Genomic DNA, 144,179 nt, shown 5'->3' on the forward strand with positions numbered 1-144,179 from the left:
TGCAAAGGGCACTTTTCTTGCTAAAAGCAGTTTTTCCTAACAAATGCAAGATATAACATGGGCTATCTCCGCAAGGAGACATCAGATCTGCATAACTCATGGTTTTTTGGTCTTCGGTGAGCCGGGGGAACATGAATATGTGTTTGTTTTTCGAATTTGAGCTCTATCTGCAAAGGGCACTTTTCTTGCAATAAGCAGTTTTTCCTAACAAATGCAAGATATAACATGGGCTATCTCCGCAAGGAGACATCAGATCTGCATAACTCATGGTTTTTTGGTCTTCGGTGAGCCGGGGGAACATGAATATGTGTTTGTTTTTCGAATTTGATCTCTATCTGCAATGGGCACTTTTCATGCTAAAAACATTTTTTCCTAACAAATGCAAGATATAACATGGGCTATCTCCGCAAGGAGACATCAGATCTGTAAAACTCATGGTTTTTTGGTATTTGGTGAGCCGGGGGAACATGTATATGTGTTTGTTTTTCGAATTTGAGCTCTATCTGCAAAGGGCACTTTTCTTGCTAAAAGCAGTTTTTCCTAACAAATGCAAGATATAACATGGGCTATCTCCGCAAGGAGACATCAGATCTGCATACCTCATGGTTTTTTGGTCTTCGGTGAGCCAGCGGAACATGAATATGTGTTTGTTTTTCGAATTTGAGCTCTATCTGCAAAGGGCACTTTTCTTGCTAAAAGCAGTTTTTCCTAACAAATGCAAGATATAACATGGGCTATCTCCGCAAGGAGACATCAGATCTGCATAACTGATGGTTTTTTGGTCTTCGGTGAGCCGGGGGAACATGAATATGTGTTTGTTTTTCGAATTTGAGCTCTATCTGCAATGGGCACTTTTCATGCTATAAACAGTTTTTCCTAACAAATGCAAGATATAACATGGGCTATCTCCGCAAGGAGACATCAGATCTGCATAACTCATGGTTTTTTGGTCTTCGGTGAGCCGGGGGAACATGAATATGTGTTTGTTTTTCGAATTTGAGCTCTATCTGCAAAGGGCACTTTTCTTGCTAAAAGCAGTTTTTCCGAACAAATGCAAGATATAACATGGTCTATCTCCGCAAGGAGACATCAGATCTGCATAACTCATGGTTTTTTGGTCTTCGGTGAGCCGGGGGAACATGAATATGTGTTTGTTTTTCGAATTTGAGCTCTATCTGCAAAGGGCACTTTTCATGCTAATAGCAGTTTTTCCTAACAAATGCAAGATATAACATGGGCTATCTCCGCAATGAGACATCAGATCTGCATAACTCATGGTTTTTTGGTCTTCGGTGAGCCGGGGGAACATGAATATGTGTTTGTTTTTCGAATTTGAGCTCTATCTGCAAAGGGCACTTTTCTTGCAATAAGCAGTTTTTCCTAACAAATGCAAGATATAACATGGGCTATCTCCGCAAGGAGACATCAGATCTGCATAACTCATGGTTTTTTGGTCTTCGGTGAGCCGGGGGAACATGAATATGTGTTTGTTTTTCGAATTTGATCTCTATCTGCAATGGGCACTTTTCATGCTAAAAACATTTTTTCCTAACAAATGCAAGATATAACATGGGCTATCTCCGCAAGGAGACATCAGATCTGTAAAACTCATGGTTTTTTGGTATTTGGTGAGCCGGGGGAACATGTATATGTGTTTGTTTTTCGAATTTGAGCTCTATCTGCAAAGGGCACTTTTCTTGCTAAATGCAGTTTTTCCTAACAAATGCAAGATATAACATGGGCTATCTCCGCAAGGAGACATCAGATCTGCATAACTCATGGTTTTTTGGTCTTCAGTGAGCCGGGGGAACATGAATATGTGTTTGTTTTTTGAATTTGAGCTCTATCTGCAAAGGCCACTTTTCTTGCTAAAAGCAGTTTTTCCTAACAAATGCAAGATATAACATGGGCTATCTCCGCAAGGAGACATCAGATCTGCATAACTGATGGTTTTTTGGTCTTCAGTGAGCCGGGGGGACATGAATATGTGTTTGTTTTTCGAATTTGAGCTCTATCTGCAAAGGGCACTTTTCATGCTATAAGCAGTTTTTCCTAACAAATGCAAGATATAACATGGGCTATCTCCGCAAGGAGACATCAGATCTGCATAACTCATGGTTTTTTGGTCTTCGGTGAGCCGGGGGAACATGAATATGTGTTTGTTTTTCGAATTTGAGCTCTATCTGCAAAGGGCACTTTTCTTGCTAAAAGCAGTTTTTCCTAACAACTGCAAGATATAACATGGGCTATCTCCGCAAGGAGACATCAGATCTGCATAACTCATGGTTTTTTGGTCTTCGGTGAGCCGGGGGAACATGAATATGTGTTTGTTTTTCGAATTTGAGCTCTATCTGCAAAGGGCACTTTTCTTGCTAAAAGCAGTTTTTCCGAACAAATGCAAGATATAACATGGGCTATCTCCGCAAGGAGACATCAGATCTGCAAAACTCATGGTTTTTTGGTCTTCGGTGAGCCGGGGGAACATGAATATGTGTTTGTTTTTCGAATTTGAGCTCTATCTGCAAAGGGCACTTTTCATGCTATAAGCAGTTTTTCCTAACAAATGTAAGATATAACATGGGCTATCTCCGCAAGGAGACATCAGATCTGCATAACTCATGGTTTTTTGGTCTTCGGTGAGCCGGGGGAACATGAATATGTGTTTGTTTTTCGAATTTGAGCTCTATCTGCAAAGGGCACTTTTCTTGCTAAAAGCAGTTTTTCCTAACAAATGCAAGATATAACATGGGCTATCTCCGCAAGGAGACATCAGATCTGCATAACTCATGGTTTTTTGGTCTTCGGTGAGTCGGGGGAACATGAATATGTGTTTGTTTTTCGAATTTGAGCTCTATCTGCAAAGGGCACTTTTCTTGCTAAAAGCAGTTTTTCCTAACAAATGCAAGATATAACATGGGCTATCTCCGCAAGCAGACATCAGATCTGCATAACTCATGGTTTTTTGGTCTTCGGTGACCCGGGGGAACATGAATATGTGTTTGTTTTTCGAATTTGAGCTCTATCTGCAAAGGGCACTTTTCATGCTAAAAGCAGTTTTTCCTAACAAATGCAAGATATAACATGGGCTATCTCCGCAAGGAGACATCAGATCTGCATAACTCATGGTTTTTTGGTCTTCGGTGAGCCGGGAGAACATGAATATGTGTTTGTTTTTCGAATTTGAGCTCTATCTGCAAAGGGCACTTTTCTTGCTAAAAGCAGTTTTTCCGAACAAATGCAAGATATAACATGGGCTATCTCCGCAAGGAGACATCAGATCTGCAAAACTCATGGTTTTTTGGTCTTCGGTGAGCCGGGGGAACATGAATATGTGTTTGTTTTTCGAATTTCAGCTCTATCTGCAAAGGGCACTTTTCATGCTAAAAGCAGTTTTTCCTAACAAATGCAAGATATAACATGGGCTATCTCCGCAAGGAGACATCAGATCTGCATAACTCATGGTTTTTTGGTCTTCGGTGAGTCGGGGGAACATGAATATGTGTTTGTTTTTCGAATTTGAGCTCTATCTGCAAAGGGCACTTTTCTTGCTAAAAGCAGTTTTTCCTAACAAATGCAAGATATAACATGGGCTATCTCCGCAAGGAGACATCAGATCTGCATAACTCATGGTTTTTTGGTCTTCGGTGAGCCGGGGGAACATGAATATGTGTTTGTTTTTCGAATTTGAGCTCTATCTGCAAAGGGCACTTTTCTTGCTAAAAGCAATTTTTCCTAACAAATGCAAGATATAACATGGGCTATCTCCGCAAGGAGACATCAGATCTGCATAACTCATTTTTTTTTGGTCTTCAGTGAGCCGGGGGAACATGAATATGTGTTTGTTTTTTGAATTTGAGCTCTATCTGCAAAGGCCACTTTTCTTGCTAAAAGCAGTTTTTCCTAACAAATGCAAGATATAACATGGGCTATCTCCGCAAGGAGACATCAGATCTGCATAACTGATGGTTTTTTGGTCTTCAGTGAGCCGGGGGGACATGAATATGTGTTTGTTTTTCGAATTTGAGCTCTATCTGCAAAGGGCACTTTTCATGCTATAAGCAGTTTTTCCTAACAAATGCAAGATATAACATGGGCTATCTCCGCAAGGAGACATCAGATCTGCATAACTCATGGTTTTTTGGTCTTCGGTGAGCCGGGGGAACATGAATATGTGTTTGTTTTTCGAATTTGAGCTCTATCTGCAAAGGGCACTTTTCTTGCTAAAAGCAGTTTTTCCTAACAACTGCAAGATATAACATGGGCTATCTCCGCAAGGAGACATCAGATCTGCATAACTCATGGTTTTTTGGTCTTCGGTGAGCCGGGGGAACATGAATATGTGTTTGTTTTTCGAATTTGAGCTCTATCTGCAAAGGGCACTTTTCTTGCTAAAAGCAGTTTTTCCGAACAAATGCAAGATATAACATGGGCTATCTCCGCAAGGAGACATCAGATCTGCAAAACTCATGGTTTTTTGGTCTTCGGTGAGCCGGGGGAACATGAATATGTGTTTGTTTTTCGAATTTGAGCTCTATCTGCAAAGGGCACTTTTCATGCTATAAGCAGTTTTTCCTAACAAATGTAAGATATAACATGGGCTATCTCCGCAAGGAGACATCAGATCTGCATAACTCATGGTTTTTTGGTCTTCGGTGAGCCGGGGGAACATGAATATGTGTTTGTTTTTCGAATTTGAGCTCTATCTGCAAAGGGCACTTTTCTTGCTAAAAGCAGTTTTTCCTAACAAATGCAAGATATAACATGGGCTATCTCCGCAAGGAGACATCAGATCTGCATAACTCATGGTTTTTTGGTCTTCGGTGAGTCGGGGGAACATGAATATGTGTTTGTTTTTCGAATTTGAGCTCTATCTGCAAAGGGCACTTTTCTTGCTAAAAGCAGTTTTTCCTAACAAATGCAAGATATAACATGGGCTATCTCCGCAAGGAGACATCAGATCTGCATAACTCATGGTTTTTTGGTCTTCGGTGACCCGGGGGAACATGAATATGTGTTTGTTTTTCGAATTTGAGCTCTATCTGCAAAGGGCACTTTTCATGCTAAAAGCAGTTTTTCCTAACAAATGCAAGATATAACATGGGCTATCTCCGCAAGGAGACATCAGATCTGCATAACTCATGGTTTTTTGGTCTTCGGTGAGCCGGGAGAACATGAATATGTGTTTGTTTTTCGAATTTGAGCTCTATCTGCAAAGGGCACTTTTCTTGCTAAAAGCAGTTTTTCCGAACAAATGCAAGATATAACATGGGCTATCTCCGCAAGGAGACATCAGATCTGCAAAACTCATGGTTTTTTGGTCTTCGGTGAGCCGGGGGAACATGAATATGTGTTTGTTTTTCGAATTTGAGCTCTATCTGCAAAGGGCACTTTTCATGCTAAAAGCAGTTTTTCCTAACAAATGCAAGATATAACATGGGCTATCTCCGCAAGGAGACATCAGATCTGCATAACTCATGGTTTTTTGGTCTTCGGTGAGTCGGGGGAACATGAATATGTGTTTGTTTTTCGAATTTGAGCTCTATCTGCAAAGGGCACTTTTCTTGCTAAAAGCAGTTTTTCCTAACAAATGCAAGATATAACATGGGCTATCTCCGCAAGGAGACATCAGATCTGCATAACTCATGGTTTTTTGGTCTTCGGTGAGCCAGGGGAACATGAATATGTGTTTGTTTTTCGAATTTGAGCTCTATCTGCAAAGGGCACTTTTCTTGCTAAAAGCAGTTTTTCCTAACAAATGCAAGATATAACATGGGCTATCTCCGCAAGGAGACATCAGATCTGCATAACTCATGGTTTTTTGGTCTTCGGTGAGCCGGGGGAACATGAATATGTGTTTGTTTTTCGAATTTGAGCTCTATCTGCAAAGGGCACTTTTCTTGCTAAAAGCAATTTTTCCTAACAAATGCAAGATATAACATGGGCTATCTCCGCAAGGAGACATCAGATCTGCATAACTCATTTTTTTTTGGTCTTCAGTGAGCCGGGGGAACATGAATATGTGTTTGTTTTTTGAATTTGAGCTCTATCTGCAAAGGCCACTTTTCTTGCTAAAAGCAGTTTTTCCTAACAAATGCAAGATATAACATGGGCTATCTCCGCAAGGAGACATCAGATCTGCATAACTGATGGTTTTTTGGTCTTCAGTGAGCCGGGGGGACATGAATATGTGTTTGTTTTTCGAATTTGAGCTCTATCTGCAAAGGGCACTTTTCATGCTATAAGCAGTTTTTCCTAACAAATGCAAGATATAACATGGGCTATCTCCGCAAGGAGACATCAGATCTGCATAACTCATGGTTTTTTGGTCTTCGGTGAGCCGGGGGAACATGAATATGTGTTTGTTTTTCGAATTTGAGCTCTATCTGCAAAGGGCACTTTTCTTGCTAAAAGCAGTTTTTCCTAACAACTGCAAGATATAACATGGGCTATCTCCGCAAGGAGACATCAGATCTGCATAACTCATGGTTTTTTGGTCTTCGGTGAGCCGGGGGAACATGAATATGTGTTTGTTTTTCGAATTTGAGCTCTATCTGCAAAGGGCACTTTTCTTGCTAAAAGCAGTTTTTCCGAACAAATGCAAGATATAACATGGGCTATCTCCGCAAGGAGACATCAGATCTGCAAAACTCATGGTTTTTTGGTCTTCGGTGAGCCGGGGGAACATGAATATGTGTTTGTTTTTCGAATTTGAGCTCTATCTGCAAAGGGCACTTTTCATGCTATAAGCAGTTTTTCCTAACAAATGTAAGATATAACATGGGCTATCTCCGCAAGGAGACATCAGATCTGCATAACTCATGGTTTTTTGGTCTTCGGTGAGCCGGGGGAACATGAATATGTGTTTGTTTTTCGAATTTGAGCTCTATCTGCAAAGGGCACTTTTCTTGCTAAAAGCAGTTTTTCCTAACAAATGCAAGATATAACATGGGCTATCTCCGCAAGGAGACATCAGATCTGCATAACTCATGGTTTTTTGGTCTTCGGTGAGTCGGGGGAACATGAATATGTGTTTGTTTTTCGAATTTGAGCTCTATCTGCAAAGGGCACTTTTCTTGCTAAAAGCAGTTTTTCCTAACAAATGCAAGATATAACATGGGCTATCTCCGCAAGGAGACATCAGATCTGCATAACTCATGGTTTTTTGGTCTTCGGTGACCCGGGGGAACATGAATATGTGTTTGTTTTTCGAATTTGAGCTCTATCTGCAAAGGGCACTTTTCATGCTAAAAGCAGTTTTTCCTAACAAATGCAAGATATAACATGGGCTATCTCCGCAAGGAGACATCAGATCTGCATAACTCATGGTTTTTTGGTCTTCGGTGACCCGGGGGAACATGAATATGTGTTTGTTTTTCGAATTTGAGCTCTATCTGCAAAGGGCACTTTTCATGCTAAAAGCAGTTTTTCCTAACAAATGCAAGATATAACATGGGCTATCTCCGCAAGGAGACATCAGATCTGCATAACTCATGGTTTTTTGGTCTTCGGTGAGCCGGGAGAACATGAATATGTGTTTGTTTTTCGAATTTGAGCTCTATCTGCAAAGGGCACTTTTCTTGCTAAAAGCAGTTTTTCCGAACAAATGCAAGATATAACATGGGCTATCTCCGCAAGGAGACATCAGATCTGCAAAACTCATGGTTTTTTGGTCTTCGGTGAGCCGGGGGAACATGAATATGTGTTTGTTTTTCGAATTTGAGCTCTATCTGCAAAGGGCACTTTTCATGCTAAAAGCAGTTTTTCCTAACAAATGCAAGATATAACATGGGCTATCTCCGCAAGGAGACATCAGATCTGCATAACTCATGGTTTTTTGGTCTTCGGTGAGTCGGGGGAACATGAATATGTGTTTGTTTTTCGAATTTGAGCTCTATCTGCAAAGGGCACTTTTCTTGCTAAAAGCAGTTTTTCCTAACAAATGCAAGATATAACATGGGCTATCTCCGCAAGGAGACATCAGATCTGCATAACTCATGGTTTTTTGGTCTTCGGTGAGCCAGGGGAACATGAATATGTGTTTGTTTTTCGAATTTGAGCTCTATCTGCAAAGGGCACTTTTCTTGCTAAAAGCAGTTTTTCCTAACAAATGCAAGATATAACATGGGCTATCTCCGCAAGGAGACATCAGATCTGCATAACTCATGGTTTTTTGGTCTTCGGTGAGCCGGGGGAACATGAATATGTGTTTGTTTTTCGAATTTGAGCTCTATCTGCAAAGGGCACTTTTCTTGCTAAAAGCAATTTTTCCTAACAAATGCAAGATATAACATGGGCTATCTCCGCAAGGAGACATCAGATCTGCATAACTCATTTTTTTTTGGTCTTCAGTGAGCCGGGGGAACATGAATATGTGTTTGTTTTTTGAATTTGAGCTCTATCTGCAAAGGCCACTTTTCTTGCTAAAAGCAGTTTTTCCTAACAAATGCAAGATATAACATGGGCTATCTCCGCAAGGAGACATCAGATCTGCATAACTGATGGTTTTTTGGTCTTCAGTGAGCCGGGGGGACATGAATATGTGTTTGTTTTTCGAATTTGAGCTCTATCTGCAAAGGGCACTTTTCATGCTATAAGCAGTTTTTCCTAACAAATGCAAGATATAACATGGGCTATCTCCGCAAGGAGACATCAGATCTGCATAACTCATGGTTTTTTGGTCTTCGGTGAGCCGGGGGAACATGAATATGTGTTTGTTTTTCGAATTTGAGCTCTATCTGCAAAGGGCACTTTTCTTGCTAAAAGCAGTTTTTCCTAACAACTGCAAGATATAACATGGGCTATCTCCGCAAGGAGACATCAGATCTGCATAACTCATGGTTTTTTGGTCTTCGGTGAGCCGGGGGAACATGAATATGTGTTTGTTTTTCGAATTTGAGCTCTATCTGCAAAGGGCACTTTTCTTGCTAAAAGCAGTTTTTCCGAACAAATGCAAGATATAACATGGGCTATCTCCGCAAGGAGACATCAGATCTGCAAAACTCATGGTTTTTTGGTCTTCGGTGAGCCGGGGGAACATGAATATGTGTTTGTTTTTCGAATTTGAGCTCTATCTGCAAAGGGCACTTTTCATGCTATAAGCAGTTTTTCCTAACAAATGTAAGATATAACATGGGCTATCTCCGCAAGGAGACATCAGATCTGCATAACTCATGGTTTTTTGGTCTTCGGTGAGCCGGGGGAACATGAATATGTGTTTGTTTTTCGAATTTGAGCTCTATCTGCAAAGGGCACTTTTCTTGCTAAAAGCAGTTTTTCCTAACAAATGCAAGATATAACATGGGCTATCTCCGCAAGGAGACATCAGATCTGCATAACTCATGGTTTTTTGGTCTTCGGTGAGTCGGGGGAACATGAATATGTGTTTGTTTTTCGAATTTGAGCTCTATCTGCAAAGGGCACTTTTCTTGCTAAAAGCAGTTTTTCCTAACAAATGCAAGATATAACATGGGCTATCTCCGCAAGGAGACATCAGATCTGCATAACTCATGGTTTTTTGGTCTTCGGTGACCCGGGGGAACATGAATATGTGTTTGTTTTTCGAATTTGAGCTCTATCTGCAAAGGGCACTTTTCATGCTAAAAGCAGTTTTTCCTAACAAATGCAAGATATAACATGGGCTATCTCCGCAAGGAGACATCAGATCTGCATAACTCATGGTTTTTTGGTCTTCGGTGAGCCGGGAGAACATGAATATGTGTTTGTTTTTCGAATTTGAGCTCTATCTGCAAAGGGCACTTTTCTTGCTAAAAGCAGTTTTTCCGAACAAATGCAAGATATAACATGGGCTATCTCCGCAAGGAGACATCAGATCTGCAAAACTCATGGTTTTTTGGTCTTCGGTGAGCCGGGGGAACATGAATATGTGTTTGTTTTTCGAATTTGAGCTCTATCTGCAAAGGGCACTTTTCATGCTAAAAGCAGTTTTTCCTAACAAATGCAAGATATAACATGGGCTATCTCCGCAAGGAGACATCAGATCTGCATAACTCATGGTTTTTTGGTCTTCGGTGAGTCGGGGGAACATGAATATGTGTTTGTTTTTCGAATTTGAGCTCTATCTGCAAAGGGCACTTTTCTTGCTAAAAGCAGTTTTTCCTAACAAATGCAAGATATAACATGGGCTATCTCCGCAAGGAGACATCAGATCTGCATAACTCATGGTTTTTTGGTCTTCGGTGAGCCGGGGGAACATGAATATGTGTTTGTTTTTCGAATTTGAGCTCTATCTGCAAAGGGCACTTTTCATGCTAAAAGCAGTTTTTCCTAACAAATGCAAGATATAACATGGGCTATCTCCGCAAGGAGACATCAGATCTGCATAACTCATGGTTTTTTGGTCTTCGGTGAGTCGGGGGAACATGAATATGTGTTTGTTTTTCGAATTTGAGCTCTATCTGCAAAGGGCACTTTTCTTGCTAAAATCAGCTTTTCCTAACAAATGCAAGATATAACATGGGCTATCTCCGCAAGGAGACATCAGATCTGCATAACTCATGGTTTTTTGGTCTTCGGTGAGCGCGGGGAACATGAATATGTGTTTGTTTTTCGAATTTGAGCTCTATCTGCAAAGGGCACTTTTCTTGCTAAAATCAGTTTTTCCTAACAAATGCAAGATATAACATGGGCTATCTCCGCAAGGAGACATCAGATCTGCATAACTCATGGTTTTTTGGTCTTCGGTGAGCCGGGGGAACATGAATATGTGTTTGTTTTTCGAATTTGAGCTCTATCTGCAAAGGGCACTTTTCTTGCTAAAAGCAGTTTTTCGTAACAAATGCAAGATATAACATGGGCTATCTCCGCAAGGAGACATCAGATCTGCATAACTCATGGTTTTTTGGTCTTCGGTGAGCCCGGAGAACGTGAATATGTGATTGTTTTTCGAATTTGAGCTCTATCTGCAAAGGGCACTTTTCTTGCTAAAAGCAGTTTTTCCTAACAAATGCAAGATATAACATGGGCTATCTCCGCAAGGAGACATCAGATCTGCATAACTCATGGTTTTTTGGTCTTCGGTGAGCCGGGGGAACATGAATATGTGTTTGTTTTTCGAATTTGAGCTCTATCTGCAAAGGGCACTTTTCTTGCAATAAGCAGTTTTTCCTAACAAATGCATGATATAACATGGGCTATCTCCGCAAGGAGACATCAGATCTGCATAACTCATGGTTTTTTGGTCTTCGGTGAGCCGGGGGAACATGAATATGTGTTTGTTTTTCGAATTTGATCTCTATCTGCAATGGGCACTTTTCATGCTAAAAACATTTTTTCCTAACAAATGCAAGATATAACATGGGCTATCTCCGCAAGGAGACATCAGATCTGTAAAACTCATGGTTTTTTGCTATTTGGTGAGCCGGGGGAACATGTATATGTGTTTGTTTTTCGAATTTGAGCTCTATCTGCAAAGGGCACTTTTCTTGCTAAAAGCAGTTTTTACTAACAAATGCAAGATATAACATGGGCTATCTCCGCAAGGAGACATCAGATCTGCATACCTCATGGTTTTTTGGTCTTCGGTGAGCCAGCGGAACATGAATATGTGTTTGTTTTTCGAATTTGAGCTCTATCTGCAAAGGGCACTTTTCTTGCTAAAAGCAGTTTTTCCTAACAAATGCAAGATATAACATGGGCTATCTCCGCAAGGAGACATCAGATCTGCATAACTCATGGTTTTTTGGTCTTCGGTGACCCGGGGGAACATGAATATGTGTTTGTTTTTCGAATTTGAGCTCTATCTGCAAAGGGCACTTTTCATGCTAAAAGCAGTTTTTCCTAACAAATGCAAGATATAACATGGGCTATCTCCGCAAGGAGACATCAGATCTGCATAACTCATGGTTTTTTGGTCTTCGGTGAGCGAGGGGAACATGAATATGTGTTTGTTTTTCGAATTTGAGCTCTATCTGCAAAGGGCACTTTTCTTGCTAAAATCAGTTTTTCCTAACAAATGCAAGATATAACATGGGCTATCTCCGCAAGGAGACATCAGATCTGCATAACTCATGGTTTTTTGGTCTTCGGTGAGCGAGGGGAACATGAATATGTGTTTGTTTTTCGAATTTGAGCTCTATCTGCAAAGGGCACTTTTCTTGCTAAAATCAGTTTTTCCTAACAAATGCAAGATATAACATGGGCTATCTCCGCAAGGAGACATCAGATCTGCATAACTCATGGTTTTTTGGTCTTCGGTGAGCCGGGGGAACATGAATATGTGTTTGTTTTTCGAATTTGAGCTCTATCTGCAAAGGGCACTTTTCTTGCTAAAAGCAGTTTTTCGTAACAAATGCAAGATATAACATGGGCTATCTCCGCAAGGAGACATCAGATCTGCATAACTCATGGTTTTTTGGTCTTCGGTGAGCCCGGAGAACGTGAATATGTGATTGTTTTTCGAATTTGAGCTCTATCTGCAAAGGGCACTTTTCTTGCTAAAAGCAGTTTTTCCTAACAAATGCAAGATATAACATGGGCTATCTCCGCAAGGAGACATCAGATCTGCATAACTCATGGTTTTTTGGTCTTCGGTGAGCCGGGGGAACATGAATATGTGTTTGTTTTTCGAATTTGAGCTCTATCTGCAAAGGGCACTTTTCTTGCAATAAGCAGTTTTTCCTAACAAATGCATGATATAACATGGGCTATCTCCGCAAGGAGACATCAGATCTGCATAACTCATGGTTTTTTGGTCTTCGGTGAGCCGGGGGAACATGAATATGTGTTTGTTTTTCGAATTTGATCTCTATCTGCAATGGGCACTTTTCATGCTAAAAACATTTTTTCCTAACAAATGCAAGATATAACATGGGCTATCTCCGCAAGGAGACATCAGATCTGTAAAACTCATGGTTTTTTGGTATTTGGTGAGCCGGGGGAACATGTATATGTGTTTGTTTTTCGAATTTGAGCTCTATCTGCAAAGGGCACTTTTCTTGCTAAAAGCAGTTTTTACTAACAAATGCAAGATATAACATGGGCTATCTCCGCAAGGAGACATCAGATCTGCATACCTCATGGTTTTTTGGTCTTCGGTGAGCCAGCGGAACATGAATATGTGTTTGTTTTTCGAATTTGAGCTCTATCTGCAAAGGGCACTTTTCTTGCTAAAAGCAGTTTTTCCTAACAAATGCAAGATATAACATGGGCTATCTCCGCAAGGAGACATCAGATCTGCATAACTCATGGTTTTTTGGTCTTCGGTGACCCGGGGGAACATGAATATGTGTTTGTTTTTCGAATTTGAGCTCTATCTGCAAAGGGCACTTTTCATGCTAAAAGCAGTTTTTCCTAACAAATGCAAGATATAACATGGGCTATCTCCGCAAGGAGACATCAGATCTGCATAACTCATGGTTTTTTGGTCTTCGGTGAGCGAGGGGAACATGAATATGTGTTTGTTTTTCGAATTTGAGCTCTATCTGCAAAGGGCACTTTTCTTGCTAAAATCAGTTTTTCCTAACAAATGCAAGATATAACATGGGCTATCTCCGCAAGGAGACATCAGATCTGCATAACTCATGGTTTTTTGGTCTTCGGTGAGCGAGGGGAACATGAATATGTGTTTGTTTTTCGAATTTGAGCTCTATCTGCAAAGGGCACTTTTCTTGCTAAAATCAGTTTTTCCTAACAAATGCAAGATATAACATGGGCTATCTCCGCAAGGAGACATCAGATCTGCATAACTCATGGTTTTTTGGTCTTCGGTGAGCCGGGGGAACATGAATATGTGTTTGTTTTTCGAATTTGAGCTCTATCTGCAAAGGGCACTTTTCTTGCTAAAAGCAGTTTTTCGTAACAAATGCAAGATATAACATGGGCTATCTCCGCAAGGAGACATCAGATCTGCATAACTCATGGTTTTTTGGTCTTCGGTGAGCCCGGAGAACGTGAATATGTGATTGTTTTTCGAATTTGAGCTCTATCTGCAAAGGGCACTTTTCTTGCTAAAAGCAGTTTTTCCTAACAAATGCAAGATATAACATGGGCTATCTCCGCAAGGAGACATCAGATCTGCATAACTCATGGTTTTTTGGTCTTCGGTGAGCCGGGGGAACATGAATATGTGTTTGTTTTTCGAATTTGAGCTCTATCTGCAAAGGGCACTTTTCTTGCAATAAGCAGTTTTTCCTAACAAATGCAAGATATAACATGGGCTATCTCCGCAAGGAGACATCAGATCTGCATAACTCATGGTTTTTTGGTCTTCGGTGAGCCGGGGGAACATGAATATGTGTTTGTTTTTCGAATTTGATCTCTATCTGCAATGGGCACTTTTCATGCTAAAAACATTTTTTCCTAACAAATGCAAGATATAACATGGGCTATCTCCGCAAGGAGACATCAGATCTGTAAAACTCATGGTTTTTTGGTATTTGGTGAGCCGGGGGAACATGTATATGTGTTTGTTTTTCGAATTTGAGCTCTATCTGCAAAGGGCACTTTTCTTGCTAAAAGCAGTTTTTCCTAACAAATGCAAGATATAACATGGGCTATCTCCGCAAGGAGACATCAGATCTGCATACCTCATGGTTTTTTGGTCTTCGGTGAGCCAGCGGAACATGAATATGTGTTTGTTTTTCGAATTTGAGCTCTATCTGCAAAGGGCACTTTTCTTGCTAAAAGCAGTTTTTCCTAACAAATGCAAGATATAACATGGGCTATCTCCGCAAGGAGACATCAGATCTGCATAACTGATGGTTTTTTGGTCTTCGGTGAGCCGGGGGAACATGAATATGTGTTTGTTTTTCGAATTTGAGCTCTATCTGCAATGGGCACTTTTCATGCTATAAACAGTTTTTCCTAACAAATGCAAGATATAACATGGGCTATCTCCGCAAGGAGACATCAGATCTGCATAACTCATGGTTTTTTGGTCTTCGGTGAGCCGGGGGAACATGAATATGTGTTTGTTTTTCGAATTTGAGCTCTATCTGCAAAGGGCACTTTTCTTGCTAAAAGCAGTTTTTCCGAACAAATGCAAGATATAACATGGTCTATCTCCGCAAGGAGACATCAGATCTGCATAACTCATGGTTTTTTGGTCTTCGGTGAGCCGGGGGAACATGAATATGTGTTTGTTTTTCGAATTTGAGCTCTATCTGCAAAGGGCACTTTTCATGCTAATAGCAGTTTTTCCTAACAAATGCAAGATATAACATGGGCTATCTCCGCAATGAGACATCAGATCTGCATAACTCATGGTTTTTTGGTCTTCGGTGAGCCGGGGGAACATGAATATGTGTTTGTTTTTCGAATTTGAGCTCTATCTGCAAAGGGCACTTTTCATGCTAAAAGCAGTTTTTCCTAACAAATGCAAGATATAACATGGGCTATCTCCGCAAGGAGACATCAGATCTGCATAACTCATGGTTTTTTGGTCTTCGGTGAGCGAGGGGAACATGAATATGTGTTTGTTTTTCGAATTTGAGCTCTATCTGCAAAGGGCACTTTTCTTGCTAAAATCAGTTTTTCCTAACAAATGCAAGATATAACATGGGCTATCTCCGCAAGGAGACATCAGATCTGCATAACTCATGGTTTTTTGGTCTTCGGTGAGCGAGGGGAACATGAATATGTGTTTGTTTTTCGAATTTGAGCTCTATCTGCAAAGGGCACTTTTCTTGCTAAAATCAGTTTTTCCTAACAAATGCAAGATATAACATGGGCTATCTCCGCAAGGAGACATCAGATCTGCATAACTCATGGTTTTTTGGTCTTCGGTGAGCCGGGGGAACATGAATATGTGTTTGTTTTTCGAATTTGAGCTCTATCTGCAAAGGGCACTTTTCTTGCTAAAAGCAGTTTTTCGTAACAAATGCAAGATATAACATGGGCTATCTCCGCAAGGAGACATCAGATCTGCATAACTCATGGTTTTTTGGTCTTCGGTGAGCCCGGAGAACGTGAATATGTGATTGTTTTTCGAATTTGAGCTCTATCTGCAAAGGGCACTTTTCTTGCTAAAAGCAGTTTTTCCTAACAAATGCAAGATATAACATGGGCTATCTCCGCAAGGAGACATCAGATCTGCATAACTCATGGTTTTTTGGTCTTCGGTGAGCCGGGGGAACATGAATATGTGTTTGTTTTTCGAATTTGAGCTCTATCTGCAAAGGGCACTTTTCTTGCAATAAGCAGTTTTTCCTAACAAATGCAAGATATAACATGGGCTATCTCCGCAAGGAGACATCAGATCTGCATAACTCATGGTTTTTTGGTCTTCGGTGAGCCGGGGGAACATGAATATGTGTTTGTTTTTCGAATTTGATCTCTATCTGCAATGGGCACTTTTCATGCTAAAAACATTTTTTCCTAACAAATGCAAGATATAACATGGGCTATCTCCGCAAGGAGACATCAGATCTGTAAAACTCATGGTTTTTTGGTATTTGGTGAGCCGGGGGAACATGTATATGTGTTTGTTTTTCGAATTTGAGCTCTATCTGCAAAGGGCACTTTTCTTGCTAAAAGCAGTTTTTCCTAACAAATGCAAGATATAACATGGGCTATCTCCGCAAGGAGACATCAGATCTGCATACCTCATGGTTTTTTGGTCTTCGGTGAGCCAGCGGAACATGAATATGTGTTTGTTTTTCGAATTTGAGCTCTATCTGCAAAGGGCACTTTTCTTGCTAAAAGCAGTTTTTCCTAACAAATGCAAGATATAACATGGGCTATCTCCGCAAGGAGACATCAGATCTGCATAACTGATGGTTTTTTGGTCTTCGGTGAGCCGGGGGAACATGAATATGTGTTTGTTTTTCGAATTTGAGCTCTATCTGCAATGGGCACTTTTCATGCTATAAACAGTTTTTCCTAACAAATGCAAGATATAACATGGGCTATCTCCGCAAGGAGACATCAGATCTGCATAACTCATGGTTTTTTGGTCTTCGGTGAGCCGGGGGAACATGAATATGTGTTTGTTTTTCGAATTTGAGCTCTATCTGCAAAGGGCACTTTTCTTGCTAAAAGCAGTTTTTCCGAACAAATGCAAGATATAACATGGTCTATCTCCGCAAGGAGACATCAGATCTGCATAACTCATGGTTTTTTGGTCTTCGGTGAGCCGGGGGAACATGAATATGTGTTTGTTTTTCGAATTTGAGCTCTATCTGCAAAGGGCACTTTTCATGCTAATAGCAGTTTTTCCTAACAAATGCAAGATATAACATGGGCTATCTCCGCAATGAGACATCAGATCTGCATAACTCATGGTTTTTTGGTCTTCGGTGAGCCGGGGGAACATGAATATGTGTTTGTTTTTCGAATTTGAGCTCTATCTGCAAAGGGCACTTTTCTTGCAATAAGCAGTTTTTCCTAACAAATGCAAGATATAACATGGGCTATCTCCGCAAGGAGACATCAGATCTGCATAACTCATGGTTTTTTGGTCTTCGGTGAGCCGGGGGAACATGAATATGTGTTTGTTTTTCGAATTTGATCTCTATCTGCAATGGGCACTTTTCATGCTAAAAACATTTTTTCCTAACAAATGCAAGATATAACATGGGCTATCTCCGCAAGGAGACATCAGATCTGTAAAACTCATGGTTTTTTGGTATTTGGTGAGCCGGGGGAACATGTATATGTGTTTGTTTTTCGAATTTGAGCTCTATCTGCAAAGGGCACTTTTCTTGCTAAAAGCAGTTTTTCCTAACAAATGCAAGATATAACATGGGCTATCTCCGCAAGGAGACATCAGATCTGCATACCTCATGGTTTTTTGGTCTTCGGTGAGCCAGCGGAACATGAATATGTGTTTGTTTTTCGAATTTGAGCTCTATCTGCAAAGGGCACTTTTCTTGCTAAAAGCAGTTTTTCCTAACAAATGCAAGATATAACATGGGCTATCTCCGCAAGGAGACATCAGATCTGCATAACTGATGGTTTTTTGGTCTTCGGTGAGCCGGGGGAACATGAATATGTGTTTGTTTTTCGAATTTGAGCTCTATCTGCAATGGGCACTTTTCATGCTATAAACAGTTTTTCCTAACAAATGCAAGATATAACATGGGCTATCTCCGCAAGGAGACATCAGATCTGCATAACTCATGGTTTTTTGGTCTTCGGTGAGCCGGGGGAACATGAATATGTGTTTGTTTTTCGAATTTGAGCTCTATCTGCAAAGGCCACTTTTCTTGCTAAAAGCAGTTTTTCCTAACAAATGCAAGATATAACATGGGCTATCTCCGCAAGGAGACATCAGATCTGCATAACTCATGGTTTTTTGGTCTTCGGTGAGCCGGGGGAACATGAATATGTGTTTGTTTTTCGAATTTGAGCTCTATCTGCAAAGGGCACTTTTCATGCTAATAGCAGTTTTTCCTAACAAATGCAAGATATAACATGGGCTATCTCCGCAATGAGACATCAGATCTGCATAACTCATGGTTTTTTGGTCTTCGGTGAGCCGGGGGAACATGAATATGTGTTTGTTTTTCGAATTTGAGCTCTATCTGCAAAGGGCACTTTTCTTGCAATAAGCAGTTTTTCCTAACAAATGCAAGATATAACATGGGCTATCTCCGTAAGGAGACATCAGATCTGCATAACTCATGGTTTTTTGGTCTTCGGTGACCCGGGGGAACATGAATATGTGTTTGTTTTTCGAATTTGATCTCTATCTGCAATGGGCACTTTTCATGCTAAAAACATTTTTTCCTAACAAATGCAAGATATAACATGGGCTATCTCCGCAAGGAGACATCAGATCTGTAAAACTCATGGTTTTTTGGTATTTGGTGAGCCGGGGGAACATGTATATGTGTTTGTTTTTCGAATTTGAGCTCTATCTGCAAAGGGCACTTTTCTTGCTAAAAGCAATTTTTCCTAACAAATGCAAGATATAACATGGGCTATCTCCGCAAGGAGACATCAGATCTGCATAACTCATGGTTTTTTGGTCTTCGGTGAGCCGGGGGAACATGAATATGTGTTTGTTTTTCAAATTTGAGCTCTATGTGCAAAGGGCACTTTTCTTGCTAAAAGCAGTTTTTCCTAACAAATGCAAGATATAACATGGGCTATCTCCGCAAGGAGACATCAGATCTGCATAACTCATGGTTTTTTGGTCTTCAGTGAGCCGGGGGAACATGAATATGTGTTTGTTTTTTGAATTTGAGCTCTATCTGCAAAGGCCACTTTTCTTGCTAAAAGCAGTTTTTCCTAACAAATGCAAGATATAACATGGGCTATCTCCGCAAGGAGACATCAGATCTGCATAACTGATGGTTTTTTGGTCTTCAGTGAGCCGGGGGGACATGAATATGTGTTTGTTTTTCGAATTTGAGCTCTATCTGCAAAGGGCACTTTTCATGCTATAAGCAGTTTTTCCTAACAAATGCAAGATATAACATGGGCTATCTCCGCAAGGAGACATCAGATCTGCATAACTCATGGTTTTTTGGTCTTCGGTGAGCCGGGGGAACATGAATATGTGTTTGTTTTTCGAATTTGAGCTCTATCTGCAAAGGGCACTTTTCATGCTATAAGCAGTTTTTCCTAACAAATGTAAGATATAACATGGGCTATCTCCGCAAGGAGACATCAGATCTGCATAACTCATGGTTTTTTGGTCTTCGGTGAGCCGGGGGAACATGAATATGTGTTTGTTTTTCGAATTTGAGCTCTATCTGCAAAGGGCACTTTTCTTGCTAAAAGCAGTTTTTCCTAACAAATGCAAGATATAACATGGGCTATCTCCGCAAGGAGACATCAGATCTGCATAACTCATGGTTTTTTGGTCTTCGGTGAGTCGGGGGAACATGAATATGTGTTTGTTTTTCGAATTTGAGCTCTATCTGCAAAGGGCACTTTTCTTGCTAAAAGCAGTTTTTCCTAACAAATGCAAGATATAACATGGGCTATCTCCGCAAGGAGACATCAGATCTGCATAACTCATGGTTTTTTGGTCTTCGGTGAGCCGGGTGAACATGAATATGTGTTTGTTTTTCGAATTTGAGCTCTATCTGCAAAGGGCACTTTTCTTGCTAAAAGCAGTTTTTCCTAACAAATGCAAGATATAACATGGGCTATCTCCGCAAGGAGACATCAGATCTGCATAACTCATGGTTTTTTGGTCTTCGGTGACCCGGGGGAACATGAATATGTGTTTGTTTTTCGAATTTGAGCTCTATCTGCAAAGGGCACTTTTCTTGCTAAAAGCAGTTTTTCCTAACAAATGCAAGATATAACATGGGCTATCTCCGCAAAGAGACATCAGATCTGCATAACTGATGGTTTTTTGGTCTTCGGTGAGCCGGGGGAACATGAATATGTGTTTGTTTTTCGAATTTGAGCTCTATCTGCAAAGGGCACTTTTCATGCTAATAGCAGTTTTTCCTAACAAATGCAAGATATAACATGGGCTATCTCCGCAATGAGACATCAGATCTGCATAACTCATGGTTTTTTGGTCTTCGGTGAGCCGGGGGAACATGAATATGTGTTTGTTTTTCGAATTTGAGCTCTATCTGCAAAGGGCACTTTTCTTGCAATAAGCAGTTTTTCCTAACAAATGCAAGATATAACATGGGCTATCTCCGCAAGGAGACATCAGATCTGCATAACTCATGGTTTTTTGGTCTTCGGTGAGCCGGGGGAACATGAATATGTGTTTGTTTTTCGAATTTGATCTCTATCTGCAATGGGCACTTTTCATGCTAAAAACATTTTTTCCTAACAAATGCAAGATATAACATGGGCTATCTCCGCAAGGAGACATCAGATCTGTAAAACTCATGGTTTTTTGGTATTTGGTGAGCCGGGGGAACATGTATATGTGTTTGTTTTTCGAATTTGAGCTCTATCTGCAAAGGGCACTTTTCTTGCTAAAAGCAGTTTTTCCTAACAAATGCAAGATATAACATGGGCTATCTCCGCAAGGAGACATCAGATCTGCATACCTCATGGTTTTTTGGTCTTCGGTGAGCCAGCGGAACATGAATATGTGTTTGTTTTTCGAATTTGAGCTCTATCTGCAAAGGGTACTTTTCTTGCTAAAAGCAGTTTTTCCTAACAAATGCAAGATATAACATGGGCTATCTCCGCAAGGAGACATCAGATCTGCATAACTGATGGTTTTTTGGTCTTCGGTGAGCCGGGGGAACATGAATATGTGTTTGTTTTTCGAATTTGAGCTCTATCTGCAATGGGCACTTTTCATGCTATAAACAGTTTTTCCTAACAAATGCAAGATATAACATGGGCTATCTCCGCAAGGAGACATCAGATCTGCATAACTCATGGTTTTTTGGTCTTCGGTGAGCCGGGGGAACATGAATATGTGTTTGTTTTTCGAATTTGAGCTCTATCTGCAAAGGGCACTTTTCTTGCTAAAAGCAGTTTTTCCGAACAAATGCAAGATATAACATGGGCTATCTCCGCAAGGAGACATCAGATCTGCATAACTCATGGTTTTTTGGTCTTCGGTGAGCCGGGGGAACATGAATATGTGTTTGTTTTTCGAATTTGAGCTCTATCTGCAAAGGGCACTTTTCATGCTAATAGCAGTTTTTCCTAACAAATGCAAGATATAACATGGGCTATCTCCGCAATGAGACATCAGATCTGCATAACTCATGGTTTTTTGGTCTTCGGTGAGCCGGGGGAACATGAATATGTGTTTGTTTTTCGAATTTGAGCTCTATCTGCAAAGGGCACTTTTCTTGCAATAAGCAGTTTTTCCTAACAAATGCAAGATATAACATGGGCTATCTCCGCAAGGAGACATCAGATCTGCATAACTCATGGTTTTTTGGTCTTCGGTGACCCGGGGGAACATGAATATGTGTTTGTTTTTCGAATTTGATCTCTATCTGCAATGGGCACGTTTCATGCTAAAAACATTTTTTCCTAACAAATGCAAGATATAACATGGGCTATCTCCGCAAGGAGACATCAGATCTGTAAAACTCATGGTTTTTTGGTATTTGGTGAGCCGGGGGAACATGTATATGTGTTTGTTTTTCGAATTTGAGCTCTATCTGCAAAGGGCACTTTTCTTGCTAAAAGCAATTTTTCCTAACAAATGCAAGATATAACATGGGCTATCTCCGCAAGGAGACATCAGATCTGCATAACTCATGGTTTTTTGGTCTTCGGTGAGCCGGGGGAACATGAATATGTGTTTGTTTTTCAAATTTGAGCTCTATCTGCAAAGGGCACTTTTCTTGCTAAAAGCAGTTTTTCCTAACAAATGCAAGATATAACATGGGCTATCTCCGCAAGGAGACATCAGATCTGCATAACTCATGGTTTTTTGGTCTTCAGTGAGCCGGGGGAACATGAATATGTGTTTGTTTTTTGAATTTGAGCTCTATCTGCAAAGGCCACTTTTCTTGCTAAAAGCAGTTTTTCCTAACAAATGCAAGATATAACATGGGCTATCTCCGCAAGGAGACATCAGATCTGCATAACTGATGGTTTTTTGGTCTTCAGTGAGCCGGGGGGACATGAATATGTGTTTGTTTTTCGAATTTGAGCTCTATCTGCAAAGGGCACTTTTCATGCTATAAGCAGTTTTTCCTAACAAATGCAAGATATAACATGGGCTATCTCTGCAAGGAGACATCAGATCTGCATAACTCATGGTTTTTTGGTCTTCGGTGAGCCGGGGGAACATGAATATGTGTTTGTTTTTCGAATTTGAGCTCTATCTGCAAAGGGCACTTTTCTTGCTAAAAGCAGTTTTTCCTAACAACTGCAAGATATAACATGGGCTATCTCCGCAAGGAGACATCAGATCTGCATAACTCATGGTTTTTTGGTCTTCGGTGAGCCGGGGGAACATGAATATGTGTTTGTTTTTCGAATTTGAGCTCTATCTGCAAAGGCCACTTTTCTTGCTAAAAGCAGTTTTTCCGAACAAATGCAAGATATAACATGGGCTATCTCCGCAAGGAGACATCAGATCTGCAAAACTCATGGTTTTTTGGTCTTCGGTTTGCCGGGGGAACATGAATATGTGTTTGTTTTTCGAATTTGAGCTCTATCTGCAAAGGGCACTTTTCATGCTATAAGCAGTTTTTCCTAACAAATGTAAGATATAACATGGGCTATCTCCGCAAGGAGACATCAGATCTGCATAACTCATGGTTTTTTGGTCTTCGGTGAGCCGGGGGAACATGAATATGTGTTTGTTTTTCGAATTTGAGCTCTATCTGCAAAGGGCACTTTTCTTGCTAAAAGCAGTTTTTCCTAACAAATGCAAGATATAACATGGGCTATCTCCGCAAGGAGACATCAGATCTGCATAACTCATGGTTTTTTGGTCTTCGGTGAGTCGGGGGAACATGAATATGTGTTTGTTTTTCGAATTTGAGCTCTATCTGCAAAGGGCACTTTTCTTGCTAAAAGCAGTTTTTCCTAACAAATGCAAGATATAACATGGGCTATCTCCGCAAGGAGACATCAGATCTGCATAACTCATGGTTTTTTGGTCTTCGGTGAGCCGGGTGAACATGAATATGTGTTTGTTTTTCGAATTTGAGCTCTATCTGCAAAGGGCACTTTTCTTGCTAAAAGCAGTTTTTCCTAACAAATGCAAGATATAACATGGGCTATCTCCGCAAGGAGACATCAGATCTGCATAACTCATGGTTTTTTGGTCTTCGGTGACCCGGGGGAACATGAATATGTGTTTGTTTTTCGAATTTGAGCTCTATCTGCAAAGGGCACTTTTCTTGCTAAAAGCAGTTTTTCCTAACAAATGCAAGATATAACATGGGCTATCTCCGCAAGGAGACATCAGATCTGCATAACTGATGGTTTTTTGGTCTTCGGTGAGCCGGGGGAACATGAATATGTGTTTGTTTTTCGAATTTGAGCTCTATCTGCAATGGGCACTTTTCATGCTATAAACAGTTTTTCCTAACAAATGCAAGATATAACATGGGCTATCTCCGCAAGGAGACATCAGATCTGCATAACTCATGGTTTTTTGGTCTTCGGTGAGCCGGGGGAACATGAATATGTGTTTGTTTTTCGAATTTGAGCTCTATCTGCAAAGGGCACTTTTCTTGCTAAAAGCAGTTTTTCCTAACAAATGCAAGATATAACATGGGCTATCTCCGCAAGGAGACATCAGATCTGCATAACTCATGGTTTTTTGGTCTTCGGTGAGCCAGGGGAACATGAATATGTGTTTGTTTTTCGAATTTGAGCTCTATCTGCAAAGGGCACTTTTCATGCTAAAAGCAGTTTTTCCTAACAAATGCAAGATATAACATGGGCTATCTCCGCAAGGAGACATCAGATCTGCATAACTCATGGTTTTTTGGTCTTCGGTGAGCCGGGAGAACATGAATATGTGTTTGTTTTTCGAATTTGAGCTCTATCTGCAAAGGGCACTTTTCTTGCTAAAAGCAGTTTTTCCGAACAAATGCAAGATATAACATGGGCTATCTCCGCAAGGAGACATCAGATCTGCAAAACTCATGGTTTTTTGGTCTTCGGTGAGCCGGGGGAACATGAATATGTGTTTGTTTTTCGAATTTGAGCTCTATCTGCAAAGGGCACTTTTCATGCTAATAGCAGTTTTTCCTAACAAATGCAAGATATAACATGGGCTATCTCCGCAATGAGACATCAGATCTGCATAACTCATGGTTTTTTGGTCTTCGGTGAGCCGGGGGAACATGAATATGTGTTTGTTTTTCGAATTTGAGCTCTATCTGCAAAGGGCACTTTTCTTGCAATAAGCAGTTTTTCCTAACAAATGCAAGATATAACATGGGCTATCTCCGCAAGGAGACATCAGATCTGCATAACTCATGGTTTTTTGGTCTTCGGTGACCCGGGGGAACATGAATATGTGTTTGTTTTTCGAATTTGATCTCTATCTGCAATGGGCACTTTTCATGCTAAAAACATTTTTTCCTAACAAATGCAAGATATAACATGGGCTATCTCCGCAAGGAGACATCAGATCTGTAAAACTCATGGTTTTTTGGTATTTGGTGAGCCGGGGGAACATGTATATGTGTTTGTTTTTCGAATTTGAGCTCTATCTGCAAAGGGCACTTTTCTTGCTAAAAGCAATTTTTCCTAACAAATGCAAGATATAACATGGGCTATCTCCGCAAGGAGACATCAGATCTGCATAACTCATGGTTTTTTGGTCTTCGGTGAGCCGGGGGAACATGAATATGTGTTTGTTTTTTGAATTTGAGCTCTATCTGCAAAGGCCACTTTTCTTGCTAAAAGCAGTTTTTCCTAACAAATGCAAGATATAACATGGGCTATCTCCGCAAGGAGACATCAGATCTGCATAACTGATGGTTTTTTGGTCTTCAGTGAGCCGGGGGGACATGAATATGTGTTTGTTTTTCGAATTTGAGCTCTATCTGCAAAGGGCACTTTTCATGCTATAAGCAGTTTTTCCTAACAAATGCAAGATATAACATGGGCTATCTCCGCAAGGAGACATCAGATCTGCATAACTCATGGTTTTTTGGTCTTCGGTGAGCCGGGGGAACATGAATATGTGTTTGTTTTTCGAATTTGAGCTCTATCTGCAAAGGGCACTTTTCTTGCTAAAAGCAGTTTTTCCTAACAACTGCAAGATATAACATCGGCTATCTCCGCAAGGAGACATCAGATCTGCATAACTCATGGTTTTTTGGTCTTCGGTGAGCCGGGGGAACATGAATATGTGTTTGTTTTTCGAATTTGAGCTCTATCTGCAAAGGCCACTTTTCTTGCTAAAAGCAGTTTTTCCGAACAAATGCAAGATGTAACATGGGCTATCTCCGCAAGGAGACATCAGATCTGCAAAACTCATGGTTTTTTGGTCTTCGGTGAGCCGGGAGAACATGAATATGTGTTTGTTTTTCGAATTTGAGCTCTATCTGCAAAGGGCACTTTTCTTGCTAAAATCAGTTTTTCCTAACAAATGCAAGATATAACATGGGCTATCTCCGCAAGGAGACATCAGATCTGCATAACTCATGGTTTTTTGGTCTTCGGTGAGCCAGGGGAACATGAATATGTGTTTGTTTTTTGAATTTGAGCTCTATCTGCAAAGGCCACTTTTCTTGCTAAAAGCAGTTTTTCCTAACAAATGCAAGATATAACATGGGCTATCTCCGCAAGGAGACATCAGATCTGCATAACTCATGGTTTTTTGGTCTTCGGTGAGCCGGGGGAACATGAATATGTGTTTGTTTTTCGAATTTGAGCTCTATCTGCAAAGGGCACTTTTCATGCTATAAGCAGTTTTTCCTAACAAATGCAAGATATAACATGGGCTATCTCCGCAAGGAGACATCAGATCTGCATAACTCATGGTTTTTTGGTCTTCGGTGAGCCGGGGGAACATGAATATGTGTTTGTTTTTCGAATTTGAGCTCTATCTGCAAAGGGCACTTTTCTTGCTAAAAGCAGTTTTTCCTAACAACTGCAAGATATAACATCGGCTATCTCCGCAAGGAGACATCAGATCTGCATAACTCATGGTTTTTTGGTCTTCGGTGAGCCGGGGGAACATGAATATGTGTTTGTTTTTCGAATTTGAGCTCTATCTGCAAAGGCCACTTTTCTTGCTAAAAGCAGTTTTTCCGAACAAATGCAAGATGTAACATGGGCTATCTCCGCAAGGAGACATCAGATCTGCAAAACTCATGGTTTTTTGGTCTTCGGTGAGCCGGGAGAACATGAATATGTGTTTGTTTTTCGAATTTGAGCTCTATCTGCAAAGGGCACTTTTCTTGCTAAAATCAGTTTTTCCTAACAAATGCAAGATATAACATGGGCTATCTCCGCAAGGAGACATCAGATCTGCATAACTCATGGTTTTTTGGTCTTCGGTGAGCCAGGGGAACATGAATATGTGTTTGTTTTTTGAATTTGAGCTCTATCTGCAAAGGGCACTTTTCTTGCTAAAAGCAGTTTTTCCTAACAAATGCAAGATATAACATGGGCTATCTCCGCAAGGAGACATCAGATCTGCATAACTCATGGTTTTTTGGTCTTCGGTGAGCCGGGGGAACATGAATATGTGTTTGTTTTTCGAATTTGAGCTCTAACTGCAAAGGGCACTTTTCTTGCTAAAAGCAGTTTTTCCTAACAAATGCAAGATATAACATGGGCTATCTCCGCAAGGAGACATCAGATCTGCATAACTCATGGTTTTTTGGTCTTCGGTGAGCCGGGGGAACATGAATATGTGTTTGTTTTTTGAATTTGAGCTCTATCTGCAAAGGCCACTTTTCTTGCAATAAGCAGTTTTTCCTAACAAATGCAAGATATAACATGGGCTATCTCCGCAAGGAGACATCAGATCTGCATAACTCATGGTTTTTTGGTCTTCGGTGAGCCGGGAGAACATGAATATGTGTTTGTTTTTCGAATTTGAGCTCTATCTGCAAAGGGCACTTTTCTTGCTAAAAGCAGTTTTTCCTAACAAATGCATGATATAACATGGGCTATCTCTGCAAGGAGACATCAGATCTGCATAACTCATGGTTTTTTGGTCTTCGGTGAGCCGGGGGAACATGAATATGTGTTTGTTTTTCGAATTTGAGCTCTATCTGCAAAGGGCACTTTTCTTGCTAAAAGCAGTTTTTCCTAACAAATGCAAGATATAACATGGGCTATCTCCGCAAGGAGACATCAGATCTGCATAACTCATGGTTTTTTGGTCTTCGGTGAGCGAGGGGAACATGAATATGTGTTTGTTTTTCGAATTTGAGCTCTATCTGCAAAGGGCACTTTTCTTGCTAAAATCAGTTTTTCCTAACAAATGCAAGATATAACATGGGCTATCTCCGCAAGGAGACATCAGATCTGCATAACTCATGGTTTTTTGGTCTTCGGTGAGCCGGGGGAACATGAATATGTGTTTGTTTTTTGAATTTGAGCTCTATCTGCAAAGGGCACTTTTCTTGCTAAAAGCAGTTTTTCTTAACAAATGCAAGATATAACATGGGCTATCTCCGCAAGGAGACATCAGATCTGCATAACTCATGGTTTTTTGGTCTTCGGTGAGCCCGGAGAACGTGAATATGTGATTGTTTTTCGAATTTGAGCTCTATCTGCAAAGGGCACTTTTCTTGCTAAAAGCAGTTTTTCCTAACAAATGCAAGATATAACATGGGCTATCTCCGCAAGGAGACATCAGATCTGCATAACTCATGGTTTTTTGGTCTTCGGTGAGCCGGGGGAACATGAATATGTGTTTGTTTTTCGAATTTGAGCTCTATCTGCAAAGGGCACTTTTCTTGCAATAAGCAGTTTTTCCTAACAAATGCAAGATATAACATGGGCTATCTCCGCAAGGAGACATCAGATCTGCATAACTCATGGTTTTTTGGTCTTCGGTGAGCCGGGGGAACATGAATATGTGTTTGTTTTTCGAATTTGATCTCTATCTGCAATGGGCACTTTTCATGCTAAAAACATTTTTTCCTAACAAATGCAAGATATAACATGGGCTATCTCCGCAAGGAGACATCAGATCTGTAAAACTCATGGTTTTTTGGTATTTGGTGAGCCGGGGGAACATGTATATGTGTTTGTTTTTCGAATTTGAGCTCTATCTGCAAAGGGCACTTTTCTTGCTAAAAGCAGTTTTTCCTAACAAATGCAAGATATAACATGGGCTATCTCCGCAAGGAGACATCAGATCTGCATACCTCATGGTTTTTTGGTCTTCGGTGAGCCAGCGGAACATGAATATGTGTTTGTTTTTCGAATTTGAGCTCTATCTGCAAAGGGCACTTTTCTTGCTAAAAGCAGTTTTTCCTAACAAATGCAAGATATAACATGGGCTATCTCCGCAAGGAGACATCAGATCTGCATAACTCATGGTTTTTTGGTCTTCGGTGACCCGGGGGAACATGAATATGTGTTTGTTTTTCGAATTTGAGCTCTATCTGCAAAGGGCACTTTTCATGCTAAAAGCAGTTTTTCCTAACAAATGCAAGATATAACATGGGCTATCTCCGCAAGGAGACATCAGATCTGCATAACTCATGGTTTTTTGGTCTTCGGTGAGCGAGGGGAACATGAATATGTGTTTGTTTTTCGAATTTGAGCTCTATCTGCAAAGGGCACTTTTCTTGCTAAAATCAGTTTTTCCTAACAAATGCAAGATATAACATGGGCTATCTCCGCAAGGAGACATCAGATCTGCATAACTCATGGTTTTTTGGTCTTCGGTGAGCGAGGGGAACATGAATATGTGTTTGTTTTTCGAATTTGAGCTCTATCTGCAAAGGGCACTTTTCTTGCTAAAATCAGTTTTTCCTAACAAATGCAAGATATAACATGGGCTATCTCCGCAAGGAGACATCAGATCTGCATAACTCATGGTTTTTTGGTCTTCGGTGAGCCGGGGGAACATGAATATGTGTTTGTTTTTCGAATTTGAGCTCTATCTGCCAAGGGCACTTTTCATGCTAAAAGCAGTTTTTCGTAACAAATGCAAGATATAACATGGGCTATCTCCGCAAGGAGACATCAGATCTGCATAACTCATGGTTTTTTGGTCTTCGGTGAGCCCGGAGAACGTGAATATGTGATTGTTTTTCGAATTTGAGCTCTATCTGCAAAGGGCACTTTTCTTGCTAAAAGCAGTTTTTCCTAACAAATGCAAGATATAACATGGGCTATCTCCGCAAGGAGACATCAGATCTGCATAACTCATGGTTTTTTGGTCTTCGGTGAGCCGGGGGAACATGAATATGTGTTTGTTTTTCGAATTTGAGCTCTATCTGCAAAGGGCACTTTTCTTGCAATAAGCAGTTTTTCCTAACAAATGCAAGATATAACATGGGCTATCTCCGCAAGGAGACATCAGATCTGCATAACTTATGGTTTTTTGGTCTTCGGTGAGCCGGGGGAACATGAATATGTGTTTGTTTTTCGAATTTGATCTCTATCTGCAATGGGCACTTTTCATGCTAAAAACATTTTTTCCTAACAAATGCAAGATATAACATGGGCTATCTCCGCAAGGAGACATCAGATCTGTAAAACTCATGGTTTTTTGGTATTTGGTGAGCCGGGGGAACATGTATATGTGTTTGTTTTTCGAATTTGAGCTCTATCTGCAAAGGGCACTTTTCTTGCTAAAAGCAGTTTTTCCTAACAAATGCAAGATATAACATGGGCTATCTCCGCAAGGAGACATCAGATCTGCATACCTCATGGTTTTTTGGTCTTCGGTGAGCCAGCGGAACATGAATATGTGTTTGTTTTTCGAATTTGAGCTCTATCTGCAAAGGGCACTTTTCTTGCTAAAAGCAGTTTTTCCTAACAAATGCAAGATATAACATGGGCTATCTCCGCAAGGAGACATCAGATCTGCATAACTCATGGTTTTTTGGTCTTCGGTGAGCCGGGGGAACATGAATATGTGTTTGTTTTTCGAATTTGAGCTCTATCTGCAATGGGCACTTTTCATGCTATAAACAGTTTTTCCTAACAAATGCAAGATATAACATGGGCTATCTCCGCAAGGAGACATCAGATCTGCATAACTCATGGTTTTTATGGTCTTCGGTGAGCCGGGGGAACATGAATATGTGTTTGTTTTTCGAATTTGAGCTCTATCTGCAAAGGGCACTTTTCTTGCTAAAAGCAGTTTTTCCGAACAAATGCAAGATATAACATGGGCTATCTCCGCAAGGAGACATCAGATCTGCATAACTCATGGTTTTTTGGTCTTCGGTGAGCCGGGGGAACATGAATATGTGTTTGTTTTTCGAATTTGATCTCTATCTGCAATGGGCACTTTTCATGCTAAAAACATTTTTTCCTAACAAATGCAAGATATAACATGGGCTATCTCCGCAAGGAGACATCAGATCTGTAAAACTCATGGTTTTTTGGTATTTGGTGAGCCGGGGGAACATGTATATGTGTTTGTTTTTCGAATTTGAGCTCTATCTGCAAAGGGCACTTTTCTTGCTAAAAGCAATTTTTCCTAACAAATGCAAGATATAACATGGGCTATCTCCGCAAGGAGACATCAGATCTGCATAACTCATGGTTTTTTGGTCTTCGGTGAGCCGGGGGAACATGAATATGTGTTTGTTTTTCAAATTTGAGCTCTATCTGCAAAGGGCACTTTTCTTGCTAAAAGCAGTTTTTCCTAACAAATGCAAGATATAACATGGGCTATCTCCGCAAGGAGACATCAGATCTGCATAACTCATGGTTTTTTGGTCTTCAGTGAGCCGGGGGAACATGAATATGTGTTTGTTTTTTGAATTTGAGCTCTATCTGCAAAGGCCACTTTTCTTGCTAAAAGCAGTTTTTCCTAACAAATGCAAGATATAACATGGGCTATCTCCGCAAGGAGACATCAGATCTGCATAACTGATGGTTTTTTGGTCTTCAGTGAGCCGGGGGGACATGAATATGTGTTTGTTTTTCGAATTTGAGCTCTATCTGCAAAGGGCACTTTTCATGCTATAAGCAGTTTTTCCTAACAAATGCAAGATATAACATGGGCTATCTCCGCAAGGAGACATCAGATCTGCATAACTCATGGTTTTTTGGTCTTCGGTGAGCCGGGGGAACATGAATATGTGTTTGTTTTTCGAATTTGAGCTCTATCTGCAAAGGGCACTTTTCTTGCTAAAAGCAGTTTTTCCTAACAACTGCAAGATATAACATGGGCTATCTCCGCAAGGAGACATCAGATCTGCATAACTCATGGTTTTTTGGTCTTCGGTGAGCCGGGGGAACATGAATATGTGTTTGTTTTTCGAATTTGAGCTCTATCTGCAAAGGCCACTTTTCTTGCTAAAAGCAGTTTTTCCGAACAAATGCAAGATATAACATGGGCTATCTCCGCAAGGAGACATCAGATCTGCAAAACTCATGGTTTTTTGGTCTTCGGTGAGCCGGGGGAACATGAATATGTGTTTGTTTTTCGAATTTGAGCTCTATCTGCAAAGGGCACTTTTCATGCTATAAGCAGTTTTTCCTAACAAATGTAAGATATAACATGGGCTATCTCCGCAAGGAGACATCAGATCTGCATAACTCATGGTTTTTTGGTCTTCGGTGAGCCGGGGGAACATGAATATGTGTTTGTTTTTCGAATTTGAGCTCTATCTGCAAAGGGCACTTTTCTTGCTAAAAGCAGTTTTTCCTAACAAATGCAAGATATAACATGGGCTATCTCCGCAAGGAGACATCAGATCTGCATAACTCATGGTTTTTTGGTCTTCGGTGAGTCGGGGGAACATGAATATGTGTTTGTTTTTCGAATTTGAGCTCTATCTGCAAAGGGCACTTTTCTTGCTAAAAGCAGTTTTTCCTAACAAATGCAAGATATAACATGGGCTATCTCCGCAAGGAGACATCAGATCTGCATAACTCATGGTTTTTTGGTCTTCGGTGAGCCGGGGGAACATGAATATGTGTTTGTTTTTCGAATTTGAGCTCTATCTGCAAAGGGCACTTTTCATGCTAATAGCAGTTTTTCCTAACAAATGCAAGATATAACATGGGCTATCTCCGCAATGAGACATCAGATCTGCATAACTCATGGTTTTTTGGTCTTCGGTGAGCCGGGGGAACATGAATATGTGTTTGTTTTTCGAATTTGAGCTCTATCTGCAAAGGGCACTTTTCTTGCAATAAGCAGTTTTTCCTAACAAATGCAAGATATAACATGGGCTATCTCCGCAAGGAGACATCAGATCTGCATAACTCATGGTTTTTTGGTCTTCGGTGACCCGGGGGAACATGAATATGTGTTTGTTTTTCGAATTTGATCTCTATCTGCAATGGGCACTTTTCATGCTAAAAACATTTTTTCCTAACAAATGCAAGATATAACATGGGCTATCTCCGCAAGGAGACATCAGATCTGTAAAACTCATGGTTTTTTGGTATTTGGTGAGCCGGGGGAACATGTATATGTGTTTGTTTTTCGAATTTGAGCTCTATCTGCAAAGGGCACTTTTCTTGCTAAAAGCAATTTTTCCTAACAAATGCAAGATATAACATGGGCTATCTCCGCAAGGAGACATCAGATCTGCATAACTCATGGTTTTTTGGTCTTCGGTGAGCCGGGGGAACATGAATATGTGTTTGTTTTTCAAATTTGAGCTCTATCTGCAAAGGGCACTTTTCTTGCTAAAAGCAGTTTTTCCTAACAAATGCAAGATATAACATGGGCTATCTCCGCAAGGAGACATCAGATCTGCATAACTCATGGTTTTTTGGTCTTCAGTGAGCCGGGGGAACATGAATATGTGTTTGTTTTTTGAATTTGAGCTCTATCTGCAAAGGCCACTTTTCTTGCTAAAAGCAGTTTTTCCTAACAAATGCAAGATATAACATGGGCTATCTCCGCAAGGAGACATCAGATCTGCATAACTGATGGTTTTTTGGTCTTCAGTGAGCCGGGGGGACATGAATATGTGTTTGTTTTTCGAATTTGAGCTCTATCTGCAAAGGGCACTTTTCATGCTATAAGCAGTTTTTCCTAACAAATGCAAGATATAACATGGGCTATCTCCGCAAGGAGACATCAGATCTGCATAACTCATGGTTTTTTGGTCTTCGGTGAGCCGGGGGAACATGAATATGTGTTTGTTTTTCGAATTTGAGCTCTATCTGCAAAGGGCACTTTTCTTGCTAAAAGCAGTTTTTCCTAACAACTGCAAGATATAACATGGGCTATCTCCGCAAGGAGACATCAGATCTGCATAACTCATGGTTTTTTGGTCTTCGGTGAGCCGGGGGAACATGAATATGTGTTTGTTTTTCGAATTTGAGCTCTATCTGCAAAGGCCACTTTTCTTGCTAAAAGCAGTTTTTCCGAACAAATGCAAGATATAACATGGGCTATCTCCGCAAGGAGACATCAGATCTGCAAAACTCATGGTTTTTTGGTCTTCGGTGAGCCGGGGGAACATGAATATGTGTTTGTTTTTCGAATTTGAGCTCTATCTGCAAAGGGCACTTTTCATGCTATAAGCAGTTTTTCCTAACAAATGTAAGATATAACATGGGCTATCTCCGCAAGGAGACATCAGATCTGCATAACTCATGGTTTTTTGGTCTTCGGTGAGCCGGGGGAACATGAATATGTGTTTGTTTTTCGAATTTGAGCTCTATCTGCAAAGGGCACTTTTCTTGCTAAAAGCAGTTTTTCCTAACAAATGGAAGATATAACATGGGCTATCTCCGCAAGGAGACATCAGATCTGCATAACTCATGGTTTTTTGGTCTTCGGTGAGTCGGGGGAACATGAATATGTGTTTGTTTTTCGAATTTGAGCTCTATCTGCAAAGGGCACTTTTCTTGCTAAAAGCAGTTTTTCCTAACAAATGCAAGATATAACATGGGCTATCTCCGCAAGGAGACATCAGATCTGCATAACTCATGGTTTTTTGGTCTTCGGTGAGCCGGGTGAACATGAATATGTGTTTGTTTTTCGAATTTGAGCTCTATCTGCAAAGGGCACTTTTCTTGCTAAAAGCAGTTTTTCCTAACAAATGCAAGATATAACATGGGCTATCTCCGCAAGGAGACATCAGATCTGCATACCTCATGGTTTTTTGGTCTTCGGTGAGCCAGCGGAACATGAATATGTGTTTGTTTTTCGAATTTGAGCTCTATCTGCAAAGGGCACTTTTCTTGCTAAAAGCAGTTTTTCCTAACAAATGCAAGATATAACATGGGCTATCTCCGCAAGGAGACATCAGATCTGCATAACTGATGGTTTTTTGGTCTTCGGTGAGCCGGGGGAACATGAATATGTGTTTGTTTTTCGAATTTGAGCTCTATCTGCAATGGGCACTTTTCATGCTATAAACAGTTTTTCCTAACAAATGCAAGATATAACATGGGCTATCTCCGCAAGGAGACATCAGATCTGCATAACTCATGGTTTTTTGGTCTTCGGTGAGCCGGGGGAACATGAATATGTGTTTGTTTTTCGAATTTGAGCTCTATCTGCAAAGGGCACTTTTCTTGCTAAAAGCAGTTTTTCCTAACAAATGCAAGATATAACATGGGCTATCTCCGCAAGGAGACATCAGATCTGCATAACTCATGGTTTTTTGGTCTTCGGTGAGCCAGGGGAACATGAATATGTGTTTGTTTTTCGAATTTGAGCTCTATCTGCAAAGGGCACTTTTCATGCTAAAAGCAGTTTTTCCTAACAAATGCAAGATATAACATGGGCTATCTCCGCAAGGAGACATCAGATCTGCATAACTCATGGTTTTTTGGTCTTCGGTGAGCCGGGAGAACATGAATATGTGTTTGTTTTTCGAATTTGAGCTCTATCTGCAAAGGGCACTTTTCTTGCTAAAAGCAGTTTTTCCGAACAAATGCAAGATATAACATGGGCTATCTCCGCAAGGAGACATCAGATCTGCAAAACTCATGGTTTTTTGGTCTTCGGTGAGCCGGGGGAACATGAATATGTGTTTGTTTTTCGAATTTGAGCTCTATCTGCAAAGGGCACTTTTCATGCTAATAGCAGTTTTTCCTAACAAATGCAAGATATAACATGGGCTATCTCCGCAATGAGACATCAGATCTGCATAACTCATGGTTTTTTGGTCTTCGGTGAGCCGGGGGAACATGAATATGTGTTTGTTTTTCGAATTTGAGCTCTATCTGCAAAGGGCACTTTTCTTGCAATAAGCAGTTTTTCCTAACAAATGCAAGATATAACATGGGCTATCTCCGCAAGGAGACATCAGATCTGCATAACTCATGGTTTTTTGGTCTTCGGTGACCCGGGGGAACATGAATATGTGTTTGTTTTTCGAATTTGATCTCTATCTGCAATGGGCACTTTTCATGCTAAAAACATTTTTTCCTAACAAATGCAAGATATAACATGGGCTATCTCCGCAAGGAGACATCAGATCTGTAAAACTCATGGTTTTTTGGTATTTGGTGAGCCGGGGGAACATGTATATGTGTTTGTTTTTCGAATTTGAGCTCTATCTGCAAAGGGCACTTTTCTTGCTAAAAGCAATTTTTCCTAACAAATGCAAGATATAACATGGGCTATCTCCGCAAGGAGACATCAGATCTGCATAACTCATGGTTTTTTGGTCTTCGGTGAGCCGGGGGAACATGAATATGTGTTTGTTTTTCGAATTTGAGCTCTATCTGCAAAGGGCACTTTTCTTGCTAAAAGCAGTTTTTCCTAACAAATGCAAGATATAACATGGGCTATCTCCGCAAGGAGACATCAGATCTGCATAACTCATGGTTTTTTGGTCTTCAGTGAGCCGGGGGAACATGAATATGTGTTTGTTTTTTGAATTTGAGCTCTATCTGCAAAGGCCACTTTTCTTGCTAAAAGCAGTTTTTCCTAACAAATGCAAGATATAACATGGGCTATCTCCGCAAGGAGACATCAGATCTGCATAACTGATGGTTTTTTGGTCTTCAGTGAGCCGGGGGGACATGAATATGTGTTTGTTTTTCGAATTTGAGCTCTATCTGAAAAGGGCACTTTTCATGCTATAAGCAGTTTTTCCTAACAAATGCAAGATATAACATGGGCTATCTCCGCAAGGAGACATCAGATCTGCATAACTCATGGTTTTTTGGTCTTCGGTGAGCCGGGGGAACATGAATATGTGTTTGTTTTTCGAATTTGAGCTCTATCTGCAAAGGGCACTTTTCTTGCTAAAAGCAGTTTTTCCTAACAACTGCAAGATATAACATGGGCTATCTCCGCAAGGAGACATCAGATCTGCATAACTCATGGTTTTTTGGTCTTCGGTGAGCCGGGGGAACATGAATATGTGTTTGTTTTTCGAATTTGAGCTCTATCTGCAAAGGCCACTTTTCTTGCTAAAAGCAGTTTTTCCGAACAAATGCAAGATGTAACATGGGCTATCTCCGCAAGGAGACATCAGATCTGCAAAACTCATGGTTTTTTGGTCTTCGGTGAGCCGGGGGAACATGAATATGTGTTTGTTTTTCGAATTTGAGCTCTATCTGCAAAGGGCACTTTTCATGCTATAAGCAGTTTTTCCTAACAAATGTAAGATATAACATGGGCTATCTCCGCAAGGAGACATCAGATCTGCATAACTCATGGTTTTTTGGTCTTCGGTGAGCCGGGGGAACATGAATATGTGTTTGTTTTTCGAATTTGAGCTCTATCTGCAAAGGGCACTTTTCTTGCTAAAAGCAGTTTTTCCTAACAAATGCAAGATATAACATGGGCTATCTCCGCAAGGAGACATCAGATCTGCATAACTCATGGTTTTTTGGTCTTCGGTGAGTCGGGGGAACATGAATATGTGTTTGTTTTTCGAATTTGAGCTCTATCTGCAAAGGGCACTTTTCTTGCTAAAAGCAGTTTTTCCTAACAAATGCAAGATATAACATGGGCTATCTCCGCAAGGAGACATCAGATCTGCATAACTCATGGTTTTTTGGTCTTCGGTGACCCGGGGGAACATGAATATGTGTTTGTTTTTCGAATTTGAGCTCTATCTGCAAAGGGCACTTTTCATGCTAAAAGCAGTTTTTCCTAACAAATGCAAGATATAACATGGGCTATCTCCGCAAGGAGACATCAGATCTGCATAACTCATGGTTTTTTGGTCTTCGGTGAGCCGGGAGAACATGAATATGTGTTTGTTTTTCGAATTTGAGCTCTATCTGCAAAGGGCACTTTTCTTGCTAAAAGCAGTTTTTCCGAACAAATGCAAGATATAACATGGGCTATCTCCGCAAGGAGACATCAGATCTGCAAAACTCATGGTTTTTTGGTCTTCGGTGAGCCGGGGGAACATGAATATGTGTTTGTTTTTCGAATTTGAGCTCTATCTGCAAAGGGCACTTTTCATGCTAAAAGCAGTTTTTCCTAACAAATGCAAGATATAACATGGGCTATCTCCGCAAGGAGACATCAGATCTGCATAACTCATGGTTTTTTGGTCTTCGGTGAGTCGGGGGAACATGAATATGTGTTTGTTTTTCGAATTTGAGCTCTATCTGCAAAGGGCACTTTTCTTGCTAAAAGCAGTTTTTCCTAACAAATGCAAGATATAACATGGGCTATCTCCGCAAGGAGACATCAGATCTGCATAACTCATGGTTTTTTGGTCTTCGGTGAGCCGGGGGAACATGAATATGTGTTTGTTTTTCGAATTTGAGCTCTATCTGCAAAGGGCACTTTTCTTGCTAAAAGCAGTTTTTCCTAACAAATGCAAGATATAACATGGGCTATCTCCGCAAGGAGACATCAGATCTGCATAACTCATGGTTTTTTGGTCTTCGGTGACCCGGGGGAACATGAATATGTGTTTGTTTTTCGAATTTGAGCTCTATCTGCAAAGGGCACTTTTCATGCTAAAAGCAGTTTTTCCTAACAAATGCAAGATATAACATGGGCTATCTCCGCAAGGAGACATCAGATCTGCATAACTCATGGTTTTTTGGTCTTCGGTGACCCGGGAGAACATGAATATGTGTTTGTTTTTCGAATTTGAGCTCTATCTGCAAAGGGCACTTTTCTTGCTAAAATCAGTTTTTCCTAACAAATGCAAGATATAACATGGGCTATCTCCGCAAGGAGACATCAGATCTGCATAACTCATGGTTTTTTGGTCTTCGGTGAGCCGGGGGAACATGAATACGTGTTTGTTTTTCGAATTTGAGCTCTATCTGCAAAGGGCACTTTTCTTGCTAAAAGCAGTTTTTCCTAACAAATGCAAGATATAACATGGGCTATCTCCGCAAGGAGACATCAGATCTGCATAACTCATGGTTTTTTGGTCTTCGGTGAGCCGGGGGAACATGAATATGTGTTTGTTTTTCGAATTTGAGCTCTATCTGCAAAGGGCACTTTTCTTGCTAAAAGCAGTTTTTCCTAACAAATGCAAGATATAACATGGGCTATCTCTGCAAGGAGACATCAGATCTGCATAACTCATGGTTTTTTGGTCTTCGGTGAGCCGGGGGAACATGAATATGTGTTTGTTTTTCGAATTTGAGCTCTATCTACAAAGGGCACTTTTCTTGCAATAAGCAGTTTTTCCTAACAAATGCAAGATATAACATGCGCTATCTCCGCAAGGAGACATCAGATCTGTAAAACTCATGGTTTTTTGGTATTCGGTGAGCGGGGGAACATGAATATGTGTTTGTTTTTCAAATTTGAGCTCTATCTGCAAAGGGCACTTTTCTTGCTATAAGCAGTTTTTCCTAACAAATGCAAGATATAACATCGGCTATCTCCGCAAGGAGACATCAGATCTGCATAACCCATGGTTTTTTGGTCTTCGGTGAGCCGGGGGAACATGAATATGTGTTTGTTTTTTGAATTTGAGCTCTATCTGCAAAGGCCACTTTTCTTGCAATAAGCAGTTTTTCCTAACAAATGCAAGATATAACATGGGCTATCTCCGCAAGGAGACATCAGATCTGCATAACTCATGGTTTTTTGGTCTTCGGTGAGCCGGGAGAACATGAATATGTGTTTGTTTTTCGAATTTGAGCTCTATCTGCAAAGGGCACTTTTCTTGCTAAAATCAGTTTTTCCTAACAAATGCAAGATATAACATGGGCTATCTCCGCAAGGAGACATCAGATCTGCATAACTCATGGTTTTTTGGTCTTCGGTGAGCCAGGGGAACATGAATATGTGTTTGTTTTTTGAATATGAGCTCTATCTGCAAAGGGCACTTTTCTTGCTAAAAGCAGTTTTTCCTAACAAATGCAAGATATAACATGGGCTATCTCCGCAAGGAGACATCAGATCTGCATAACTCATGGTTTTTTGGTCTTCGGTGAGCCGGGGGAACATGAATATGTGTTTGTTTTTCGAATTTGAGCTCTAACTGCAAAGGGCACTTTTCTTGCTAAAAGCAGTTTTTCCTAACAAATGCAAGATATAACATGGGCTATCTCCGCAAGGAGACATCAGATCTGCATAACTCATGGTTTTTTGGTCTTCGGTGAGCCGGGGGAACATGAATATGTGTTTGTTTTTTGAATTTGAGCTCTATCTGCAAAGGCCACTTTTCTTGCAATAAGCAGTTTTTCCTAACAAATGCAAGATATAACATGGGCTATCTCCGCAAGGAGACATCAGATCTGCATAACTCATGGTTTTTTGGTCTTCGGTGAGCCGGGAGAACATGAATATGTGTTTGTTTTTCGAATTTGAGCTCTATCTGCAAAGGGCACTTTTCTTGCTAAAAGCAGTTTTTCCTAACAAATGCATGATATAACATGGGCTATCTCTGCAAGGAGACATCAGATCTGCATAACTCATGGTTTTTTGGTCTTCGGTGAGCCGGGGGAACATGAATATGTGTTTGTTTTTCGAATTTGAGCTCTATCTGCAAAGGGCACTTTTCTTGCTAAAAGCAGTTTTTCCTAACAAATGCAAGATATAACATGGGCTATCTCTGCAAGGAGACATCAGATCTGCATAACTCATGGTTTTTTGGACTTCGGTGAGCCGGGGGAACATGAATATGTGTTTGTTTTTCGAATTTGAGCTCTATCTGCAAAGGGCACTTTTCTTGCAATAAGCAGTTTTTCCTAACAAATGCAAGATATAACATGGGCTATCTCCGCAAGGAGACATCAGATCTGTAAAACTCATGGTTTTTTGGTATTCGGTGAGCGGGGGAACATGAATATGTGTTTGTTTTTCAAATTTGAGCTCTATCTGCAAAGGGCACTTTTGTTGCTGTAAGCAGTTTTTCCTAACAAATGCAAGATATAACATGGGCTATCTCCGCAAGGAGACATCAGATCTGCATAACTCATGGTTTTTTGGTCTTCGGTGAGCCGGGGGAACATGAATATGTGTTTGTTTTTTGAATTTGAGCTCTATCTGCAAAGGCCACTTTTCTTGCAATAAGCAGTTTTTCCTAACAAATGCAAGATATAACATGGGCTATCTCCGCAAGGAGACATCAGATCTGCATAACTCATGGTTTTTTGGTCTTCGGTGAGCCGGGAGAACATGAATATGTGTTTGTTTTTCGAATTTGAGCTCTATCTGCAAAGGGCACTTTTCTTGCTAAAATCAGTTTTTCCTAACAAATGCAAGATATAACATGGGCTATCTCCGCAAGGAGACATCAGATCTGCATAACTCATGGTTTTTTGGTCTTCGGTGAGCCAGGGGAACATGAATATGTGTTTGTTTTTCGAATTTGAGCTCTATCTGCAAAGGGCACTTTTCTTGCTAAAAGCAGTTTTTCCTAACAAATGCAAGATATAACATGGGCTATCTCCGCAAGGAGACATCAGATCTGCATAACTCATGGTTTTTTGGTCTTCGGTGAGCCGGGGGAACATGAATATGTGTTTGTTTTTTGAATTTGAGCTCTATCTGCAAAGGCCACTTTTCTTGCAATAAGCAGTTTTTCCTAACAAATGCAAGATATAACATGGGCTATCTCTGCAAGGAGACATCAGATCTGCATAACTCATGGTTTTTTGGACTTCGGTGAGCCGGGGGAACATGAATATGTGTTTGTTTTTCGAATTTGAGCTCTATCTGCAAAGGGCACTTTTCTTGCAATAAGCAGTTTTTCCTAACAAATGCAAGATATAACATGGGCTATCTCCGCAAGGAGACATCAGATCTGTAAAACTCATGGTTTTTTGGTATTCGGTGAGCGGGGGAACATGAATATGTGTTTGTTTTTCAAATTTGAGCTCTATCTGCAAAGGGCACTTTTCTTGCAATAAGCAGTTTTTCCTAACAAATGCAAGATATAACATGGGCTATCTCCGCAAGGAGACATCAGATCTGCATAACTGATGGTTTTTTGGTCTTCAGTGAGCCGGGGGGACATGAATATGTGTTTGTTTTTCGAATTTGAGCTCTATCTGAAAAGGGCACTTTTCATGCTATAAGCAGTTTTTCCTAACAAATGCAAGATATAACATGGGCTATCTCCGCAAGGAGACATCAGATCTGCATAACTCATGGTTTTTTGGTCTTCGGTGAGCCGGGGGAACATGAATATGTGTTTGTTTTTCGAATTTGAGCTCTATCTGCAAAGGGCACTTTTCTTGCTAAAAGCAGTTTTTCCTAACAACTGCAAGATATAACATGGGCTATCTCCGCAAGGAGACATCAGATCTGCATAACTCATGGTTTTTTGGTCTTCGGTGAGCCGGGGGAACATGAATATGTGTTTGTTTTTCGAATTTGAGCTCTATCTGCAAAGGCCACTTTTCTTGCTAAAAGCAGTTTTTCCGAACAAATGCAAGATGTAACATGGGCTATCTCCGCAAGGAGACATCAGATCTGCAAAACTCATGGTTTTTTGGTCTTCGGTGAGCCGGGGGAACATGAATATGTGTTTGTTTTTCGAATTTGAGCTCTATCTGCAAAGGGCACTTTTCATGCTATAAGCAGTTTTTCCTAACAAATGTAAGATATAACATGGGCTATCTCCGCAAGGAGACATCAGATCTGCATAACTCATGGTTTTTTGGTCTTCGGTGAGCCGGGGGAACATGAATATGTGTTTGTTTTTCGAATTTGAGCTCTATCTGCAAAGGGCACTTTTCTTGCTAAAAGCAGTTTTTCCTAACAAATGCAAGATATAACATGGGCTATCTCCGCAAGGAGACATCAGATCTGCATAACTCATGGTTTTTTGGTCTTCGGTGAGTCGGGGGAACATGAATATGTGTTTGTTTTTCGAATTTGAGCTCTATCTGCAAAGGGCACTTTTCTTGCTAAAAGCAGTTTTTCCTAACAAATGCAAGATATAACATGGGCTATCTCCGCAAGGAGACATCAGATCTGCATAACTCATGGTTTTTTGGTCTTCGGTGACCCGGGGGAACATGAATATGTGTTTGTTTTTCGAATTTGAGCTCTATCTGCAAAGGGCACTTTTCATGCTAAAAGCAGTTTTTCCTAACAAATGCAAGATATAACATGGGCTATCTCCGCAAGGAGACATCAGATCTGCATAACTCATGGTTTTTTGGTCTTCGGTGAGCCGGGAGAACATGAATATGTGTTTGTTTTTCGAATTTGAGCTCTATCTGCAAAGGGCACTTTTCTTGCTAAAAGCAGTTTTTCCGAACAAATGCAAGATATAACATGGGCTATCTCCGCAAGGAGACATCAGATCTGCAAAACTCATGGTTTTTTGGTCTTCGGTGAGCCGGGGGAACATGAATATGTGTTTGTTTTTCGAATTTGAGCTCTATCTGCAAAGGGCACTTTTCATGCTAAAAGCAGTTTTTCCTAACAAATGCAAGATATAACATGGGCTATCTCCGCAAGGAGACATCAGATCTGCATAACTCATGGTTTTTTGGTCTTCGGTGAGTCGGGGGAACATGAATATGTGTTTGTTTTTCGAATTTGAGCTCTATCTGCAAAGGGCACTTTTCTTGCTAAAAGCAGTTTTTCCTAACAAATGCAAGATATAACATGGGCTATCTCCGCAAGGAGACATCAGATCTGCATAACTCATGGTTTTTTGGTCTTCGGTGAGCCGGGGGAACATGAATATGTGTTTGTTTTTCGAATTTGAGCTCTATCTGCAAAGGGCACTTTTCTTGCTAAAAGCAGTTTTTCCTAACAAATGCAAGATATAACATGGGCTATCTCCGCAAGGAGACATCAGATCTGCATAACTCATGGTTTTTTGGTCTTCGGTGACCCGGGGGAACATGAATATGTGTTTGTTTTTCGAATTTGAGCTCTATCTGCAAAGGGCACTTTTCATGCTAAAAGCAGTTTTTCCTAACAAATGCAAGATATAACATGGGCTATCTCCGCAAGGAGACATCAGATCTGCATAACTCATGGTTTTTTGGTCTTCGGTGACCCGGGAGAACATGAATATGTGTTTGTTTTTCGAATTTGAGCTCTATCTGCAAAGGGCACTTTTCTTGCTAAAATCAGTTTTTCCTAACAAATGCAAGATATAACATGGGCTATCTCCGCAAGGAGACATCAGATCTGCATAACTCATGGTTTTTTGGTCTTCGGTGAGCCGGGGGAACATGAATACGTGTTTGTTTTTCGAATTTGAGCTCTATCTGCAAAGGGCACTTTTCTTGCTAAAAGCAGTTTTTCCTAACAAATGCAAGATATAACATGGGCTATCTCCGCAAGGAGACATCAGATCTGCATAACTCATGGTTTTTTGGTCTTCGGTGAGCCGGGGGAACATGAATATGTGTTTGTTTTTCGAATTTGAGCTCTATCTGCAAAGGGCACTTTTCTTGCTAAAAGCAGTTTTTCCTAACAAATGCAAGATATAACATGGGCTATCTCTGCAAGGAGACATCAGATCTGCATAACTCATGGTTTTTTGGTCTTCGGTGAGCCGGGGGAACATGAATATGTGTTTGTTTTTCGAATTTGAGCTCTATCTACAAAGGGCACTTTTCTTGCAATAAGCAGTTTTTCCTAACAAATGCAAGATATAACATGCGCTATCTCCGCAAGGAGACATCAGATCTGTAAAACTCATGGTTTTTTGGTATTCGGTGAGCGGGGGAACATGAATATGTGTTTGTTTTTCAAATTTGAGCTCTATCTGCAAAGGGCACTTTTCTTGCTATAAGCAGTTTTTCCTAACAAATGCAAGATATAACATCGGCTATCTCCGCAAGGAGACATCAGATCTGCATAACCCATGGTTTTTTGGTCTTCGGTGAGCCGGGGGAACATGAATATGTGTTTGTTTTTTGAATTTGAGCTCTATCTGCAAAGGCCACTTTTCTTGCAATAAGCAGTTTTTCCTAACAAATGCAAGATATAACATGGGCTATCTCCGCAAGGAGACATCAGATCTGCATAACTCATGGTTTTTTGGTCTTCGGTGAGCCGGGAGAACATGAATATGTGTTTGTTTTTCGAATTTGAGCTCTATCTGCAAAGGGCACTTTTCTTGCTAAAATCAGTTTTTCCTAACAAATGCAAGATATAACATGGGCTATCTCCGCAAGGAGACATCAGATCTGCATAACTCATGGTTTTTTGGTCTTCGGTGAGCCAGGGGAACATGAATATGTGTTTGTTTTTTGAATATGAGCTCTATCTGCAAAGGGCACTTTTCTTGCTAAAAGCAGTTTTTCCTAACAAATGCAAGATATAACATGGGCTATCTCCGCAAGGAGACATCAGATCTGCATAACTCATGGTTTTTTGGTCTTCGGTGAGCCGGGGGAACATGAATATGTGTTTGTTTTTCGAATTTGAGCTCTAACTGCAAAGGGCACTTTTCTTGCTAAAAGCAGTTTTTCCTAACAAATGCAAGATATAACATGGGCTATCTCCGCAAGGAGACATCAGATCTGCATAACTCATGGTTTTTTGGTCTTCGGTGAGCCGGGGGAACATGAATATGTGTTTGTTTTTTGAATTTGAGCTCTATCTGCAAAGGCCACTTTTCTTGCAATAAGCAGTTTTTCCTAACAAATGCAAGATATAACATGGGCTATCTCTGCAAGGAGACATCAGATCTGCATAACTCATGGTTTTTTGGTCTTCGGTGAGCCGGGAGAACATGAATATGTGTTTGTTTTTCGAATTTGAGCTCTATCTGCAAAGGGCACTTTTCTTGCTAAAAGCAGTTTTTCCTAACAAATGCATGATATAACATGGGCTATCTCTGCAAGGAGACATCAGATCTGCATAACTCATGGTTTTTTGGTCTTCGGTGAGCCGGGGGAACATGAATATGTGTTTGTTTTTCGAATTTGAGCTCTATCTGCAAAGGGCACTTTTCTTGCTAAAAGCAGTTTTTCCTAACAAATGCAAGATATAACATGGGCTATCTCTGCAAGGAGACATCAGATCTGCATAACTCATGGTTTTTTGGACTTCGGTGAGCCGGGGGAACATGAATATGTGTTTGTTTTTCGAATTTGAGCTCTATCTGCAAAGGGCACTTTTCTTGCAATAAGCAGTTTTTCCTAACAAATGCAAGATATAACATGGGCTATCTCCGCAAGGAGACATCAGATCTGTAAAACTCATGGTTTTTTGGTATTCGGTGAGCGGGGGAACATGAATATGTGTTTGTTTTTCAAATTTGAGCTCTATCTGCAAAGGGCACTTTTGTTGCTGTAAGCAGTTTTTCCTAACAAATGCAAGATATAACATGGGCTATCTCCGCAAGGAGACATCAGATCTGCATAACTCATGGTTTTTTGGTCTTCGGTGAGCCGGGGGAACATGAATATGTGTTTGTTTTTTGAATTTGAGCTCTATCTGCAAAGGCCACTTTTCTTGCAATAAGCAGTTTTTCCTAACAAATGCAAGATATAACATGGGCTATCTCCGCAAGGAGACATCAGATCTGCATAACTCATGGTTTTTTGGTCTTCGGTGAGCCGGGAGAACATGAATATGTGTTTGTTTTTCGAATTTGAGCTCTATCTGCAAAGGGCACTTTTCTTGCTAAAATCAGTTTTTCCTAACAAATGCAAGATATAACATGGGCTATCTCCGCAAGGAGACATCAGATCTGCATAACTCATGGTTTTTTGGTCTTCGGTGAGCCAGGGGAACATGAATATGTGTTTGTTTTTCGAATTTGAGCTCTATCTGCAAAGGGCACTTTTCTTGCTAAAAGCAGTTTTTCCTAACAAATGCAAGATATAACATGGGCTATCTCCGCAAGGAGACATCAGATCTGCATAACTCATGGTTTTTTGGTCTTCGGTGAGCCGGGGGAACATGAATATGTGTTTGTTTTTTGAATTTGAGCTCTATCTGCAAAGGCCACTTTTCTTGCAATAAGCAGTTTTTCCTAACAAATGCAAGATATAACATGGGCTATCTCTGCAAGGAGACATCAGATCTGCATAACTCATGGTTTTTTGGACTTCGGTGAGCCGGGGGAACATGAATATGTGTTTGTTTTTCGAATTTGAGCTCTATCTGCAAAGGGCACTTTTCTTGCAATAAGCAGTTTTTCCTAACAAATGCAAGATATAACATGGGCTATCTCCGCAAGGAGACATCAGATCTGTAAAACTCATGGTTTTTTGGTATTCGGTGAGCGGGGGAACATGAATATGTGTTTGTTTTTCAAATTTGAGCTCTATCTGCAAAGGGCACTTTTCTTGCAATAAGCAGTTTTTCCTAACAAATGCAAGATATAACATGGGCTATCTCCGCAAGGAGACATCAGATCTGCATAACTCATGGTTTTTTGGTCTTCGGTGAGCCGGGAGAACATGAATATGTGTTTGTTTTTCGAATTTGAGCTCTATCTGCAAAGGGCACTTTTCTTGCTAAAATCAGTTTTTCCTAACAAATGCAAGATATAACATGGGCTATCTCCGCAAGGAGACATCAGATCTGCATAACTCATGGTTTTTTGGTCTTCGGTGAGCCAGGGGAACATGAATATGTGTTTGTTTTTTGAATTTGAGCTCTATCTGCAAAGGCCACTTTTCTTGCAATAAGCAGTTTTTCCTAACAAATGCAAGATATAACATGGGCTATCTCCGCAAGGAGACATCAGATCTGCATAACTCATGGTTTTTTGGTCTTCGGTGAGCCGGGGGAACATGAATATGTGTTTGTTTTTTGAATTTGAGCTCTATCTGCAAAGGCCACTTTTCTTGCAATAAGCAGTTTTTCCTAACAAATGCAAGATATAACATGGGCTATCTCCGCAAGGAGACATCAGATCTGCATAACTCATGGTTTTTTGGTCTTCGGTGAGCCGGGAGAACATGAATATGTGTTTGTTTTTCGAATTTGAGCTCTATCTGCAAAGGGCACTTTTCTTGCTAAAAGCAGTTTTTCCTAACAAATGCAAGATATAACATGGGCTATCTCTGCAAGGAGACATCAGAACTGCAAAACGCCTGGTTCTTTGGTCTTCGGGGAGGTTGGGGAACATGAATACGTGTTTGTTTTTCGAATTTGATCTCTATCTGCAAAGGGCACTTTTTATTATGCTATAAGCAGTTTTTCCTAACAAATGCAAGATATAACATGGGCTATCTCCGCAAGGATTCATCAGATCTGTAAAACTCATGGTTTTTTGGTCTTCGGTGAGCCGGGGGAACATGAATATGTGTTTGTTTTTCGAATTTGAGCTCTATCTGCAATGGGCACTTTTCATGCTATAAACAGTTATTCCTAACAAATGCAAGACATAACATGGGCTATCTCCGCAAGGAGACATCAGATCTGCATAACTCATGGTTTTTTGGTCTTCGGTGAGCCGGGGGAACATGAATATGTGTTTGTTTTTCGAATTTGAGCTCTATCTGCAAAGGGCACTTTTCTTGCTAAAAGCAGTTTTTCCTAACAAATGCAAGATATAACATGGGCTATCTCCGCAAGGAGACATCAGATCTGCATAACTCATGGTTTTTTGGTCTTCGGTGAGCCAGGGGAACATGAATATGTGTTTGTTTTTCGAATTTGAGCTCTATCTGCAAAGGGCACTTTTCTTGCTAAAAGCAGTTTTTCCTAACAAATGCAAGATATAACATGGGCTATCTCCGCAAGGAGACATCAGATCTGCATAACTCATGGTTTTTTGGTCTTCGGTGAGCCGTGAGAACATGAATATGTGTTTGTTTTTCGAATTTGAGCTCTATCTGCCAAGGGCACTTTTCTTGCTAAAAGCAGTTTTTCCTAACAAATGCAAGATATAACATGGGCTATCTCCGCAAGGAGACATGTGATCTGCATAACTCATGGTTTTTTGGTCTTCGGTGAGCCGGGGGAACATGAATATGTGTTTGTTTTTCAAATTTGAGCTCTATCTGCAAAGGGCACTTTTCTTGCTAAAAGCAGTTTTTCCTAACAAATGCAAGATATAACATGGGCTATCTCCGCAAGGAGACATCAGATCTGCATAACTCATGGTTTTTTGGTCTTCGGTGAGCCGGGGGAACATGAATATGTGTTTGTTTTTTGAATTTGAGCTCTATCTGCAAAGGCCACTTTTCTTGCAATAAGCAGTTTTTCCTAACAAATGCAAGATATAACATGGGCTATCTCTGCAAGGAGACATCAGATCTGCATAACTCATGGTTTTTTGGACTTCGGTGAGCCGGGGGAACATGAATATGTGTTTGTTTTTCGAATTTGAGCTCTATCTGCAAAGGGCACTTTTCTTGCAATAAGCAGTTTTTCCTAACAAATGCAAGATATAACATGGGCTATCTCCGCAAGGAGACATCAGATCTGTAAAACTCATGGTTTTTTGGTATTCGGTGAGCGGGGGAACATGAATATGTGTTTGTTTTTCAAATTTGAGCTCTATCTGCAAAGGGCACTTTTCTTGCTGTAAGCAGTTTTTCCTAACAAATGCAAGATATAACATGGGCTATCTCCGCAAGGAGACATCAGATCTGCATAACTCATGGTTTTTTGGTCTTCGGTGAGCCGGGGGAACATGAATATGTGTTTGTTTTTTGAATTTGAGCTCTATCTGCAAAGGCCACTTTTCTTGCAATAAGCAGTTTTTCCTAACAAATGCAAGATATAACATGGGCTATCTCCGCAAGGAGACATCAGATCTGCATAACTCATGGTTTTTTGGTCTTCGGTGAGCCGGGAGAACATGAATATGTGTTTGTTTTTCGAATTTGAGCTCTATCTGCAAAGGGCACTTTTCTTGCTAAAATCAGTTTTTCCTAACAAATGCAAGATATAACATGGGCTATCTCCGCAAGGAGACATCAGATCTGCATAACTCATGGTTTTTTGGTCTTCGGTGAGCCAGGGGAACATGAATATGTGTTTGTTTTTTGAATTTGAGCTCTATCTGCAAAGGCCACTTTTCTTGCTAAAAGCAGTTTTTCCTAACAAATGCAAGATATAACATGGGCTATCTCCGCAAGGAGACATCAGATCTGCATAACTCATGGTTTTTTGGTCTTCGGTGAGCCGGGGGAACATGAATATGTGTTTGTTTTTTGAATTTGAGCTCTATCTGCAAAGGCCACTTTTCTTGCAATAAGCAGTTTTTCCTAACAAATGCAAGATATAACATGGGCTATCTCCGCAAGGAGACATCAGATCTGCATAACTCATGGTTTTTTGGTCTTCGGTGAGCCGGGAGAACATGAATATGTGTTTGTTTTTCGAATTTGAGCTCTATCTGCAAAGGGCACTTTTCTTGCTAAAAGCAGTTTTTCCTAACAAATGCAAGATATAACATGGGCTATCTCTGCAAGGAGACATCAGAACTGCAAAACGCCTGGTTCTTTGGTCTTCGGGGAGGTTGGGGAACATGAATACGTGTTTGTTTTTCGAATTTGATCTCTATCTGCAAAGGGCACTTTTTATTATGCTATAAGCAGTTTTTCCTAACAAATGCAAGATATAACATGGGCTATCTCCGCAAGGATTCATCAGATCTGTAAAACTCATGGTTTTTTGGTCTTCGGTGAGCCGGGGGAACATGAATATGTGTTTGTTTTTCGAATTTGAGCTCTATCTGCAATGGGCACTTTTCATGCTATAAACAGTTATTCCTAACAAATGCAAGACATAACATGGGCTATCTCCGCAAGGAGACATCAGATCTGCATAACTCATGGTTTTTTGGTCTTCGGTGAGCCGGGGGAACATGAATATGTGTTTGTTTTTCGAATTTGAGCTCTATCTGCAAAGGGCACTTTTCTTGCTAAAAGCAGTTTTTCCTAACAAATGCAAGATATAACATGGGCTATCTCCGCAAGGAGACATCAGATCTGCATAACTCATGGTTTTTTGGTCTTCGGTGAGCCAGGGGAACATGAATATGTGTTTGTTTTTCGAATTTGAGCTCTATCTGCAAAGGGCACTTTTCTTGCTAAAAGCAGTTTTTCCTAACAAATGCAAGATATAACATGGGCTATCTCCGCAAGGAGACATCAGATCTGCATAACTCATGGTTTTTTGGTCTTCGGTGAGCCGTGAGAACATGAATATGTGTTTGTTTTTCGAATTTGAGCTCTATCTGCCAAGGGCACTTTTCTTGCTAAAAGCAGTTTTTCCTAACAAATGCAAGATATAACATGGGCTATCTCCGCAAGGAGACATGTGATCTGCATAACTCATGGTTTTTTGGTCTTCGGTGAGCCGGGGGAACATGAATATGTGTTTGTTTTTCAAATTTGAGCTCTATCTGCAAAGGGCACTTTTCTTGCTAAAAGCAGTTTTTCCTAACAAATGCAAGATATAACATGGGCTATCTCCGCAAGGAGACATCAGATCTGCATAACTCATGGTTTTTTGGTCTTCGGTGAGCCGGGGGAACATGAATATGTGTTTGTTTTTTGAATTTGAGCTCTATCTGCAAAGGCCACTTTTCTTGCAATAAGCAGTTTTTCCTAACAAATGCAAGATATAACATGGGCTATCTCTGCAAGGAGACATCAGATCTGCATAACTCATGGTTTTTTGGACTTCGGTGAGCCGGGGGAACATGAATATGTGTTTGTTTTTCGAATTTGAGCTCTATCTGCAAAGGGCACTTTTCTTGCAATAAGCAGTTTTTCCTAACAAATGCAAGATATAACATGGGCTATCTCCGCAAGGAGACATCAGATCTGTAAAACTCATGGTTTTTTGGTATTCGGTGAGCGGGGGAACATGAATATGTGTTTGTTTTTCAAATTTGAGCTCTATCTGCAAAGGGCATTTTTCTTGCTGTAAGCAGTTTTTCCTAACAAATGCAAGATATAACATGGGCTATCTCCGCAAGGAGACATCAGATCTGCATAACTCATGGTTTTTTGGTCTTCGGTGAGCCGGGGGAACATGAATATGTGTTTGTTTTTTGAATTTGAGCTCTATCTGCAAAGGCCACTTTTCTTGCAATAAGCAGTTTTTCCTAACAAATGCAAGATATAACATGGGCTATCTCCGCAAGGAGACATCAGATCTGCATAACTCATGGTTTTTTGGTCTTCGGTGAGCCGGGAGAACATGAATATGTGTTTGTTTTTCGAATTTGAGCTCTATCTGCAAAGGGCACTTTTCTTGCTAAAATCAGTTTTTCCTAACAAATGCAAGATATAACATGGGCTATCTCCGCAAGGAGACATCAGATCTGCATAACTCATGGTTTTTTGGTCTTCGGTGAGCCAGGGGAACATGAATATGTGTTTGTTTTTTGAATTTGAGCTCTATCTGCAAAGGCCACTTTTCTTGCAATAAGCAGTTTTTCCTAACAAATGCAAGATATAACATGGGCTATCTCCGCAAGGAGACATCAGATCTGCATAACTCATGGTTTTTTGGTCTTCGGTGAGCCGGGGGAACATGAATATGTGTTTGTTTTTTGAATTTGAGCTCTATCTGCAAAGGCCACTTTTCTTGCAATAAGCAGTTTTTCCTAACAAATGCAAGATATAACATGGGCTATCTCCGCAAGGAGACATCAGATCTGCATAACTCATGGTTTTTTGGTCTTCGGTGAGCCGGGAGAACATGAATATGTGTTTGTTTTTCGAATTTGAGCTCTATCTGCAAAGGGCACTTTTCTTGCTAAAAGCAGTTTTTCCTAACAAATGCAAGATATAACATGGGCTATCTCTGCAAGGAGACATCAGAACTGCAAAACGCCTGGTTCTTTGGTCTTCGGGGAGGTTGGGGAACATGAATACGTGTTTGTTTTTCGAATTTGATCTCTATCTGCAAAGGGCACTTTTTATTATGCTATAAGCAGTTTTTCCTAACAAATGCAAGATATAACATGGGCTATCTCCGCAAGGATTCATCAGATCTGTAAAACTCATGGTTTTTTGGTCTTCGGTGAGCCGGGGGAACATGAATATGTGTTTGTTTTTCGAATTTGAGCTCTATCTGCAATGGGCACTTTTCATGCTATAAACAGTTATTCCTAACAAATGCAAGACATAACATGGGCTATCTCCGCAAGGAGACATCAGATCTGCATAACTCATGGTTTTTTGGTCTTCGGTGAGCCGGGGGAACATGAATATGTGTTTGTTTTTCGAATTTGAGCTCTATCTGCAAAGGGCACTTTTCTTGCTAAAAGCAGTTTTTCCTAACAAATGCAAGATATAACATGGGCTATCTCCGCAAGGAGACATCAGATCTGCATAACTCATGGTTTTTTGGTCTTCGGTGAGCCAGGGGAACATGAATATGTGTTTGTTTTTCGAATTTGAGCTCTATCTGCAAAGGGCACTTTTCTTGCTAAAAGCAGTTTTTCCTAACAAATGCAAGATATAACATGGGCTATCTCCGCAAGGAGACATCAGATCTGCATAACTCATGGTTTTTTGGTCTTCGGTGAGCCGTGAGAACATGAATATGTGTTTGTTTTTCGAATTTGAGCTCTATCTGCCAAGGGCACTTTTCTTGCTAAAAGCAGTTTTTCCTAACAAATGCAAGATATAACATGGGCTATCTCCGCAAGGAGACATGTGATCTGCATAACTCATGGTTTTTTGGTCTTCGGTGAGCCGGGGGAACATGAATATGTGTTTGTTTTTCAAATTTGAGCTCTATCTGCAAAGGGCACTTTTCTTGCTAAAAGCAGTTTTTCCTAACAAATGCAAGATATAACATGGGCTATCTCCGCAAGGAGACATCAGATCTGCATAACTCATGGTTTTTTGGTCTTCGGTGAGCCGGGGGAACATGAATATGTGTTTGTTTTTTGAATTTGAGCTCTATCTGCAAAGGCCACTTTTCTTGCAATAAGCAGTTTTTCCTAACAAATGCAAGATATAACATGGGCTATCTCTGCAAGGAGACATCAGATCTGCATAACTCATGGTTTTTTGGACTTCGGTGAGCCGGGGGAACATGAATATGTGTTTGTTTTTCGAATTTGAGCTCTATCTGCAAAGGGCACTTTTCTTGCAATAAGCAGTTTTTCCTAACAAATGCAAGATATAACATGGGCTATCTCCGCAAGGAGACATCAGATCTGTAAAACTCATGGTTTTTTGGTATTCGGTGAGCGGGGGAACATGAATATGTGTTTGTTTTTCAAATTTGAGCTCTATCTGCAAAGGGCATTTTTCTTGCTGTAAGCAGTTTTTCCTAACAAATGCAAGATATAACATGGGCTATCTCCGCAAGGAGACATCAGATCTGCATAACTCATGGTTTTTTGGTCTTCGGTGAGCCGGGAGAACATGAATATGTGTTTGTTTTTCGAATTTGAGCTCTATCTGCAAAGGGCACTTTTCTTGCTAAAATCAGTTTTTCCTAACAAATGCAAGATATAACATGGGCTATCTCCGCAAGGAGACATCAGATCTGCATAACTCATGGTTTTTTGGTCTTCGGTGAGCCAGGGGAACATGAATATGTGTTTGTTTTTTGAATTTGAGCTCTATCTGCAAAGGCCACTTTTCTTGCAATAAGCAGTTTTTCCTAACAAATGCAAGATATAACATGGGCTATCTCCGCAAGGAGACATCAGATCTGCATAACTCATGGTTTTTTGGTCTTCGGTGAGCCGGGAGAACATGAATATGTGTTTGTTTTTCGAATTTGAGCTCTATCTGCAAAGGGCACTTTTCTTGCTAAAAGCAGTTTTTCCTAACAAATGCAAGATATAACATGGGCTATCTCTGCAAGGAGACATCAGAACTGCAAAACGCCTGGTTCTTTGGTCTTCGGGGAGGTTGGGGAACATGAATACGTGTTTGTTTTTCGAATTTGATCTCTATCTGCAAAGGGCACTTTTTATTATGCTATAAGCAGTTTTTCCTAACAAATGCAAGATATAACATGGGCTATCTCCGCAAGGATTCATCAGATCTGTAAAACTCATGGTTTTTTGGTGTTCGGTGAGCCGGGGGAACATGAATATGTGTTTGTTTTTCGAATTTGAGCTCTATCTGCAATGGGCACTTTTCATGCTATAAACAGTTTTTCCTAACAAATGCAAGATATAACATGGGCTATCTCCGCAAGGAGACATCAGATCTGTAAAACTCATGGTTTTTTGGTATTTGGTGAGCCGGGGGAACATGAATATGTGTTTGTTTTTCGAATTTGAGCTCTATCTGCAAAGGCCACTTTTCTTGCAATAAGCAGTTTTTCCTAACAAATGCAAGATATAACATGGGCTATCTCCGCAAGGAGACATCAGATCTGTAAAACTCATGGTTTTTTGGTCTTCGGTGAGCGGGGGAACATGAAAATGTGTTTGTTTTTCGAATTTGAGCTCTATCTGCAAAGGGCACTTTTCTTGCTAAAAGCAGTTTTTCCTAACAAATGCAAGATATAACATGGGCTATCTCCGCAAGGAGACATCAGATCTGCATAACTCATGGTTTTTTGGTCTTCGGTGAGCGAGGGGAACATGAATATGTGTTTGTTTTTCGAATTTGAGCTCTATCTACAAAGGGCACTTTTCTTGCTAAAAGCAGTTTTTCCTAACAAATGCAAGATATAACATGGGCTATCTCCGCAAGGAGACATCAGATCTGCATAACTCATGGTTTTTTGGTCTTCGGTGAGCCGGGGGAACATGAATATGTGTTTGTTTTTCGAATTTGAGCTCTATCTGCAAAGGGCACTTTTCTTGCTAAAAGCAGTTTTTCCTAACAAATGCAAGATATAACATGGGCTATCTCCGCAAGGAGACATCAGATCTGCATAACTCATGGTTTTTTGGTCTTCGGTGAGCCGGGGGAACATGAATATGTGTTTGTTTTTCGAATTTGAGCTCTATCTGCAAAGGGCACTTTTCTTGCTAAAAGCAGTTTTTCCTAACAAATGCAAGATATAACATGGGCTATCTCCGCAAGGAGACATCAGATCTGCATAACTCATGGTTTTTTGGTCTTCGGTGAGCCAGGGGAACATGAATATGTGTTTGTTTTTCGAATTTGAGCTCTATCTGCAAAGGGCACTTTTTTTGCTAAAAGCAGTTTTTCCTAACAAATGCAAGATATAACATGGGCTATCTCCGCAAGGAGACATCAGATCTGCATAACTCATGGTTTTTTGGTCTTCGGTGAGCCGGGGGAACATGAATACGTGTTTGTTTTTTGAATTTGAGCTCTATCTGCAAAGGGCACTTTTCTTGCTAAAAGCAGTTTTTCCTAACAAATGCAAGATATAACATGGGCTATCTCTGCAAGGAGACATCAGATCTGCATAACTCATGGTTTTTTGGTCTTCGGTGAGCCGGGGGAACATGAATATGTGTTTGTTTTTCGAATTTGAGCTCTATCTGCAAAGGGCACTTTTCTTGCTAAAAGCAGTTTTTCCTAACAAATGCAAGATATAACATGGGCTATCTCCGCAAGGAGACATCAGATCTGCATAACTCATGGTTTTTTGGTCTTCGGTGAGCGAGGGGAACATGAAAATGTGTTTGTTTTTCGAATTTGAGCTCTATCTGCAAAGGGCACTTTTCTTGCTAAAAGCAGTTTTTCCTAACAAATGCAAGATATAACATGGGCTATCTCCGCAAGGAGACATCAGATCTGCATAACTCATGGTTTTTTTGGTCTTCGGTGAGCCGGGGGAACATGAATATGTGTTTGTTTTTCGAATTTGAGCTCTATCTGCAAAGGGCACTTTTCTTGCTAAAAGCAGTTTTTCCTAACAAATGCAAGATATAACATGGGCTATCTCCGCAAGGAGACATCAGATCTGCATAACTCATGGTTTTTTGGTCTTCGGTGAGCCGGGGGAACATGAATATGTGTTTGTTTTTCGAATTTGAGCTCTATTTGCAAAGGGCACTTTTCATGCTAAAAGCAGTTTTTCCTAACAAATGCAAGATATAACATGGGCTATCTCCGCAAGGAGACATCAGATCTGCATAACTCATGGTTTTTTGGTCTTCGGTGAGCCGGGGGAACATGAATATGTGTTTGTTTTTAGAATTTGAGCTCTATCTGCAAAGGGCACTTTTCTTGCTAAAATCAGTTTTTCCTAACAAATGCAAGATATAACATGGGCTATCTCCGCAAGGAGACATCAGATCTACATAACTCATGGTTTTTTGGTCTTCGGTGAGCGAGGGGAACATGAATATGTGTTTGTTTTTCGAATTTGAGCTCTATCTGCAAAGGGCACTTTTCTTGCTAAAAGCAGTTTTTCCTAACAAATGCAAGATATAACATGGGCTATCTCCGCAAGGAGACATCAGATCTGCATAACTCATGGTTTTTTGGTCTTCGGTGAGCGAGGGGAACATGAATATGTGTTTGTTTTTCGAATTTGAGCTCTATCTGCAAAGGGCACTTTTCTTGCTAAAAGCAGTTTTTCCGAACAAATGCAAGATATAACATGGGCTATCTCCGCAAGGAGACATCAGATCTGCATAACTCATGGTTTTTTGGTCTTCGGTGAGCCGGGGGAACATGAATATGTGTTTGTTTTTCGAATTTGAGCTCTATCTGCAAAGGGCACTTTTCTTGCTAAAAGCAGTTTTTCCTAACAAATGCAAGATATAACATGGGCTATCTCCGCAAGGAGACATCAGATCTGCATAACTCATGGTTTTTTGGTCTTCGGTGAGCCGGGGGAACATGAATATGTGTTTGTTTTTCGAATTTGAGCTCTATCTGCAAAGGGCACTTTTCTTGCTAAAAGCAGTTTTTCCTAACAAATGCAAGATATAACATGGGCTATCTCCGCAAGGAGACATCAGATCTGCATAACTCATGGTTTTTTGGTCTTCGGTGAGCGAGGGGAACATGAATATGTGTTTGTTTTTCGAATTTGAGCTCTATTTGCAAAGGGCACTTTTCATGCTAAAAGCAGTTTTTCCTAACAAATGCAAGATATAACATGGGCTATCTCCGCAAGGAGACATCAGATCTGCATAACTCATGGTTTTTTGGTCTTCGGTGAGCCGGGGGAACATGAATATGTGTTTGTTTTTAGAATTTGAGCTCTATCTGCAAAGGGCACTTTTCTTGCTAAAAGCAGTTTTTCCTAACAAATGCAAGATATAACATGGGCTATCTCCGCAAGGAGACATCAGATCTACATAACTCATGGTTTTTTGGTCTTCGGTGAGCGAGGGGAACATGAATATGTGTTTGTTTTTCGAATTTGAGCTCTATCTGCAAAGGGCACTTTTCTTGCTAAAAGCAGTTTTTCCTAACAAATGCAAGATATAACATGGGCTATCTCCGCAAGGAGACATCAGATCTGCATAACTCATGGTTTTTTGGTCTTCGGTGAGCGAGGGGAACATGAATATGTGTTTGTTTTTCGAATTTGAGCTCTATCTGCAAAGGGCACTTTTCTTGCTAAAAGCAGTTTTTCCGAACAAATGCAAGATATAACATGGGCTATCTCCGCAAGGAGACATCAGATCTGCATAACTCATGGTTTTTTGGTCTTCGGTGAGCCGGGGGAACATGAATATGTGTTTGTTTTTCGAATTTGAGCTCTATCTGCAAAGGGCACTTTTCTTGCTAAAAGCAGTTTTTCCTAACAAATGCAAGATATAACATGGGCTATCTCCGCAAGGAGACATCAGATCTGCATAACTCATGGTTTTTTGGTCTTCGGTGAGCCGGGGGAACATGAATATGTGTTTGTTTTTCGAATTTGAGCTCTATCTGCAAAGGGCACTTTTCTTGCTAAAAGCAGTTTTTCCTAACAAATGCAAGATATAACATGGGCTATCTCCGCAAGGAGACATCAGATCTGCATAACTCATGGTTTTTTGGTCTTCGGTGAGCGAGGGGAACATGAAAATGTGTTTGTTTTTCGAATTTGAGCTCTCTGCAAAGGGCACTTTTCTTGCTAAAAGCAGTTTTTCCTAACAAATGCAAGATATAACATGGGCTATCTCCGCAAGGAGACATCAGATCTGCATAACTCATGGTTTTTTGGTCTTCGGTGAGCCGGGGGAACATGAATATGTGTTTGTTTTTAGAATTTGAGCTCTATCTGCAAAGGGCACTTTTCTTGCTAAAAGCAGTTTTTCCTAACAAATGCAAGATATAACATGGGCTATCTCCGCAAGGAGACATCAGATCTGCATAACTCATGGTTTTTTGGTCTTCGGTGAGCCGCGGGAACATGAATATGTGTTTGTTTTTCGAATTTGAGCTCTATCTGCAAAGGGCACTTTTCTTGCTAAAAGCAGTTTTTCCTAACAAATGCAAGATATAACATGGGCTATCTCCGCAAGGAGACATCAGATCTGCATAACTCATGGTTTTTTGGTCTTCGGTGAGCGAGGGGAACATGAATATGTGTTTGTTTTTCGAATTTGAGCTCTATTTGCAAAGGGCACTTTTCATGCTAAAAGCAGTTTTTCCTAACAAATGCAAGATATAACATGGGCTATCTCCGCAAGGAGACATCAGATCTGCATAACTCATGGTTTTTTGGTCTTCGGTGAGCCGGGGGAACATGAATATGTGTTTGTTTTTAGAATTTGAGCTCTATCTGCAAAGGGCACTTTTCTTGCTAAAAGCAGTTTTTCCTAACAAATGCAAGATATAACATGGGCTATCTCCGCAAGGAGACATCAGATCTACATAACTCATGGTTTTTTGGTCTTCGGTGAGCGAGGGGAACATGAATATGTGTTTGTTTTTCGAATTTGAGCTCTATCTGCAAAGGGCACTTTTCTTGCTAAAAGCAGTTTTTCCTAACAAATGCAAGATATAACATGGGCTATCTCCGCAAGGAGACATCAGATCTGCATAACTCATGGTTTTTTGGTCTTCGGTGAGCGAGGGGAACATGAATATGTGTTTGTTTTTCGAATTTGAGCTCTATCTGCAAAGGGCACTTTTCTTGCTAAAAGCAGTTTTTCCGAACAAATGCAAGATATAACATGGGCTATCTCCGCAAGGAGACATCAGATCTGCATAACTCATGGTTTTTTGGTCTTCGGTGAGCCGGGGGAACATGAATATGTGTTTGTTTTTCGAATTTGAGCTCTATCTGCAAAGGGCACTTTTCTTGCTAAAAGCAGTTTTTCCTAACAAATGCAAGATATAACATGGGCTATCTCCGCAAGGAGACATCAGATCTGCATAACTCATGGTTTTTTGGTCTTCGGTGAGCCGGGGGAACATGAATATGTGTTTGTTTTTCGAATTTGAGCTCTATCTGCAAAGGGCACTTTTCTTGCTAAAAGCAGTTTTTCCTAACAAATGCAAGATATAACATGGGCTATCTCCGCAAGGAGACATCAGATCTGCATAACTCATGGTTTTTTGGTCTTCGGTGAGCGAGGGGAACATGAAAATGTGTTTGTTTTTCGAATTTGAGCTCTCTGCAAAGGGCACTTTTCTTGCTAAAAGCAGTTTTTCCTAACAAATGCAAGATATAACATGGGCTATCTCCGCAAGGAGACATCAGATCTGCATAACTCATGGTTTTTTGGTCTTCGGTGAGCCGGGGGAACATGAATATGTGTTTGTTTTTAGAATTTGAGCTCTATCTGCAAAGGGCACTTTTCTTGCTAAAAGCAGTTTTTCCTAACAAATGCAAGATATAACATGGGCTATCTCCGCAAGGAGACATCAGATCTACATAACTCATGGCTTTTTGGTCTTCGGTGAGCGAGGGGAACATGAATATGTGTTTGTTTTTCGAATTTGAGCTCTATCTGCAAAGGGCACTTTTCTTGCTAAAAGCAGTTTTTCCTAACAAATGCAAGATATAACATGGGCTATCTCCGCAAGGAGACATCAGATCTGCATAACTCATGGTTTTTTGGTCTTCGGTGAGCGAGGGGAACATGAATATGTGTTTGTTTTTCGAATTTGAGCTCTATCTGCAAAGGGCACTTTTCTTGCTAAAAGCAGTTTTTCCGAACAAATGCAAGATATAACATGGGCTATCTCCGCAAGGAGACATCAGATCTGCATAACTCATGGTTTTTTGGTCTTCGGTGAGCCGGGGGAACATGAATATGTGTTTGTTTTTCGAATTTGAGCTCTATCTGCAAAGGGCACTTTTCTTGCTAAAAGCAGTTTTTCCTAACAAATGCAAGATATAACATGGGCTATCTCCGCAAGGAGACATCAGATCTGCATAACTCATGGTTTTTTGGTCTTCGGTGAGCCGGGGGAACATGAATATGTGTTTGTTTTTCGAATTTGAGCTCTATCTGCAAAGGGCACTTTTCTTGCTAAAAGCAGTTTTTCCTAACAAATGCAAGATATAACATGGGCTATCTCCGCAAGGAGACATCAGATCTGCATAACTCATGGTTTTTTGGTCTTCGGTGAGCGAGGGGAACATGAAAATGTGTTTGTTTTTCGAATTTGAGCTCTCTGCAAAGGGCACTTTTCTTGCTAAAAGCAGTTTTTCCTAACAAATGCAAGATATAACATGGGCTATCTCCGCAAGGAGACATCAGATCTGCATAACTCATGGTTTTTTGGTCTTCGGTGAGCCGGGGGAACATGAATATGTGTTTGTTTTTAGAATTTGAGCTCTATCTGCAAAGGGCACTTTTCTTGCTAAAAGCAGTTTTTCCTAACAAATGCAAGATATAACATGGGCTATCTCCGCAAGGAGACATCAGATCTACATAACTCATGGTTTTTTGGTCTTCGGTGAGCGAGGGGAACATGAATATGTGTTTGTTTTTCGAATTTGAGCTCTATCTGCAAAGGGCACTTTTCTTGCTAAAAGCAGTTTTTCCTAACAAATGCAAGATATAACATGGGCTATCTCCGCAAGGAGACATCAGATCTGCATAACTCATGGTATTTTGGTCTTCGGTGAGCGAGGGGAACATGAATATGTGTTTGTTTTTCGAATTTGAGCTCTATCTGCAAAGGGCACTTTTCTTGCTAAAAGCAGTTTTTCCTAACAAATGCAAGATATAACATGGGCTATCTCCGCAAGGAGACATCAGATCTGCATAACTCATGGTTTTTTGGTCTTCGGTGAGCGAGGGGAACATGAAAATGTGTTTGTTTTTCGAATTTGACCTCTATCTGCAAAGGGCACTTTTCTTGCCTAAAGCAGTTTTTCCTAACAAATGCAAGATATAACATGGGCTATCTCCGCAAGGAGACATCAGATCTGCATAACTCATGGTTTTTTTGGTCTTCGGTGAGCCGGGGGAACATGAATATGTGTGTTTTTCGAATTTGAGCTCTATCTGCAAAGGGCACTTTTCTTGCTAAAAGCAGTTTTTCCTAACAAATGCAAGATATAACATGGGCTATCTCCGCAAGGAGACATCAGATCTGCATAACTCATGGTTTTTTGGTCTTCGGTGAGCCGGGGGAACATGAATATGTGTTTGTTTTTCGAATTTGAGCTCTATTTGCAAAGGGCACTTTTCATGCTAAAAGCAGTTTTTCCTAACAAATGCAAGATATAACATGGGCTATCTCCGCAAGGAGACATCAGATCTGCATAACTCATGGTTTTTTGGTCTTCGGTGAGCCGGGGGAACATGAATATGTGTTTGTTTTTCGAATTTGAGCTCTATCTGCAAAGGGCACTTTTCTTGCTAAAATCAGTTTTTCCTAACAAATGCAAGATATAACATGGGCTATCTCCGCAAGGAGACATCAGATCTACATAACTCATGGTTTTTTGGTCTTCGGTGAGCGAGGGGAACATGAATATGTGTTTGTTTTTCGAATTTGAGCTCTATCTGCAAAGGGCACTTTTCTTGCTAAAAGCAGTTTTTCCTAACAAATGCAAGATATAACATGGGCTATCTCCGCAAGGAGACATCAGATCTGCATAACTCATGGTTTTTTGGTCTTCGGTGAGCGAGGGGAACATGAATATGTGTTTGTTTTTCGAATTTGAGCTCTATCTGCAAAGGGCACTTTTCTTGCTAAAAGCAGTTTTTCCGAACAAATGCAAGATATAACATGGGCTATCTCCGCAAGGAGACATCAGATCTGCATAACTCATGGTTTTTTGGTCTTCGGTGAGCCGGGGGAACATGAATATGTGTTTGTTTTTCGAATTTGAGCTCTATCTGCAAAGGGCACTTTTCTTGCTAAAAGCAGTTTTTCCTAACAAATGCAAGATATAACATGGGCTATCTCCGCAAGGAGACATCAGATCTGCATAACTCATGGTTTTTTGGTCTTCGGTGAGCCGGGGGAACATGAATATGTGTTTGTTTTTCGAATTTGAGCTCTATCTGCAAAGGGCACTTTTCTTGCTAAAAGCAGTTTTTCCTAACAAATGCAAGATATAACATGGGCTATCTCCGCAAGGAGACATCAGATCTGCATAACTCATGGTTTTTTGGTCTTCGGTGAGCGAGGGGAACATGAAAATGTGTTTGTTTTTCGAATTTGAGCTCTATCTGCAAAGGGCACTTTTCTTGCTAAAAGCAGTTTTTCCTAACAAATGCAAGATATAACATGGGCTATCTCCGCAAGGAGACATCAGATCTGCATAACTCATGGTTTTTTGGTCTTCGGTGAGCCGGGGGAACATGAATATGTGTTTGTTTTTCAAATTTGAGCTCTATTTGCAAAGGGCACTTTTCATGCTAAAAGCAGTTTTTCCTAACAAATGCAAGATATAACATGGGCTATCTCCGCAAGGAGACATCAGATCTGCATAACTCATGGTTTTTTGGTCTTCGGTGAGCCGGGGGAACATGAATATGTGTTTGTTTTTAGAATTTGAGCTCTATCTGCAAAGGGCACTTTTCTTGCTAAAATCAGTTTTTCCTAACAAATGCAAGATATAACATGGGCTATCTCCGCAAGGAGACATCAGATCTACATAACTCATGGTTTTTTGGTCTTCGGTGAGCGAGGGGAACATAAATATGTGTTTGTTTTTCGAATTTGAGCTCTATCTGCAAAGGGCACTTTTCTTGCTAAAAGCAGTTTTTCCTAACAAATGCAAGATATAACATGGGCTATCTCCGCAAGGAGACATCAGATCTGCATAACTCATGGTTTTTTGGTCTTCGGTGAGCGAGGGGAACATGAATATGTGTTTGTTTTTCGAATTTGAGCTCTATCTGCAAAGGGCACTTTTCTTGCTAAAAGCAGTTTTTCCGAACAAATGCAAGATATAACATGGGCTATCTCCGCAAGGAGACATCAGATCTGCATAACTCATGGTTTTTTGGTCTTCGGTGAGCCGGGGGAACATGAATATGTGTTTGTTTTTCGAATTTGAGCTCTATCTGCAAAGGGCACTTTTCTTGCTAAAAGCAGTTTTTCCTAACAAATGCAAGATATAACATGGGCTATCTCCGCAAGGAGACATCAGATCTGCATAACTCATGGTTTTTTGGTCTTCGGTGAGCGAGGGGAACATGAATATGTGTTTGTTTTTCGAATTTGAGCTCTATCTGCAAAGGGCACTTTTCTTGCTAAAAGCAGTTTTTCCTAACAAATGCAAGATATAACATGGGCTATCTCGGCAAGGAGACATCAGATCTGCATAACTCATGGTTTTTTGGTCTTCGGTGAGCCGGGGGAACATGAATATGTGTTTGTTTTTCGAATTTGAGCTCTATCTGCAAAGGGCACTTTTCTTGCTAAAAGCAGTTTTTCCTAACAAATGCAAGATATAACATGGGCTATCTCCGCAAGGAGACATCAGATCTGCATAACTCATGGTTTTTTGGTCTTCGGTGAGCCGGGGGAACATGAATATGTGTTTGTTTTTCGAATTTGAGCTCTATCTGCAAAGGGCACTTTTCTTGCTAAAAGCAGTTTTTCCTAACAAATGCAAGATATAACATGGGCTATCTCCGCAAGGAGACATCAGATCTGCATAACTCATGGTTTTTTGGTCTTCGGTGAGCGAGGGGAACATGAAAATGTGTTTGTTTTTCGAATTTGAGCTCTCTGCAAAGGGCACTTTTCTTGCTAAAAGCAGTTTTTCCTAACAAATGCAAGATATAACATGGGCTATCTCCGCAAGGAGACATCAGATCTGCATAACTCATGGTTTTTTGGTCTTCGGTGAGCCGGGGGAACATGAATATGTGTTTGTTTTTAGAATTTGAGCTCTATCTGCAAAGGGCACGTTTCTTGCTAAAAGCAGTTTTTCCTAACAAATGCAAGATATAACATGGGCTATCTCCGCAAGGAGACATCAGATCTACATAACTCATGGTTTTTTGGTCTTCGGTGAGCGAGGGGAACATGAATATGTGTTTGTTTTTCGAATTTGAGCTCTATCTGCAAAGGGCACTTTTCTTGCTAAAAGCAGTTTTTCCTAACAAATGCAAGATATAACATGGGCTATCTCCGCAAGGAGACATCAGATCTGCATAACTCATGGTTTTTTGGTCTTTGGTGAGCGAGGGGAACATGAATATGTGTTTGTTTTTCGAATTTGAGCTCTATCTGCAAAGGGCACTTTTCTTGCTAAAAGCAGTTTTTCCTAACAAATGCAAGATATAACATGGGCTATCTCGGCAAGGAGACATCAGATCTGCATAACTCATGGTTTTTTGGTCTTCGGTGAGCCGGGGGAACATGAATATGTGTTTGTTTTTAGAATTTGAGCTCTATCTGCAAAGGGCACTTTTCTTGCTAAAATCAGTTTTTCCTAACAAATGCAAGATATAACATGGGCTATCTCCGCAAGGAGACATCAGATCTGCATAACTCATGGTTTTTTGGTCTTCGGTGAGCGAGGGGAACATGAAAATGTGTTTGTTTTTCGAATTTGAGCTCTATCTGCAAAGGGCACTTTTCTTGCCTAAAGCAGTTTTTCCTAACAAATGCAAGATATAACATGGGCTATCTCCGCAAGGAGACATCAGATCTGCATAACTCATGGTTTTTTTGGTCTTCGGTGAGCCGGGGGAACATGAATATGTGTGTTTTTCGAATTTGAGCTCTATCTGCAAAGGGCACTTTTCTTGCTAAAAGCAGTTTTTCCTAACAAATGCAAGATATAACATGGGCTATCTCCGCAAGGAGACATCAGATCTGCATAACTCATGGTTTTTTGGTCTTCGGTGAGCCGGGGGAACATGAATATGTGTTTGTTTTTCGAATTTGAGCTCTATTTGCAAAGGGCACTTTTCATGCTAAAAGCAGTTTTTCCTAACAAATGCAAGATATAACATGGGCTATCTCCGCAAGGAGACATCAGATCTGCATAACTCATGGTTTTTTGGTCTTCGGTGAGCCGGGGGAACATGAATATGTGTTTGTTTTTCGAATTTGAGCTCTATCTGCAAAGGGCACTTTTCTTGCTAAAATCAGTTTTTCCTAACAAATGCAAGATATAACATGGGCTATCTCCGCAAGGAGACATCAGATCTACATAACTCATGGTTTTTTGGTCTTCGGTGAGCGAGGGGAACATGAATATGTGTTTGTTTTTCGAATTTGAGCTCTATCTGCAAAGGGCACTTTTCTTGCTAAAAGCAGTTTTTCCTAACAAATGCAAGATATAACATGGGCTATCTCCGCATAGAGACATCAGATCTGCATAACTCATGGTTTTTTGGTCTTCGGTGAGCGAGGGGAACATGAATATGTGTTTGTTTTTCGAATTTGAGCTCTATCTGCAAAGGGCACTTTTCTTGCTAAAAGCAGTTTTTCCGAACAAATGCAAGATATAACATGGGCTATCTCCGCAAGGAGACATCAGATCTGCATAACTCATGGTTTTTTGGTCTTCGGTGAGCCGGGGGAACATGAATATGTGTTTGTTTTTCGAATTTGAGCTCTATCTGCAAAGGGCACTTTTCTTGCTAAAAGCAGTTTTTCCTAACAAATGCAAGATATAACATGGGCTATCTCCGCAAGGAGACATCAGATCTGCATAACTCATGGTTTTTTGGTCTTCGGTGAGCTGGGGGAACATGAATATGTGTTTGTTTTTCGAATTTGAGCTCTATCTGCAAAGGGCACTTTTCTTGCTAAAAGCAGTTTTTCCTAACAAATGCAAGATATAACATGGGCTATCTCCGCAAGGAGACATCAGATCTGCATAACTCATGGTTTTTTGGTCTTCGGTGAGCGAGGGGAACATGAAAATGTGTTTGTTTTTCGAATTTGAGCTCTATCTGCAAAGGGCACTTTTCTTGCTAAAAGCAGTTTTTCCTAACAAATGCAAGATATAACATGGGCTATCTCCGCAAGGAGACATCAGATCTGCATAACTCATGGTTTTTTGGTCTTCGGTGAGCCGGGGGAACATGAATATGTGTTTGTTTTTCGAATTTGAGCTCTATTTGCAAAGGGCACTTTTCATGCTAAAAGCAGTTTTTCCTAACAAATGCAAGATATAACATGGGCTATCTCCGCAAGGAGACATCAGATCTGCATAACTCATGGTTTTTTGGTCTTCGGTGAGCCGGGGGAACATGAATATGTGTTTGTTTTTAGAATTTGAGCTCTATCTGCAAAGGGCACTTTTCTTGCTAAAATCAGTTTTTCCTTACAAATGCAAGATATAACATGGGCTATCTCCGCAAGGAGACATCAGATCTACATAACTCATGGTTTTTTGGTCTTCGGTGAGCGAGGGGAACATAAATATGTGTTTGTTTTTCGAATTTGAGCTCTATCTGCAAAGGGCACTTTTCTTGCTAAAAGCAGTTTTTCCTAACAAATGCAAGATATAACATGGGCTATCTCCGCAAGGAGACATCAGATCTGCATAACTCATGGTTTTTTGGTCTTCGGTGAGCGAGGGGAACATGAATATGTGTTTGTTTTTCGAATTTGAGCTCTATCTGCAAAGGGCACTTTTCTTGCTAAAAGCAGTTTTTCCGAACAAATGCAAGATATAACATGGGCTATCTCCGGAAGGAGACATCAGATCTGCATAACTCATGGTTTTTTGGTCTTCGGTGAGCCGGGGGAACATGAATATGTGTTTGTTTTTCGAATTTGAGCTCTATCTGCAAAGGGCACTTTTCTTGCTAAAAGCAGTTTTTCCTAACAAATGCAAGATATAACATGGGCTATCTCCGCAAGGAGACATCAGATCTGCATAACTCATGGTTTTTTGGTCTTCGGTGAGCGAGGGGAACATGAATATGTGTTTGTTTTTCGAATTTGAGCTCTATCTGCAAAGGGCACTTTTCTTGCTAAAAGCAGTTTTTCCTAACAAATGCAAGATATAACATGGGCTATCTCGGCAAGGAGACATCAGATCTGCATAACTCATGGTTTTTTGGTCTTCGGTGAGCCGGGGGAACATGAATATGTGTTTGTTTTTCGAATTTGAGCTCTATCTGCAAAGGGCACTTTTCTTGCTAAAAGCAGTTTTTCCTAACAAATGCAAGATATAACATGGGCTATCTCCGCAAGGAGACATCAGATCTGCATAACTCATGGTTTTTTGGTCTTCGGTGAGTGAGGGGAACATGAAAATGTGTTTGTTTTTCGAATTTGAGCTCTATCTGCAAAGGGCACTTTTCTTGCTAAAAGCAGTTTTTCATAACAAATGCAAGATATAACATGGGCTATCTCTGCAAGGAGACATCAGATCTGCATAACTCATGGTTTTTTTGGTCTTCGGTGAGCCGGGGGAACATGAATATGTGTGTTTTTCGAATTTGAGCTCTATCTGCAAAGGGCACTTTTCTTGCTAAAAGCAGTTTTTCCTAACAAATTCAAGATATAACATGGGCTATCTCCGCAAGGAGACATCAGATCTGCATAACTCATGGTTTTTTGGTCTTCGGTGAGCCGGGGGAACATGAATATGTGTTTGTTTTTCGAATTTGAGCTCTATTTGCAAAGGGCACTTTTCATGCTAAAAGCAGTTTTTCCTAACAAATGCAAGATATAACATGGGCTATCTCCGCAAGGAGACATCAGATCTGCATAACTCATGGTTTTTTGGTCTTCGGTGAGCCGGGGGAACATGAATATGTGTTTGTTTTTCGAATTTGAGCTCTATCTGCAAAGGGCACTTTTCTTGCTAAAATCAGTTTTTCCTAACAAATGCAAGATATAACATGGGCTATCTCCGCAAGGAGACATCAGATCTACATAACTCATGGTTTTTTGGTCTTCGGTGAGCGAGGGGAACATGAATATGTGTTTGTTTTTCGAATTTGAGCTCTATCTGCAAAGGGCACTTTTCTTGCTAAAAGCAGTTTTTCCTAACAAATGCAAGATATAACATGGGCTATCTCCGCAAGGAGACATCAGATCTGCATAACTCATGGTTTTTTGGTCTTCGGTGAGCGAGGGGAACATGAATATGTGTTTGTTTTTCGAATTTGAGCTCTATCTGCAAAGGGCACTTTTCTTGCTAAAAGCAGTTTTTCCGAACAAATGCAAGATATAACATGGGCTATCTCGGCAAGGAGACATCAGATCTGCATAACTCATGGTTTTTTGGTCTTCGGTGAGCCGGGGGAACATGAATATGTGTTTGTTTTTCGAATTTGAGCTCTATCTGCAAAGGGCACTTTTCTTGCTAAAAGCAGTTTTTCCTAACAAATGCAAGATATAACATGGGCTATCTCCGCAAGGAGACATCAGATCTGCATAACTCATGGTTTTTTGGTCTTCGGTGAGCGAGGGGAACATGAAAATGTGTTTGTTTTTCGAATTTGAGCTCTATCTGCAAAGGGCACTTTTCTTGCTAAAAGCAGTTTTTCATAACAAATGCAAGATATAACATGGGCTATCTCTGCAAGGAGACATCAGATCTGCATAACTCATGGTTTTTTTGGTCTTCGGTGAGCCGGGGGAACATGAATATGTGTGTTTTTCGAATTTGAGCTCTATCTGCAAAGGGCACTTTTCTTGCTAAAAGCAGTTTTTCCTAACAAATTCAAGATATAACATGGGCTATCTCCGCAAGGAGACATCAGATCTGCATAACTCATGGTTTTTTGGTCTTCGGTGAGCCGGGGGAACATGAATATGTGTTTGTTTTTCGAATTTGAGCTCTATTTGCAAAGGGCACTTTTCATGCTAAAAGCAGTTTTTCCTAACAAATGCAAGATATAACATGGGCTATCTCCGCAAGGAGACATCAGATCTGGATAACTCATGGTTTTTTGGTCTTCGGTGAGCCGGGGGAACATGAATATGTGTTTGTTTTTCGAATTTGAGCTCTATCTGCAAAGGGCACTTTTCTTGCTAAAATCAGTTTTTCCTAACAAATGCAAGATATAACATGGGCTATCTCCGCAAGGAGACATCAGATCTACATAACTCATGGTTTTTTGGTCTTCGGTGAGCGAGGGGAACATGAATATGTGTTTGTTTTTCGAATTTGAGCTCTATCTGCAAAGGGCACTTTTCTTGCTAAAAGCAGTTTTTCCTAACAAATGCAAGATATAACATGGGCTATCTCCGCAAGGAGACATCAGATCTGCATAACTCATGGTTTTTTGGTCTTCGGTGAGCGAGGGGAACATGAATATGTGTTTGTTTTTCGAATTTGAGCTCTATCTGCAAAGGGCACTTTTCTTGCTAAAAGCAGTTTTTCCGAACAAATGCAAGATATAACATGGGCTATCTCCGCAAGGAGACATCAGATCTGCATAACTCATGGTTTTTTGGTCTTCGGTGAGCCGGGGGAACATGAATATGTGTTTGTTTTTCGAATTTGAGCTCTATCTGCAAAGGGCACTTTTCTTGCTAAAAGCAGTTTTTCCTAACAAATGCAAGATATAACATGGGCTATCTCCGCAAGGAGACATCAGATCTGCATAACTCATGGTTTTTTGGTCTTCGGTGAGCCGGGGGAACATGAATATGTGTTTGTTTTTCGAATTTGAGCTCTATCTGCAAAGGGCACTTTTCTTGCTAAAAGCAGTTTTTCCTAACAAATGCAAGATATAACATGGGCTATCTCCGCAAGGAGACATCAGATCTGCATAACTCATGGTTTTTTGGTCTTCGGTGAGCGAGGGGAACATGAAAATGTGTTTGTTTTTCGAATTTGAGCTCTATCTGCAAAGGGCACTTTTCTTGCTAAAAGCAGTTTTTCCTAACAAATGCAAGATATAACATGGGCTATCTCCGCAAGGAGACATCAGATCTGCATAACTCATGGTTTTTTGGTCTTCGGTGAGCCGGGGGAACATGAATATGTGTTTGTTTTTCGAATTTGAGCTCTATCTGCAAAGGGCACTTTTCTTGCTAAAAGCAGTTTTTCCTAACAAATGCAAGATATAACATGGGCTATCTCCGCAAGGAGACATCAGATCTGCATAACTCATGGTTTTTTGGTCTTCGGTGAGCCGGGGGAACATGAATATGTGTTTGTTTTTCGAATTTGAGCTCTATTTGCAAAGGGCACTTTTCATGCTAAAAGCAGTTTTTCCTAACAAATGCAAGATATAACATGGGCTATCTCCGCAAGGAGACATCAGATCTGCATAACTCATGGTTTTTTGGTCTTCGGTGAGCCGGGGGAACATGAATATGTGTTTGTTTTTAGAATTTGAGCTCTATCTGCAAAGGGCACTTTTCTTGCTAAAATCAGTTTTTCCTAACAAATGCAAGATATAACATGGGCTATCTCCGCAAGGAGACATCAGATCTACATAACTCATGGTTTTTTGGTCTTCGGTGAGCGAGGGGAACATGAATATGTGTTTGTTTTTCGAATTTGAGCTCTATCTGCAAAGGGCACTTTTCTTGCTAAAAGCAGTTTTTCCTAACAAATGCAAGATATAACATGGGCTATCTCCGCAAGGAGACATCAGATCTGCATAACTCATGGTTTTTTGGTCTTCGGTGAGCGAGGGGAACATGAATATGTGTTTGTTTTTCGAATTTGAGCTCTATCTGCAAAGGGCACTTTTCTTGCTAAAAGCAGTTTTTCCGAACAAATGCAAGATATAACATGGGCTATCTCCGCAAGGAGACATCAGATCTGCATAACTCATGGTTTTTTGGTCTTCGGTGAGCCGGGGGAACATGAATATGTGTTTGTTTTTCGAATTTGAGCTCTATCTGCAAAGGGCACTTTTCTTGCTAAAAGCAGTTTTTCCTAACAAATGCAAGATATAACATGGGCTATCTCCGCAAGGAGACATCAGATCTGCATAACTCATGGTTTTTTGGTCTTCGGTGAGCCGGGGGAACATGAATATGTGTTTGTTTTTCGAATTTGAGCTCTATCTGCAAAGGGCACTTTTCTTGCTAAAAGCAGTTTTTCCTAACAAATGCAAGATATAACATGGGCTATCTCCGCAAGGAGACATCAGATCTGCATAACTCATGGTTTTTTGGTCTTCGGTGAGCGAGGGGAACATGAAAATGTGTTTGTTTTTCGAATTTGAGCTCTATCTGCAAAGGGCACTTTTCTTGCTAAAAGCAGTTTTTCCTAACAAATGCAAGATATAACATGGGCTATCTCCGCAAGGAGACATCAGATCTGCATAACTCATGGTTTTTTTGGTCTTCGGTGAGCCGGGGGAACATGAATATGTGTTTGTTTTTCGAATTTGAGCTCTATCTGCAAAGGGCACTTTTCTTGCTAAAAGCAGTTTTTCCTAAGAAATGCAAGATATAACATGGGCTATCTCCGCAAGGAGACATCAGATCTACATAACTCATGGTTTTTTGGTCTTCGGTGAGCCGGGGGAACATGAATATGTGTTTGTTTTTCGAATTTGAGCTCTATTTGCAAAGGGCACTTTTCATGCTAAAAGCAGTTTTTCCTAACAAATGCAAGATATAACATGGGCTATCTCCGCAAGGAGACATCAGATCTGCATAACTCATGGTTTTTTGGTCTTCGGTGAGCCGGGGGAACATGAATATGTGTTTGTTTTTAGAATTTGAGCTCTATCTGCAAAGGGCACTTTTCTTGCTAAAATCAGTTTTTCCTAACAAATGCAAGATATAACATGGGCTATCTCCGCAAGGAGACATCAGATCTACATAACTCATGGTTTTTTGGTCTTCGGTGAGCGAGGGGAACATGAATATGTGTTTGTTTTTCGAATTTGAGCTCTATCTGCAAGGGGCACTTTTCTTGCTAAAAGCAGTTTTTCCTAACAAATGCAAGATATAACATGGGCTATCTCCGCAAGGAGACATCAGATCTGCATAACTCATGGTTTTTTGGTCTTCGGTGAGCGAGGGGAACATGAATATGTGTTTGTTTTTCGAATTTGAGCTCTATCTGCAAAGGGCACTTTTCTTGCTAAAAGCAGTTTTTCCGAACAAATGCAAGATATAACATGGGCTATCTCCGCAAGGAGACATCAGATCTGCATAACTCATGGTTTTTTGGTCTTCGGTGAGCCGGGGGAACATGAATATGTGTTTGTTTTTCGAATTTGAGCTCTATCTGCAAAGGGCACTTTTCTTGCTAAAAGCAGTTTTTCCTAACAAATGCAAGATATAACATGGGCTATCTCCGCAAGGAGACATCAGATCTGCATAACTCATGGTTTTTTGGTCTTCGGTGAGCCGGGGGAACATGAATATGTGTTTGTTTTTCGAATTTGAGCTCTATCTGCAAAGGGCACTTTTCTTGCTAAAAGCAGTTTTTCCTAACAAATGCAAGATATAACATGGGCTATCTCCGCAAGGAGACATCAGATCTGCATAACTCATGGTTTTTTGGTCTTCGGTGAGCGAGGGGAACATGAAAATGTGTTTGTTTTTCGAATTTGAGCTCTATCTGCAAAGGGCACTTTTCTTGCTAAAAGCAGTTTTTCCTAACAAATGCAAGATATAACATGGGCTATCTCCGCAAGGAGACATCAGATCTGCATAACTCATGGTTTTTTTGGTCTTCGGTGAGCCGGGGGAACATGAATATGTGTTTGTTTTTCGAATTTGAGCTCTATCTGCAAAGGGCACTTTTCTTGCTAAAAGCAGTTTTTCCTAAGAAATGCAAGATATAACATGGGCTATCTCCGCAAGGAGACATCAGATCTACATAACTCATGGTTTTTTGGTCTTCGGTGAGCGAGGGGAACATGAATATGTGTTTGTTTTTCGAATTTGAGCTCTATCTGCAAAGGGCACTTTTCTTGCTAAAAGCAGTTTTTCCTAACAAATGCAAGATATAACATGGGCTATCTCCGCAAGGAGACATCAGATCTGCATAACTCATGGTTTTTTGGTCTTCGGTGAGCCGGGGGAACATGAATATGTGTTTGTTTTTCGAATTTGAGCTCTATCTGCAAAGGGCACTTTTCTTGCTAAAAGCAGTTTTTCCTAAGAAATGCAAGATATAACATGGGCTATCTCCGCAAGGAGACATCAGATCTACATAACTCATGGTTTTTTGGTCTTCGGTGAGCGAGGGGAACATGAATATGTGTTTGTTTTTCGAATTTGAGCTCTATCTGCAAAGGGCACTTTTCTTGCTAAAAGCAGTTTTTCCTAACAAATGCAAGATATAACATGGGCTATCTCCGCAAGGAGACATCAGATCTGCATAACTCATGGTTTTTTGGTGTTCGGTGAGCCGGGGGAACAAGAATATGTGTTTGTTTTTCGAATTTGAGCTCTATCTGCAATGGGCACTTTTCATACTATAAACAGTTTTTCCTAACAAATGCAAGATATAACATGGGCTATCTCAGCAAGGAGACATCAGATCTGTAAAACTCATGGTTTTTTGGTATTTGGTGAGCCGGGGGAACATGAATATGTGTTTGTTTTTCGAATTTGAGCTCTATCTGCAAAGGCCACTTTTCTTGCAATAAGCAGTTTTTCCTAACAAATGCAAGATATAACATGGGCTATCTCCGCAAGGAGACATCAGATCTGTAAAACTCATGGTTTTTTGGTATTCGGTGAGCGGGGGAACATGAATATGTGTTTGTTTTTCAAATTTGAGCTCTATCTGCAAAGGGCACTTTTCTTGCTATAAGCAGTTTTTCCTAACAAATGCAAGATATAACATGGGCTATCTCCGCAAGGAGACATCAGATCTGCATAACTGATGGTTTTTTGGTCTTCAGTGAGCCGGGGGAACATGAATATGTGTTTGTTTTTCGAATTTGAGCTCTATCTGCAAAGGGCACTTTTCATGCTATAAGCAGTTTTTCCTAACAAATGCAAGATATAACATGGGCTATCTCCGCAAGGAGACATCAGATCTGCATAACTCATGGTTTTTTGGTCTTCGGTGACCCGGGGGAACATGAATATGTGTTTGTTTTTCGAATTTGAGCTCTATCTGCAAAGGGCACTTTTCTTGCTAAAAGCAGTTTTTCCTAACAAATGCAAGATATAACATGGGCTATCTCCGCAAGGAGACATCAGATCTGCATAACTCATAGTTTTTTGGTCTTCGGTGAGTGAGGGGAACATGAATATGTGTTTGTTTTTCGAATTTGAGCTCTATCTACAAAGGGCACTTTTCTTGCTAAAAGCAGTTTTTCCTAACAAATGCAAGATATAAAATGGGCTATCTCCGCAAGGAGACATCAGATCTGCATAACTCATGGTTTTTTGGTCTTCGGTGAGCCGGGGGAACATGAATATGTGTTTGTTTTTCGAATTTGAGCTCTATCTGCAAAGGGCACTTTTCTTGCTAAAAGCAGTTTTTCCTAACAAATGCAAGATATAACATGGGCTATCTCCGCAAGGAGACATCAGATCTGCATAACTCATGGTTTTTTGGTCTTCGGTGAGCGAGGGGAACATGAATATGTGTTTGTTTTTCGAATTTGAGCTCTATCTGCAAAGGGCACTTTTCTTGCTAAAAGCAGTTTTTCCTAACAAATGCAAGATATAACATGGGCTATCTCCGCAAGGAGACATCAGATCTGCATAACTCATGGTTTTTTTGGTCTTCGGTGAGCCGGGGGAACATGAATATGTGTTTGTTTTTCGAATTTGAGCTCTATCTGCAAAGGGCACTTTTCTTGCTAAAATCAGTTTTTCCTAACAAATGCAAGATATAACATGGGCTATCTCCGCAAGGAGACATCAGATCTGCATAACTCATGGTTTTTTGGTCTTCGGTGAGCGAGGGGAACATGAAAATGTGTTTGTTTTTCGAATTTGAGCTCTATCTGCAAAGGGCACTTTTCTTGCTAAAAGCAGTTTTTCCTAACAAATGCAAGATATAAAATGGGCTATCTCCGCAAGGAGACATCAGATCTGCATAACTCATGGTTTTTTGGTCTTCGGTGAGCCGGGGGAACATGAATATGTGTTTGTTTTTCGAATTTGAGCTCTATCTGCAAAGGGCACTTTTCTTGCTAAAAGCAGTTTTTCCTAACAAATGCAAGATATAACATGGGCTATCTCCGCAAGGAGACATCAGATCTGCATAACTCATGGTTTTTTGGTCTTCGGTGAGCGAGGGGAACATGAAAATGTGTTTGTTTTTCGAATTTGAGCTCTATCTGCAAAGGGCACTTTTCTTGCTAAAAGCAGTTTTTCCTAACAAATGCAAGATATAACATGGGCTATCTCCGCAAGGAGACATCAGATCTGCATAACTCATGGTTTTTTGGTCTTCGGTGAGCCAGGGGAACATGAATATGTGTTTGTTTTTCGAATTTGAGCTCTATCTGCAAAGGGCACTTTTCTTGCTAAAAGCAGTTTTTCCTAACAAATGCAAGATATAACATGGGCTATCTCCGCAAGGAGACATCAGATCTGCATAACTCATGGTTTTTTGGTCTTCGGTGAGCGAGGGGAACATGAATATGTGTTTGTTTTTCGAATTTGAGCTCTATCTGCAAAGGGCACTTTTCTTGCTAAAAGCAGTTTTTCCTAACAAATGCAAGATATAACATGGGCTATCTCGGCAAGGAGACATCAGATCTGCATAACTCATGGTTTTTTGGTCTTCGGTGAGCCGGGGGAACATGAATATGTGTTTGTTTTTCGAATTTGAGCTCTATCTGCAAAGGGCACTTTTCTTGCTAAAAGCAGTTTTTCCTAACAAATGCAAGATATAACATGGGCTATCTCCGCAAGGAGACATCAGATCTGCATAACTCATGGTTTTTTGGTGTTCGGTGAGCCGGGGGAACAAGAATATGTGTTTGTTTTTCGAATTTGAGCTCTATCTGCAATGGGCACTTTTCATACTATAAACAGTTTTTCCTAACAAATGCAAGATATAACATGGGCTATCTCAGCAAGGAGACATCAGATCTGTAAAACTCATGGTTTTTTGGTATTTGGTGAGCCGGGGGAACATGAATATGTGTTTGTTTTTCGAATTTGAGCTCTATCTGCAAAGGCCACTTTTCTTGCAATAAGCAGTTTTTCCTAACAAATGCAAGATATAACATGGGCTATCTCCGCAAGGAGACATCAGATCTGTAAAACTCATGGTTTTTTGGTATTCGGTGAGCGGGGGAACATGAATATGTGTTTGTTTTTCAAATTTGAGCTCTATCTGCAAAGGGCACTTTTCTTGCTATAAGCAGTTTTTCCTAACAAATGCAAGATATAACATGGGCTATCTCCGCAAGGAGACATCAGATCTGCATAACTGATGGTTTTTTGGTCTTCAGTGAGCCGGGGGAACATGAATATGTGTTTGTTTTTCGAATTTGAGCTCTATCTGCAAAGGGCACTTTTCATGCTATAAGCAGTTTTTCCTAACAAATGCAAGATATAACATGGGCTATCTCCGCAAGGAGACATCAGATCTGCATAACTCATGGTTTTTTGGTCTTCGGTGACCCGGGGGAACATGAATATGTGTTTGTTTTTCGAATTTGAGCTCTATCTGCAAAGGGCACTTTTCTTGCTAAAAGCAGTTTTTCCTAACAAATGCAAGATATAACATGGGCTATCTCCGCAAGGAGACATCAGATCTGCATAACTCATAGTTTTTTGGTCTTCGGTGAGTGAGGGGAACATGAATATGTGTTTGTTTTTCGAATTTGAGCTCTATCTACAAAGGGCACTTTTCTTGCTAAAAGCAGTTTTTCCTAACAAATGCAAGATATAAAATGGGCTATCTCCGCAAGGAGACATCAGATCTGCATAACTCATGGTTTTTTGGTCTTCGGTGAGCCGGGGGAACATGAATATGTGTTTGTTTTTCGAATTTGAGCTCTATCTGCAAAGGGCACTTTTCTTGCTAAAAGCAGTTTTTCCTAACAAATGCAAGATATAACATGGGCTATCTCCGCAAGGAGACATCAGATCTGCATAACTCATGGTTTTTTGGTCTTCGGTGAGCGAGGGGAACATGAATATGTGTTTGTTTTTCGAATTTGAGCTCTATCTGCAAAGGGCACTTTTCTTGCTAAAAGCAGTTTTTCCTAACAAATGCAAGATATAACATGGGCTATCTCCGCAAGGAGACATCAGATCTGCATAACTCATGGTTTTTTTGGTCTTCGGTGAGCCGGGGGAACATGAATATGTGTTTGTTTTTCGAATTTGAGCTCTATCTGCAAAGGGCACTTTTCTTGCTAAAATCAGTTTTTCCTAACAAATGCAAGATATAACATGGGCTATCTCCGCAAGGAGACATCAGATCTGCATAACTCATGGTTTTTTGGTCTTCGGTGAGCGAGGGGAACATGAAAATGTGTTTGTTTTTCGAATTTGAGCTCTATCTGCAAAGGGCACTTTTCTTGCTAAAAGCAGTTTTTCCTAACAAATGCAAGATATAAAATGGGCTATCTCCGCAAGGAGACATCAGATCTGCATAACTCATGGTTTTTTGGTCTTCGGTGAGCCGGGGGAACATGAATATGTGTTTGTTTTTCGAATTTGAGCTCTATCTGCAAAGGGCACTTTTCTTGCTAAAAGCAGTTTTTCCTAACAAATGCAAGATATAACATGGGCTATCTCCGCAAGGAGACATCAGATCTGCATAACTCATGGTTTTTTGGTCTTCGGTGAGCGAGGGGAACATGAAAATGTGTTTGTTTTTCGAATTTGAGCTCTATCTGCAAAGGGCACTTTTCTTGCTAAAAGCAGTTTTTCCTAACAAATGCAAGATATAACATGGGCTATCTCCGCAAGGAGACATCAGATCTGCATAACTCATGGTTTTTTGGTCTTCGGTGAGCCAGGGGAACATGAATATGTGTTTGTTTTTCGAATTTGAGCTCTATCTGCAAAGGGCACTTTTCTTGCTAAAAGCAGTTTTTCCTAACAAATGCAAGATATAACATGGGCTATCTCCGCAAGGAGACATCAGATCTGCATAACTCATGGTTTTTTGGTCTTCGGTGAGCGAGGGGAACATGAATATGTGTTTGTTTTTCGAATTTGAGCTCTATCTGCAAAGGGCACTTTTCTTGCTAAAAGCAGTTTTTCCTAACAAATGCAAGATATAACATGGGCTATCTCCGCAAGGAGACATCAGATCTGCATAACTCATGGTTTTTTGGTCTTCGGTGAGCCGGGGGAACATGAATATGTGTTTGTTTTTCGAATTTGAGCTCTATCTGCAAAGGGCACTTTTCTTGCTAAAAGCAGTTTTTCCTAACAAATGCAAGATATAACATGGGCTATCTCCGCAAGGAGACATCAGATCTGCATAACTCATGGTTTTTTGGTCTTCGGTGAGCGAGGGGAACATGAAAATGTGTTTGTTTTTCGAATTTGAGCTCTATCTGCAAAGGGCACTTTTCTTGCTAAAAGCAGTTTTTCCTAACAAATGCAAGATATAACATGGGCTATCTCCGCAAGGAGACATCAGATCTGCATAACTCATGGTTTTTTTGGTCTTCGGTGAGCCGGGGGAACATGAATATGTGTTTGTTTTTCGAATTTGAGCTCTATCTGCAAAGGGCACTTTTCTTGCTAAAAGCAGTTTTTCCTAACAAATGCAAGATATAACATGGGCTATCTCCGCAAGGAGACATCAGATCTGCATAACTCATGGTTTTTTGGTCTTCGGTGAGCGAGGGGAACATGAATATGTGTTTGTTTTTCGAATTTGAGCTCTATCTGCAAAGGGCACTTTTCTTGCTAAAAGCAGTTTTTCCGAACAAATGCAAGATATAACATGGGCTATCTCCGCAAGGAGACATCAGATCTGCATAACTCATGGTTTTTTGGTCTTCGGTGAGCCGGGGGAACATGAATATGTGTTTGTTTTTCGAATTTGAGCTCTATCTGCAAAGGGCACTTTTCTTGCTAAAAGCAGTTTTTCCTAACAAATGCAAGATATAACATGGGCTATCTCCGCAAGGAGACATCAGATCTGCATAACTCATGGTTTTTTGGTCTTCGGTGAGCCGGGGGAACATGAATATGTGTTTGTTTTTCGAATTTGAGCTCTATCTGCAAAGGGCACTTTTCTTGCTAAAAGCAGTTTTTCCTAACAAATGCAAGATATAACATGGGCTATCTCCGCAAGGAGACATCAGATCTGCATAACTCATGGTTTTTTGGTCTTCGGTGAGCGAGGGGAACATGAAAATGTGTTTGTTTTTCGAATTTGAGCTCTATCTGCAAAGGGCACTTTTCTTGCTAAAAGCAGTTTTTCCTAACAAATGCAAGATATAACATGGGCTATCTCCGCAAGGAGACATCAGATCTGCATAACTCATGGTTTTTTTGGTCTTCGGTGAGCCGGGGGAACATGAATATGTGTTTGTTTTTCGAATTTGAGCTCTATCTGCAAAGGGCACTTTTCTTGCTAAAAGCAGTTTTTCCTAAGAAATGCAAGATATAACATGGGCTATCTCCGCAAGGAGACATCAGATCTACATAACTCATGGTTTTTTGGTCTTCGGTGAGCGAGGGGAACATGAATATGTGTTTGTTTTTCGAATTTGAGCTCTATCTGCAAAGGGCACTTTTCTTGCTAAAAGCAGTTTTTCCTAACAAATGCAAGATATAACATGGGCTATCTCCGCAAGGAGACATCAGATCTGCATAACTCATGGTTTTTTGGTCTTCGGTGAGCCGGGGGAACATGAATATGTGTTTGTTTTTCGAATTTGAGCTCTATCTGCAAAGGGCACTTTTCTTGCTAAAAGCAGTTTTTCCTAAGAAATGCAAGATATAACATGGGCTATCTCCGCAAGGAGACATCAGATCTACATAACTCATGGTTTTTTGGTCTTCGGTGAGCGAGGGGAACATGAATATGTGTTTGTTTTTCGAATTTGAGCTCTATCTGCAAAGGGCACTTTTCTTGCTAAAAGCAGTTTTTCCTAACAAATGCAAGATATAACATGGGCTATCTCCGCAAGGAGACATCAGATCTGCATAACTCATGGTTTTTTGGTGTTCGGTGAGCCGGGGGAACAAGAATATGTGTTTGTTTTTCGAATTTGAGCTCTATCTGCAATGGGCACTTTTCATACTATAAACAGTTTTTCCTAACAAATGCAAGATATAACATGGGCTATCTCAGCAAGGAGACATCAGATCTGTAAAACTCATGGTTTTTTGGTATTTGGTGAGCCGGGGGAACATGAATATGTGTTTGTTTTTCGAATTTGAGCTCTATCTGCAAAGGCCACTTTTCTTGCAATAAGCAGTTTTTCCTAACAAATGCAAGATATAACATGGGCTATCTCCGCAAGGAGACATCAGATCTGTAAAACTCATGGTTTTTTGGTATTCGGTGAGCGGGGGAACATGAATATGTGTTTGTTTTTCAAATTTGAGCTCTATCTGCAAAGGGCACTTTTCTTGCTATAAGCAGTTTTTCCTAACAAATGCAAGATATAACATGGGCTATCTCCGCAAGGAGACATCAGATCTGCATAACTGATGGTTTTTTGGTCTTCAGTGAGCCGGGGGAACATGAATATGTGTTTGTTTTTCGAATTTGAGCTCTATCTGCAAAGGGCACTTTTCATGCTATAAGCAGTTTTTCCTAACAAATGCAAGATATAACATGGGCTATCTCCGCAAGGAGACATCAGATCTGCATAACTCATGGTTTTTTGGTCTTCGGTGACCCGGGGGAACATGAATATGTGTTTGTTTTTCGAATTTGAGCTCTATCTGCAAAGGGCACTTTTCTTGCTAAAAGCAGTTTTTCCTAACAAATGCAAGATATAACATGGGCTATCTCCGCAAGGAGACATCAGATCTGCATAACTCATAGTTTTTTGGTCTTCGGTGAGTGAGGGGAACATGAATATGTGTTTGTTTTTCGAATTTGAGCTCTATCTACAAAGGGCACTTTTCTTGCTAAAAGCAGTTTTTCCTAACAAATGCAAGATATAAAATGGGCTATCTCCGCAAGGAGACATCAGATCTGCATAACTCATGGTTTTTTGGTCTTCGGTGAGCCGGGGGAACATGAATATGTGTTTGTTTTTCGAATTTGAGCTCTATCTGCAAAGGGCACTTTTCTTGCTAAAAGCAGTTTTTCCTAACAAATGCAAGATATAACATGGGCTATCTCCGCAAGGAGACATCAGATCTGCATAACTCATGGTTTTTTGGTCTTCGGTGAGCGAGGGGAACATGAATATGTGTTTGTTTTTCGAATTTGAGCTCTATCTGCAAAGGGCACTTTTCTTGCTAAAAGCAGTTTTTCCTAACAAATGCAAGATATAACATGGGCTATCTCCGCAAGGAGACATCAGATCTGCATAACTCATGGTTTTTTTGGTCTTCGGTGAGCCGGGGGAACATGAATATGTGTTTGTTTTTCGAATTTGAGCTCTATCTGCAAAGGGCACTTTTCTTGCTAAAATCAGTTTTTCCTAACAAATGCAAGATATAACATGGGCTATCTCCGCAAGGAGACATCAGATCTGCATAACTCATGGTTTTTTGGTCTTCGGTGAGCGAGGGGAACATGAAAATGTGTTTGTTTTTCGAATTTGAGCTCTATCTGCAAAGGGCACTTTTCTTGCTAAAAGCAGTTTTTCCTAACAAATGCAAGATATAAAATGGGCTATCTCCGCAAGGAGACATCAGATCTGCATAACTCATGGTTTTTTGGTCTTCGGTGAGCCGGGGGAACATGAATATGTGTTTGTTTTTCGAATTTGAGCTCTATCTGCAAAGGGCACTTTTCTTGCTAAAAGCAGTTTTTCCTAACAAATGCAAGATATAACATGGGCTATCTCCGCAAGGAGACATCAGATCTGCATAACTCATGGTTTTTTGGTCTTCGGTGAGCGAGGGGAACATGAAAATGTGTTTGTTTTTCGAATTTGAGCTCTATCTGCAAAGGGCACTTTTCTTGCTAAAAGCAGTTTTTCCTAACAAATGCAAGATATAACATGGGCTATCTCCGCAAGGAGACATCAGATCTGCATAACTCATGGTTTTTTGGTCTTCGGTGAGCCAGGGGAACATGAATATGTGTTTGTTTTTCGAATTTGAGCTCTATCTGCAAAGGGCACTTTTCTTGCTAAAAGCAGTTTTTCCTAACAAATGCAAGATATAACATGGGCTATCTCCGCAAGGAGACATCAGATCTGCATAACTCATGGTTTTTTGGTCTTCGGTGAGCGAGGGGAACATGAATATGTGTTTGTTTTTCGAATTTGAGCTCTATCTGCAAAGGGCACTTTTCTTGCTAAAAGCAGTTTTTCCTAACAAATGCAAGATATAACATGGGCTATCTCGGCAAGGAGACATCAGATCTGCATAACTCATGGTTTTTTGGTCTTCGGTGAGCCGGGGGAACATGAATATGTGTTTGTTTTTCGAATTTGAGCTCTATCTGCAAAGGGCACTTTTCTTGCTAAAAGCAGTTTTTCCTAACAAATGCAAGATATAACATGGGCTATCTCCGCAAGGAGACATCAGATCTGCATAACTCATGGTTTTTTGGTCTTCGGTGAGCGAGGGGAACATGAAAATGTGTTTGTTTTTCGAATTTGAGCTCTATCTGCAAAGGGCACTTTTCTTGCTAAAAGCAGTTTTTCCTAACAAATGCAAGATATAACATGGGCTATCTCCGCAAGGAGACATCAGATCTGCATAACTCATGGTTTTTTTGGTCTTCGGTGAGCCGGGGGAACATGAATATGTGTTTGTTTTTCGAATTTGAGCTCTATCTGCAAAGGGCACTTTTCTTGCTAAAAGCAGTTTTTCCTAACAAATGCAAGATATAACATGGGCTATCTCCGCAAGGAGACATCAGATCTGCATAACTCATGGTTTTTTGGTCTTCGGTGAGCCGGGGGAACATGAATATGTGTTTGTTTTTCGAATTTGAGCTCTATTTGCAAAGGGCACTTTTCATGCTAAAAGCAGTTTTTCCTAACAAATGCAAGATATAACATGGGCTATCTCCGCAAGGAGACATCAGATCTGCATAACTCATGGTTTTTTGGTCTTCGGTGAGCCGGGGGAACATGAATATGTGTTTGTTTTTAGAATTTGAGCTCTATCTGCAAAGGGCACTTTTCTTGCTAAAATCAGTTTTTCCTAACAAATGCAAGATATAACATGGGCTATCTCCGCAAGGAGACATCAGATCTACATAACTCATGGTTTTTTGGTCTTCGGTGAGCGAGGGGAACATGAATATGTGTTTGTTTTTCGAATTTGAGCTCTATCTGCAAAGGGCACTTTTCTTGCTAAAAGCAGTTTTTCCTAACAAATGCAAGATATAACATGGGCTATCTCCGCAAGGAGACATCAGATCTGCATAACTCATGGTTTTTTGGTCTTCGGTGAGCGAGGGGAACATGAATATGTGTTTGTTTTTCGAATTTGAGCTCTATCTGCAAAGGGCACTTTTCTTGCTAAAAGCAGTTTTTCCGAACAAATGCAAGATATAACATGGGCTATCTCCGCAAGGAGACATCAGATCTGCATAACTCATGGTTTTTTGGTCTTCGGTGAGCCGGGGGAACATGAATATGTGTTTGTTTTTCGAATTTGAGCTCTATCTGCAAAGGGCACTTTTCTTGCTAAAAGCAGTTTTTCCTAACAAATGCAAGATATAACATGGGCTATCTCCGCAAGGAGACATCAGATCTGCATAACTCATGGTTTTTTGGTCTTCGGTGAGCCGGGGGAACATGAATATGTGTTTGTTTTTCGAATTTGAGCTCTATCTGCAAAGGGCACTTTTCTTGCTAAAAGCAGTTTTTCCTAACAAATGCAAGATATAACATGGGCTATCTCCGCAAGGAGACATCAGATCTGCATAACTCATGGTTTTTTGGTCTTCGGTGAGCGAGGGGAACATGAAAATGTGTTTGTTTTTCGAATTTGAGCTCTCTGCAAAGGGCACTTTTCTTGCTAAAAGCAGTTTTTCCTAACAAATGCAAGATATAACATGGGCTATCTCCGCAAGGAGACATCAGATCTGCATAACTCATGGTTTTTTGGTCTTCGGTGAGCCGGGGGAACATGAATATGTGTTTGTTTTTAGAATTTGAGCTCTATCTGCAAAGGGCACTTTTCTTGCTAAAAGCAGTTTTTCCTAACAAATGCAAGATATAACATGGGCTATCTCCGCAAGGAGACATCAGATCTACATAACTCATGGTTTTTTGGTCTTCGGTGAGCGAGGGGAACATGAATATGTGTTTGTTTTTCGAATTTGAGCTCTATCTGCAAAGGGCACTTTTCTTGCTAAAAGCAGTTTTTCCTAACAAATGCAAGATATAACATGGGCTATCTCCGCAAGGAGACATCAGATCTGCATAACTCATGGTTTTTTGGTCTTCGGTGAGCGAGGGGAACATGAATATGTGTTTGTTTTTCGAATTTGAGCTCTATCTGCAAAGGGCACTTTTCTTGCTAAAAGCAGTTTTTCCTAACAAATGCAAGATATAACATGGGCTATCTCGGCAAGGAGACATCAGATCTGCATAACTCATGGTTTTTTGGTCTTCGGTGAGCCGGGGGAACATGAATATGTGTTTGTTTTTCGAATTTGAGCTCTATCTGCAAAGGGCACTTTTCTTGCTAAAAGCAGTTTTTCCTAACAAATGCAAGATATAACATGGGCTATCTCCGCAAGGAGACATCAGATCTGCATAACTCATGGTTTTTTGGTCTTCGGTGAGCGAGGGGAAAATGAAAATGTGTTTGTTTTTCGAATTTGAGCTCTATCTGCAAAGGGCACTTTTCTTGCCTAAAGCAGTTTTTCCTAACAAATGCAAGATATAACATGGGCTATCTCCGCAAGGAGACATCAGATCTGCATAACTCATGGTTTTTTTGGTCTTCGGTGAGCCGGGGGAACATGAATATGTGTGTTTTTCGAATTTGAGCTCTATCTGCAAAGGGCACTTTTCTTGCTAAAAGCAGTTTTTCCTAACAAATGCAAGATATAACATGGGCTATCTCCGCAAGGAGACATCAGATCTGCATAACTCATGGTTTTTTGGTCTTCGGTGAGCCGGGGGAACATGAATATGTGTTTGTTTTTCGAATTTGAGCTCTATTTGCAAAGGGCACTTTTCATGCTAAAAGCAGTTTTTCCTAACAAATGCAAGATATAACATGGGCTATCTCCGCAAGGAGACATCAGATCTGCATAACTCATGGTTTTTTGGTCTTCGGTGAGCCGGGGGAACATGAATATGTGTTTGTTTTTCGAATTTGAGCTCTATCTGCAAAGGGCACTTTTCTTGCTAAAATCAGTTTTTCCTAACAAATGCAAGATATAACATGGGCTATCTCCGCAAGGAGACATCAGATCTACATAACTCATGGTTTTTTGGTCTTCGGTGAGCGAGGGGAACATGAATATGTGTTTGTTTTTCGAATTTGAGCTCTATCTGCAAAGGGCACTTTTCTTGCTAAAAGCAGTTTTTCCTAACAAATGCAAGATATAACATGGGCTATCTCCGCAAGGAGACATCAGATCTGCATAACTCATGGTTTTTTGGTGTTCGGTGAGCCGGGGGAAAATGAATATGTGTTTGTTTTTCGAATTTGAGCTCTATCTGCAATGGGCACTTTTCATACTATAAACAGTTTTTCCTAACAAATGCAAGATATAACATGGGCTATCTCAGCAAGGAGACATCAGATCTGTAAAACTCATGGTTTTTTGGTATTTGGTGAGCCGGGGGAACATGAATATGTGTTTGTTTTTCGAATTTGAGCTCTATCTGCAAAGGCCACTTTTCTTGCAATAAGCAGTTTTTCCTAACAAATGCAAGATATAACATGGGCTATCTCCGCAAGGAGACATCAGATCTGTAAAACTCATGGTTTTTTGGTATTCGGTGAGCGGGGGAACATGAATATGTGTTTGTTTTTCAAATTTGAGCTCTATCTGCAAAGGGCACTTTTCTTGCTATAAGCAGTTTTTCCTAACAAATGCAAGATATAACATGGGCTATCTCCGCAAGGAGACATCAGATCTGCATAACTGATGGTTTTTTGGTCTTCAGTGAGCCGGGGGAACATGAATATGTGTTTGTTTTTCGAATTTGAGCTCTATCTGCAAAGGGCACTTTTCATGCTATAAGCAGTTTTTCCTAACAAATGCAAGATATAACATGGGCTATCTCCGCAAGGAGACATCAGATCTGCATAACTCATGGTTTTTTGGTCTTCGGTGACCCGGGGGAACATGAATATGTGTTTGTTTTTCGAATTTGAGCTCTATCTGCAAAGGGCACTTTTCTTGCTAAAAGCAGTTTTTCCTAACAAATGCAAGATATAACATGGGCTATCTCCGCAAGGAGACATCAGATCTGCATAACTCATAGTTTTTTGGTCTTCGGTGAGTGAGGGGAACATGAATATGTGTTTGTTTTTCGAATTTGAGCTCTATCTACAAAGGGCACTTTTCTTGCTAAAAGCAGTTTTTCCTAACAAATGCAAGATATAAAATGGGCTATCTCCGCAAGGAGACATCAGATCTGCATAACTCATGGTTTTTTGGTCTTCGGTGAGCCGGGGGAACATGAATATGTGTTTGTTTTTCGAATTTGAGCTCTATCTGCAAAGGGCACTTTTCTTGCTAAAAGCAGTTTTTCCTAACAAATGCAAGATATAACATGGGCTATCTCCGCAAGGAGACATCAGATCTGCATAACTCATGGTTTTTTGGTCTTCGGTGAGCGAGGGGAACATGAATATGTGTTTGTTTTTCGAATTTGAGCTCTATCTGCAAAGGGCACTTTTCTTGCTAAAAGCAGTTTTTCCTAACAAATGCAAGATATAACATGGGCTATCTCCGCAAGGAGACATCAGATCTGCATAACTCATGGTTTTTTTGGTCTTCGGTGAGCCGGGGGAACATGAATATGTGTTTGTTTTTCGAATTTGAGCTCTATCTGCAAAGGGCACTTTTCTTGCTAAAATCAGTTTTTCCTAACAAATGCAAGATATAACATGGGCTATCTCCGCAAGGAGACATCAGATCTGCATAACTCATGGTTTTTTGGTCTTCGGTGAGCGAGGGGAACATGAAAATGTGTTTGTTTTTCGAATTTGAGCTCTATCTGCAAAGGGCACTTTTCTTGCTAAAAGCAGTTTTTCCTAACAAATGCAAGATATAAAATGGGCTATCTCCGCAAGGAGACATCAGATCTGCATAACTCATGGTTTTTTGGTCTTCGGTGAGCCGGGGGAACATGAATATGTGTTTGTTTTTCGAATTTGAGCTCTATCTGCAAAGGGCACTTTTCTTGCTAAAAGCAGTTTTTCCTAACAAATGCAAGATATAACATGGGCTATCTCCGCAAGGAGACATCAGATCTGCATAACTCATGGTTTTTTGGTCTTCGGTGAGCGAGGGGAACATGAAAATGTGTTTGTTTTTCGAATTTGAGCTCTATCTGCAAAGGGCACTTTTCTTGCTAAAAGCAGTTTTTCCTAACAAATGCAAGATATAACATAGGCTATCTCCGCAAGGAGACATCAGATCTGCATAACTCATGGTTTTTTGGTCTTCGGTGAGCCAGGGGAACATGAATATGTGTTTGTTTTTCGAATTTGAGCTCTATCTGCAAAGGGCACTTTTCTTGCTAAAAGCAGTTTTTCCTAACAAATGCAAGATATAACATGGGCTATCTCCGCAAGGAGACATCAGATCTACATAACTCATGGTTTTTTGGTCTTCGGTGAGCGAGGGGAACATGAATATGTGTTTGTTTTTCGAATTTGAGCTCTATCTGCAAAGGGCACTTTTCTTGCTAAAAGCAGTTTTTCCTAACAAATGCAAGATATAACATGGGCTATCTCCGCAAGGAGACATCAGATCTGCATAACTCATGGTTTTTTGGTCTTCGGTGAGCGAGGGGAACATGAATATGTGTTTGTTTTTCGAATTTGAGCTCTATCTGCAAAGGGCACTTTTCTTGCTAAAAGCAGTTTTTCCTAACAAATGCAAGATATAACATGGGCTATCTCGGCAAGGAGACATCAGATCTGCATAACTCATGGTTTTTTGGTCTTCGGTGAGCCGGGGGAACATGAATATGTGTTTGTTTTTCGAATTTGAGCTCTATCTGCAAAGGGCACTTTTCTTGCTAAAAGCAGTTTTTCCTAACAAATGCAAGATATAACATGGGCTATCTCCGCAAGGAGACATCAGATCTGCATAACTCATGGTTTTTTGGTCTTCGGTGAGCGAGGGGAACATGAAAATGTGTTTGTTTTTCGAATTTGAGCTCTATCTGCAAAGGGCACTTTTCTTGCTAAAAGCAGTTTTTCCTAACAAATGCAAGATATAACATGGGCTATCTCCGCAAGGAGACATCAGATCTGCATAACTCATGGTTTTTTTGGTCTTCGGTGAGCCGGGGGAACATGAATATGTGTTTGTTTTTCGAATTTGAGCTCTATCTGCAAAGGGCACTTTTCTTGCTAAAAGCAGTTTTTCCTAACAAATGCAAGATATAACATGGGCTATCTCCGCAAGGAGACATCAGATCTGCATAACTCATGGTTTTTTGGTCTTCGGTGAGCCGGGGGAACATGAATATGTGTTTGTTTTTCGAATTTGAGCTCTATTTGCAAAGGGCACTTTTCATGCTAAAAGCAGTTTTTCCTAACAAATGCAAGATATAACATGGGCTATCTCCGCAAGGAGACATCAGATCTGCATAACTCATGGTTTTTTGGTCTTCGGTGAGCCGGGGGAACATGAATATGTGTTTGTTTTTAGAATTTGAGCTCTATCTGCAAAGGGCACTTTTCTTGCTAAAATCAGTTTTTCCTAACAAATGCAAGATATAACATGGGCTATCTCCGCAAGGAGACATCAGATCTACATAACTCATGGTTTTTTGGTCTTCGGTGAGCGAGGGGAACATGAATATGTGTTTGTTTTTCGAATTTGAGCTCTATCTGCAAAGGGCACTTTTCTTGCTAAAAGCAGTTTTTCCTAACAAATGCAAGATATAACATGGGCTATCTCCGCAAGGAGACATCAGATCTGCATAACTCATGGTTTTTTGGTCTTCGGTGAGCGAGGGGAACATGAATATGTGTTTGTTTTTCGAATTTGAGCTCTATCTGCAAAGGGCACTTTTCTTGCTAAAAGCAGTTTTTCCGAACAAATGCAAGATATAACATGGGCTATCTCCGCAAGGAGACATCAGATCTGCATAACTCATGGTTTTTTGGTCTTCGGTGAGCCGGGGGAACATGAATATGTGTTTGTTTTTCGAATTTGAGCTCTATTTGCAAAGGGCACTTTTCATGCTAAAAGCAGTTTTTCCTAACAAATGCAAGATATAACATGGGCTATCTCCGCAAGGAGACATCAGATCTGCATAACTCATGGTTTTTTGGTCTTCGGTGAGCCGGGGGAACATGAATATGTGTTTGTTTTTAGAATTTGAGCTCTATCTGCAAAGGGCACTTTTCTTGCTAAAATCAGTTTTTCCTAACAAATGCAAGATATAACATGGGCTATCTCCGCAAGGAGACATCAGATCTACATAACTCATGGTTTTTTGGTCTTCGGTGAGCGAGGGGAACATGAATATGTGTTTGTTTTTCGAATTTGAGCTCTATCTGCAAAGGGCACTTTTCTTGCTAAAAGCAGTTTTTCCTAACAAATGCAAGATATAACATGGGCTATCTCCGCAAGGAGACATCAGATCTGCATAACTCATGGTTTTTTGGTCTTCGGTGAGCGAGGGGAACATGAATATGTGTTTGTTTTTCGAATTTGAGCTCTATCTGCAAAGGGCACTTTTCTTGCTAAAAGCAGTTTTTCCGAACAAATGCAAGATATAACATGGGCTATCTCCGCAAGGAGACATCAGATCTGCATAACTCATGGTTTTTTGGTCTTCGGTGAGCCGGGGGAACATGAATATGTGTTTGTTTTTCGAATTTGAGCTCTATCTGCAAAGGGCACTTTTCTTGCTAAAAGCAGTTTTTCCTAACAAATGCAAGATATAACATGGGCTATCTCCGCAAGGAGACATCAGATCTGCATAACTCATGGTTTTTTGGTCTTCGGTGAGCCGGGGGAACATGAATATGTGTTTGTTTTTCGAATTTGAGCTCTATCTGCAAAGGGCACTTTTCTTGCTAAAAGCAGTTTTTCCTAACAAATGCAAGATATAACATGGGCTATCTCCGCAAGGAGACATCAGATCTGCATAACTCATGGTTTTTTGGTCTTCGGTGAGCGAGGGGAACATGAAAATGTGTTTGTTTTTCGAATTTGAGCTCTCTGCAAAGGGCACTTTTCTTGCTAAAAGCAGTTTTTCCTAACAAATGCAAGATATAACATGGGCTATCTCCGCAAGGAGACATCAGATCTGCATAACTCATGGTTTTTTGGTCTTCGGTGAGCCGGGGGAACATGAATATGTGTTTGTTTTTAGAATTTGAGCTCTATCTGCAAAGGGCACTTTTCTTGCTAAAAGCAGTTTTTCCTAACAAATGCAAGATATAACATGGGCTATCTCCGCAAGGAGACATCAGATCTACATAACTCATGGTTTTTTGGTCTTCGGTGAGCGAGGGGAACATGAATATGTGTTTGTTTTTCGAATTTGAGCTCTATCTGCAAAGGGCACTTTTCTTGCTAAAAGCAGTTTTTCCTAACAAATGCAAGATATAACATGGGCTATCTCCGCAAGGAGACATCAGATCTGCATAACTCATGGTTTTTTGGTCTTCGGTGAGCGAGGGGAACATGAATATGTGTTTGTTTTTCGAATTTGAGCTCTATCTGCAAAGGGCACTTTTCTTGCTAAAAGCAGTTTTTCCTAACAAATGCAAGATATAACATGGGCTATCTCGGCAAGGAGACATCAGATCTGCATAACTCATGGTTTTTTGGTCTTCGGTGAGCCGGGGGAACATGAATATGTGTTTGTTTTTCGAATTTGAGCTCTATCTGCAAAGGGCACTTTTCTTGCTAAAAGCAGTTTTTCCTAACAAATGCAAGATATAACATGGGCTATCTCCGCAAGGAGACATCAGATCTGCATAACTCATGGTTTTTTGGTCTTCGGTGAGCGAGGGGAAAATGAAAATGTGTTTGTTTTTCGAATTTGAGCTCTATCTGCAAAGGGCACTTTTCTTGCCTAAAGCAGTTTTTCCTAACAAATGCAAGATATAACATGGGCTATCTCCGCAAGGAGACATCAGATCTGCATAACTCATGGTTTTTTTGGTCTTCGGTGAGCCGGGGGAACATGAATATGTGTGTTTTTCGAATTTGAGCTCTATCTGCAAAGGGCACTTTTCTTGCTAAAAGCAGTTTTTCCTAACAAATGCAAGATATAACATGGGCTATCTCCGCAAGGAGACATCAGATCTGCATAACTCATGGTTTTTTGGTCTTCGGTGAGCCGGGGGAACATGAATATGTGTTTGTTTTTCGAATTTGAGCTCTATTTGCAAAGGGCACTTTTCATGCTAAAAGCAGTTTTTCCTAACAAATGCAAGATATAACATGGGCTATCTCCGCAAGGAGACATCAGATCTGCATAACTCATGGTTTTTTGGTCTTCGGTGAGCCGGGGGAACATGAATATGTGTTTGTTTTTCGAATTTGAGCTCTATCTGCAAAGGGCACTTTTCTTGCTAAAATCAGTTTTTCCTAACAAATGCAAGATATAACATGGGCTATCTCCGCAAGGAGACATCAGATCTACATAACTCATGGTTTTTTGGTCTTCGGTGAGCGAGGGGAACATGAATATGTGTTTGTTTTTCGAATTTGAGCTCTATCTGCAAAGGGCACTTTTCTTGCTAAAAGCAGTTTTTCCTAACAAATGCAAGATATAACATGGGCTATCTCCGCAAGGAGACATCAGATCTGCATAACTCATGGTTTTTTGGTCTTCGGTGAGCGAGGGGAACATGAATATGTGTTTGTTTTTCGAATTTGAGCTCTATCTGCAAAGGGCACTTTTCTTGCTAAAAGCAGTTTTTCCGAACAAATGCAAGATATAACATGGGCTATCTCCGCAAGGAGACATCAGATCTGCATAACTCATGGTTTTTTGGTCTTCGGTGAGCCGGGGGAACATGAATATGTGTTTGTTTTTCGAATTTGAGCTCTATCTGCAAAGGGCACTTTTCTTGCTAAAAGCAGTTTTTCCTAACAAATGCAAGATATAACATGGGCTATCTCCGCAAGGAGACATCAGATCTGCATAACTCATGGTTTTTTGGTCTTCGGTGAGCCGGGGGAACATGAATATGTGTTTGTTTTTCGAATTTGAGCTCTATCTGCAAAGGGCACTTTTCTTGCTAAAAGCAGTTTTTCCTAACAAATGCAAGATATAACATGGGCTATCTCCGCAAGGAGACATCAGATCTGCATAACTCATGGTTTTTTGGTCTTCGGTGAGCGAGGGGAACATGAAAATGTGTTTGTTTTTCGAATTTGAGCTCTATCTGCAAAGGGCACTTTTCTTGCTAAAAGCAGTTTTTCCTAACAAATGCAAGATATAACATGGGCTATCTCCGCAAGGAGACATCAGATCTGCATAACTCATGGTTTTTTGGTCTTCGGTGAGCCGGGGGAACATGAATATGTGTTTGTTTTTCGAATTTGAGCTCTATTTGCAAAGGGCACTTTTCATGCTAAAAGCAGTTTTTCCTAACAAATGCAAGATATAACATGGGCTATCTCCGCAAGGAGACATCAGATCTGCATAACTCATGGTTTTTTGGTCTTCGGTGAGCCGGGGGAACATGAATATGTGTTTGTTTTTAGAATTTGAGCTCTATCTGCAAAGGGCACTTTTCTTGCTAAAATCAGTTTTTCCTAACAAATGCAAGATATAACATGGGCTATATCCGCAAGGAGACATCAGATCTACATAACTCATGGTTTTTTGGTCTTCGGTGAGCGAGGGGAACATAAATATGTGTTTGTTTTTCGAATTTGAGCTCTATCTGCAAAGGGCACTTTTCTTGCTAAAAGCAGTTTTTCCTAACAAATGCAAGATATAACATGGGCTATCTCCGCAAGGAGACATCAGATCTGCATAATTCATGGTTTTTTGGTCTTCGGTGAGCCGGGGGAACATGAATATGTGTTTGTTTTTCGAATTTGAGCTCTATCTGCAAAGGGCACTTTTCTTGCTAAAAGCAGTTTTTCCTAACAAATGCAAGATATAACATGGGCTATCTCCGCAAGGAGACATCAGATCTGCATAACTCATGGTTTTTTGGTCTTCGGTGAGCGAGGGGAACATGAAAATGTGTTTGTTTTTCGAATTTGAGCTCTATCTGCAAAGGGCACTTTTCTTGCTAAAAGCAGTTTTTCCTAACAAATGCAAGATATAACATGGGCTATCTCCGCAAGGAGACATCAGATCTGCATAACTCATGGTTTTTTTGGTCTTCGGTGAGCCGGGGGAACATGAATATGTGTTTGTTTTTCGAATTTGAGCTCTATCTGCAAAGGGCACTTTTCTTGCTAAAAGCAGTTTTTCCTAAGAAATGCAAGATATAACATGGGCTATCTCCGCAAGGAGACATCAGATCTACATAACTCATGGTTTTTTGGTCTTCGGTGAGCGAGGGGAACATGAATATGTGTTTGTTTTTCGAATTTGAGCTCTATCTGCAAAGGGCACTTTTCTTGCTAAAAGCAGTTTTTCCTAACAAATGCAAGATATAACATGGGCTATCTCCGCAAGGAGACATCAGATCTGCATAACTCATGGTTTTTTGGTCTTCGGTGAGCCGGGGGAACATGAATATGTGTTTGTTTTTCGAATTTGAGCTCTATCTGCAAAGGGCACTTTTCTTGCTAAAAGCAGTTTTTCCTAAGAAATGCAAGATATAACATGGGCTATCTCCGCAAGGAGACATCAGATCTACATAACTCATGGTTTTTTGGTCTTCGGTGAGCGAGGGGAACATGAATATGTGTTTGTTTTTCGAATTTGAGCTCTATCTGCAAAGGGCACTTTTCTTGCTAAAAGCAGTTTTTCCTAACAAATGCAAGATATAACATGGGCTATCTCCGCAAGGAGACATCAGATCTGCATAACTCATGGTTTTTTGGTGTTCGGTGAGCCGGGGGAACATGAATATGTGTTTGTTTTTCGAATTTGAGCTCTATCTGCAATGGGCACTTTTCATACTATAAACAGTTTTTCCTAACAAATGCAAGATATAACATGGGCTATCTCAGCAAGGAGACATCAGATCTGTAAAACTCATGGTTTTTTGGTATTTGGTGAGCCGGGGGAACATGAATATGTGTTTGTTTTTCGAATTTGAGCTCTATCTGCAAAGGCCACTTTTCTTGCAATAAGCAGTTTTTCCTAACAAATGCAAGATATAACATGGGCTATCTCCGCAAGGAGACATCAGATCTGTAAAACTCATGGTTTTTTGGTATTCGGTGAGCGGGGGAACATGAATATGTGTTTGTTTTTCAAATTTGAGCTCTATCTGCAAAGGGCACTTTTCTTGCTATAAGCAGTTTTTCCTAACAAATGCAAGATATAACATGGGCTATCTCCGCAAGGAGACATCAGATCTGCATAACTGATGGTTTTTTGGTCTTCAGTGAGCCGGGGGAACATGAATATGTGTTTGTTTTTCGAATTTGAGCTCTATCTGCAAAGGGCACTTTTCATGCTATAAGCAGTTTTTCCTAACAAATGCAAGATATAACATGGGCTATCTCCGCAAGGAGACATCAGATCTGCATAACTCATGGTTTTTTGGTCTTCGGTGACCCGGGGGAACATGAATATGTGTTTGTTTTTCGAATTTGAGCTCTATCTGCAAAGGGCACTTTTCTTGCTAAAAGCAGTTTTTCCTAACAAATGCAAGATATAACATGGGCTATCTCCGCAAGGAGACATCAGATCTGCATAACTCATAGTTTTTTGGTCTTCGGTGAGTGAGGGGAACATGAATATGTGTTTGTTTTTCGAATTTGAGCTCTATCTACAAAGGGCACTTTTCTTGCTAAAAGCAGTTTTTCCTAACAAATGCAAGATATAAAATGGGCTATCTCCGCAAGGAGACATCAGATCTGCATAACTCATGGTTTTTTGGTCTTCGGTGAGCGAGGGGAACATGAATATGTGTTTGTTTTTCGAATTTGAGCTCTATCTGCAAAGGGCACTTTTCTTGCTAAAAGCAGTTTTTCCTAACAAATGCAAGATATAACATGGGCTATCTCCGCAAGGAGACATCAGATCTGCATAACTCATGGTTTTTTGGTCTTCGGTGAGCGAGGGGAACATGAATATGTGTTTGTTTTTCGAATTTGAGCTCTATCTGCAAAGGGCACTTTTCTTGCTAAAAGCAGTTTTTCCTAACAAATGCAAGATATAACATGGGCTATCTCCGCAAGGAGACATCAGATCTGCATAACTCATGGTTTTTTTGGTCTTCGGTGAGCCGGGGGAACATGAATATGTGTTTGTTTTTCGAATTTGAGCTCTATCTGCAAAGGGCACTTTTCTTGCTAAAATCAGTTTTTCCTAACAAATGCAAGATATAACATGGGCTATCTCCGCAAGGAGACATCAGATCTGCATAACTCATGGTTTTTTGGTCTTCGGTGAGCGAGGGGAACATGAAAATGTGTTTGTTTTTCGAATTTGAGCTCTATCTGCAAAGGGCACTTTTCTTGCTAAAAGCAGTTTTTCCTAACAAATGCAAGATATAAAATGGGCTATCTCCGCAAGGAGACATCAGATCTGCATAACTCATGGTTTTTTGGTCTTCGGTGAGCCGGGGGAACATGAATATGTGTTTGTTTTTCGAATTTGAGCTCTATCTGCAAAGGGCACTTTTCTTGCTAAAAGCAGTTTTTCCTAACAAATGCAAGATATAACATGGGCTATCTCCGCAAGGAGACATCAGATCTGCATAACTCATGGTTTTTTGGTCTTCGGTGAGCGAGGGGAACATGAAAATGTGTTTGTTTTTCGAATTTGAGCTCTATCTGCAAAGGGCACTTTTCTTGCTAAAAGCAGTTTTTCCTAACAAATGCAAGATATAACATGGGCTATCTCCGCAAGGAGACATCAGATCTGCATAACTCATGGTTTTTTGGTCTTCGGTGAGCCAGGGGAACATGAATATGTGTTTGTTTTTCGAATTTGAGCTCTATCTGCAAAGGGCACTTTTCTTGCTAAAAGCAGTTTTTCCTAACAAATGCAAGATATAACATGGGCTATCTCCGCAAGGAGACATCAGATCTACATAACTCATGGTTTTTTGGTCTTCGGTGAGCGAGGGGAACATGAATATGTGTTTGTTTTTCGAATTTGAGCTCTATCTGCAAAGGGCACTTTTCTTGCTAAAAGCAGTTTTTCCTAACAAATGCAAGATATAACATGGGCTATCTCCGCAAGGAGACATCAGATCTGCATAACTCATGGTTTTTTGGTCTTCGGTGAGCGAGGGGAACATGAATATGTGTTTGTTTTTCGAATTTGAGCTCTATCTGCAAAGGGCACTTTTCTTGCTAAAAGCAGTTTTTCCTAACAAATGCAAGATATAACATGGGCTATCTCGGCAAGGAGACATCAGATCTGCATAACTCATGGTTTTTTGGTCTTCGGTGAGCCGGGGGAACATGAATATGTGTTTGTTTTTCGAATTTGAGCTCTATCTGCAAAGGGCACTTTTCTTGCTAAAAGCAGTTTTTCCTAACAAATGCAAGATATAACATGGGCTATCTCCGCAAGGAGACATCAGATCTGCATAACTCATGGTTTTTTGGTCTTCGGTGAGCGAGGGGAACATGAAAATGTGTTTGTTTTTCGAATTTGAGCTCTATCTGCAAAGGGCACTTTTCTTGCTAAAAGCAGTTTTTCCTAACAAATGCAAGATATAACATGGGCTATCTCCGCAAGGAGACATCAGATCTGCATAACTCATGGTTTTTTTGGTCTTCGGTGAGCCGGGGGAACATGAATATGTGTTTGTTTTTCGAATTTGAGCTCTATCTGCAAAGGGCACTTTTCTTGCTAAAAGCAGTTTTTCCTAACAAATGCAAGATATAACATGGGCTATCTCCGCAAGGAGACATCAGATCTGCATAACTCATGGTTTTTTGGTCTTCGGTGAGCCGGGGGAACATGAATATATGTTTGTTTTTCGAATTTGAGCTCTATTTGCAAAGGGCACTTTTCATGCTAAAAGCAGTTTTTCCTAACAAATGCAAGATATAACATGGGCTATCTCCGCAAGGAGACATCAGATCTGCATAACTCATGGTTTTTTGGTCTTCGGTGAGCCGGGGGAACATGAATATGTGTTTGTTTTTAGAATTTGAGCTCTATCTGCAAAGGGCACTTTTCTTGCTAAAATCAGTTTTTCCTAACAAATGCAAGATATAACATGGGCTATCTCCGCAAGGAGACATCAGATCTACATAACTCATGGTTTTTTGGTCTTCGGTGAGCGAGGGGAACATGAATATGTGTTTGTTTTTCGAATTTGAGCTCTATCTGCAAAGGGCACTTTTCTTGCTAAAAGCAGTTTTTCCTAACAAATGCAAGATATAACATGGGCTATCTCCGCAAGGAGACATCAGATCTGCATAACTCATGGTTTTTTGGTCTTCGGTGAGCGAGGGGAACATGAATATGTGTTTGTTTTTTGAATTTGAGCTCTATCTGCAAAGGGCACTTTTCTTGCTAAAAGCAGTTTTTCCTAACAAATGCAAGATATAACATGGGCTATCTCCGCAAGGAGACATCAGATCTGCATAACTCATGGTTTTTTGGTCTTCGGTGAGCCGGGGGAACATGAATATGTGTTTGTTTTTCGAATTTGAGCTCTACCTGCAAAGGGCACTTTTCTTGCTAAAAGCAGTTTTTCCTAACAAATGCAAGATATAACATGGGCTATCTCCGCAAGGAGACATCAGATCTGCATAACTCATGGTTTTTTGGTCTTCGGTGAGCCGGGGGAACATGAATATGTGTTTGTTTTTCGAATTTGAGCTCTATCTGCAAAGGGCACTTTTCTTGCTAAAAGCAGTTTTTCCTAACAAATGCAAGATATAACATGGGCTATCTCCGCAAGGAGACATCAGATCTGCATAACTCATGGTTTTTTGGTCTTCGGTGAGCGAGGGGAACATGAAAATGTGTTTGTTTTTCGAATTTGAGCTCTCTGCAAAGGGCACTTTTCTTGCTAAAAGCAGTTTTTCCTAACAAATGCAAGATATAACATGGGCTATCTCCGCAAGGAGACATCAGATCTGCATAACTCATGGTTTTTTGGTCTTCGGTGAGCCGGGGGAACATGAATATGTGTTTGTTTTTAGAATTTGAGCTCTATCTGCAAAGGGCACTTTTCTTGCTAAAAGCAGTTTTTCCTAACAAATGCAAGATATAACATGGGCTATCTCCGCAAGGAGACATCAGATCTACATAACTCATGGTTTTTTGGTCTTCGGTGAGCGAGGGGAACATGAATATGTGTTTGTTTTTCGAATTTGAGCTCTATCTGCAAAGGGCACTTTTCTTGCTAAAAGCAGTTTTTCCTAACAAATGCAAGATATAACATGGGCTATCTCCGCAAGGAGACATCAGATCTGCATAACTCATGGTTTTTTGGTCTTCGGTGAGCGAGGGGAACATGAATATGTGTTTGTTTTTCGAATTTGAGCTCTATCTGCAAAGGGCACTTTTCTTGCTAAAAGCAGTTTTTCCTAACAAATGCAAGATATAACATGGGCTATCTCGGCAAGGAGACATCAGATCTGCATAACTCATGGTTTTTTGGTCTTCGGTGAGCCGGGGGAACATGAATATGTGTTTGTTTTTCGAATTTGAGCTCTATCTGCAAAGGGCACTTTTCTTGCTAAAAGCAGTTTTTCCTAACAAATGCAAGATATAACATGGGCTATCTCCGCAAGGAGACATCAGATCTGCATAACTCATGGTTTTTTGGTCTTCGGTGAGCGAGGGGAACATGAAAATGTGTTTGTTTTTCGAATTTGAGCTCTATTTGCAAAGGGCACTTTTCATGCTAAAAGCAGTTTTTCCTAACAAATGCAAGATATAACATGGGCTATCTCCGCAAGGAGACATCAGATCTGCATAACTCATGGTTTTTTGGTCTTCGGTGAGCCGGGGGAACATGAATATGTGTTTGTTTTTCGAATTTGAGCTCTATCTGCAAAGGGCACTTTTCTTGCTAAAATCAGTTTTTCCTAACAAATGCAAGATATAACATGGGCTATCTCCGCAAGGAGACATCAGATCTACATAACTCATGGTTTTTTGGTCTTCGGTGAGCGAGGGGAACATGAATATGTGTTTGTTTTTCGAATTTGAGCTCTATCTGCAAAGGGCACTTTTCTTGCTAAAAGCAGTTTTTCCTAACAAATGCAAGATATAACATGGGCTATCTCCGCAAGGAGACATCAGATCTGCATAACTCATGGTTTTTTGGTCTTCGGTGAGCGAGGGGAACATGAATATGTGTTTGTTTTTCGAATTTGAGCTCTATCTGCAAAGGGCACTTTTCTTGCTAAAAGCAGTTTTTCCGAACAAATGCAAGATATAACATGGGCTATCTCCGCAAGGAGACATCAGATCTGCATAACTCATGGTTTTTTGGTCTTCGGTGAGCCGGGGGAACATGAATATGTGTTTGTTTTTCGAATTTGAGCTCTATCTGCAAAGGGCACTTTTCTTGCTAAAAGCAGTTTTTCCTAACAAATGCAAGATATAACATGGGCTATCTCCGCAAGGAGACATCAGATCTGCATAACTCATGGTTTTTTGGTCTTCGGTGAGCCGGGGGAACATGAATATGTGTTTGTTTTTCGAATTTGAGCTCTATCTGCAAAGGGCACTTTTCTTGCTAAAAGCAGTTTTTCCTAACAAATGCAAGATATAACATGGGCTATCTCCGCAAGGAGACATCAGATCTGCATAACTCATGGTTTTTTGGTCTTCGGTGAGCGAGGGGAACATGAAAATGTGTTTGTTTTTCGAATTTGAGCTCTATCTGCAAAGGGCACTTTTCTTGCTAAAAGCAGTTTTTCCTAACAAATGCAAGATATAACATGGGCTATCTCCGCAAGGAGACATCAGATCTGCATAACTCATGGTTTTTTGGTCTTCGGTGAGCCGGGGGAACATGAATATGTGTTTGTTTTTCGAATTTGAGCTCTATTTGCAAAGGGCACTTTTCATGCTAAAAGCAGTTTTTCCTAACAAATGCAAGATATAACATGGGCTATCTCCGCAAGGAGACATCAGATCTGCATAACTCATGGTTTTTTGGTCTTCGGTGAGCCGGGGGAACATGAATATGTGTTTGTTTTTAGAATTTGAGCTCTATCTGCAAAGGGCACTTTTCTTGCTAAAATCAGTTTTTCCTAACAAATGCAAGATATAACATGGGCTATCTCCGCAAGGAGACATCAGATCTACATAACTCATGGTTTTTTGGTCTTCGGTGAGCGAGGGGAACATAAATATGTGTTTGTTTTTCGAATTTGAGCTCTATCTGCAAAGGGCACTTTTCTTGCTAAAAGCAGTTTTTCCTAACAAATGCAAGATATAACATGGGCTATCTCCGCAAGGAGACATCAGATCTGCATAACTCATGGTTTTTTGGTCTTCGGTGAGCGAGGGGAACATGAATATGTGTTTGTTTTTCGAATTTGAGCTCTATCTGCAAAGGGCACTTTTCTTGCTAAAAGCAGTTTTTCCGAACAAATGCAAGATATAACATGGGCTATCTCCGCAAGGAGACATCAGATCTGCATAACTCATGGTTTTTTGGTCTTCGGTGAGCCGGGGGAACATGAATATGTGTTTGTTTTTCGAATTTGAGCTCTATCTGCAAAGGGCACTTTTCTTGCTAAAAGCAGTTTTTCCTAACAAATGCAAGATATAACATGGGCTATCTCCGCAAGGAGACATCAGATCTGCATAACTCATGGTTTTTTGGTCTTCGGTGAGCCGGGGGAACATGAATATGTGTTTGTTTTTCGAATTTGAGCTCTATCTGCAAAGGGCACTTTTCTTGCTAAAAGCAGTTTTTCCTAACAAATGCAAGATATAACATGGGCTATCTCCGCAAGGAGACATCAGATCTGCATAACTCATGGTTTTTTGGTCTTCGGTGAGCGAGGGGAACATGAAAATGTGTTTGTTTTTCGAATTTGAGCTCTATCTGCAAAGGGCACTTTTCTTGCTAAAAGCAGTTTTTCCTAACAAATGCAAGATATAACATGGGCTATCTCCGCAAGGAGACATCAGATCTGCATAACTCATGGTTTTTTGGTCTTCGGTGAGCCGGGGGAACATGAATATGTGTTTGTTTTTCGAATTTGAGCTCTATTTGCAAAGGGCACTTTTCATGCTAAAAGCAGTTTTTCCTAACAAATGCAAGATATAACATGGGCTATCTCCGCAAGGAGACATCAGATCTGCATAACTCATGGTTTTTTGGTCTTCGGTGAGCCGGGGGAACATGAATATGTGTTTGTTTTTAGAATTTGAGCTCTATCTGCAAAGGGCACTTTTCTTGCTAAAATCAGTTTTTCCTAACAAATGCAAGATATAACATGGGCTATCTCCGCAAGGAGACATCAGATCTACATAACTCATGGTTTTTTGGTCTTCGGTGAGCGAGGGGAACATAAATATGTGTTTGTTTTTCGAATTTGAGCTCTATCTGCAAAGGGCACTTTTCTTGCTAAAAGCAGTTTTTCCTAACAAATGCAAGATATAACATGGGCTATCTCCGCAAGGAGACATCAGATCTGCATAACTCATGGTTTTTTGGTCTTCGGTGAGCGAGGGGAACATGAATATGTGTTTGTTTTTCGAATTTGAGCTCTATCTGCAAAGGGCACTTTTCTTGCTAAAAGCAGTTTTTCCGAACAAATGCAAGATATAACATGGGCTATCTCCGCAAGGAGACATCAGATCTGCATAACTCATGGTTTTTTGGTCTTCGGTGAGCCGGGGGAACATGAATATGTGTTTGTTTTTCGAATTTGAGCTCTATCTGCAAAGGGCACTTTTCTTGCTAAAAGCAGTTTTTCCTAACAAATGCAAGATATAACATGGGCTATCTCCGCAAGGAGACATCAGATCTGCATAACTCATGGTTTTTTGGTCTTCGGTGAGCGAGGGGAACATGAATATGTGTTTGTTTTTCGAATTTGAGCTCTATCTGCAAAGGGCACTTTTCTTGCTAAAAGCAGTTTTTCCTAACAAATGCAAGATATAACATGGGCTATCTCGGCAAGGAGACATCAGATCTGCATAACTCATGGTTTTTTGGTCTTCGGTGAGCCGGGGGAACATGAATATGTGTTTGTTTTTCGAATTTGAGCTCTATCTGCAAAGGGCACTTTTCTTGCTAAAAGCAGTTTTTCCTAACAAATGCAAGATATAACATGGGCTATCTCCGCAAGGAGACATCAGATCTGCATAACTCATGGTTTTTTGGTCTTCGGTGAGCCGGGGGAACATGAATATGTGTTTGTTTTTCGAATTTGAGCTCTATTTGCAAAGGGCACTTTTCTTGCTAAAAGCAGTTTTTCCTAACAAATGCAAGATATAACATGGGCTATCTCCGCAAGGAGACATCAGATCTGCATAACTCATGGTTTTTTGGTCTTCGGTGAGCCGGGGGAACATGAATATGTGTTTGTTTTTAGAATTTGAGCTCTATCTGCAAAGGGCACTTTTCTTGCTAAAATCAGTTTTTCCTAACAAATGCAAGATATAACATGGGCTATCTCCGCAAGGAGACATCAGATCTACATAACTCATGGTTTTTTGGTCTTCGGTGAGCGAGGGGAACATAAATATGTGTTTGTTTTTCGAATTTGAGCTCTATCTGCAAAGGGCACTTTTCTTGCTAAAAGCAGTTTTTCCTAACAAATGCAAGATATAACATGGGCTATCTCCGCAAGGAGACATCAGATCTGCATAACTCATGGTTTTTTGGTCTTCGGTGAGCGAGGGGAACATGAATATGTGTTTGTTTTTCGAATTTGAGCTCTATCTGCAAAGGGCACTTTTCTTGCTAAAAGCAGTTTTTCCGAACAAATGCAAGATATAACATGGGCTATCTCCGCAAGGAGACATCAGATCTGCATAACTCATGGTTTTTTGGTCTTCGGTGAGCCGGGGGAACATGAATATGTGTTTGTTTTTCGAATTTGAGCTCTATCTGCAAAGGGCACTTTTCTTGCTAAAAGCAGTTTTTCCTAACAAATGCAAGATATAACATGGGCTATCTCCGCAAGGAGACATCAGATCTGCATAACTCATGGTTTTTTGGTCTTCGGTGAGCGAGGGGAACATGAATATGTGTTTGTTTTTCGAATTTGAGCTCTATCTGCAAAGGGCACTTTTCTTGCTAAAAGCAGTTTTTCCTAACAAATGCAAGATATAACATGGGCTATCTCGGCAAGGAGACATCAGATCTGCATAACTCATGGTTTTTTGGTCTTCGGTGAGCCGGGGGAACATGAATATGTGTTTGTTTTTCGAATTTGAGCTCTATCTGCAAAGGGCACTTTTCTTGCTAAAAGCAGTTTTTCCTAACAAATGCAAGATATAACATGGGCTATCTCCGCAAGGAGACATCAGATCTGCATAACTCATGGTTTTTTGGTCTTCGGTGAGCGAGGGGAACATGAAAATGTGTTTGTTTTTCGAATTTGAGCTCTATCTGCAAAGGGCACTTTTCTTGCTAAAAGCAGTTTTTCATAACAAATGCAAGATATAACATGGGCTATCTCTGCAAGGAGACATCAGATCTGCATAACTCATGGTTTTTTTGGTCTTCGGTGAGCCGGGGGAACATGAATATGTGTGTTTTTCGAATTTGAGCTCTATCTGCAAAGGGCACTTTTCTTGCTAAAAGCAGTTTTTCCTAACAAATGCAAGATATAACATGGGCTATCTCCGCAAGGAGACATCAGATCTGCATAACTCATGGTTTTTTGGTCTTCGGTGAGCCGGGGGAACATGAATATGTGTTTGTTTTTCGAATTTGAGCTCTATTTGCAAAGGGCACTTTTCATGCTAAAAGCAGTTTTTCCTAACAAATGCAAGATATAACATGGGCTATCTCCGCAAGGAGACATCAGATCTGCATAACTCATGGTTTTTTGGTCTTCGGTGAGCCGGGGGAACATGAATATGTGTTTGTTTTTCGAATTTGAGCTCTATCTGCAAAGGGCACTTTTCTTGCTAAAATCAGTTTTTCCTAACAAATGCAAGATATAACATGGGCTATCTCCGCAAGGAGACATCAGATCTACATAACTCATGGTTTTTTGGTCTTCGGTGAGCGAGGGGAACATGAATATGTGTTTGTTTTTCGAATTTGAGCTCTATCTGCAAAGGGCACTTTTCTTGCTAAAAGCAGTTTTTCCTAACAAATGCAAGATATAACATGGGCTATCTCCGCAAGGAGACATCAGATCTGCATAACTCATGGTTTTTTGGTCTTCGGTGAGCGAGGGGAACATGAATATGTGTTTGTTTTTCGAATTTGAGCTCTATCTGCAAAGGGCACTTTTCTTGCTAAAAGCAGTTTTTCCGAACAAATGCAAGATATAACATGGGCTATCTCCGCAAGGAGACATCAGATCTGCATAACTCATGGTTTTTTGGTCTTCGGTGAGCCGGGGGAACATGAATATGTGTTTGTTTTTCGAATTTGAGCTCTATCTGCAAAGGGCACTTTTCTTGCTAAAAGCAGTTTTTCCTAACAAATGCAAGATATAACATGGGCTATCTCCGCAAGGAGACATCAGATCTGCATAACTCATGGTTTTTTGGTCTTCGGTGAGCCGGGGGAACATGAATATGTGTTTGTTTTTCGAATTTGAGCTCTATCTGCAAAGGGCACTTTTCTTGCTAAAAGCAGTTTTTCCTAACAAATGCAAGATATAACATGGGCTATCTCCGCAAGGAGACATCAGATCTGCATAACTCATGGTTTTTTGGTCTTCGGTGAGCGAGGGGAACATGAAAATGTGTTTGTTTTTCGAATTTGAGCTCTATCTGCAAAGGGCACTTTTCTTGCTAAAAGCAGTTTTTCCTAACAAATGCAAGATATAACATGGGCTATCTCCGCAAGGAGACATCAGATCTGCATAACTCATGGTTTTTTGGTCTTCGGTGAGCCGGGGGAACATGAATATGTGTTTGTTTTTCGAATTTGAGCTCTATCTGCAAAGGGCACTTTTCTTGCTAAAAGCAGTTTTTCCTAACAAATGCAAGATATAACATGGGCTATCTCCGCAAGGAGACATCAGATCTGCATAACTCATGGTTTTTTGGTCTTCGGTGAGCCGGGGGAACATGAATATGTGTTTGTTTTTCGAATTTGAGCTCTATTTGCAAAGGGCACTTTTCATGCTAAAAGCAGTTTTTCCTAACAAATGCAAGATATAACATGGGCTATCTCCGCAAGGAGACATCAGATCTGCATAACTCATGGTTTTTTGGTCTTCGGTGAGCCGGGGGAACATGAATATGTGTTTGTTTTTAGAATTTGAGCTCTATCTGCAAAGGGCACTTTTCTTGCTAAAATCAGTTTTTCCTAACAAATGCAAGATATAACATGGGCTATCTCCGCAAGGAGACATCAGATCTACATAACTCATGGTTTTTTGGTCTTCGGTGAGCGAGGGGAACATGAATATGTGTTTGTTTTTCGAATTTGAGCTCTATCTGCAAAGGGCACTTTTCTTGCTAAAAGCAGTTTTTCCTAACAAATGCAAGATATAACATGGGCTATCTCCGCAAGGAGACATCAGATCTGCATAACTCATTGTTTTTTGGTCTTCGGTGAGCGAGGGGAACATGAATATGTGTTTGTTTTTCGAATTTGAGCTCTATCTGCAAAGGGCACTTTTCTTGCTAAAAGCAGTTTTTCCGAACAAATGCAAGATATAACATGGGCTATCTCCGCAAGGAGACATCAGATCTGCATAACTCATGGTTTTTTGGTCTTCGGTGAGCCGGGGGAACATGAATATGTGTTTGTTTTTCGAATTTGAGCTCTATCTGCAAAGGGCACTTTTCTTGCTAAAAGCAGTTTTTCCTAACAAATGCAAGATATAACATGGGCTATCTCCGCAAGGAGACATCAGATCTGCATAACTCATGGTTTTTTGGTCTTCGGTGAGCCGGGGGAACATGAATATGTGTTTGTTTTTCGAATTTGAGCTCTATCTGCAAAGGGCACTTTTCTTGCTAAAAGCAGTTTTTCCTAACAAATGCAAGATATAACATGGGCTATCTCCGCAAGGAGACATCAGATCTGCATAACTCATGGTTTTTTGGTCTTCGGTGAGCGAGGGGAACATGAAAATGTGTTTGTTTTTCGAATTTGAGCTCTATCTGCAAAGGGCACTTTTCTTGCTAAAAGCAGTTTTTCCTAACAAATGCAAGATATAACATGGGCTATCTCCGCAAGGAGACATCAGATCTGCATAACTCATGGTTTTTTTGGTCTTCGGTGAGCCGGGGGAACATGAATATGTGTTTGTTTTTCGAATTTGAGCTCTATCTGCAAAGGGCACTTTTCTTGCTAAAAGCAGTTTTTCCTAAGAAATGCAAGATATAACATGGGCTATCTCCGCAAGGAGACATCAGATCTACATAACTCATGGTTTTTTGGTCTTCGGTGAGCGAGGGGAACATGAATATGTGTTTGTTTTTCGAATTTGAGCTCTATCTGCAAAGGGCACTTTTCTTGCTAAAAGCAGTTTTTCCTAACAAATGCAAGATATAACATGGGCTATCTCCGCAAGGAGACATCAGATCTGCATAACTCATGGTTTTTTGGTCTTCGGTGAGCCGGGGGAACATGAATATGTGTTTGTTTTTCGAATTTGAGCTCTATCTGCAAAGGGCACTTTTCTTGCTAAAAGCAGTTTTTCCTAAGAAATGCAAGATATAACATGGGCTATCTCCGCAAGGAGACATCAGATCTACATAACTCATGGTTTTTTGGTCTTCGGTGAGTGAGGGGAACATGAATATGTGTTTGTTTTTCGAATTTGAGCTCTATCTGCAAAGGGCACTTTTCTTGCTAAAAGCAGTTTTTCCTAACAAATGCAAGATATAACATGGGCTATCTCCGCAAGGAGACATCAGATCTGCATAACTCATGGTTTTTTGGTCTTCGGTGAGCGAGGGGAACATGAATATGTGTTTGTTTTTCGAATTTGAGCTCTATCTGCAAAGGGCACTTTTCTTGCTAAAAGCAGTTTTTCCTAACAAATGCAAGATATAACATGGGCTATCTCCGCAAGGAGACATCAGATCTGCATAACTCATGGTTTTTTTGGTCTTCGGTGAGCCGGGGGAACATGAATATGTGTTTGTTTTTCGAATTTGAGCTCTATCTGCAAAGGGCACTTTTCTTGCTAAAAGCAGTTTTTCCTAACAAATGCAAGATATAACATGGGCTATCTCCGCAAGGAGACATCAGATCTGCATAACTCATGGTTTTTTGGTCTTCGGTGAGCGAGGGGAACATGAAAATGTGTTTGTTTTTCGAATTTGAGCTCTATCTGCAAAGGGCACTTTTCTTGCTAAAAGCAGTTTTTCCTAACAAATGCAAGATATAACATGGGCTATCTCCGCAAGGAGACATCAGATCTGCATAACTCATGGTTTTTTTGGTCTTCGGTGAGCCGGGGGAACATGAATATGTGTTTGTTTTTCGAATTTGAGCTCTATCTGCAAAGGGCACTTTTCTTGCTAAAAGCAGTTTTTCCTAACAAATGCAAGATATAACATGGGCTATCTCCGCAAGGAGACATCAGATCTGCATAACTCATGGTTTTTTGGTCTTCGGTGAGCCGGGGGAACATGAATATGTGTTTGTTTTTCGAATTTGAGCTCTATCTGCAAAGGGCACTTTTCTTGCTAAAAGCAGTTTTTCCTAACAAATGCAAGATATAACATGGGCTATCTCCGCAAGGAGACATCAGATCTGCATAACTCATGGTTTTTTGGTCTTCGGTGAGCCGGGGGAACATGAATATGTGTGTTTTTCGAATTTGAGCTCTATCTGCAAAGGGCACTTTTCTTGCTAAAATCAGTTTTTCCTAACAAATGCAAGATATAACATGGGCTATCTCCGCAAGGAGACATCAGATCTACATAACTCATGGTTTTTTGGTCTTCGGTGAGCGAGGGGAACATGAATATGTGTTTGTTTTTCGAATTTGAGCTCTATCTGCAAAGGGCACTTTTCTTGCTAAAAGCAGTTTTTCCTAACAAATGCAAGATATAACATGGGCTATCTCCGCAAGGAGACATCAGATCTGCATAACTCATGGTTTTTTGGTCTTCGGTGAGCGAGGGGAACATGAATATGTGTTTGTTTTTCGAATTTGAGCTCTATCTGCAAAGGGCACTTTTCTTGCTAAAAGCAGTTTTTCCTAACAAATGCAAGATATAACATGGGCTATCTCCGCAAGGAGACATCAGATCTGCATAACTCATGGTTTTTTGGTCTTCGGTGAGCCGGGGGAACATGAATATGTGTTTGTTTTTCGAATTTGAGCTCTATCTGCAAAGGGCACTTTTCTTGCTAAAAGCAGTTTTTCCTAACAAATGCAAGATATAACATGGGCTATCTCCGCAAGGAGACATCAGATCTGCATAACTCATGGTTTTTTGGTCTTCGGTGAGCGAGGGGAACATGAATATGTGTTTGTTTTTCGAATTTGAGCTCTATCTGCAAAGGCCACTTTTCTTGCTAAAAGCAGTTTTTCCTAACAAATGCAAGATATAACATGGGCTATCTCCGCAAGGAGACATCAGATCTGCATAACTCATGGTTTTTTGGTCTTCGGTGAGCGAGGGGAACATGAAAATGTGTTTGTTTTTCGAATTTGAGCTCTATCTGCAAAGGGCACTTTTCTTGCTAAAAGCAGTTTTTCCTAAGAAATGCAAGATATAACATGGGCTATCTCCGCAAGGAGACATCAGATCTACATAACTCATGGTTTTTTGGTCTTCGGTGAGCCGGGGGAACATGAATATGTGTTTGTTTTTCGAATTTGAGCTCTATCTGCAAAGGGCACTTTTCTTGCTAAAAGCAGTTTTTCCTAAGAAATGCAAGATATAACATGGGCTATCTCCGCAAGGAGACATCAGATCTACATAACTCATGGTTTTTTGGTCTTCGGTGAGCGAGGGGAACATGAATATGTGTTTGTTTTTCGAATTTGAGCTCTATCTGCAAAGGGCACTTTTCTTGCTAAAAGCAGTTTTTCCTAACAAATGCAAGATATAACATGGGCTATCTCCGCAAGGAGACATCAGATCTGCATAACTCATGGTTTTTTGGTCTTCGGTGAGCGAGGGGAACATGAATATGTGTTTGTTTTTCGAATTTGAGCTCTATCTGCAAAGGGCACTTTTCTTGCTAAAAGCAGTTTTTCCTAACAAATGCAAGATATAACATGGGCTATCTCCGCAAGGAGACATCAGATCTGCATAACTCATGGTTTTTTTGGTCTTCGGTGAGCCGGGGGAACATGAATATGTGTTTGTTTTTCGAATTTGAGCTCTATCTGCAAAGGGCACTTTTCTTGCTAAAAGCAGTTTTTCCTAACAAATGCAAGATATAACATGGGCTATCTCCGCAAGGAGACATCAGATCTGCATAACTCATGGTTTTTTGGTCTTCGGTGAGCGAGGGGAACATGAAAATGTGTTTGTTTTTCGAATTTGAGCTCTATCTGCAAAGGGCACTTTTCTTGCTAAAAGCAGTTTTTCCTAACAAATGCAAGATATAACATGGGCTATCTCCGCAAGGAGACATCAGATCTGCATAACTCATGGTTTTTTTGGTCTTCGGTGAGCCGGGGGAACATGAATATGTGTTTGTTTTTCGAATTTGAGCTCTATCTGCAAAGGGCACTTTTCTTGCTAAAAGCAGTTTTTCCTAACAAATGCAAGATATAACATGGGCTATCTCCGCAAGGAGACATCAGATCTGCATAACTCATGGTTTTTTGGTCTTCGGTGAGCCGGGGGAACATGAATATGTGTTTGTTTTTCGAATTTGAGCTCTATCTGCAAAGGGCACTTTTCTTGCTAAAAGCAGTTTTTCCTAACAAATGCAAGATATAACATGGGCTATCTCCGCAAGGAGACATCAGATCTGCATAACTCATGGTTTTTTGGTCTTCGGTGAGCCGGGGGAACATGAATATGTGTTTGTTTTTCGAATTTGAGCTCTATTTGCAAAGGGCACTTTTCATGCTAAAAGCAGTTTTTCCTAACAAATGCAAGATATAACATGGGCTATCTCCGCAAGGAGACATCAGATCTGCATAACTCATGGTTTTTTGGTCTTCGGTGAGCCGGGGGGAACATGAATATGTGTTTGTTTTTCGAATTTGAGCTCTATCTGCAAAGGGCACTTTTCTTGCTAAAATCAGTTTTTCCTAACAAATGCAAGATATAACATGGGCTATCTCCACAAGGAGACATCAGATCTACATAACTCATGGTTTTTTGGTCTTCGGTGAGCGAGGGGAACATGAATATGTGTTTGTTTTTCGAATTTGAGCTCTATCTGCAAAGGGCACTTTTCTTGCTAAAAGCAGTTTTTCCTAACAAATGCAAGATATAACATGGGCTATCTCCGCAAGGAGACATCAGATCTGCATAACTCATGGTTTTTTGGTCTTCGGTGAGCGAGGGGAACATGAATATGTGTTTGTTTTTCGAATTTGAGCTCTATCTGCAAAGGGCACTTTTCTTGCTAAAAGCAGTTTTTCCGAACAAATGCAAGATATAACATGGGCTATCTCCGCAAGGAGACATCAGATCTGCATAACTCATGGTTTTTTGGTCTTCGGTGAGCCGGGGGAACATGAATATGTGTTTGTTTTTCGAATTTGAGCTCTATCTGCAAAGGGCACTTTTCTTGCTAAAAGCAGTTTTTCCTAACAAATGCAAGATATAACATGGGCTATCTCCGCAAGGAGACATCAGATCTGCATAACTCATGGTTTTTTGGTCTTCGGTGAGCCGGGGGAACATGAATATGTGTTTGTTTTTCGAATTTGAGCTCTATTTGCAAAGGGCACTTTTCATGCTAAAAGCAGTTTTTCCTAACAAATGCAAGATATAACATGGGCTATCTCCGCAAGGAGACATCAGATCTGCATAACTCATGGTTTTTTGGTCTTCGGTGAGCCGGGGGAACATGAATATGTGTTTGTTTTTCGAATTTGAGCTCTATCTGCAAAGGGCACTTTTCTTGCTAAAATCAGTTTTTCCTAACAAATGCAAGATATAACATGGGCTATCTCCACAAGGAGACATCAGATCTACATAACTCATGGTTTTTTGGTCTTCGGTGAGCGAGGGGAACATGAATATGTGTTTGTTTTTCGAATTTGAGCTCTATCTGCAAAGGGCACTTTTCTTGCTAAAAGCAGTTTTTCCTAACAAATGCAAGATATAACATGGGCTATCTCCGCAAGGAGACATCAGATCTGCATAACTCATGGTTTTTTGGTCTTCGGTGAGCGAGGGGAACATGAATATGTGTTTGTTTTTCGAATTTGAGCTCTATCTGCAAAGGGCACTTTTCTTGCTAAAAGCAGTTTTTCCGAACAAATGCAAGATATAACATGGGCTATCTCCGCAAGGAGACATCAGATCTGCATAACTCATGGTTTTTTGGTCTTCGGTGAGCCGGGGGAACATGAATATGTGTTTGTTTTTCGAATTTGAGCTCTATCTGCAAAGGGCACTTTTCTTGCTAAAAGCAGTTTTTCCTAACAAATGCAAGATATAACATGGGCTATCTCCGCAAGGAGACATCAGATCTGCATAACTCATGGTTTTTTGGTCTTCGGTGAGCCGGGGGAACATGAATATGTGTTTGTTTTTCGAATTTGAGCTCTATCTGCAAAGGGCACTTTTCTTGCTAAAAGCAGTTTTTCCTAACAAATGCAAGATATAACATGGGCTATCTCCGCAAGGAGACATCAGATCTGCATAACTCATGGTTTTTTGGTCTTCGGTGAGCGAGGGGAACATGAAAATGTGTTTGTTTTTCGAATTTGAGCTCTATCTGCAAAGGGCACTTTTCTTGCTAAAAGCAGTTTTTCCTAACAAATGCAAGATATAACATGGGCTATCTCCGCAAGGAGACATCAGATCTGCATAACTCATGGTTTTTTGGTCTTCGGTGAGCCGGGGGAACATGAATATGTGTTTGTTTTTCGAATTTGAGCTCTATCTGCAAAGGGCACTTTTCTTGCTAAAAGCAGTTTTTCCTAACAAATGCAAGATATAACATGGGCTATCTCCGCAAGGAGACATCAGATCTGCATAACTCATCGTTTTTTGGTCTTCGGTGAGCCGGGGGAACATGAATATGTGTTTGTTTTTCGAATTTGAGCTCTATCTGCAAAGGGCACTTTTCTTGCTAAAAGCAGTTTTTCCTAACAAATGCAAGATATAACATGGGCTATCTCCGCAAGGAGACATCAGATCTGCATAACTCATGGTTTTTTGGTCTTCGGTGAGCGAGGGGAACATGAAAATGTGTTTGTTTTTCGAATTTGAGCTCTATCTGCAAAGGGCACTTTTCTTGCTAAAAGCAGTTTTTCCTAACAAATGCAAGATATAACATGGGCTATCTCCGCAAGGAGACATCAGATCTGCATAACTCATGGTTTTTTGGTCTTCGGTGAGCCGGGGGAACATGAATATGTGTTTGTTTTTCGAATTTGAGCTCTATCTGCAAAGGGCACTTTTCTTGCTAAAAGCAGTTTTTCCTAACAAATGCAAGATATAACATGGGCTATCTCCGCAAGGAGACATCAGATCTGCATAACTCATGGTTTTTTGGTCTTCGGTGAGCCGGGGGAACATGAATATGTGTTTGTTTTTCGAATTTGAGCTCTATTTGCAAAGGGCACTTTTCATGCTAAAAGCAGTTTTTCCTAACAAATGCAAGATATAACATGGGCTATCTCCGCAAGGAGACATCAGATCTGCATAACTCATGGTTTTTTGGTCTTCGGTGAGCCGGGGGAACATGAATATGTGTTTGTTTTTAGAATTTGAGCTCTATCTGCAAAGGGCACTTTTCTTGCTAAAATCAGTTTTTCCTAACAAATGCAAGATATAACATGGGCTATCTCCGCAAGGAGACATCTGATCTACATAACTCATGGTTTTTTGGTCTTCGGTGAGCGAGGGGAACATGAATATGTGTTTGTTTTTCGAATTTGAGCTCTATCTGCAAAGGGCACTTTTCTTGCTAAAAGCAGTTTTTCCTAACAAATGCAAGATATAACATGGGCTATCTCCGCAAGGAGACATCAGATCTGCATAACTCATGGTTTTTTGGTCTTCGGTGAGCGAGGGGAACATGAATATGTGTTTGTTTTTCGAATTTGAGCTCTATCTGCAAAGGGCACTTTTCTTGCTAAAAGCAGTTTTTCCGAACAAATGCAAGATATAACATGGGCTATCTCCGCAAGGAGACATCAGATCTGCATAACTCATGGTTTTTTGGTCTTCGGTGAGCCGGGGGAACATGAATATGTGTTTGTTTTTCGAATTTGAGCTCTATCTGCAAAGGGCACTTTTCTTGCTAAAAGCAGTTTTTCCTAACAAATGCAAGATATAACATGGGCTATCTCCGCAAGGAGACATCAGATCTGCATAACTCATGGTTTTTTGGTCTTCGGTGAGCCGGGGGAACATGAATATGTGTTTGTTTTTCGAATTTGAGCTCTATCTGCAAAGGGCACTTTTCTTGCTAAAAGCAGTTTTTCCTAACAAATGCAAGATATAACATGGGCTATCTCCGCAAGGAGACATCAGATCTGCATAACTCATGGTTTTTTGGTCTTCGGTGAGCGAGGGGAACATGAAAATGTGTTTGTTTTTCGAATTTGAGCTCTATCTGCAAAGGGCACTTTTCTTGCTAAAAGCAGTTTTTCCTAACAAATGCAAGATATAACATGGGCTATCTCCGCAAGGAGACATCAGATCTGCATAACTCATGGTTTTTTTGGTCTTCGGTGAGCCGGGGGAACATGAATATGTGTTTGTTTTTCGAATTTGAGCTCTATCTGCAAAGGGCACTTTTCTTGCTAAAAGCAGTTTTTCCTAAGAAATGCAAGATATAACATGGGCTATCTCCGCAAGGAGACATCAGATCTACATAACTCATGGTTTTTTGGTCTTCGGTGAGCGAGGGGAACATGAATATGTGTTTGTTTTTCGAATTTGAGCTCTATCTGCAAAGGGCACTTTTCTTGCTAAAAGCAGTTTTTCCTAACAAATGCAAGATATAACATGGGCTATCTCCGCAAGGAGACATCAGATCTGCATAACTCATGGTTTTTTGGTCTTCGGTGAGCCGGGGGAACATGAATATGTGTTTGTTTTTCGAATTTGAGCTCTATCTGCAAAGGGCACTTTTCTTGCTAAAAGCAGTTTTTCCTAAGAAATGCAAGATATAACATGGGCTATCTCCGCAAGGAGACATCAGATCTACATAACTCATGGTTTTTTGGTCTTCGGTGAGCGAGGGGAACATGAATATGTGTTTGTTTTTCGAATTTGAGCTCTATCTGCAAAGGGCACTTTTCTTGCTAAAAGCAGTTTTTCCTAACAAATGCAAGATATAACATGGGCTATCTCCGCAAGGAGACATCAGATCTGCATAACTCATGGTTTTTTGGTCTTCGGTGAGCGAGGGGAACATGAATATGTGTTTGTTTTTCGAATTTGAGCTCTATCTGCAAAGGGCACTTTTCTTGCTAAAAGCAGTTTTTCCTAACAAATGCAAGATATAACATGGGCTATCTCCGCAAGGAGACATCAGATCTGCATAACTCATGGTTTTTTTGGTCTTCGGTGAGCCGGGGGAACATGAATATGTGTTTGTTTTTCGAATTTGAGCTCTATCTGCAAAGGGCACTTTTCTTGCTAAAAGCAGTTTTTCCTAACAAATGCAAGATATAACATGGGCTATCTCCGCAAGGAGACATCAGATCTGCATAACTCATGGTTTTTTGGTCTTCGGTGAGCGAGGGGAACATGAAAATGTGTTTGTTTTTCGAATTTGAGCTCTATCTGCAAAGGGCACTTTTCTTGCTAAAAGCAGTTTTTCCTAACAAATGCAAGATATAACATGGGCTATCTCCGCAAGGAGACATCAGATCTGCATAACTCATGGTTTTTTGGTCTTCGGTGAGCCGGGGGAACATGAATATGTGTGTTTTTCGAATTTGAGCTCTATCTGCAAAGGGCACTTTTCTTGCTAAAATCAGTTTTTCCTAACAAATGCAAGATATAACATGGGCTATCTCCGCAAGGAGACATCAGATCTGCATAACTCATGGTTTTTTGGTCTTCGGTGAGCCGGGGGAACATGAATATGTGTTTGTTTTTCGAATTTGAGCTCTATCTGCAAAGGGCACTTTTCTTGCTAAAAGCAGTTTTTCCTAACAAATGCAAGATATAACATGGGCTATCTCCGCAAGGAGACATCAGATCTGCATAACTCATGGTTTTTTGGTCTTCGGTGAGCGAGGGGAACATGAAAATGTGTTTGTTTTTCGAATTTGAGCTCTATCTGCAAAGGGCACTTTTCTTGCTAAAAGCAGTTTTTCCTAACAAATGCAAGATATAACATGGGCTATCTCCGCAAGGAGACATCAGATCTGCATAACTCATGGTTTTTTGGTCTTCGGTGAGCCGGGGGAACATGAATATGTGTTTGTTTTTCGAATTTGAGCTCTATCTGCAAAGGGCACTTTTCTTGCTAAAAGCAGTTTTTCCTAACAAATGCAAGATATAACATGGGCTATCTCCGCAAGGAGACATCAGATCTGCATAACTCATGGTTTTTTGGTCTTCGGTGAGCGAGGGGAACATGAAAATGTGTTTGTTTTTCGAATTTGAGCTCTATCTGCAAAGGGCACTTTTCTTGCTAAAAGCAGTTTTTCCTAACAAATGCAAGATATAACATGGGCTATCTCCGCAATGAGACATCAGATCTACATAACTCATGGTTTTTTGGTCTTCGGTGAGCGAGGGGAACATGAATATGTGTTTGTTTTTCGAATTTGAGCTCTATCTGCAAAGGGCACTTTTCTTGCTAAAATCAGTTTTTCCTAACAAATGCAAGATATAACATGGGCTATCTCCGCAAGGAGACATCAGATCTGCATAACTCATGGTTTTTTGGTCTTCGGTGAGCCAGGGGAACATGAATATGTGTTTGTTTTTCGAATTTGAGCTCTATCTGCAAAGGGCACTTTTCTTGCTAAAAGCAGTTTTTCCTAACAAATGCAAGATATAACATGGGCTATCTCCGCAAGGAGACATCAGATCTGCATAACTCATGGTTTTTTGGTCTTCGGTGAGCCGGGGGAACATGAATATGTGTTTGTTTTTTGAATTTGAGCTCTATCTGCAAAGGCCACTTTTCTTGCAATAAGCAGTTTTTCCTAACAAATGCAATATATAACATGGGCTATCTCTGCAAGGAGACATCAGATCTGCATAACTCATGGTTTTTTGGACTTCGGTGAGCCGGGGGAACATGAATATGTGTTTGTTTTTCGAATTTGAGCTCTATCTGCAAAGGGCACTTTTCTTGCAATAAGCAGTTTTTCCTAACAAATGCAAGATATAACATGGGCTATCTCCGCAAGGAGACATCAGATCTGCATAACTCATGGTTTTTTGGTCTTCGGTGAGCCGGGAGAACATGAATATGTGTTTGTTTTTCGAATTTGAGCTCTATCTGCAAAGGGCACTTTTCTTGCTAAAATCAGTTTTTCCTAACAAATGCAAGATATAACATGGGCTATCTCCGCAAGGAGACATCAGATCTGCATAACTCATGGTTTTTTGGTCTTCGGTGAGCCGGGGGAACATGAATATGTGTTTGTTTTTCGAATTTGAGCTCTATTTGCAAAGGGCACTTTTCATGCTAAAAGCAGTTTTTCCTAACAAATGCAAGATATAACATGGGCTATCTCCGCAAGGAGACATCAGATCTGCATAACTCATGGTTTTTTGGTCTTCGGTGAGCCGGGGGAACATGAATATGTGTTTGTTTTTAGAATTTGAGCTCTATCTGCAAAGGGCACTTTTCTTGCTAAAATCAGTTTTTCCTAACAAATGCAAGATATAACATGGGCTATCTCCGCAAGGAGACATCAGATCTACATAACTCATGGTTTTTTGGTCTTCGGTGAGCGAGGGGAACATGAATATGTGTTTGTTTTTCGAATTTGAGCTCTATCTGCAAAGGGCACTTTTCTTGCTAAAAGCAGTTTTTCCTAACAAATGCAAGATATAACATGGGCTATCTCCGCAAGGAGACATCAGATCTGCATAACTCATGGTTTTTTGGTCTTCGGTGAGCCGGGGGAACATGAATATGTGTTTGTTTTTCGAATTTGAGCTCTATCTGCAAAGGGCACTTTTCTTGCTAAAAGCAGTTTTTCCGAACAAATGCAAGATATAACATGGGCTATCTCCGCAAGGAGACATCAGATCTGCATAACTCATGGTTTTTTGGTCTTCGGTGAGCCGGGGGAACATGAATATGTGTTTGTTTTTCGAATTTGAGCTCTATCTGCAAAGGGCACTTTTCTTGCTAAAAGCAGTTTTTCCTAACAAATGCAAGATATAACATGGGCTATCTCCGCAAGGAGACATCAGATCTACATAACTCATGGTTTTTTGGTCTTCGGTGAGCGAGGGGAACATGAATATGTGTTTGTTTTTCGAATTTGAGCTCTATCTGCAAAGGGCACTTTTCTTGCTAAAAGCAGTTTTTCCTAACAAATGCAAGATATAACATGGGCTATCTCCGCAAGGAGACATCAGATCTGCATAACTCATGGTTTTTTGGTCTTCGGTGAGCGAGGGGAACATGAATATGTGTTTGTTTTTCGAATTTGAGCTCTATCTGCAAAGGGCACTTTTCTTGGTAAAAGCAGTTTTTCCTAACAAATGCAAGATATAACATGGGCTATCTCGGCAAGGAGACATCAGATCTGCATAACTCATGGTTTTTTGGTCTTCGGTGAGCCGGGGGAACATGAATATGTGTTTGTTTTTCGAATTTGAGCTCTATCTGCAAAGGGCACTTTTCTTGCTAAAAGCAGTTTTTCCTAACAAATGCAAGATATAACATGGGCTATCTCCGCAAGGAGACATCAGATCTGCATAACTCATGGTTTTTTGGTCTTCGGTGAGCGAGGGGAACATGAAAATGTGTTTGTTTTTCGAATTTGAGCTCTATCTGCAAAGGGCACTTTTCTTGCCTAAAGCAGTTTTTCCTAACAAATGCAAGATATAACATGGGCTATCTCCGCAAGGAGACATCAGATCTGCATAACTCATGGTTTTTTGGTCTTCGGTGAGCCGGGGGAACATGAATATGTGTTTGTTTTTCGAATTTGAGCTCTATCTGCAAAGGGCACTTTTCTTGCTAAAAGCAGTTTTTCCTAACAAATGCAAGATATAACATGGGCTATCTCCGCAAGGAGACATCAGATCTGCATAACTCATCGTTTTTTGGTCTTCGGTGAGCCGGGGGAACATGAATATGTGTTTGTTTTTCGAATTTGAGCTCTATCTGCAAAGGGCACTTTTCTTGCTAAAAGCAGTTTTTCCTAACAAATGCAAGATATAACATGGGCTATCTCCGCAAGGAGACATCAGATCTGCATAACTCATGGTTTTTTGGTCTTCGGTGAGCGAGGGGAACATGAAAATGTGTTTGTTTTTCGAATTTGAGCTCTATCTGCAAAGGGCACTTTTCTTGCTAAAAGCAGTTTTTCCTAACAAATGCAAGATATAACATGGGCTATCTCCGCAAGGAGACATCAGATCTGCATAACTCATGGTTTTTTGGTCTTCGGTGAGCCGGGGGAACATGAATATGTGTTTGTTTTTCGAATTTGAGCTCTATCTGCAAAGGGCACTTTTCTTGCTAAAAGCAGTTTTTCCTAACAAATGCAAGATATAACATGGGCTATCTCCGCAAGGAGACATCAGATCTGCATAACTCATGGTTTTTTGGTCTTCGGTGAGCCGGGGGAACATGAATATGTGTTTGTTTTTCGAATTTGAGCTCTATTTGCAAAGGGCACTTTTCATGCTAAAAGCAGTTTTTCCTAACAAATGCAAGATATAACATGGGCTATCTCCGCAAGGAGACATCAGATCTGCATAACTCATGGTTTTTTGGTCTTCGGTGAGCCGGGGGAACATGAATATGTGTTTGTTTTTTGAATTTGAGCTCTATCTGCAAAGGGCACTTTTCTTGCTAAAAGCAGTTTTTCCTAACAAATGCAAGATATAACATGGGCTATCTCCGCAAGGAGACATCAGATCTGCATAACTCATGGTTTTTTTGGTCTTCGGTGAGCCGGGGGAACATGAATATGTGTTTGTTTTTCGAATTTGAGCTCTATCTGCAAAGGGCACTTTTCTTGCTAAAAGCAGTTTTTCCTAAGAAATGCAAGATATAACATGGGCTATCTCCGCAAGGAGACATCAGATCTACATAACTCATGGTTTTTTGGTCTTCGGTGAGCGAGGGGAACATGAATATGTGTTTGTTTTTCGAATTTGAGCTCTATCTGCAAAGGGCACTTTTCTTGCTAAAAGCAGTTTTTCCTAACAAATGCAAGATATAACATGGGCTATCTCCGCAAGGAGACATCAGATCTGCATAACTCATGGTTTTTTGGTCTTCGGTGAGCCGGGGGAACATGAATATGTGTTTGTTTTTCGAATTTGAGCTCTATCTGCAAAGGGCACTTTTCTTGCTAAAAGCAGTTTTTCCTAAGAAATGCAAGATATAACATGGGCTATCTCCGCAAGGAGACATCAGATCTACATAACTCATGGTTTTTTGGTCTTCGGTGAGCGAGGGGAACATGAATATGTGTTTGTTTTTCGAATTTGAGCTCTATCTGCAAAGGGCACTTTTCTTGCTAAAAGCAGTTTTTCCTAACAAATGCAAGATATAACATGGGCTATCTCCGCAAGGAGACATCAGATCTGCATAACTCATGGTTTTTTGGTCTTCGGTGAGCGAGGGGAACATGAATATGTGTTTGTTTTTCGAATTTGAGCTCTATCTGCAAAGGGCACTTTTCTTGCTAAAAGCAGTTTTTCCTAACAAATGCAAGATATAACATGGGCTATCTCCGCAAGGAGACATCAGATCTGCATAACTCATGGTTTTTTTGGTCTTCGGTGAGCCGGGGGAACATGAATATGTGTTTGTTTTTCGAATTTGAGCTCTATCTGCAAAGGGCACTTTTCTTGCTAAAAGCAGTTTTTCCTAACAAATGCAAGATATAACATGGGCTATCTCCGCAAGGAGACATCAGATCTGCATAACTCATGGTTTTTTGGTCTTCGGTGAGCGAGGGGAACATGAAAATGTGTTTGTTTTTCGAATTTGAGCTCTATCTGCAAAGGGCACTTTTCTTGCTAAAAGCAGTTTTTCCTAACAAATGCAAGATATAACATGGGCTATCTCCGCAAGGAGACATCAGATCTGCATAACTCATGGTTTTTTTGGTCTTCGGTGAGCCGGGGGAACATGAATATGTGTTTGTTTTTCGAATTTGAGCTCTATCTGCAAAGGGCACTTTTCTTGCTAAAAGCAGTTTTTCCTAACAAATGCAAGATATAACATGGGCTATCTCCGCAAGGAGACATCAGATCTGCATAACTCATGGTTTTTTGGTCTTCGGTGAGCCGGGGGAACATGAATATGTGTTTGTTTTTCGAATTTGAGCTCTATCTGCAAAGGGCACTTTTCTTGCTAAAAGCAGTTTTTCCTAACAAATGCAAGATATAACATGGGCTATCTCCGCAAGGAGACATCAGATCTGCATAACTCATGGTTTTTTGGTCTTCGGTGAGCCGGGGGAACATGAATATGTGTGTTTTTCGAATTTGAGCTCTATCTGCAAAGGGCACTTTTCTTGCTAAAATCAGTTTTTCCTAACAAATGCAAGATATAACATGGGCTATCTCCGCAAGGAGACATCAGATCTGCATAACTCATGGTTTTTTGGTCTTCGGTGAGCCGGGGGAACATGAATATGTGTTTGTTTTTCGAATTTGAGCTCTATCTGCAAAGGGCACTTTTCTTGCTAAAAGCAGTTTTTCCTAACAAATGCAAGATATAACATGGGCTATCTCCGCAAGGAGACATCAGATCTGCATAACTCATGGTTTTTTGGTCTTCGGTGAGCGAGGGGAACATGAAAATGTGTTTGTTTTTCGAATTTGAGCTCTATCTGCAAAGGGCACTTTTCTTGCTAAAAGCAGTTTTTCCTAACAAATGCAAGATATAACATGGGCTATCTCCGCAAGGAGACATCAGATCTGCATAACTCATGGTTTTTTGGTCTTCGGTGAGCCGGGGGAACATGAATATGTGTTTGTTTTTCGAATTTGAGCTCTATCTGCAAAGGGCACTTTTCTTGCTAAAAGCAGTTTTTCCTAACAAATGCAAGATATAACATGGGCTATCTCCGCAAGGAGACATCAGATCTGCATAACTCATGGTTTTTTGGTCTTCGGTGAGCGAGGGGAACATGAAAATGTGTTTGTTTTTCGAATTTGAGCTCTATCTGCAAAGGGCACTTTTCTTGCTAAAAGCAGTTTTTCCTAACAAATGCAAGATATAACATGGGCTATCTCCGCAATGAGACATCAGATCTACATAACTCATGGTTTTTTGGTCTTCGGTGAGCGAGGGGAACATGAATATGTGTTTGTTTTTCGAATTTGAGCTCTATCTGCAAAGGGCACTTTTCTTGCTAAAATCAGTTTTTCCTAACAAATGCAAGATATAACATGGGCTATCTCCGCAAGGAGACATCAGATCTGCATAACTCATGGTTTTTTGGTCTTCGGTGAGCCAGGGGAACATGAATATGTGTTTGTTTTTCGAATTTGAGCTCTATCTGCAAAGGGCACTTTTCTTGCTAAAAGCAGTTTTTCCTAACAAATGCAAGATATAACATGGGCTATCTCCGCAAGGAGACATCAGATCTGCATAACTCATGGTTTTTTGGTCTTCGGTGAGCCGGGGGAACATGAATATGTGTTTGTTTTTTGAATTTGAGCTCTATCTGCAAAGGCCACTTTTCTTGCAATAAGCAGTTTTTCCTAACAAATGCAAGATATAACATGGGCTATCTCTGCAAGGAGACATCAGATCTGCATAACTCATGGTTTTTTGGACTTCGGTGAGCCGGGGGAACATGAATATGTGTTTGTTTTTCGAATTTGAGCTCTATCTGCAAAGGGCACTTTTCTTGCAATAAGCAGTTTTTCCTAACAAATGCAAGATATAACATGGGCTATCTCCGCAAGGAGACATCAGATCTGCATAACTCATGGTTTTTTGGTCTTCGGTGAGCCGGGAGAACATGAATATGTGTTTGTTTTTCGAATTTGAGCTCTATCTGCAAAGGGCACTTTTCTTGCTAAAATCAGTTTTTCCTAACAAATGCAAGATATAACATGGGCTATCTCCGCAAGGAGACATCAGATCTGCATAACTCATGGTTTTTTGGTCTTCGGTGAGCCGGGGGAACATGAATATGTGTTTGTTTTTCGAATTTGAGCTCTATTTGCAAAGGGCACTTTTCATGCTAAAAGCAGTTTTTCCTAACAAATGCAAGATATAACATGGGCTATCTCCGCAAGGAGACATCAGATCTGCATAACTCATGGTTTTTTGGTCTTCGGTGAGCCGGGGGAACATGAATATGTGTTTGTTTTTAGAATTTGAGCTCTATCTGCAAAGGGCACTTTTCTTGCTAAAATCAGTTTTTCCTAACAAATGCAAGATATAACATGGGCTATCTCCGCAAGGAGACATCAGATCTACATAACTCATGGTTTTTTGGTCTTCGGTGAGCGAGGGGAACATGAATATGTGTTTGTTTTTCGAATTTGAGCTCTATCTGCAAAGGGCACTTTTCTTGCTAAAAGCAGTTTTTCCTAACAAATGCAAGATATAACATGGGCTATCTCCGCAAGGAGACATCAGATCTGCATAACTCATGGTTTTTTGGTCTTCGGTGAGCCGGGGGAACATGAATATGTGTTTGTTTTTCGAATTTGAGCTCTATCTGCAAAGGGCACTTTTCTTGCTAAAAGCAGTTTTTCCGAACAAATGCAAGATATAACATGGGCTATCTCCGCAAGGAGACATCAGATCTGCATAACTCATGGTTTTTTGGTCTTCGGTGAGCCGGGGGAACATGAATATGTGTTTGTTTTTCGAATTTGAGCTCTATCTGCAAAGGGCACTTTTCTTGCTAAAAGCAGTTTTTCCTAACAAATGCAAGATATAACATGGGCTATCTCCGCAAGGAGACATCAGATCTGCATAACTCATGGTTTTTTGGTCTTCGGTGAGCCGGGGGAACATGAATATGTGTTTGTTTTTCGAATTTGAGCTCTATCTGCAAAGGGCACTTTTCTTGCTAAAAGCAGTTTTTCCTAACAAATGCAAGATATAACATGGGCTATCTCCGCAAGGAGACATCAGATCTGCATAACTCATGGTTTTTTGGTCTTCGGTGAGCGAGGGGAACATGAAAATGTGTTTGTTTTTCGAATTTGAGCTCTATCTGCAAAGGGCACTTTTCTTGCTAAAAGCAGTTTTTCCTAACAAATGCAAGATATAACATGGGCTATCTCCGCAAGGAGACATCAGATCTGCATAACTCATGGTTTTTTGGTCTTCGGTGAGCCGGGGGAACATGAATATGTGTTTGTTTTTAGAATTTGAGCTCTATCTGCAAAGGGCACTTTTCTTGCTAAAAGCAGTTTTTCCTAACAAATGCAAGATATAACATGGGCTATCTCCGCAAGGAGACATCAGATCTACATAACTCATGGTTTTTTGGTCTTCGGTGAGCGAGGGGAACATGAATATGTGTTTGTTTTTCGAATTTGAGCTCTATCTGCAAAGGGCACTTTTCTTGCTAAAAGCAGTTTTTCCTAACAAATGCAAGATATAACATGGGCTATCTCCGCAAGGAGACATCAGATCTGCATAACTCATGGTTTTTTGGACTTCGGTGAGCCGGGGGAACATGAATATGTGTTTGTTTTTCGAATTTGAGCTCTATCTGCAAAGGGCACTTTTCTTGCAATAAGCAGTTTTTCCTAACAAATGCAAGATATAACATGGGCTATCTCCGCAAGGAGACATCAGATCTGCATAACTCATGGTTTTTTGGTCTTCGGTGAGCCGGGAGAACATGAATATGTGTTTGTTTTTCGAATTTGAGCTCTATCTGCAAAGGGCACTTTTCTTGCTAAAATCAGTTTTTCCTAACAAATGCAAGATATAACATGGGCTATCTCCGCAAGGAGACATCAGATCTGCATAACTCATGGTTTTTTGGTCTTCGGTGAGCCGGGGGAACATGAATATGTGTTTGTTTTTCGAATTTGAGCTCTATTTGCAAAGGGCACTTTTCATGCTAAAAGCAGTTTTTCCTAACAAATGCAAGATATAACATGGGCTATCTCCGCAAGGAGACATCAGATCTGCATAACTCATGGTTTTTTGGTCTTCGGTGAGCCGGGGGAACATGAATATGTGTTTGTTTTTAGAATTTGAGCTCTATCTGCAAAGGGCACTTTTCTTGCTAAAATCAGTTTTTCCTAACAAATGCAAGATATAACATGGGCTATCTCCGCAAGGAGACATCAGATCTACATAACTCATGGTTTTTTGGTCTTCGGTGAGCGAGGGGAACATGAATATGTGTTTGTTTTTCGAATTTGAGCTCTATCTGCAAAGGGCACTTTTCTTGCTAAAAGCAGTTTTTCCTAACAAATGCAAGATATAACATGGGCTATCTCCGCAAGGAGACATCAGATCTGCATAACTCATGGTTTTTTGGTCTTCGGTGAGCCGGGGGAACATGAATATGTGTTTGTTTTTCGAATTTGAGCTCTATCTGCAAAGGGCACTTTTCTTGCTAAAAGCAGTTTTTCCGAACAAATGCAAGATATAACATGGGCTATCTCCGCAAGGAGACATCAGATCTGCATAACTCATGGTTTTTTGGTCTTCGGTGAGCCGGGGGAACATGAATATGTGTTTGTTTTTCGAATTTGAGCTCTATCTGCAAAGGGCACTTTTCTTGCTAAAAGCAGTTTTTCCTAACAAATGCAAGATATAACATGGGCTATCTCCGCAAGGAGACATCAGATCTGCATAACTCATGGTTTTTTGGTCTTCGGTGAGCCGGGGGAACATGAATATGTGTTTGTTTTTCGAATTTGAGCTCTATCTGCAAAGGGCACTTTTCTTGCTAAAAGCAGTTTTTCCTAACAAATGCAAGATATAACATGGGCTATCTCCGCAAGGAGACATCAGATCTGCATAACTCATGGTTTTTTGGTCTTCGGTGAGCGAGGGGAACATGAAAATGTGTTTGTTTTTCGAATTTGAGCTCTATCTGCAAAGGGCACTTTTCTTGCTAAAAGCAGTTTTTCCTAACAAATGCAAGATATAACATGGGCTATCTCCGCAAGGAGACATCAGATCTGCATAACTCATGGTTTTTTGGTCTTCGGTGAGCCGGGGGAACATGAATATGTGTTTGTTTTTAGAATTTGAGCTCTATCTGCAAAGGGCACTTTTCTTGCTAAAAGCAGTTTTTCCTAACAAATGCAAGATATAACATGGGCTATCTCCGCAAGGAGACATCAGATCTACATAACTCATGGTTTTTTGGTCTTCGGTGAGCGAGGGGAACATGAATATGTGTTTGTTTTTCGAATTTGAGCTCTATCTGCAAAGGGCACTTTTCTTGCTAAAAGCAGTTTTTCCTAACAAATGCAAGATATAACATGGGCTATCTCCGCAAGGAGACATCAGATCTGCATAACTCATGGTTTTTTGGTCTTCGGTGAGCGAGGGGAACATGAATATGTGTTTGTTTTTCGAATTTGAGCTCTATCTGCAAAGGGCACTTTTCTTGGTAAAAGCAGTTTTTCCTAACAAATGCAAGATATAACATGGGCTATCTCGGCAAGGAGACATCAGATCTGCATAACTCATGGTTTTTTGGTCTTCGGTGAGCCGGGGGAACATGAATATGTGTTTGTTTTTCGAATTTGAGCTCTATCTGCAAAGGGCACTTTTCTTGCTAAAAGCAGTTTTTCCTAACAAATGCAAGATATAACATGGGCTATCTCCGCAAGGAGACATCAGATCTGCATAACTCATGGTTTTTTGGTCTTCGGTGAGCGAGGGGAACATGAAAATGTGTTTGTTTTTCGAATTTGAGCTCTATCTGCAAAGGGCACTTTTCTTGCCTAAAGCAGTTTTTCCTAACAAATGCAAGATATAACATGGGCTATCTCCGCAAGGAGACATCAGATCTGCATAACTCATGGTTTTTTTGGTCTTCGGTGAGCCGGGGGAACATGAATATGTGTGTTTTTCGAATTTGAGCTCTATCTGCAAAGGGCACTTTTCTTGCTAAAAGCAGTTTTTCCTAACAAATGCAAGATATAACATGGGCTATCTCCGCAAGGAGACATCAGATCTGCATAACTCATGGTTTTTTGGTCTTCGGTGAGCCGGGGGAACATGAATATGTGTTTGTTTTTAGAATTTGAGCTCTATCTGCAAAGGGCACTTTTCTTGCTAAAATCAGTTTTTCCTAACAAATGCAAGATATAACATGGGCTATCTCCGCAAGGAGACATCAGATCTACATAACTCATGGTTTTTTGGTCTTCGGTGAGCGAGGGGAACATGAATATGTGTTTGTTTTTCGAATTTGAGCTCTATCTGCAAAGGGCACTTTTCTTGCTAAAAGCAGTTTTTCCTAACAAATGCAAGATATAACATGGGCTATCTCCGCAAGGAGACATCAGATCTGCATAACTCATGGTTTTTTGGTCTTCGGTGAGCCGGGGGAACATGAATATGTGTTTGTTTTTCGAATTTGAGCTCTATCTGCAAAGGGCACTTTTCTTGCTAAAAGCAGTTTTTCCGAACAAATGCAAGATATAACATGGGCTATCTCCGCAAGGAGACATCAGATCTGCATAACTCATGGTTTTTTGGTCTTCGGTGAGCCGGGGGAACATGAATATGTGTTTGTTTTTCGAATTTGAGCTCTATCTGCAAAGGACACTTTTCTTGCTAAAAGCAGTTTTTCCTAACAAATGCAAGATATAACATGGGCTATCTCCGCAAGGAGACATCAGATCTGCATAACTCATGGTTTTTTGGTCTTCGGTGAGCCGGGGGAACATGAATATGTGTTTGTTTTTCGAATTTGAGCTCTATCTGCAAAGGGCACTTTTCTTGCTAAAAGCAGTTTTTCCTAACAAATGCAAGATATAACATGGGCTATCTCCGCAAGGAGACATCAGATCTGCATAACTCATGGTTTTTTGGTCTTCGGTGAGCGAGGGGAACATGAAAATGTGTTTGTTTTTCGAATTTGAGCTCTATCTGCAAAGGGCACTTTTCTTGCTAAAAGCAGGTTTTCCTAACAAATGCAAGATATAACATGGGCAATCTCCGCAAGGAGACATCAGATCTGCATAACTCATGGTTTTTTGGTCTTCGGTGAGCCGGGGGAACATGAATATGTGTTTGTTTTTAGAATTTGAGCTCTATCTGCAAAGGGCACTTTTCTTGCTAAAAGCAGTTTTTCCTAACAAATGCAAGATATAACATGGGCTATCTCCGCAAGGAGACATCAGATCTACATAACTCATGGTTTTTTGGTCTTCGGTGAGCGAGGGGAACATGAATATGTGTTTGTTTTTCGAATTTGAGCTCTATCTGCAAAGGGCACTTTTCTTGCTAAAAGCAGTTTTTCCTAACAAATGCAAGATATAACATGGGCTATCTCCGCAAGGAGACATCAGATCTGCATAACTCATGGTTTTTTGGTCTTCGGTGAGCGAGGGGAACATGAATATGTGTTTGTTTTTCGAATTTGAGCTCTATCTGCAAAGGGCACTTTTCTTGGTAAAAGCAGTTTTTCCTAACAAATGCAAGATATAACATGGGCTATCTCGGCAAGGAGACATCAGATCTGCATAACTCATGGTTTTTTGGTCTTCGGTGAGCCGGGGGAACATGAATATGTGTTTGTTTTTCGAATTTGAGCTCTATCTGCAAAGGGCACTTTTCTTGCTAAAAGCAGTTTTTCCTAACAAATGCAAGATATAACATGGGCTATCTCCGCAAGGAGACATCAGATCTGCATAACTCATGGTTTTTTGGTCTTCGGTGAGCCGGGGGAACATGAATATGTGTTTGTTTTTCGAATTTGAGCTCTATTTGCAAAGGGCACTTTTCATGCTAAAAGCAGTTTTTCCTAACAAATGCAAGATATAACATGGGCTATCTCCGCAAGGAGACATCAGATCTGCATAACTCATGGTTTTTTGGTCTTCGGTGAGCCGGGGGAACATGAATATGTGTTTGTTTTTCGAATTTGAGCTCTATCTGCAAAGGGCACTTTTCTTGCTAAAATCAGTTTTTCCTAACAAATGCAAGATATAACATGGGCTATCTCCGCAAGGAGACATCAGATCTACATAACTCATGGTTTTTTGGTCTTCGGTGAGCGAGGGGAACATGAATATGTGTTTGTTTTTCGAATTTGAGCTCTATCTGCAAAGGGCACTTTTCTTGCTAAAAGCAGTTTTTCCTAACAAATGCAAGATATAACATGGGCTATCTCCGCAAGGAGACATCAGATCTGCATAACTCATGGTTTTTTGGTCTTCGGTGAGCGAGGGGAACATGAATATGTGTTTGTTTTTCGAATTTGAGCTCTATCTGCAAAGGGCACTTTTCTTGCTAAAAGCAGTTTTTCCGAACAAATGCAAGATATAACATGGGCTATCTCCGCAAGGAGACATCAGATCTGCATAACTCATGGTTTTTTGGTCTTCGGTGAGCCGGGGGAACATGAATATGTGTTTGTTTTTCGAATTTGAGCTCTATCTGCAAAGGGCACTTTTCTTGCTAAAAGCAGTTTTTCCTAACAAATGCAAGATATAACATGGGCTATCTCCGCAAGGAGACATCAGATCTGCATAACTCATGGTTTTTTGGTCTTCGGTGAGCCGGGGGAACATGAATATGTGTTTGTTTTTCGAATTTGAGCTCTATCTGCAAAGGGCACTTTTCTTGCTAAAAGCAGTTTTTCCTAACAAATGCAAGATATAACATGGGCTATCTCCGCAAGGAGACATCAGATCTGCATAACTCATGTTTTTTTGGTCTTCGGTGAGCGAGGGGAACATGAAAATGTGTTTGTTTTTCGAATTTGAGCTCTATCTGCAAAGGGCACTTTTCTTGCTAAAAGCAGTTTTTCCTAACAAATGCAAGATATAACATGGGCTATCTCCGCAAGGAGACATCAGATCTGCATAACTCATGGTTTTTTGGTCTTCGGTGAGCCGGGGGAACATGAATATGTGTTTGTTTTTCGAATTTGAGCTCTATTTGCAAAGGGCACTTTTCATGCTAAAAGCAGTTTTTCCTAACAAATGCAAGATATAACATGGGCTATCTCCGCAAGGAGACATCAGATCTGCATAACTCATGGTTTTTTGGTCTTCGGTGAGCCGGGGGAACATGAATATGTGTTTGTTTTTAGAATTTGAGCTCTATCTGCAAAGGGCACTTTTCTTGCTAAAATCAGTTTTTCCTAACAAATGCAAGATATAACATGGGCTATCTCCGCAAGGAGACATCAGATCTACATAACTCATGGTTTTTTGGTCTTCGGTGAGCGAGGGGAACATAAATATGTGTTTGTTTTTCGAATTTGAGCTCTATCTGCAAAGGGCACTTTTCTTGCTAAAAGCAGTTTTTCCTAACAAATGCAAGATATAACATGGGCTATCTCCGCAAGGAGACATCAGATCTGCATAACTCATGGTTTTTTGGTCTTCGGTGAGCGAGGGGAACATGAATATGTGTTTGTTTTTCGAATTTGAGCTCTATCTGCAAAGGGCACTTTTCTTGCTAAAAGCAGTTTTTCCTAACAAATGCAAGATATAACATGGGCTATCTCCGCAAGGAGACATCAGATCTGCATAACTCATGGTTTTTTGGTCTTCGGTGAGCGAGGGGAACATGAATATGTGTTTGTTTTTCGAATTTGAGCTCTATCTGCAAAGGGCACTTTTCTTGCTAAAAGCAGTTTTTCCTAACAAATGCAAGATATAACATGGGCTATCTCGGCAAGGAGACATCAGATCTGCATAACTCATGGTTTTTTGGTCTTCGGTGAGCCGGGGGAACATGAATATGTGTTTGTTTTTCGAATTTGAGCTCTATCTGCAAAGGGCACTTTTCTTGCTAAAAGCAGTTTTTCCTAACAAATGCAAGATATAACATGGGCTATCTCCGCAAGGAGACATCAGATCTGCATAACTCATGGTTTTTTGGTCTTCGGTGAGCGAGGGGAACATGAAAATGTGTTTGTTTTTCGAATTTGAGCTCTATCTGCAAAGGGCACTTTTCTTGCTAAAAGCAGTTTTTCATAACAAATGCAAGATATAACATGGGCTATCTCCGCAAGGAGACATCAGATCTGCATAACTCATGGTTTTGTGGTCTTCGGTGAGCCGGGGGAACATGAATATGTGTTTGTTTTTCGAATTTGAGCTCTATCTGCAAAGGGCACTTTTCTTGCTAAAATCAGTTTTTCCTAACAAATGCAAGATATAACATGGGCTATCTCCGCAAGGAGACATCAGATCTACATAACTCATGGTTTTTTGGTCTTCGGTGAGCGAGGGGAACATGAATATGTGTTTGTTTTTCGAATTTGAGCTCTATCTGCAAAGGGCACTTTTCTTGCTAAAAGCAGTTTTTCCTAACAAATGCAAGATATAACATGGGCTATCTCCGCAAGGAGACATCAGATCTGCATAACTCATGGTTTTTTGGTCTTCGGTGAGCGAGGGGAACATGAATATGTGTTTGTTTTTCGAATTTGAGCTCTATCTGCAAAGGGCACTTTTCTTGCTAAAAGCAGTTTTTCCGAACAAATGCAAGATATAACATGGGCTATCTCCGCAAGGAGACATCAGATCTGCATAACTCATGGTTTTTTGGTCTTCGGTGAGCCGGGGGACATTGAATATGTGTTTGTTTTTCGAATTTGAGCTCTATCTGCAAAGGGCACTTTTCTTGCTAAAAGCAGTTTTTCCTAACAAATGCAAGATATAACATGGGCTATCTCCGCAAGGAGACATCAGATCTGCATAACTCATCGTTTTTTGGTCTTCGGTGAGCCGGGGGAACATGAATATGTGTTTGTTTTTCGAATTTGAGCTCTATCTGCAAAGGGCACTTTTCTTGCTAAAAGCAGTTTTTCCTAACAAATGCAAGATATAACATGGGCTATCTCCGCAAGGAGACATCAGATCTGCATAACTCATGGTTTTTTGGTCTTCGGTGAGCGAGGGGAACATGAAAATGTGTTTGTTTTTCGAATTTGAGCTCTATCTGCAAAGGGCACTTTTCTTGCTAAAAGCAGTTTTTCCTAACAAATGCAAGATATAACATGGGCTATCTCCGCAAGGAGACATCAGATCTGCATAACTCATGGTTTTTTGGTCTTCGGTGAGCCGGGGGAACATGAATATGTGTTTGTTTTTCGAATTTGAGCTCTATCTGCAAAGGGCACTTTTCTTGCTAAAAGCAGTTTTTCCTAACAAATGCAAGATATAACATGGGCTATCTCCGCAAGGAGACATCAGATCTGCATAACTCATGGTTTTTTGGTCTTCGGTGAGCCGGGGGAACATGAATATGTGTTTGTTTTTCGAATTTGAGCTCTATTTGCAAAGGGCACTTTTCATGCTAAAAGCAGTTTTTCCTAACAAATGCAAGATATAACATGGGCTATCTCCGCAAGGAGACATCAGATCTGCATAACTCATGGTTTTTTGGTCTTCGGTGAGCCGGGGGAACATGAATATGTGTTTGTTTTTAGAATTTGAGCTCTATCTGCAAAGGGCACTTTTCTTGCTAAAATCAGTTTTTCCTAACAAATGCAAGATATAACATGGGCTATCTCCGCAAGGAGACATCTGATCTACATAACTCATGGTTTTTTGGTCTTCGGTGAGCGAGGGGAACATGAATATGTGTTTGTTTTTCGAATTTGAGCTCTATCTGCAAAGGGCACTTTTCTTGCTAAAAGCAGTTTTTCCTAACAAATGCAAGATATAACATGGGCTATCTCCGCAAGGAGACATCAGATCTGCATAACTCATGGTTTTTTGGTCTTCGGTGAGCGAGGGGAACATGAATATGTGTTTGTTTTTCGAATTTGAGCTCTATCTGCAAAGGGCACTTTTCTTGCTAAAAGCAGTTTTTCCGAACAAATGCAAGATATAACATGGGCTATCTCCGCAAGGAGACATCAGATCTGCATAACTCATGGTTTTTTGGTCTTCGGTGAGCCGGGGGAACATGAATATGTGTTTGTTTTTCGAATTTGAGCTCTATCTGCAAAGGGCACTTTTCTTGCTAAAAGCAGTTTTTCCTAACAAATGCAAGATATAACATGGGCTATCTCCGCAAGGAGACATCAGATCTGCATAACTCATGGTTTTTTGGTCTTCGGTGAGCCGGGGCAACATGAATATGTGTTTGTTTTTCGAATTTGAGCTCTATCTGCAAAGGGCACTTTTCTTGCTAAAAGCAGTTTTTCCTAACAAATGCAAGATATAACATGGGCTATCTCCGCAAGGAGACATCAGATCTGCATAACTCATGGTTTTTTGGTCTTCGGTGAGCGAGGGGAACATGAAAATGTGTTTGTTTTTCGAATTTGAGCTCTATCTGCAAAGGGCACTTTTCTTGCTAAAAGCAGTTTTTCCTAACAAATGCAAGATATAACATGGGCTATCTCCGCAAGGAGACATCAGATCTGCATAACTCATGGTTTTTTTGGTCTTCGGTGAGCCGGGGGAACATGAATATGTGTTTGTTTTTCGAATTTGAGCTCTATCTGCAAAGGGCACTTTTCTTGCTAAAAGCAGTTTTTCCTAACAAATGCAAGATATAACATGGGCTATCTCCGCAAGGAGACATCAGATCTGCATAACTCATGGTTTTTTGGTCTTCGGTGAGCGAGGGGAACATGAATATGTGTTTGTTTTTCGAATTTGAGCTCTATCTGCAAAGGGCACTTTTCTTGCTAAAAGCAGTTTTTCCGAACAAATGCAAGATATAACATGGGCTATCTCCGCAAGGAGACATCAGATCTGCATAACTCATGGTTTTTTGGTCTTCGGTGAGCCGGGGGAACATGAATATGTGTTTGTTTTTCGAATTTGAGCTCTATCTGCAAAGGGCACTTTTCTTGCTAAAAGCAGTTTTTCCTAACAAATGCAAGATATAACATGGGCTATCTCCGCAAGGAGACATCAGATCTGCATAACTCATGGTTTTTTGGTCTTCGGTGAGCCGGGGGAACATGAATATGTGTTTGTTTTTCGAATTTGAGCTCTATCTGCAAAGGGCACTTTTCTTGCTAAAAGCAGTTTTTCCTAACAAATGCAAGATATAACATGGGCTATCTCCGCAAGGAGACATCAGATCTGCATAACTCATGGTTTTTTGGTCTTCGGTGAGCGAGGGGAACATGAAAATGTGTTTGTTTTTCGAATTTGAGCTCTATCTGCAAAGGGCACTTTTCTTGCTAAAAGCAGTTTTTCCTAACAAATGCAAGATATAACATGGGCTATCTCCGCAAGGAGACATCAGATCTGCATAACTCATGGTTTTTTGGTCTTCGGTGAGCCGGGGGAACATGAATATGTGTTTGTTTTTCGAATTTGAGCTCTATTTGCAAAGGGCACTTTTCATGCTAAAAGCAGTTTTTCCTAACAAATGCAAGATATAACATGGGCTATCTCCGCAAGGAGACATCAGATCTGCATAACTCATGGTTTTTTGGTCTTCGGTGAGCCGGGGGAACATGAATATGTGTTTGTTTTTAGAATTTGAGCTCTATCTGCAAAGGGCACTTTTCTTGCTAAAATCAGTTTTTCCTAACAAATGCAAGATATAACATGGGCTATCTCCGCAAGGAGACATCAGATCTACATAACTCATGGTTTTTTGGTCTTCGGTGAGCGAGGGGAACATAAATATGTGTTTGTTTTTCGAATTTGAGCTCTATCTGCAAAGGGCACTTTTCTTGCTAAAAGCAGTTTTTCCTAACAAATGCAAGATATAACATGGGCTATCTCCGCAAGGAGACATCAGATCTGCATAACTCATGGTTTTTTGGTCTTCGGTGAGCGAGGGGAACATGAATATGTGTTTGTTTTTCGAATTTGAGCTCTATCTGCAAAGGGCACTTTTCTTGCTAAAAGCAGTTTTTCCGAACAAATGCAAGATATAACATGGGCTATCTCCGCAAGGAGACATCAGATCTGCATAACTCATGGTTTTTTGGTCTTCGGTGAGCCGGGGGAACATGAATATGTGTTTGTTTTTCGAATTTGAGCTCTATCTGCAAAGGGCACTTTTCTTGCTAAAAGCAGTTTTTCCTAACAAATGCAAGATATAACATGGGCTATCTCCGCAAGGAGACATCAGATCTGCATAACTCATGGTTTTTTGGTCTTCGGTGAGCGAGGGGAACATGAATATGTGTTTGTTTTTCGAATTTGAGCTCTATCTGCAAAGGGCACTTTTCTTGCTAAAAGCAGTTTTTCCTAACAAATGCAAGATATAACATGGGCTATCTCGGCAAGGAGACATCAGATCTGCATAACTCATGGTTTTTTGGTCTTCGGTGAGCCGGGGGAACATGAATATGTGTTTGTTTTTCGAATTTGAGCTCTATCTGCAAAGGGCACTTTTCTTGCTAAAAGCAGTTTTTCCTAACAAATGCAAGATATAACATGGGCTATCTCCGCAAGGAGACATCAGATCTGCATAACTCATGGTTTTTTGGTCTTCGGTGAGCGAGGGGAACATGAAAATGTGTTTGTTTTTCGAATTTGAGCTCTATCTGCAAAGGGCACTTTTCTTGCTAAAAGCAGTTTTTCATAACAAATGCAAGATATAACATGGGCTATCTCCGCAAGGAGACATCAGATCTGCATAACTCATGGTTTTGTGGTCTTCGGTGAGCCGGGGGAACATGAATATGTGTTTGTTTTTCGAATTTGAGCTCTATCTGCAAAGGGCACTTTTCTTGCTAAAATCAGTTTTTCCTAACAAATGCAAGATATAACATGGGCTATCTCCGCAAGGAGACATCAGATCTACATAACTCATGGTTTTTTGGTCTTCGGTGAGCGAGGGGAACATGAATATGTGTTTGTTTTTCGAATTTGAGCTCTATCTGCAAAGGGCACTTTTCTTGCTAAAAGCAGTTTTTCCTAACAAATGCAAGATATAACATGGGCTATCTCCGCAAGGAGACATCAGATCTGCATAACTCATGGTTTTTTGGTCTTCGGTGAGCGAGGGGAACATGAATATGTGTTTGTTTTTCGAATTTGAGCTCTATCTGCAAAGGGCACTTTTCTTGCTAAAAGCAGTTTTTCCGAACAAATGCAAGATATAACATGGGCTATCTCCGCAAGGAGACATCAGATCTGCATAACTCATGGTTTTTTGGTCTTCGGTGAGCCGGGGGAACATGAATATGTGTTTGTTTTTCGAATTTGAGCTCTATCTGCAAAGGGCACTTTTCTTGCTAAAAGCAGTTTTTCCTAACAAATGCAAGATATAACATGGGCTATCTCCGCAAGGAGACATCAGATCTGCATAACTCATCGTTTTTTGGTCTTCGGTGAGCCGGGGGAACATGAATATGTGTTTGTTTTTCGAATTTGAGCTCTATCTGCAAAGGGCACTTTTCTTGCTAAAAGCAGTTTTTCCTAACAAATGCAAGATATAACATGGGCTATCTCCGCAAGGAGACATCAGATCTGCATAACTCATGGTTTTTTGGTCTTCGGTGAGCGAGGGGAACATGAAAATGTGTTTGTTTTTCGAATTTGAGCTCTATCTGCAAAGGGCACTTTTCTTGCTAAAAGCAGTTTTTCCTAACAAATGCAAGATATAACATGGGCTATCTCCGCAAGGAGACATCAGATCTGCATAACTCATGGTTTTTTGGTCTTCGGTGAGCCGGGGGAACATGAATATGTGTTTGTTTTTCGAATTTGAGCTCTATCTGCAAAGGGCACTTTTCTTGCTAAAAGCAGTTTTTCCTAACAAATGCAAGATATAACATGGGCTATCTCCGCAAGGAGACATCAGATCTGCATAACTCATGGTTTTTTGGTCTTCGGTGAGCCGGGGGAACATGAATATGTGTTTGTTTTTCGAATTTGAGCTCTATTTGCAAAGGGCACTTTTCATGCTAAAAGCAGTTTTTCCTAACAAATGCAAGATATAACATGGGCTATCTCCGCAAGGAGACATCAGATCTGCATAACTCATGGTTTTTTGGTCTTCGGTGAGCCGGGGGAACATGAATATGTGTTTGTTTTTAGAATTTGAGCTCTATCTGCAAAGGGCACTTTTCTTGCTAAAATCAGTTTTTCCTAACAAATGCAAGATATAACATGGGCTATCTCCGCAAGGAGACATCTGATCTACATAACTCATGGTTTTTTGGTCTTCGGTGAGCGAGGGGAACATGAATATGTGTTTGTTTTTCGAATTTGAGCTCTATCTGCAAAGGGCACTTTTCTTGCTAAAAGCAGTTTTTCCTAACAAATGCAAGATATAACATGGGCTATCTCCGCAAGGAGACATCAGATCTGCATAACTCATGGTTTTTTGGTCTTCGGTGAGCGAGGGGAACATGAATATGTGTTTGTTTTTCGAATTTGAGCTCTATCTGCAAAGGGCACTTTTCTTGCTAAAAGCAGTTTTTCCGAACAAATGCAAGATATAACATGGGCTATCTCCGCAAGGAGACATCAGATCTGCATAACTCATGGTTTTTTGGTCTTCGGTGAGCCGGGGGAACATGAATATGTGTTTGTCTTTCGAATTTGAGCTCTATCTGCAAAGGGCACTTTTCTTGCTAAAAGCAGTTTTTCCTAACAAATGCAAGATATAACATGGGCTATCTCCGCAAGGAGACATCAGATCTGCATAACTCATGGTTTTTTGGTCTTCGGTGAGCCGGGGGAACATGAATATGTGTTTGTTTTTCGAATTTGAGCTCTATCTGCAAAGGGCACTTTTCTTGCTAAAAGCAGTTTTTCCTAACAAATGCAAGATATAACATGGGCTATCTCCGCAAGGAGACATCAGATCTGCATAACTCATGGTTTTTTGGTCTTCGGTGAGCGAGGGGAACATGAAAATGTGTTTGTTTTTCGAATTTGAGCTCTATCTGCAAAGGGCACTTTTCTTGCTAAAAGCAGTTTTTCCTAACAAATGCAAGATATAACATGGGCTATCTCCGCAAGGAGACATCAGATCTGCATAACTCATGGTTTTTTTGGTCTTCGGTGAGCCGGGGGAACATGAATATGTGTTTGTTTTTCGAATTTGAGCTCTATCTGCAAAGGGCACTTTTCTTGCTAAAAGCAGTTTTTCCTAAGAAATGCAAGATATAACATGGGCTATCTCCGCAAGGAGACATCAGATCTACATAACTCATGGTTTTTTGGTCTTCGGTGAGCGAGGGGAACATGAATATGTGTTTGTTTTTCGAATTTGAGCTCTATCTGCAAAGGGCACTTTTCTTGCTAAAAGCAGTTTTTCCTAACAAATGCAAGATATAACATGGGCTATCTCCGCAAGGAGACATCAGATCTGCATAACTCATGGTTTTTTGGTCTTCGGTGAGCCGGGGGAACATGAATATGTGTTTGTTTTTCGAATTTGAGCTCTATCAGCAAAGGGCACTTTTCTTGCTAAAAGCAGTTTTTCCTAAGAAATGCAAGATATAACATGGGCTATCTCCGCAAGGAGACATCAGATCTACATAACTCATGGTTTTTTGGTCTTCGGTGAGCGAGGGGAACATGAATATGTGTTTGTTTTTCGAATTTGAGCTCTATCTGCAAAGGGCACTTTTCTTGCTAAAAGCAGTTTTTCCTAACAAATGCAAGATATAACATGGGCTATCTCCGCAAGGAGACATCAGATCTGCATAACTCATGGTTTTTTGGTCTTCGGTGAGCGAGGGGAACATGAATATGTGTTTGTTTTTCGAATTTGAGCTCTATCTGCAAAGGGCACTTTTCTTGCTAAAAGCAGTTTTTCCTAACAAATGCAAGATATAACATGGGCTATCTCCGCAAGGAGACATCAGATCTGCATAACTCATGGTTTTTTTGGTCTTCGGTGAGCCGGGGGAACATGAATATGTGTTTGTTTTTCGAATTTGAGCTCTATCTGCAAAGGGCACTTTTCTTGCTAAAAGCAGTTTTTCCTAACAAATGCAAGATATAACATGGGCTATCTCCGCAAGGAGACATCAGATCTGCATAACTCATGGTTTTTTGGTCTTCGGTGAGCGAGGGGAACATGAAAATGTGTTTGTTTTTCGAATTTGAGCTCTATCTGCAAAGGGCACTTTTCTTGCTAAAAGCAGTTTTTCCTAACAAATGCAAGATATAACATGGGCTATCTCCGCAAGGAGACATCAGATCTGCATAACTCATGGTTTTTTTGGTCTTCGGTGAGCCGGGGGAACATGAATATGTGTTTGTTTTTCGAATTTGAGCTCTATCTGCAAAGGGCACTTTTCTTGCTAAAAGCAGTTTTTCCTAACAAATGCAAGATATAACATGGGCTATCTCCGCAAGGAGACATCAGATCTGCATAACTCATGGTTTTTTGGTCTTCGGTGAGCCGGGGGAACATGAATATGTGTTTGTTTTTCGAATTTGAGCTCTATCTGCAAAGGGCACTTTTCTTGCTAAAAGCAGTTTTTCCTAACAAATGCAAGATATAACATGGGCTATCTCCGCAAGGAGACATCAGATCTGCATAACTCATGGTTTTTTGGTCTTCGGTGAGCCGGGGGAACATGAATATGTGTGTTTTTCGAATTTGAGCTCTATCTGCAAAGGGCACTTTTCTTGCTAAAATCAGTTTTTCCTAACAAATGCAAGATATAACATGGGCTATCTCCGCAAGGAGACATCAGATCTGCATAACTCATGGTTTTTTGGTCTTCGGTGAGCCGGGGGAACATGAATATGTGTTTGTTTTTCGAATTTGAGCTCTATCTGCAAAGGGCACTTTTCTTGCTAAAAGCAGTTTTTCCTAACAAATGCAAGATATAACATGGGCTATCTCCGCAAGGAGACATCAGATCTGCATAACTCATGGTTTTTTGGTCTTCGGTGAGCGAGGGGAACATGAAAATGTGTTTGTTTTTCGAATTTGAGCTCTATCTGCAAAGGGCACTTTTCTTGCTAAAAGCAGTTTTTCCTAACAAATGCAAGATATAACATGGGCTATCTCCGCAAGGAGACATCAGATCTGCATAACTCATGGTTTTTTGGTCTTCGGTGAGCCGGGGGAACATGAATATGTGTTTGTTTTTCGAATTTGAGCTCTATCTGCAAAGGGCACTTTTCTTGCTAAAAGCAGTTTTTCCTAACAAATGCAAGATATAACATGGGCTATCTCCGCAAGGAGACATCAGATCTGCATAACTCATGGTTTTTTGGTCTTCGGTGAGCGAGGGGAACATGAAAATGTGTTTGTTTTTCGAATTTGAGCTCTATCTGCAAAGGGCACTTTTCTTGCTAAAAGCAGTTTTTCCTAACAAATGCAAGATATAACATGGGCTATCTCCGCAATGAGACATCAGATCTACATAACTCATGGTTTTTTGGTCTTCGGTGAGCGAGGGGAACATGAATATGTGTTTGTTTTTCGAATTTGAGCTCTATCTGCAAAGGGCACTTTTCTTGCTAAAATCAGTTTTTCCTAACAAATGCAAGATATAACATGGGCTATCTCCGCAAGGAGACATCAGATCTGCATAACTCATGGTTTTTTGGTCTTCGGTGAGCGAGGGGAACATGAAAATGTGTTTGTTTTTTGAATTTGAGCTCTATCTGCAAAGGCCACTTTTCTTGCAATAAGCAGTTTTTCCTAACAAATGCAAGATATAACATGGGCTATCTCTGCAAGGAGACATCAGATCTGCATAACTCATGGTTTTTTGGACTTCGGTGAGCCGGGGGAACATGAATATGTGTTTGTTTTTCGAATTTGAGCTCTATCTGCAAAGGGCACTTTTCTTGCAATAAGCAGTTTTTCCTAACAAATGCAAGATATAACATGGGCTATCTCCGCAAGGAGACATCAGATCTGTAAAACTCATGGTTTTTTGGTATTCGGTGAGCGGGGGAACATGAATATGTGTTTGTTTTTCAAATTTGAGCTCTATCTGCAAAGGGCACTTTTCTTGCAATAAGCAGTTTTTCCTAACAAATGCAAGATATAACATGGGCTATCTCCGCAAGGAGACATCAGATCTGCATAACTCATGGTTTTTTGGTCTTCGGTGAGCCGGGAGAACATGAATATGTGTTTGTTTTTCGAATTTGAGCTCTATCTGCAAAGGGCACTTTTCTTGCTAAAATCAGTTTTTCCTAACAAATGCAAGATATAACATGGGCTATCTCCGCAAGGAGACATCAGATCTGCATAACTCATGGTTTTTTGGTCTTCGGTGAGCCAGGGGAACATGAATATGTGTTTGTTTTTTGAATTTGAGCTCTATCTGCAAAGGCCACTTTTCTTGCAATAAGCAGTTTTTCCTAACAAATGCAAGATATAACATGGGCTATCTCCGCAAGGAGACATCAGATCTGCATAACTCATGGTTTTTTGGTCTTCGGTGAGCCGGGGGAACATGAATATGTGTTTGTTTTTTGAATTTGAGCTCTATCTGCAAAGGCCACTTTTCTTGCAATAAGCAGTTTTTCCTAACAAATGCAAGATATAACATGGGCTATCTCCGCAAGGAGACATCAGATCTGCATAACTCATGGTTTTTTGGTCTTCGGTGAGCCGGGAGAACATGAATATGTGTTTGTTTTTCGAATTTGAGCTCTATCTGCAAAGGGCACTTTTCTTGCTAAAAGCAGTTTTTCCTAACAAATGCAAGATATAACATGGGCTATCTCTGCAAGGAGACATCAGAACTGCAAAACGCCTGGTTCTTTGGTCTTCGGGGAGGTTGGGGAACATGAATACGTGTTTGTTTTTCGAATTTGATCTCTATCTGCAAAGGGCACTTTTTATTATGCTATAAGCAGTTTTTCCTAACAAATGCAAGATATAACATGGGCTATCTCCGCAAGGATTCATCAGATCTGTAAAACTCATGGTTTTTTGGTCTTCGGTGAGCCGGGGGAACATGAATATGTGTTTGTTTTTCGAATTTGAGCTCTATCTGCAATGGGCACTTTTCATGCTATAAACAGTTATTCCTAACAAATGCAAGACATAACATGGGCTATCTCCGCAAGGAGACATCAGATCTGCATAACTCATGGTTTTTTGGTCTTCGGTGAGCCGGGGGAACATGAATATGTGTTTGTTTTTCGAATTTGAGCTCTATCTGCAAAGGGCACTTTTCTTGCTAAAAGCAGTTTTTCCTAACAAATGCAAGATATAACATGGGCTATCTCCGCAAGGAGACATCAGATCTGCATAACTCATGGTTTTTTGGTCTTCGGTGAGCCAGGGGAACATGAATATGTGTTTGTTTTTCGAATTTGAGCTCTATCTGCAAAGGGCACTTTTCTTGCTAAAAGCAGTTTTTCCTAACAAATGCAAGATATAACATGGGCTATCTCCGCAAGGAGACATCAGATCTGCATAACTCATGGTTTTTTGGTCTTCGGTGAGCCGTGAGAACATGAATATGTGTTTGTTTTTCGAATTTGAGCTCTATCTGCAAAGGGCACTTTTCTTGCTAAAAGCAGTTTTTCCTAACAAATGCAAGATATAACATGGGCTATCTCCGCAAGGAGACATGTGATCTGCATAACTCATGGTTTTTTGGTCTTCGGTGAGCCGGGGGAACATGAATATGTGTTTGTTTTTCAAATTTGAGCTCTATCTGCAAAGGGCACTTTTCTTGCTAAAAGCAGTTTTTCCTAACAAATGCAAGATATAACATGGGCTATCTCCGCAAGGAGACATCAGATCTGCATAACTCATGGTTTTTTGGTCTTCGGTGAGCCGGGGGAACATGAATATGTGTTTGTTTTTTGAATTTGAGCTCTATCTGCAAAGGCCACTTTTCTTGCAATAAGCAGTTTTTCCTAACAAATGCAAGATATAACATGGGCTATCTCTGCAAGGAGACATCAGATCTGCATAACTCATGGTTTTTTGGACTTCGGTGAGCCGGGGGAACATGAATATGTGTTTGTTTTTCGAATTTGAGCTCTATCTGCAAAGGGCACTTTTCTTGCAATAAGCAGTTTTTCCTAACAAATGCAAGATATAACATGGGCTATCTCCGCAAGGAGACATCAGATCTGTAAAACTCATGGTTTTTTGGTATTCGGTGAGCGGGGGAACATGAATATGTGTTTGTTTTTCAAATTTGAGCTCTATCTGCAAAGGGCACTTTTCTTGCTGTAAGCAGTTTTTCCTAACAAATGCAAGATATAACATGGGCTATCTCCGCAAGGAGACATCAGATCTGCATAACTCATGGTTTTTTGGTCTTTGGTGAGCCGGGGGAACATGAATATGTGTTTGTTTTTTGAATTTGAGCTCTATCTGCAAAGGCCACTTTTCTTGCAATAAGCAGATTTCCTAACAAATGCAAGATATAACATGGGCTATCTCCGCAAGGAGACATCAGATCTGCATAACTCATGGTTTTTTGGTCTTCGGTGAGCCGGGAGAACATGAATATGTGTTTGTTTTTCGAATTTGAGCTCTATCTGCAAAGGGCACTTTTCTTGCTAAAATCAGTTTTTCCTAACAAATGCAAGATATAACATGGGCTATCTCCGCAAGGAGACATCAGATCTGCATAACTCATGGTTTTTTGGTCTTCGGTGAGCCAGGGGAACATGAATATGTGTTTGTTTTTTGAATTTGAGCTCTATCTGCAAAGGCCACTTTTCTTGCAATAAGCAGTTTTTCCT

Source organism: Vipera ursinii (genome assembly GCF_947247035.1).
Source record: "Vipera ursinii genome assembly, chromosome: 5".
NCBI lineage: Eukaryota > Metazoa > Chordata > Lepidosauria > Squamata > Viperidae > Vipera > Vipera ursinii.